The sequence below is a fragment of the Miscanthus floridulus genome, chromosome 6 (assembly GCF_019320115.1).
Source record: "Miscanthus floridulus cultivar M001 chromosome 6, ASM1932011v1, whole genome shotgun sequence".
NCBI classification, from domain to species: domain Eukaryota; kingdom Viridiplantae; phylum Streptophyta; class Magnoliopsida; order Poales; family Poaceae; genus Miscanthus; species Miscanthus floridulus.
In genome coordinates this window covers 99367142-99496181 of record NC_089585.1, presented here as the reverse complement: position 1 = coordinate 99496181, position 129040 = coordinate 99367142, and the positions used below count along the sequence as shown (strand labels likewise).

The following is a 129040-nucleotide window of genomic DNA, read 5'->3' as shown; positions in this document are numbered from 1 at the left end:
GCTGCACTAGTTGCTTCGCCTTCCTGAACCATAGGAATCGAGGGGGGAGCAGCACCTCCACTAGTTGTTTTGCCTTCCTGAACAATGGAAAATAGATGTAACAAGTCCAGTCAATGGGATATTTCCTTTACTTGATCACTGCCTTAGTACTATCAAGCAGGATATGACACAAGAGAAGACCAGAGCACACTATCACATGGATAAGCATTCAGCTTCTAGTGTCATCCATCAAAAATAAAAACAACATTAACAAACACATACTCACTTTTAGATGAAGCTTCTGACGTTTACTTGCACCTTTAGAAGTTTGCACTAGGACTTCCTCAACAATTATAGGATTGTCCGTCGTACCTCCAATTCTAGCATTATCAACATTTGTGCGACTGAGGGGGGATTTGTCAAGCCTTGTAGAGAGTCTTCATTGAGTCATAGATCCTACACTGTCAGGACTTGAAGATTGGGATGCTTTGCTTTTCCTCTTGCTATTCCTTGTACCTAAAGCTGCACCTGAAAATATACAAAAAATATATATGAGCAAGAGATACAAAAGTTAATTGAATGCTGAACCAATGTTACAGAACACTTCATCTACCTAGAGCTGGTGAGTCATTGGAAGGAAGAATTTCAGTTGACTAGGATGATGCATTTTTTTCCTCTTCTGATTTGTTGCACCTGATTCTGCACATGAAAAATATGCATAAAGAGTATGCACAAGATACACAAAAGTTAATTTAATGTTGAAACAAATGAAATAGAACACTTCATCTACCATGAGCAGATGAGTTAGTCGAAGGAAGAATCTTAGTTGGCTGAGAAGCAGCACAATACTCAGTACCAGAAGCATTGTATAAGCCATCTGATTCCATTTTCTCAGTCACAGAAGCTTCTTCCTTGGGTTGGACATCTTCCACAATGCCATCTATACCAGCAGCAGCATCAACTTCTTTCACAGCTATTTTACCTCTAACAGCAGCCATTCTCGGATCAGCATTATCATGTTCAGCAGGCACAACATCAACACCTCCATCATCAGCATTATCATGTGCTGGAGAAGCCACTCTGGCATTAGAATTCTGAGCCTCAACAGGTGGGTCGGCGGCATGACAATAACGCTCATGCATGTTGTGGGGGGTACGACCCCGAATACCCATGGCAGACCACATGGGCTGCGCCCCTAGGGGTGGCCCAGCCCACAAGAAGAAGCCTTGCGAGGCACGACTCTACTCGGTGCCTTTCGCAAGACATCAGGAAGATATCCTGAAGATACTATGAGATCTGTTAGGATATGTATGATCCCAAGATTCCTGTAATCAGTTATTACTTTCTGGTTATCTCTTAGATCTAACCGACTTGTAACCCTGCCTCCTGGACTATATAAGGTGAGCAGGGACCCCCTCTAAAATCATGGCATATCATATGATAGCTAATACAAACCAATAGACCACAGGAGTAAGGTATTATGTCATACTGACGGCCTGAACCTGTATAACTCGTGTGTCTCTGTTGCTTTCTTGTTCTTGATCTCACGCTCCTCTACCGATCAATCTACCTTCGTGGGATACCCCTCGGAGGACTGTCGATGATAATCTATCAATAGTTGGTGCGCTAGGTAGGGGTTGTGCATGTTGTTTCCTTATCGAACAAGATGGCTTTTTCCACAGGCTCTTCATCCCTTCCATAGCCTAGCCAGATCTTCATGGTCGGATCCATCTCATGGGTCATCAATGCTGACGGAGTCAGAGAGCTCCTCGAGCTAGAGTAGATCAGTTCTATGCCGGCCACCCCTTCACCTGCAACTGCAGATCTGATCTCAGAGGTGATTCCGAGGTCTCTTTCGGCAACAACTCACTGTCTACTTCCTTGCTACCAGAGGAGGCTGATCAACAATGACGATCTGATCGAGTCCATCGATCAGGTCGAACTAAAGCTCATTGATTGTCTCTCCATCGCTGAATCAGCACTGGACACTCTGGTTCAACGCCAACCACCCTCCGATCTGGATCTATCGAAGGGTGCTCAGGAAACTGCAAGGGCTATGGCCCTACCTTTTAGATTCTCCAACACCGCCGTCGCTTACCATCATGCCCTAAGGGGCAGACTCGCCGACTAGATCACCATCTAGCTCCCACCGGTTGTCAACACGCTACACTTAGGCTGGAGCCCCGGGGCACACCTCTAGACTATCTCGGAAGAAACTCCGGGCTCCGAGTCTCAAGGCTCTATGGAGACCCTCACTGAAACCTTCTTCGATCAATTTCTCCTCCCACCCTTCCGGGGTGGCGCGATCTTCAACGTCAGCATCGACAGCCCTCCTCGGAATGGCAAAACCGAGGAAGAGCGCGCCGCTCAAGAGAATCGAAACGTCAACCGCACACAATGGCGAGAGAATGAGGCAGCCATCACATGGGCTGAGGCTGCTTAGAATAATCGGCTTGACTCTCAAGGAAGGCCGCTCCCGCTCTACCGTGACCTCGACGAAGAATTTCTCCGCGTCGACGACCACGACGTCTTCAAGACTCCAAGCACCAATTTGGCAGTAGCTGCCAACAAGCTTGCTTGTTTCCCTCAAACACTCGAGCTCGCCAAGATCGCCGTCATGCTTAAAGCGGCTCACTATTAGGTCGATGAGATCCGCGAGGACTAGAGACCCTCATGCTCTACGAGCACGATTCACCGATCAGCTACGCTGAGGTCCAATCACCGCCCAAGTCAAAGTCATTTCACCGACTAGTCATTACCTCTCTAAGGGGTACCCAGGGGGCACCGCGCTGAACTCCATCACCAACACGACCAAGAGGTCAAATAGGATGCTAGAGTACATCTCAGCAACCTTCGGGATGCGCGGTGGCGTATCGAGCACCATCGCTTTGGTCACCATGACGATGAAGTACGTCGCTGCTAGGATTACGAAAAGGAGTATGGTAACCTAGACTTAGCCCTCGAGCCTATCCCCGACCACAATGCCATAGATTACGACATCGATAATCCTAAGGGGCCTCCAGCTTTCACAAGGGCACTCCGAACGCTTCGATGGCCCCGTGGTTTTAAAATCACTAGGGTCGAGCCCTACGAAGGAAGAATGAACCCAACTCAGTGGCTGCAGGCTTATGCCATTGCCGTTCATGTAGCCAGAGGAGACACCAGCATTATGGCAAATTATCTCCCCATCATGCTCACGCCACCCGCCATGAGCTGGTTCACCAGCCTTGCGCCAGACTCCATCGGCTCGTGGTAAGAGTTGAAGAAAGTCTTCACCGACAACTATATGGCCATGTGTACTCAACTAGGTACGAAGCATGATCTCAGCCACATCAACCAGAAGCATGTTTTCCATATAGCGAAAACATTCTTTGATCGAAGAGTAACATTTTTTCTTTGTTCTCTTCAGAGAAGACCCAGTCTTCAACTTCTCTCTACACGTGCCACGGGCTCTGCGCTCTACGTCATGGGTGGTCGGCTGCGGTTCCTAGGTCATGTCTATTACTCCTACATGTGCACAGGCTCCATGCTTGATGTTATGGACTATGGGCTGGCCAAGGCCATAGGGACCAGCGGCAGACCCACTGGTCGGATGTTACTTGAACTACGCATAACCGCGTCCGGTTTGAAACTTCAAAGATTATTTCGCTGAATTATAAGCAAACTGCATATATTGCATATACAAGCACCTAATGACAAATATTTGATAAGTGTTTGTTTCTTGTGCTTTCACGCTTTCTAACCATACTGTCAAGATATTACGGATGATGTCCACCAAGGAGATCATTATGCTTCGCCACTACCATCATTCTCTCCGAATAGGTATATATCACCGGCCAACTTTTTCGCTGTGTCCTCCACCTCGTCTTCAAGCCACTGGGTCTCCGCTTCGCTCAGCCCTTCGGTGTACCCGCCCCCCATCGCCTCTAGGTCAGTGTCTGGATAGTGGAATCGGACAACAGCAAGGGCGTGGGTAGCGGCAGTAACAACGGCGTCGCGGATGAAGCTTTAAAAGCTTTCCCACACCGTCTTGCATCTTTTGATGATAATATCCAGGCGAGGTGGCCTACCATTGGGATGAGGAGCAGTTCCCGGTTCAATGTAGTCAAGCACTGGTCTGATTCCAGCAACTACGCCGTCAAATTTGTTCCTCTGGGTACGGGCGCCTTGCTCCAACACATCAAATTATGCCTTGACCCTCCGATGGTAGTCTACATGCATTTTGAAGTCACATTAGGGAAGACATTAACCTCAGCAGAAAACCCAATCATGGGGTACTCACCGTCTAGCTCCCCGGTCAGTTTGTTCGCTCACTCTATCTCCTTTGCTTTCTCCTCCCGGAGTTGTTTGAGGGCCTGGCGTAGCTGACCGAGCTCCGCATCTTGTTCTACAAGTACGTCATTCATCAACAAAAGTAATCGTAACTGGCTATGTGAGGCATTTTTGTGGATCGAACATACCTTTTTTCTCCTTAGAGATTTTTTGCAGCTTTTCCAATTGCTCGGAAGCATCTTTCAGTTGTGTAGAGGCAGTGATCAGCTGCTCGGATTGGCTCCGAAGTTGTTCTTTCGCAGTTGCCAGTTGTCCAGACAGGGCCCCTTTAGTATTCTAGGTCTCGCACGTTGGACTCCACAAGGTCTTGCTCGCGCTGGGCCCTTTGAATATTCTTCTCCAAAAGGTTCATCTCCTCCTTGAGTTTTTTGTTCTCCTCGGCGAGGGGCTCCATCCTCTTAATCAACTGGTAATGGTGCTCAGTAGTTCGAGTGATCCCCTATAAATGTACAATGACAATGATAGAAGGAAACAAACAATGACAACAAGAATTTTCGGGATTCAGTATCAACCTCGATTTGTTTTACTACTCCGCCGAGGGTGGATTTCAGCCTCTTCATTTCTCTAGGGGTGTCCTCTTCTTCGACAACTACCACTTCATCACCATGCTTGCGTAGGATTCAGACAGATTGGGTTTGAGGCTCATCACGAATGATCTCCTCAACCTCGTCCTCCTCTTCCGCTATAGTAGGGCTCACCGTAGGGGGGCTCCGTGGTCGGATAGTGGGTCCAAGCATGACATGCGAGTCTTCTGAGGGCACCATTAGCTCCTCGGGCACCCCTGGTCTCGCTGACCTAGACTCTGTCGCCTCGTTGGCCACTACAGTCTAGCTCCTAAGGGTCCGACGCTACCCGATGTTGCTTTGGGCATCATTGCCGAGCTAGCTTCTACTGATGCCGGCCCCTCACCGTCTCCAGCTCCACCTGCAGCGGTTGTTGTTTGTTCTGCCAATCCCCGAGCATTGGGGGACCATGACATGGGGCGGCAGGCGCTACCTCCGCCTCGGGATCAGCTTGAGACTGCTTATTAGTCTGGGCAGATGACTTTGGATCCTCCATGTGTTTCGCGCTGCATCCAAACATTTGGTCAATCGCCCAAAAAATAGAGATCAAATAGCAAAACAATAACAATGCGAGGTTACTTACCATTTGGTCTACCGGTGTGCTTTTTTGAATTGGCGAGGCCTGTTCGAGCCCCTGGGTGTGGCTGTGGGGTCGACCTCCGTGTTATCGGGTGGAGGTCTGTCCTCCTCTACAGTTAGCTTGTGCTCCACCTGTTGTTCCGGTGTCTGCTCTACCTGTACCACCAGATTTTGCTCCGTTTACTGCTCAAGGACTGCCGTCGCCTGCTGCTCGGGGACTTCTTCGCTTCCCCTTGGTTGCTCCTCCACGCGTGTTCTGCGTGAAGTTGTTTGCACGCTGGGGGGAGGGGGAACTATATTGTCTTCATCATCAGACCACTCCATCACCACAGCCCTCCACGGACGACTGGTCTGGTCATCGCCTAGTGATATACTGCCTAGTCTATGGGGAGCGGCCACTGCTGTTTTCCTCTTCTTCTGGGCTGGCTCATCTGCCACTGCCTATTTTCCCCAAGATTTCTCCGATAACGGGGGGGGGGGGGGGGGACGCGCCATATGATCAACATCCAAATCTCTGTATTCTAATGAGATACCGACGGGACTTTCTTTAGGGTTTTCTGTTGGTCAGGCATCCATCGTTGGCGGCCACTTAGCTCTCGGGACATCTGAAAAATAAACTGCTCTGTCCTGCGAATGGATCTTTGCATAAGTAAGTCAGTAACGTGCTCGGCAAATCGACATTTGGCCAATGACGGGTAAGATGATTGCCTAAGGAGGTGGGTTGGTACAGTTGAAGGCCTTTGTTTCTTTTGTCCAGCTAAATGAGACACTAGAGGTGAATAGTTCTATGGCGCGGCCTATTACTTCTTTCTTTGACAGTCGTTCAGGTCTCTCCCGGGTTCTGTCCTCGTTGCCCTTGTAGTCAAAAGTAGGATAGGCCCTTTCCTTGCAAGGCAAGACACGGCGTATTATGAAGCTTGCTGCCACAAGTTGACCTCTCAACTCCACACTTTTAATCAGGTCAAGGAGCTCCTTCACTTGCTCCATGTCGACACTTCTTGGTCTCTTTGACCAGCTTCTTTGGTTCTCTGGGATATGGTGCATGTCGCAGCGGATGGCCTGGTGGTTCTATTTTATGTAAAACCATTTGGCATTCCACCCTTTCAAGGAAGTGTTCGGTGGTACGTTGATATAATCGCTGGCCATTCTGTCCTAGAGCTGTAGATATACACCGCCGACCACCTTGGAGCCGCCGCCGCCGCCTTTCTTCTTTAGCCAAAATAAATGTCTAAAGAGGTTGAAGTGCGGAAGAATCCCAAGAAACTCCTCACAGAAGTGAATAAAGATCGAGATGTGTAGTATAGTGTTGGGGTGGAGATTGCATAGACTGATCGACCAAAATACCAATAGATCTCGTAAGAAAGGATGAACAGGGAACCCCAATCCACGCCAAAAAATAATCTTCAAAGACTACAACTTCATTGGTGTTAGGCATTGGAAAGGGCTCACCAATGGCTGGACGCCATCTGCTAGTGACGCGGTCAGGAAGCACGCCCACCGTCACCATTCTTTCGAGCTCCGCTTCTCTGGTGCACGACAGCGTCCATTCTTCGTTGTGGCTGGCTCCGTTTCCTGCTTTCTTTGGGCTTGTTTTCTTTGGGTTCATGGCTCTTCTCTTCGGCGCCATCGCTTAGATCTGGATACAGTCTGGCATCGGCAGCGTTTGTGGATTTGAATCTAGAGGTGTGGTGGCTGAGATGGAAGATGAAGTGGTGAAGTGGCAAAGGTGGGCAGTGGTACTGTTACACCGCACTTTCCCCACCTTTATAACTCAAGGGTTTTTGGGAAACCGTTCCCGCGATCTGTGCCACTGTGATTTCTCTGATGCGTCAAATGGGCCATTACATGGGCTTCCACACAAACCACAGCCCACGGCGCTCATTTATCGCTGCCTTCAGTTACTCCTCGCCTAAATATCACCGACTTCTCCACCATTTATTGAGGCTAAGTAACTGACACTATCTGTTGTTACTCTGGTTTTTTCTCTACGGTTGGATTACTCCTATAACTCCGCCTACAGCTTAGGGACGGGTGGTCTTTTCCGTTGGTTTTAGTTTGTTTTTCTATTTCTGACCCTAGCACCACGTGACTGCGTCACCTACTATCGATCAAATATGGTCGGCAGTCTACCTAGGGGTATGCCCAAGATAGTAGACTGCTGGCAGACAGATGCGCAAGCCACAAACAAGACGGCGACGCAAGACGAACACGAGGTTTTATCCAGGTTCGGCCACCAAGAAGGCGTAATACCTACGTTCTGCGTCTGATTTGTATTGCTGTATGTCAATGAGAGATGTTTTTTAGAGGGATCCCCTGCCTGCCTTATATAGTCTGGGGAGCAGGGTTACAGATCTAGAAACTAATCCTAGTCAGTTACAATTGCCATATGTGGCCAGATAAGGATTCCTATTCTAACCGACCAGGATCCTGCTTGATCGCCAAATCCGCCTTGACTCCTTGCGCGGGACTCCAACTAGGTTGGCTGGGCCGCACGTCGTCTTTCGGATGGACCGGACCCATTGATCTAGGCTGGCCCAAGCTTAGCCGTAAGGGTATAGGGGTTAATACCCCCACAGCTAGTCCCCGAGCACCATGTATTATGCTGCGACACGCCATTTCGACCTTCTCCGACAAGTAAGGCTCGAGTCCTTGACATCTCTTGACCACTGTTGTCAACGGAGAAATAGGTTGTCCGAAGAATGTATGGTGCTCTTAAGAAAAAAGAAAAGGATTTCCATCCCGGGAAGTGTGCCCACTTGTATTTCTAAAAAGAAATGTAAGTGCGTCTTGAAGCATAGCATCTTTGATCATCAGAGGCGTAGTGGTCGAAAACAAGCACATTCACCGCAAGGTGAAGTGTGCCCACTTAGTCCCCGAGCCTGGTAGTAGGTGACGTAGGCACGTGGTGCCAGGGTCTAAAAAGAATTCCCAGTTAAGTTGAGAACCCAATCGTCGTATAGGCGATACAAAATGCACCAGCAAGTGCATCGTACTGATGTAGTCCTCGAGCTTGCTGGAAGGCGAAGTATGAGCCTTGTAACAAGGTCTAAATAAATATCTCTCAACTATATGTGAGTACAAATCACATGTAGCCGAGGAGAACCCTTCTTCGAGCAGTGGTCGGGATAGTCCTCGAGCACATCAGTTGTCGGAGCCATCCCCGAGCACGATAGTGGTCGGAGTAGTCCCCGAGCACGTTAGTGGTCTGGGTGGTCCATGAGCACGGCAGTGGTCTGGGTAGTCCCCAAGCACAGCAGTGGTCTAGGTAGTCCCCGAGCACGGCAGTGGTCAGGGCAGTCCCCGAGCATAGCAGTGGTCTAGGCGGTCCTAGAGCATGGCAGTGGTCTGGGTGGTCCCAGAGCATTGTAAGAATCTAATCCATCCTTGAGCGCAAATTAGGCATCGAAAGCACGAACGCCATTGATGTATTTATTTGGTGCATTTATTTATCTCCATTCTGTGCCAAGTCCAGTCTGACACGCTTGGTCAAACAAGCAAATGGGTATAGTACGTCATTCTGTCTTCTTACTCTTTCCTGGCAAACAGTCGCTTGGCACCTGTATGGAGGTGCGTCAGTGTGGGCCCTCTTACACTATCAACGAAGAGGCACGTACACTGGTAACGAAGGAGTGCGTTTATTGGCATAGATCTCGAGGTTGTGTGAACAACCATCTACGACGCATGCGCATGTCTGCCAATAATCTCGGGCGGACAAAACGACGGAGCTCTTTGTTTTATATAATGTAGATCTGGTAAGTTACTCACATCGTTCCCCATTGTCATTCGCCACCACAGCCTCCTTCTTCCTCCTGTCGAACCCTATTCCTTCAAAAATCATCGCCAATCCCCTCGCCACCGCATCCACCCCCTTAGTAAGGATAGACTAATGGCGAAGAGAGACACCCAGAAGAAAGGTGGAGTCATGGCGAAGGAATGGTGGAAGTCGTGGAGCAACGAGTAGACCATCGAGGACCTCATCGCCATGGGAGTGCTCCACAATAAGGCACTCGCGGGATGGCATGCGCTGGAAGGAGAAAGCTTCCCCGATCCACAACCAGGTGAGATTGTGGTTTTTGAAGACTTCTTCAAATGGGGTTTCAGGATTCCAGTGCACCCTTTCCTTCAGGGTCTCTGTTTGTATTACGAGATTAGGATTTGCAATCTACATCCCAACTCAATTCTTCTTGTCTTCACCTTCATCCATCTCTGCGAGTCTTATGGTGGCTTCCAGCCCCATTTCGACCTCTTTCACCACCTATTCTGTCTTCAGAAGAAAGGGAGCGGTGGCTCGAAGATAGCCGAAGGCGTCTACCTGAATCTGTGTGATGGCATGAAAGCACAATACTTGCACTGCCCCTAGAACACCTCGCTGGATGAGTGGTACAAGAAGTGGTTCTACATCCGTGAAGAGCCGAACACCATCACCTTATGCGACGTGGGGCTGATTCCGGAGAAGAAGAATAGCTAGATAGAGAAGCCTAAGAACCTAGAGCAGATCGCCGAATTGCTCGGGATGATCCCATGGGGAAAACTAGATGGCCCAAGTGTGGTCGGTAACTTCATCAGCTGAAGGATCTAGCCCTGCCAGAAGAGGGTTCATCCAGGCTTCGAGTACCAGGGGAGCGTAGATCCAACTAGGACCAGGAAAGAGCCACTCGACAAGATGGAAATCAAGGCCAGGATTGGAGAGCTATTCAACCTGGCTGATCCCAATTATGTCAGGCTAAATGACATCGAGCATGCCTTCAAGCTGGCTCGACCTCCCCCAAAGGTAAATGATGCCTCCTTTTAACTGCAGAGTCATGTTGTAACAAGAAATTGACTGTTGTCCCCGTTTTGTGTCTCAGTGTAATGGTCATGACCAGGCAGCAGTGTTCGTGTTGCCTCCCCTCGGTGTGGATTGGCCGCAAACTGCCGGCCTAGCCGCCCAGACCAGCGCTAGGACCGACGACGTCCACTAGGCAGCACTCGAGACTATGGAGGATGCATCGACCAGAGCCGCTGGCAAACGTCTGGCTGCCAGCAAACGACGCCAAGCCATCTTCCCCCTGTCGGACGATAAAGCAGAGGATGCGGACATCTTTCGGCTCGTCCCTCGAAAGAGGAGAAGACAAATGGGGTCAATAGAGCAGGGTGGCTCATCTATGCCAGCAGTGGTCGCATCACCGACCACTACATCATAGAGGACAAGCGAGGGAAACGTCGAACATCAAACCTCGACGCCTGCACTGGAGGTGGAAAGAGTCCCGGTGGAACCTGCCAAGCACGTGGAGCAGGGGCGGTCGAGAAGATGCTCCTTCGCCACATCATTCCACAAATCGAAGCTGTAAGTATCTATATCTTTGATGTAAGCTTGTAATTTGCATTGGATACTATTATCTTCTGAACTTGTCTCTGATATATTAGGTCAGCGTCCACCAAGAACCCCGACCAGCTAGCTAGGTGTGGCACAACTTCGCCAGCAATGGTGGGACAAACTGCCCAGCAGCTAGCCGTGGAGGAGCCTGTAGTAGGAACTCCGCTAGGACCTCAGTAGGCGGACGACCAGACGTCAGTCCCCGAGCGGCTGGTTGAGAAGACAACCGAGCAGAGTACAAGTGCTCCAAGCACAGACCCTATTGAGGTGGATACCTTGGCGCCAAGGGAACCAGATCTAGCCGAGGAGCAGCAGCCAAAAGTGGCACAGAGCACTCTTGCCGATGCGATGGCTCGTGGAAAAGCCCTGGTGGTCGTGGAGTCTGCAGACTCCAGACCAGCGCCGCCTCCCGAACAGGAGGCTGAAGATGAAGAAGTAGAAGAGGTCCTGGGCCGTCCCCAAGATAGGCGACAACATGTATATGTGTCGCGCTGGCGGAACGACGAATGGGTTATGCACAAAGAAATCCTAGAGGTCAAAGAGACCCTAAGAGTCGAACAGGCGGCCAAGCGTCTGGTGACAGAAGTCCAGGAATATTTGGCTTGAATCCTTGACCCTATTATGTAGTCAAACTATCTGACTTAGCTTATCTGTATGCAGGACTTGATGAAAACCACAAATACCAAAAGAGGTGCTTTGACTAGATTGAAGGGATCACGACGACCAATAAAGAACTGGCAGCCGAAGTGGAACGCTTGCGACACCAACTTGAAGCCGCCGATCAGGAGAGGACAGAGCGAGAAGCACAAAACCAAAACCTGGTCGGCCAGCTCAATAACAAAGAGTGGGAGAAAACAAGTAAATTTTCATCTTATCATAGTAAGTGCAGGACTTGTGTTGTTGTATTTTTGGCAGTAACAGCTGTAATGCAGGTTTAGAAGCTGAAGTGACCCACCTCCAAGGGGAAAATAGCCATGTGACCATAGAGTGTGGTCGCCTGAAGGAGGACAACGTGAAACTGGCACGCTGCCAGTCTCAACTCCAAGACCACACCACCAAAATACAGGAGGAACTAAAAAGTAAGTATTCCAGATCACCTTTCTCACTCTGTTGCCCACCTTGGCTTGTCGTTTCATCACATTTGATGTCTTGTACTATGTTCAGTTTTGAAAGTCAATGCCAAGAAGCACCTAGAAGCCATGATCAAAGAGTGTGATGACTGGAAAGCACGATGCCTCAAGGCCACTGAGGAGCGGGACACATGGAAGAACCGGTGCCAAGAAGTGGCAACTAGCATTGTGCCTATCCTCGACCTTATCGACCCGGCGCTCACAGAGGAAGAGCCGAGGATGCCCTAGCTCGGACTGGTCGAGAGATGCAGACAAGCATGGGGATGGTTCCAAGAGTTCATAAAGGAGGCTGGTGAGTACACGGGTGCCCATGTACTAAGCATGGTGCATGCCCACTACCCCCTGATCGATCTCAAGTGCCTAGAGGCTGGGTACCCGAAGGAGGTAGACCCAGACAAGGCAGAGGAGCTTCGGACGGCCCAGCTGGACTTGTCGTCAAAGATAATTGGTGATATTAACCTGTGTGGAGGTGGGACAGCACCTGTATAGGGTATGCCATCGACGAGTTAGCTAGAAATGCCATTAGCTACAAGCCAACCAATGAAGCCTGTGGTCTCGACCAGCCAGGCACCGGCGGGGCTATCCCCTTCAGCTCGACTAGCACAAGAGTCCCCAAGACTCGAGTAGGGTATCGAAAGCGACGAGCAGTAAGTGCCATGCACTCCGACCAGCCAATGTAATAGGCTTAGAGCTGTAGAAGGAGGACATAGTTGTGTTATTGTGAACTTGAGCCTCTTCAGGCAAGCTTGTAATAATGTAACTGTATATTATTATAAGCTTGTTTGCTTTGTATAAATCATATTTAAGCTTGATACTTTGTGTTGGTGTAACTAAGTAAGAACATGTTAACGTTCTATTTAGTTGTACCATCGTGCTCGACACATCATCCCAAAAAGTTTGTGTGGCCCTAGTTTTCTATGTGGTCGGAGTGTGAGGTCTGGTGACCTATGCACACATAGACGCAGACAAGTTAAACCAAGGGGGACCTACCGATCACCATTAACATAGAGAGCGGATCCCATGCACGTATTGGGAGGAACCAGAGACAGGGCTTGCTCCGAAAACCATAGAAGGAGTGGTGGTCGGCTTTTACTAGCTAATGTTAAAATAACCATAAAACTCGAAGTGACACATTAGAGTGGCCGGAGAAATCATAATTGATTTATTGAATTAAATCGAAAGTACAAGAGGGGTACATATCTCAGTAGTTAAGCATAGAAACGTCTAAGCTTGTCGATGTGCCATGAGTTTGGTACGTCCATACCGTCCAGGTGAGCTAACCTGTAAGACGTTGGTCATGTGACTTCCTTGATCATGAAGGGTCCCTCCCAAGGAGTTGCGAGTTTGTGTACACTAGCCTGGTTCGTCTTCCACTTTAGGACCAAGTCCCCGACCACGAAGAACCATTCTTTAACATTCTTGTTGTAGTACCTGTGCAAAACAGCAAGGTATTTGGCCGTACGTACACAAGAATCGAGCCTTTTCTCTTCTGCGTTGTTTACTTCTAGCTCCTATACTTCATTGACCTTGCCCTCGTCGAAGTTCTCTACCCTTGCTGGTCTGAAAGCTATATCTAGTGGGAGGACTGCCTCAGTGCCGTAAACCATAAAGTATGGTGAGACGCCGGTGTTATGACTGGGCTGAGTTCGAAGGCCCTAGACCACGGCTGGTAACTCCTTGAGCCATCTTCCAGGAGCTTTGTCGTTTTCTCTGTACATCCTCTTCTTCAATGCATCCAAGATCATGCCATTTGCCTGCTCGACTTGTCCATTGGCTCTAGGGTGCACCACCGAGACATATTTTACTACTATGCTCCTTTCATCATAGAAGTCCCAAAAAGCGTTCTTGGTGAACTGAGTACCCAGATCAGTGATGATGCTGTTGGGTATGCCGAAACGGTGGATGACCTGGTCGAGGAATGTTACAGCCTTTTCTGAAGATGCCTGTACCAAAGGCATGTATTCTATCCACTTAGAGAATTTGTCAATCAGCATAAAGACGCATGTAAATTTGCCAGGAGCCGGTCTGAAGGGCCCGATCATGTCCAATCCCCAGCATGTGAAGGGCTAAGAGGCTGGTATCGTCTGGATCTCATGTGCTGGTACGTGGATTCTCTTGGCGAAGAACTAACAACCCTCACAGTGGCGGACTAGCTTCTCTGTGTCGGCTACTGCTGACGGCCAATAGAACCCTGCTCGGAAAGCCTTACCGACCAGTGTTCTTGAGGTCGTGTGGTTGTCGCAGGAGCCAGAGTGGATTTGGTCTAGGAGATGCTCGCCTTCTTCCTGGGTTATACACTTCATCAAGATTTCCTCCTTTGCATTTTTGCGCCATAACTTGCCATCGACGAGTAGATACTGCTTACTGCGACACATTAGGCGCTCGTTTTCTATCTGATCAGTATAACTGCTACCATCTATTAAGTACTTGATGAAAGGTGTTCTCTAGTCTGGCTCATGGGTGGTCGGAGGCGGCTCGATTGTGCTCGGCGCCGGAACCATAGCCACTAATTACTTGTCTGGAGCTTTGTCGACTGTGGAATCTTCATCGTCAATGGAAGGCGTGAGCAGGTCTTGGACAAATATGCCATATGGGATCTTGGCTCAGGATGATCCTAACTTTGACAGCGCATCCGCTGCTTGGTTCTTGTCCCGGACCACGTGTATGTACTCGATGCCATAGAACCTACCCTCCAGCTTTCTTATCGATTTGTAGTATGCATCCATCTTTTCGCTGGTCATGTCCCAATCCTTGTTGAGTTGGTTGATGACCAAAGCTGAGTCTCTATAGATGTAGAGACGTTTAACACCAAGCTCAACCACGATGCGTAAACCATGAAGGCATGCTTCATATTCGGCAGCGTTATTAGATGCCGGGAAATAAATCCTGAGGACGTACCAGAGCTGCTCCTTGGATGGTGACATGAAAAGAACTCCTACTCCCGCACCATCAATGTTGAGAGAGCCGTCGAAGTACATCATCCAATATTTGTCAGATCCCAGAGAGGCAGGCGTGCTTAAGTCTGTCCACTCGACGACGAAATCGACGAGTGCCTGAGACTTGATTGTAGTACGGCTTGCAAATTCCAAGGAGAAGGGGCATAGCTCCATTGCCCATTTGACGATGCGCTCGTTTGCATCCTTATTGCGGATGATGTCCCCCAAAGGGTACTCGGTCATGACCACCACACGATATCCGTCGAAGTAATGTCTCAACTTTCGGGATGTTATCAGTATGGCGTAGAGCAGTTTCTGAATCTGTGGGTACCTGGTCTTGGATTCGTTGAGTACCTCACTGATGAAATAAATTGGCCGCTGTACCTTATAGGCGTGGCCCAGCTCGTCACGCTCGACCGCCATGGTAGTGGAGACCACCCGATTGGTTGCTGCAATGTAAAGTAGGAGAGTTTCGTCTTCTCTGGGAGCAGTGAGGACTAGAGGTGATGTAAGGTAATGTTTTAGCTACATGAAGGCAGCATCTGCTTCCTCCGACCACTCAAACTTCTCGGATGCTTTGAGCAGTTTGAAAAACGGTAGCCCTTTTTCTCCTAATCTTGATATGAAACGGCTTAGAGCGGCCATGCATCCAGTAAGCTTCTAGACATCCTTCACCTTTTTGGGGGGCTTCATGTCTAAGACAGCTTTGACTTTCTCTGGATTAGGGCGTATGCCATCGTAACTGACGACGTTGCATAGCAATATACCAGAAGGAACACCAAAGATGCACTTCTCTGGGTTTAACTTCTATTGGAATGTATTGAGGGCCGCGAAGGTACGTTTTAGGTTGTCAACAAGGGTATGTGCTTCCTTGGTTTTGACAACTACATCATCCACATAGGCCTCTACTAGGTCATCTTTTATCTCGTCCATGAGGCAGGCCTGAATGGTGCGTTGGTATGTAGCCTCGGCGTTCTTGAGCCCAAACGACATAGTCATGTAGCAGTAGGTGCCGAAAGGCGTGATGAAATACATCTTGATCTGATCATCCTTTTTGAGAGCGATCTAGTGATAACCAGAGTAGCAATCGAGGAAGGAAAGGAGCTCGCAACCGGTAGTTGAATCTATGACCTCGTCTATGCGAGGTAAACCGAAGGGGTCCTTAGGGCAGTGTTTGTTGAGATCGGTGTAATCAACGCACATTCTCCATTCATTATTCTTTTTGCGTACAAGAACCGGGTTGGCTAACCATTCCAAATGATACACTTCTTTGATAAATCCGGCTGCCAAAAGTTATGTCACTTCTACCCTAATCGCCTCCTTTTTGTCGTGAGCGAACCGCCGTAGCTTCTGCTTGATAGGTTTAGCCTTGCTATTGACATTTAAGGAGTGCTCGATCAAGTTCCGAGGTACACCGGGCATGTCAGCAGGTTTCCATGCGAACACATCCACGTTGCTCCTCAAGAACCCGACGAGCGCGTCTTCCTATTTGGGATCTAGGTTGGCCCCGATAAGGGCCGTTTTGCTGGAGTCGCCGTCGACCAGCTGGATCACCTTGTGCTCCTTTGACTTGATGTTCTTGCGTGGAGTCTCGAGGTCTGGGATCTCCAGGTGGTCGGCTAAGGTCTTCTTAGCGTCGAGCATGGTCTCGGCCATGCGAATAGAGAGGTCGTGGGCCTCTGCTATTTTGAAGCTGTCGTCCTCGCAGGTATAAGCTGCGTATACGTTGCCCCTGAGGGTTAGAACTCCTTTCTTGGTAGGCATCTTGAGCACCAGATACCTATAATGAGGTATGGCCATGAACTTGATGAGCGACGATCGACCAAGAATAGCATGGTAGGTGTCGTCGAAGTCAGCGACCACAAAGTTAACGTAGTCGGTGCGGAAGTGGTCTGGAGTCCCAAATTGCACTGGTAGCGTGATTTGCCCGAGAGGTGTAGAGCTTTGCCTAGGGAGAACGCCCTAGAACTGTGCTTCGTATGGCTTCAGGTCCACCTGGGCTATTTTCAGGGCGGGTAGGCTGTTCTTGAACAGTATATCGATGGAGCTACCGCCGTCGATAAGTACCCTATCGAACTGAACCTTGTTGATACAAGGATCGAGGACCAGGGGAAAACGCCCTAGCTCAGGTATGGCGGCCCATTGGTCCTTCCTGCTGAAGTAGATTTCACGGTGAGACCATGGAGGGAGCCGCAGATCGGTGAGAAGGTTGTCGGTGTTTGCCACGTTCAAGCAAGCGCGGGCGAGCAGCTTGCGTTCTTATTTGGTCTCAATGGACACCTTGCCGCCGATGATGGTGTGCACACGATCAGTTGGCTTGACATATTTATGACGAGGGTCTGCATCGTCGTCGTCGTTATCCTCGTTGCGCTATTCCCCTGCGTCGTTAGGCTTGTCGGATGTATTCGGAACCTGTTGACGCGTGTAGATAGTCTTGAGGACACGACAATTCTCCATGGTATGGTTCAACTTAGGATGGAGCTGGCAGGGCCCCTTCAATGCTTTGGCGTAGTCGTCTTCATAGTTATGACGTCTGCCCCCCTTTTTAACGGTATTTACCTCGCCGTCGTCTTCCCGAGCATGCTTGCTCCTGTAATCGTCACAGCAGTTGCGCCACTGACTACATTGGTCATGGTGGTCGTGGGAGTCATTGCACTGGTTGTGGCGGTCAAAATTGTCATTCCGACCACGATTGCTGCGGTAATCGTCGCGGTGTGGAGGGTGGTCGGAGCGTGGAACCCTTGCTACTTCTTCAACAATTATCTTTTTAGCGTCATCGGTATCCGCATATTTCTTAGCGGTGGCCAAGAGCGCTGTGACTGATTCAGGTCTCTTCCGGAGGAGCTTGTCTCTTAGGGCGTCGTGGAAGCGGAGGCCAGTGACGAAAGCCTCAATTGCCTCATTGTCGGAGATTGATGGGACCTTGATGCGCATCTCCGAGAAACACCAAACGTACTCATGCAGTGGTTCATCTTTCTGATCTTGGATCCATTGCAGATCGTACTTGTTGCTGGGTTGTTCACAAGTAGCGATGAAATTGTCGATGAAGGCCTGCTTGAGCTCCTGCCAAGAATCAAAATAGTTCGCCGGCAAGCTAACCAGCCATTGGTGACCTGCATGACCAACAGTGACTGGGAAGTAGTTAGACATGATGTGCTCGTCAGCCATGGCTGATCGGCACGCAGTTTCGTAGAGCATGACCCATAATTCGGGGTTTTCCTTGCCGTCGTACTTCTGAAGTTTCTCGAGCTTGAAATTCTTGGGCCATATGACTTGGCGAAGGTGTGGAGTAAACTGCTTCAGACCCGGCAGGCCGTGGGCAGTGTCATATTCCATACGGCGATAGCTTTCATGGGATGCACGATCGTTGGCTCTCTGGTTGATGCGAGCGTGTAGGTCACGTCCACCGAGGTAATGGCAGAGATCGTTATTGCCATCACGGCGATCTCGATTGCCATCTGGGTTAGCCCTACGACCGTTGTTATCATGGCGATCATCGTGGTTTTCTCGGCGGTTGTCATCTCAAATGTCGTGGCGGTTATCCTCCCGGCGGTGGTTATCATCCCGACCACCATCATGACCACCGTTTCTGCCTTGACGGTTGTTCGATGGCTCATTGTTGCGTGAGCCACGTTGGTTGAGTGGCTGTGAGCGACTTGAGTATTGGCGGCTATGGCTTGATTCGACTGAAATGGATGGAGCCCGGACTTGATTCATCATCTCTGCGGTCTGAGCCATAGCAGCCGTCAGATAGGCTTGTATGTCGTTGCGAACTGCCTGGGTCTCGGGAGTGTTGGGTAGCCGCTGTATTGTCACCATGGCGATGGCTACATTGGCGCTTGGAGTCTTGAAGACTTGTTTGTCCCCCACCCTGTCAAAAGCATTGTTGAGGTCACGTGGCTGGACCCTTATGCGTCGTGCCTCCTGGTCTGCTTCAGCTTCGATCTATCGGCGATTAAACCGGTCAATATTGCATGCTTCGCGAGCAGTTCCTTCTTGTTCTGTTTCGCCAACTACTGGTGGCTCGTCATTGCTGACAACATGGATCAAATCCCCTCGTCTTGGCGGGAAAGATAGAAATTGGGGGAAACCCGGGGCGTGGTCTGGGAGATCCAGGTTGTATTTGACACCTTCATCTACATGATGCTGAAGCTCGGTGTGGATAGATGCATTAGATGCGATGCCAAACGAGGAGCTAGAGTCGCCCTCTCGGACTGTGTGGACAGATCCTTCTTGATAATCTTCAATCTGGACCATGTTGACGAAGTTGCATGGCTTCAGCTGAGATCGGTGTATAGGACACAGATCCAAGCGGCGTTGTAAGTTATACGCATAGCTGGAGGCAGCATTTCGTAGGCCGTAGGGCTGGGCCTGGTGTCTCTCCATCGAGGCTTCATACTCAGAGAGTTGAAGACCCATCGCGAAGACTAGACGGCGATGAGCAGAGTGCCCCTCAGGAGTAGATATGACCACGAGATCTATACCAAGTCATGTAGGACGACTGGTCTGAGCTGGTCGGGTAGATCTGTTGTGGGAAGCGATTACCTGCTCATTAGGTTGACTTTGAATTGTACTTACTAGAGCTAGGGTTTCAGCGAGTTTGATGCCGACCTGATCGATGGAATCGAGCAGGTCGGTGTTGTCGATCTATTTCCCTTTGTAGCGGGAAAGCGGATGACGGGTTGTCGGCGTGGCTGAAGATGATGTAGGCGTGGTCGGAGCCAGATGTATCATGGTTGGAGCCAGATCCATCATGGTCGGAGCCGTATCCATCGTGGTTGGAGCCGTATCTGTCATGGTCGGAGCCGTAGCCGATGCAGAGGAAGTAGTGGTCGGCGCAGACTGAATCCATGCCTTCTCCGTGGTCATGGCGACGAAGTTGTCAGAGCTAGTGGTCCATGTGATCTGGCCGACGGTGAATGTGAGGCCGCTCGGTGTAGCCATGGAGCCGGAGGAGATAACCATCTTGTTTGTTTGGAGAGCAGTATGCACACCCCCTACCTGGCGCGCCACTGTCGATAAAATATGGTCGGCAGTCTACCTAGGGGTATGCCCAAGATAGTAGATTATCGGCAGACAGATGCGCAAGCCACAAACAAGATGGTGACGCAAGACGAACATGAGGTTTTATCCAGGTTTGGCCGCCAAGAAGGTGTAATACCTATGTCCTGCGTCTGATTTGTATTGCTGTATGTCAATGAGAGATGTTTTTTAGAGGGATCCCCTACCCGCCTTATATAGTCCGGGGGGCAGGGTTATAGATCTGGAAACTAATCCTAGTTAGTTATAATTGCCATATGTGGTCGGATAAGGATTCCTATTCTAACCGACCAGGATCCTGCTTGATCGCCAAATCCGCCTTGACTCCTTGCGCGGGACTCCAACCAGGTTGGCTGGGCCGCACGTCGTCTTTCGGATGGACCGGACCCATCGATCCGGGCCGGCCCAAGCTTAGCCGTAAGGGTATAGGGGTTAATACCCCCACACCTACTGTCAGGCTCGGGGACTAAGTGGGCACACTTTACCTTGCGGTGAATGTGTTGTGTTTCTTTTTGGGCCACGCCCGGGGACTGGTTGCCTGCTCGGATGGTTTTCAGTTTTTTCTTCTAGTTTCTAATCCTAGCACCACAAGACTACATCATCTGCTACCAGGCTCGGGGACTAAGTGGGCACACTTCACCTCGCGGTGAGTGTGCGGGATTTTTTTCTCGAAGACTGCATGACTATAGAGCTAGATTGACTCCTACAATTTTGTTTGGACTCTAAGTGGGCACACTTGGTTCACTGCGGAGAAATTTTTTGATTCTGTACTTGAGCTCCTTACACCCTTATGGCAAGCCGTACTTGGGTCACGCTGCTCGGCGATAGGTCGTGTTGCTCTACAACGGTTCATACTGCTCGATGACAGTTCACGCTGCTCGGCAGTTAAGCATGGTGGTTGGACCATGGGCTTGACTGCTCGGCATCATTTGCAACTGCTCAGACAAGCTCAAGGCGGCATTGCACAACATGTGCAAGGTGCTCGGGGACTAGCTGTGGGGGTATGACCCTAGATACCCATGGCAGACCACATGGGCTACGCCCCTAGGGGTGGCCTAGCCCACAAGAAGAAGCCTTGCGAGGCACGACTCTGCTCGGTGCCTTCCATAAGACATCAGGAAGATATCCTAAAGATACTACGAGATCTGTTAGTATATGTATGATCCCAAGATTCTTGTAATCAGTTATTACTTTCTAGTTATCTCTTAGATCTAACTGACTTGTAACCCTGCCTCCCGGACTATATAAGGTGGGCAGGGACCCCCTCTAAAATCACGGCATATCATACGATAGCTAATACAAACCAACAGACCATAGGAGTAAGGTATTACGTCATACTGATGGCCTGAACCTGTATAACTCATGTGTCTCTATTGCTTTCTTGTTCTTGATCTCACGCTCCTCTACCGATCAATCTATCTTCATGAGATACCCCTTGGAGGACTGTCGACGACAATCTATCGACACATGTACTTGAACATTTTGGCAACAAGTGTGTCGGGACTCCTATAGCCAAGGCTTGTCAAGTGGTTTTCAAAAAGCTCACACATAGCATCTTTGTCCTGTAATGTCAAGTTAATAGTACCATATGAATCATGTATTTTTCAATATAGAAGGATACTCATAAACATACTAGACAAGGCACCTCCCTCTATATGGATGAAATCACAATGTTTATCCAGAGTATTCCTAAAGGAATCACAAGCATCTACAGATAGGTATGCTTCTGCATAGCAAGTGTCCTCAATGGATTTCACCTACACAAAATGTATTCAAGTCAGCCAGTGATCTCAAAAACAACAAGAGATGTATGTGTCATGTAATACAGCAAGAGAACTCAAAAATATTGAAATCATCACATAGTTTGGTGGTGATATAACAGACAACACTTATCGGGCGCTTTCCATACTTCTCACCAGACACACGATCATAAGAAGCATATTTGTTAATCATCGAGCCCTTCCAATAGAGGATCCTTGGCAGATTTGGGGGGCATTATGTTTTCCAAAGTTGACAAAATCAAGATAATAAGCCTACAAAAGATTTCAAAGACATCACTAAAATAGGGTACATATCTAAGACAAACAACAGAATATAGAAACACTTACAGCAAGAAAGTATTTGCAACCACCAATAGTGCTTCTATTCTTTTTTCTGTAGTTTGAAATCGAAGCAAACAGCCAATCAAACACAAACTTGGACCAATCCTATTCTTTCACCTTAGATACATCAATCAAAGCACCAAGGTACTATGGGCTACGAAGAGTACTAGAGTTTGAACATAGAAAAGTGGACAAAGCAACAACCATAAAGTACCAAAACACATCATCATCTGACAAAGTGTCACCTAACAACTTCTCGCCAAAGGTCTTGATCAGGGGCAGAGAAGACTCATCGATTTCAGAAAGAAACTTGGTCTTTGTAGAGTCATTATGATTTTCCCTAATGTCTTCACCACCTATTGGAAGGCCTAAGAAAAGATGAACTGCGTCTACAGACAATGGGATCACTTTCCCTCCAACAACTATGTCACAGCAATTCAAATCAACTTGATCTGATATCCACTGCACAAAGCCTCTAGGTGCAGAACAACCATCATACTCCAGCAAGATACCGAAACCCTGACCCTGAATAATCTTCTTACGCTCATCCAATTTCACAATTATGTCTCCAAAATACTTACTATTGAACCTAGAGGATGCTGTCTCTGATGTACTTGCAGCAGCACTTGATTTCCCTTTACCCCTGCCTCTGACAGTTCTGTTAATCTAAAAACCGATGCAAAAAAATAATATAAAAATTCTAGTTAAGCTACTGAATTCAGTAAACATGGTGACAAACAAAAAAGAAGATTAGTTAGGTACTGAATTTACCTTTCCAGAACGCGTTCGGACGTCAGAGCATCTTGATTTCCCTTTGTTGCCAACAAACTTAGCAAACTGTAAGAAAAAACCAAATAAATGGCTTGCATCACACTACAAAAGATAGGGTGTAAATATATTATCATTCTTCCAACTGTTCTGGCTTAAAGAGAACAATAGTACCTAGATAACTAGACGTCAAGGAATAGACAAAATATTAACATAAAAATGATTTCCCTGGCCTAAGAATTTTGTAACTAGTCTATATCAGACAACTGCGCTATAATTTAAATACAAAAATCTTCACCACACAAATTTTAGAACATACTCTAGATAAAGCTTCCTGCACATGCTTGAAAGTCTTTAGCATCTCAGCAGTATCAATATCATCATCTGTGGGATTTTGATCCTAAAAAAGGCAACAACATATATCATATTATTATAATACACAAATGCACAAACAAAACAAAATCAAGTGAACTTAGTACCTTACCAACATTCATAGAATCAGAGTTGTTTTCTTCTTCAGAGTTCATAGCAAAGTCATCCTCACTCTCACCATTTCCAGAATCAGCATCAAAAAGAAACTCATCATCATCCATGGCTACATAACATAACAAAAAAATTGGTTAATGACCTCATTGCTAGCTGCAGCCAATAAAAGAAGAAGCAAAACAACTAGCTCGAAAAGTAATTGGACGTTTACGGAACAAATAAAAAAATAACTGAGAGCCTTCCTGAAAAAATAACCTGAAACTCCAAACAACTTAATGATATGTATTTTAGGACAAAAAATGAACTAAAATCGCTGGAATAACTAGAGCCAAATATATTATATATCATAGTTCAATATAATAATTACAAGCCAACAATAGCTGGTATTCATAAAAAAACCAATACTTATAATATCAACTAACCAAACTACAACTCAATATCATCACCATCATTTACACTTGGATACCTATATCGGCACAGAGGGCACGACTTATCGCTACCAAGCCACTCAAAAATGCATATCTTGTGGAAGACATACATACAAGGTAGCACCCTCAATGTCTCCATGGTAGCCTCTAAAGCAGCTTCATCATCGTCCTCTTTTCTGATATCTAAGACACCCAAGCAGATAGCACAGACATCGTCATTTTTCAAAGGCAACTCTACTAAAATAGGTTCCCTTTCAACGCGAGGAGCTGACGATTGAATAACAAGGGGACATGAAGAGCTCCGCGTGCGCCTATCCATCTAAACTCAAACGATCAAAGATGAAAATATTAAAGCTACAATCAACATATTGGAAGCTTACAGAACAAATAAAGAAATAACATAAGTATGGATTACAACTGAACTAGCTCTACACTGTTTTGTGCTAACACTATAGGTTCAGACTAGAAAAAACTACCTCATAGAATCTTATAATTTCATTGCAGCCTTCTCATATTCAACCATCAACAAACATCTTCTCATATTCAACAAGAAAGTCCTTAATCACGGCAACTATTTGGATAGATAACATCAACGGTATTGAACTTATAATTTTTTTCCAATCTCTAGCGCTTTGAATGCATTACTCCAACTTGTAATCATTTTTTCAGACTTAAGTGCACGATTTCTTGTATTGTAGTGAAAAAGTAACTACAGTCAAATGTGATAACTAAACAGATCATCAAAGAAGCTCTTCTGCTACAAAGGCCATGACAGTAGGATGGAATCAGTATCACCACCATGTTCAAACAGAGTAAGAAATTGGCAAATGTGAGAAACTAACCACACAACATTGGTTTGTCCCCATATCACAAGCATTGAAAGGGAACAAGGAAGATAAAGGGCTAAATTTTGTAAGGCCCAAGCACCTATCAAATTACTTGATCTATCTTTTATTTCATCACAGATCATAAATTTTCCTAAAACAGCATTCCATAATTGCACTATTGCACAATATGTTACAATCTAGTGTGATAAACAATGATACTCAAGCAAAATATTTGAAACCAATCTAGATCCCAATGCTAATAGAATCATATAAAGAGATACAAATTCCAATAGTCTTTCAGTTTTTACATCACCTTGTGCTATCTTAGGAAATACAATACCTAACGAGGCGTGATTTTGATAGTTAAGGTTCACTTCAGTAGGCTCCCAAGATGTGTTCTTGCTGGATGCTTAATAGACATGATTATGTGTTCATCAATATTATTCATACCATGATATGATATTCTGATTGCTCCACAAATTTCAGGCAACAAACCAAGTTTCAATGGCAAGACACTCGGATTGGTTAACAGTCAACATAGCCACAAATCCAAAACAAACACAAACCTACTCATTCAGACCTCACAGAGCAAAATCTGTCATAAAATACAAATATTTCTTTGATACTCCATTCACCAAAAAGAGAGAGAACTAAGCAGAGGTTATAGGTTAAACTGTAAAGTTTGCTTCAGCACACTAAAAAATCAAACATATATACCCTCAGCTATTGCTAAACACTGTATGATAAAAATAACCAAGATAACTAGTTCATCATCATTCTACCTCCATAATTAAGGCCCTGTTTGGTTGGGCTTTTGGCTTTGGCTTTTGGCCCCAAAAGCCAAAAGCCCAACCAAAGGGGCTGCTTTTGGAGGGTGCTTTTTCAGAAGCAGCTGCTTTTCCGTAGTTCATTTTTGAAAGCTGGGTTGACCCTGCTTTTGGCTTTTGGCTTTCTGCTTTTTGAAATTGGTGGAATAAAAAGCTCTTCCATAGTTGTTTCAAGAGAGATAAAGATAAAATGTATATTTTATACTTGTTTAACCAAACAGCTTTCAGCTTTTCTACAGCTCACAGCCCACAGCAGCTTTTCCATAGCTCATAGCCCACAGCAGCTTTTTCCTACAGCCACAGCTCAACCAAACAGGACCTAAGCAGTCACATAGCTTCATGGTTCAAAAAAGTAGCATGCATCAATATATCAATAAAAAATTCTTTCTGGTCGACAGTTTTTTTAATGTCAGGAAACGACTATTATACAATAAAATAACAAGTTAAAATATCATGTGCAACCAGCAAAATAACTTTAAGTCTGTCATTCAATTCTGAATGAGAATTAAGGCTTAGAAATGAGACTCAAATTGCATACGCTAATATGCTTGTGACCTCTATAGAAACCCTACCAAATATGACACAAGTTAACTAATCCCAATCACCCAACACTTGCCAATACAGATACCTGGATTAAAATTCAAAGGATGATTCACACAACATGCAGGCTTAACAATATTATTAACTTGCTGACAGCTTTCAATGGGTACCCTCCTCCAAACCTTGGATCTCTGCACCTGAATTTAGTTAAAAATCAAGATGCCAACTAGCCATCAACAAGCTTGATGTATAACAATGAAACCAATCACAGATATAAAAGAATTTGTTTTGTATCCAGATGATCAAGTAAATCCACACTAAAAAAAGCCAAATGAAAAAAAATTGAAGGTAGGAGGAGCCGAGTTTGTGGGGTCTGTGTTGAACAGAGAACCGTACTCTGATGGAAGTTCAGTACCATACAAAAAAAAAATTAAACTCATCAAGTTATCGAATAACTCACTGTAAATCAGAATTAGTATCTGAATCTAAAATGAACAAAAAAAAGAATGGAAGGCAAGCCATACAAGAACTTGTAAATCGACAAACAACCTCCAGGAAGCAACCAAAGATACCAAAAAAAGCAACATAAATCTTGACAATCTGACAACATAGAAATTCACAGGTAAACTGAAATTATGAACTCAAAGGGAATGAACGAACTGGACTTAGTGGTAAGCAACACACAAATTGCAGCTCAGAGCCACACCAAAACTTATGTGTCAAAGGGAACAGAAAGGCTGAACCTACTGACAAGAAAGAACACAAATGAGAGCAGCACCTAAATATTTAATAACTTATATTGTATAGTCGATCATAGCCTCATAGGCCAGAAATCATCAAGGCTCGCAACGTACCCAGTAGGCTATCCACGCAACAGCCACCAGGCTAATAAGTAGCAAACAACACCGCAACATATGAGCTAAAACAAGTCGGCAACCCATAGGTAGTGCTAGGCTAACAAATACAATATTACTGCAAGCCTAAGCTATGGGCACCAAATTGGAACACGTTGCGTATATCAGGAAAGAAAGCACAAGATCTCAAACAATGACAGGTAAATAGCATAGCAAAACTAAACATGTCCATTTGATTTTAACTACCACTAAACGATTTTACCTTACATCCCATCAAATTGTGCATTCCCCAGGAATTTGATGTAAGCCCCCACCAGGATATGCAAAAGCACCATTTGGTATGAGTGTAAGTAGCAGTACATGATTGTTTACTTGAAAGATACAATCCCTATCAAGCTGTCCCTCCTCGTCACTACATCTTGCTGTCTCCTCCCCTATGACCTTTCGTTTTTCGACAAATCCCCACTACCTGTCCTCAATCAACCACAAATACCCCATCAAATACTAGAACAATTCATCAAACCAAACCCTAATTAACAAGGACTAACAAACACCACCCCATTTGTAAAAAAGTTCACCAAAAATCTAAACCACCATTCAGAACAAAAATTCAAAAACTGAAGATGAACCATAGCTTTAAAAGACTGAACACAGTAGATCAGCAAATCTAAACCACCATTGAGACTAATAAAGGGAAGCCAAGTATATAGGAGGAAAAATTGTTTATAAATATATATAGACTAAATTAACATTTTTAGGAAAAAAAACAACACAATAATTTTTCATTCTTCACTTTCCTACCTGCTAATAAATGTATACTAGCTCTCGAGAGGCTATGCATCATCTTGGAATCTCGTTTTGTAAGTAGAAAATCATACAGAGAGATAGACATGGCTATTCCAAGTTTCTAATTTACTGCCAGCAAGTAATAGATCGGATGCTCTTGAAAGCCAAGAGAGTTTATCAGAATGGCAGTACAAACCCACTGGCTTCACACATATCACCTTATATCAATGCCACTCCTAGTCCTAGACTTGTGTGATCCCTTCACAACTGCGATATGAAATGTGTTCTAAGCACAGTAATGTGACAACCTGACACCCCAACCATATAAAAAACAAATTTGACAATCCAACATATCTCCATTCCGACATGAACAAAACAAATACCCCATCAAATACTAGAACAATCCATCAAACCAAACCCTAATTAACAAGGACTAACAGAACACCACCCCATTTGCAAAAACAGTTCACCAAAAATCGGTCCAGTAAAATACAGCACAAACCCTAGACGCATTCGAACCTCACCCACACAAATCTCCATCCATGTGCGTGCCCTCACCATATGGATCCACGAAATCTACGCCGCATTAAGAAATCGGATCGAGTACACACATGAGCAAAAGAGCAGCAAACGGGAATGAGATGTAGCGGGCAGACCTTGCGCGGATGGACCCGGACCCGTGCGGCGCCGACGAGCCAGACGACCACCGGTGCGGCATCCCTAGCTGCCCCTCAACGGTGACACGGGTAGCTGTCGCGGCTCAACGCTGGTGCTTTGCGCGAGGAGGTGGAGGAGGAGGCCCCTGGATCTTGACGACGACAAAATCTGCCCCGCGCACGCTGCTCCCCTGCCGATGCAGCGCCAATGCCACCGCAGCCGGTGCTCCACGCGTGGTGGGAGGCTGCCAGGGAGCCAGAGGAGATAGAGGAGCGGCAGATCTAGGACTGGGTCACTGGGAGAGTGGGAGGGAAAGAAATCACCGATCGGCCGCCCAAGGAGAGCGGCGCGTCGCCTGGAAGAAGCCGAAATGAAATGGAAGAGGAGGGGACGGACCCCACAAAATCGGGCGCAACTCCCAAAAAATCAAACTGTAGCGTCGACATCCAGAGTCCACAGGTCAGAGAAACAAAACAGACCACATCCATGTGCGCGACATCGAACGACCAGCAGCGCATGGGACGGATCCGACGGACAGAAAATCCATGTGCTAACAAAGCAAGAAACACACATGTGTTGTATAGCATTACTTCTCCTACGTGGGGAACCAAACAAAAAGTCAATCATATGAACCCGGAGATCCCAGACCGGATCGGAGCTTTCGGTCAGTGCTGGACTTGGGCACAAAATGCCATGGCAGGACCGCAGGAGAACGCATGCAACTCACCGAGCGGCGTTACTAATCGTATATCACAAAGCGATCACAAACGCTGGTCAAAACATTTGATTGGAATCTCCTTACTTCTCAACGTATTTCAACACGATTACAAAGACTGCTGCAAGCACGGCTTTGGCATTTGACGCCGTCCATAAGTCAATTAACATTCGTTCTTCCTTCACGTGATCCCGGACGCCTTCCGGAACGAGTACTGTTGTACTGCTGTCATCGTCCACACAGCTGTGGCCGCTGAATCGGCTAGCCGGACCTCTCGTGTCCACACGACGTGGCGACGGGCCGGGATTGTATAGGAACTGGTTATATAAGCTCGCGCGCATTTCACCTGTGTAACAACTACTCTGTTCCTTCGTGATGACGCGTCGTCGCTTCTTCTTTCTTGTAGCTGTAGCCTGCCTGATCCATGGCTTGGGCACGCCGCGCGGGTGCTCTGCTGCGCCAACCGCGGCGCCGTCCTCCGGTTCCTCCTCGTGCTCGGCTGCCGTCACGTGCGGCAAGGTCAACATCACCTACCCGTTCCATCTCCTCTCCGACGGTGGCGCGGCCGCCGCCTTCTGTGGCTACCCCGGGCTGGGCCTCGACTGCGTGGACGGCAACACGACGGTGCTCCGTCTGAGCACCAACAACAACACCGTGCTCACCATCAACTACCCGGCGCGCACCATGTTCGTGGTCGACTCCGGCATCGCCCGCGCGGGGTACGACTGCCCGAGCGTCGCGCACAACGTGACGGTCGCGCCGGGGTCCGGGGTGCAGTTCACCACGTCGGACGCCAGCCTCACCTTCCTCGTCGGCTGCGCGGGCAGCGGCGGCGGCGACGGTGCCCCGCCCTCGGCGTGTCTCGACGGCTCCGCGCCGATAGGCTGCGGCCTCAGCGGCGTGGCCGGGGACGGGGAGAGATCTTACGTCTTCCGGGGCGCCAGCGCCACCGCTGCTGCCGCGCTGCCGGGAGGAAGCGAGTGCGCCAGGTACTGCCGTGGCACGGTGACCGTGCCGGTGTACGCGGCGCTGTTCGACGTGCCGAGCTTGTCCAACCTGTCCACCAGCTACGCCAGGGTGCTCAAGAACGGGTTCGAGTTGAGCTGGGACAGGAGCTTCGACGAGCAGTGTGGCCCGTGCGAAAGCTCCGGCGGGTGGTGCAGCTACAACCGGACGACCACGGCTTCTGGCGGCGGCGGCGGCGGCCCGTTGGTGTTCAGTTGCATCTGCCCCGACGGACGGTCAAGACCAAGTGACTGCGGTATGTTAGGTTTATTAGCAGCTTTTATGCACGTTTATAGCACACCACAAGTCCATTACATATGAGAGTTGTTAGATCAGCAATTTGCTTATTTGGCAGGTAATTAATAGAGATATAGAAACCACCGTCAATACACCGTTGGAACTACCCTTACCCCGCCTCTCTTTTGTTCTTCATCTCTTTTTCTCCACCTCTCAGATTCCACTCCAACAAATCTGAACCAACTCCAATTTTTCACCCTAGCGGTCTAGCCTCACGCACGCCGCCCTTCTCCTCTATTGTAGCCGTTCGAACTAACGGTCGATTCCGTAACACGATTTCTAGCATGTTAGTAGGCTAGTACATCCTCGTAATAGTGTTGTTGGCCCAGATGATATGTGTGATTGTGCGGTTGCTACTATACCACATCTCGAAAATTAGATAGGTAAAGGTCGTCTTATGGTTTTTCACACTATAAATTAAATCTATAATATCTATAAATCAACCCTTTTATATGAAGTCACGAGTCCAGAAGAGATGCTTGTGCCATCCTATTGGTACAGTGGGCCATAAGCAAAATTTAGATGCTATATGCCACATGTGTTGAGCCCACATGACACTGATGACAGAGGGGTGGGTGAAGCGATAGAGAGGCATTATCTTTGACCTAGGTGGAAACAAATATTGTCAACTATTTTTCAATCTAACATCAATGCATCTTAGCTCGAAAATAAATGTGCTGAAACAAAAAAAAAACAGTCCTCTCTTGAAAAGTGAAGTTTCTTATTTTTTCGGTTAAAACAGATATTTTTAAAGTATTGTTTTTTCCAAAATACAGTAGATGCATGCACATATAGTTCGCACGGTCCAGCATGGGGATGCATATTACCCCTAACGTTTTTAATTTAATAAAGCTTTTAAGTATTTGTAATTAAGTTGTTGGATGTTTTATAAAATTTAATTAAAATACTTGGAGCGTTTGGCTACTCCCGGTGGCGGTGGTTCGCTACCGTGGTGATCATCTTTTTTTTTTTTTTGAGCGCTATCATGGTGACCATCATGTGCTATCCTTAAACAGATGTAGGAATAGCTTCAATGACATTATCATATTACAGTAGTATTGCTGATGTTTCCTAGACACTTTCAAAACAATTAATCGTTTGGTGTCTGTGCCTATGAAAGTTGACCAGAAGCATGGAAACAAGAAACTCAAACAACTATATACAAAAGATTTCTAAAATTCATGTGTTTATGACAACTAATAACAATTTCCATCTACTTTCCACTGCAGGGCATGGTATCACAAGGAGGAAAATCAGAACATGTAAGAAAGACACACACATATATATACAACCTAGCTTGAAAAAATCGTGTATGTTGTATATACGTACTCACTCTGCACAGTGCACAAGCCCTAATATTGCAAAATGTTGAATCTTATTAATTGTTCTCACTGTCTATAGATGTAATAGCATCAACAACAAGTATGGCTTTCGTGCTCCTATTGTTTTTGGCATATCTCATGCATCACAAGAGAACCTATGGCTCATTCGTCTTCTGGAGAAAAGGATCATACATTTCGCCAAGAGTTGAAGCCTTCCTGCAAAGATATGGTTCTCTCCACCCAAAGGTTTACTCCTATATGGAAGTGAAACGGATGACTAAATCATTCACGCATCAGATAGGGCAAGGCGGATGTGGTGTTGTCTACAAGGGCAGTCTTTCCTGACGGCCGCTTGGTTGCTGTGAAAATGCTCAAGGAGTTGAAAGGGGATGATGAGCAATTCATGAACGAGGTAGCAAGCATTAGCACCACGTCTCATGTCAACATCGTGACTCTGCTAGGGTTTTGCGTACAAGGTTCCAAGAGAGCTCTCGTGTACGACTACATGACAAATGGTTCACTTGAGAGATTTATCTTCAGCAAGCACTTAGAGGACAAGAATTCTCTTAGTTGGGGCAAACTATTTGAGATTGCGGTTGGCATTGCAAGAGGACTAGAATATCTACATAGAGGATGCAAGACTAGAATTGTGCATTTTGACATCAAGCCCCACAATATCTTGCTTGATGAAAACTTTTGTCCGAAGATATCCGACTTTGGATTGGCGAAATTAAGTGTACAAAAGGAGAGCGCGATCTCCATTGGTGTAGCAAGGGGCACAGTTGGGTACATTGCACCGGAGGTTTTCTCTCGACAATTTGGAGTTGTTAGTAGCAAATCTGATGTCTATAGCTATGGGATGATGATTCTTGAGATGGTTGGATCTACAAGAACCACAAATAATAATACTAACTGTGAGAGCAACGATGAGCTCTATTTTCCTCGGTGGATATATGAGAATTTGGATCAGTACTGCCTTGATGCTTCTGAGATGTCTATGAGTGATAGTGAGGTTGTAAGGAAGATTATTGTTGTTGGGTTGTGGTGTGTACAAGTGATGCCCATCGATAGGCCTTCAATGAGTCAGGTAATTGAGATGTTGGAGAGTGACCTAAAAGACCTTCAGTTGCCGTCCAAGCCTCTTACCTCTTCTTCGTAATGTTGAGCAGAGTGCACTCAAATTTGCTATTGCTTGTGTGCTATAAACTTTGAGGTTGTATATCCATCCAAATATGGAAAATATAATATAAATGCGAGGTCACTCACAGAATTGCATGGCTAGTATATCCTTCGATTTTTATATGACTTACAGTGAACTTTTCTTCTCTGTTTTTACTCATATGTTCTACTCTAATGTCCGTGGCTTTGTTAGTATTTGTTGTCAACTTGTCATCATAAGTAGTTATTCCATCACGAGCGATCTGCGTGGTATATCTCTTTTTATTGGTTGGTTAATGATATAACCTCAAGCTACATAAATGTATGAACCTTACCTTGGTATAATAGCTCATGTCATCATGTAATTCACTTCGCCATAGGAATCTCTCAAACTTCACTTCGTCCTTGGTACATGGTAGTTGTGTTGTGGATCTGCTCCTTGCCGATGCAGATGTCTCTTAATAGTTCTCCAACGCTAGAGCCGTTGTTCCCGAGTCTCCTCGACTGCCATCTAAGGCGCGAAAGGTAGTGCACAAAGGGAAAAGCGCGAATGGAATGCAGGGGTGGGGGCGAATAGGAGGACACGAGGCGAGGTGCACTAGATTCCCTTCACCACATGTGAATAAAATGCCTCCTTCCAAGTATAGTGTCAAATGGTTTCCATGACATAGGAAACAATGCCCGCACAGTTTCACCCCACATGAAACTCCCCCCCCCCCCCCCCCCCCCCCCTCTCTCTCTCCTTATTTTGCAAAAATGAAATCCGCATTGGGACTAGCCTAATGCTGATGTAAGGTGAATTTACTCTTCATTGTATGAACGGGCATATATCATTTGGGAAATGTGTCACTTTCATTGTATAGAGTACATTGCACCTGAGGTCTTCTCCAAGCAATTTGGAACAGTTAGTAGCAAGTTTGATGTCTATAGTTATAGAATGATGGTCCTTGAGATGGTTGGGGCAAGGGACAAACATATGTCATTGCGGACAATGAATCTAGCAGCCAATATTTCCCTCGGTAGATTTATGAACATTTGGATGACTACTGTATCAGTGCTTTTGAGATTAATGGTGAGACCAGGGCTCGTGAGAAAAATGATTGCGTAGGTTTGTGGTGTATACAAGTTATACCAACTGATCGTCCAACTATGACTAAAGTCGTCGAGATGCTAGAAGGAAGCACAAGTAATCTTGAGCTGCCACCAAAAAGTGATCCAGATTTGAAGATCAACAATATGTTACTAAATGCTATTGATTACTCGCAGTGTTGCCCGAGGGCAAATATGAGTTGCAGTTTGCATAATTTAAGACATTCATCAAAGTGTGTTTTTGGACTGTAAACAGTAAGCAGCATTGGGAATCTTTTAACCGCAGTGTGCTCGTACAACCTTGTGTGATGGTATTATTTGTGTCAGGGTTGCTACAAGTACAACTCTCTTCTGTGCCAATATGCACAATTCATTGGACAACTGCATTAAGATGCCTTTACATCCTTCGAAATACAATGCAAACTACAGATGACAAGTATAATCCCCGTTGGCCACTCAGATCAGAACTACGTCGTATAATTCTTGAATACTTTTTTTTTAGAGTTCAAGGGTGGCCCCCGGCCTTTATATTGCAAAGACCAAACAGTTAAGCATCCATACAAGTTTTGTCAACCAGACCAGATACGGTAATACGCCAGAACTTGAAACAGCCGAAAAGCAGAAGAAAGAAAAGGCTATCAAGACAGCAGAACTACATCCCCCAGGCATCAGCAAGGCCTGCAAAGCTGATCCATTTCCCATCCAAAGACACCTTCTCCATGTCATTAACGTCAACCAGCATCTCCTTTGCTTCATCTGGCAACCCAGCAGACTTCCTCCAGTCAATGCCAGATTGGTACAGGAGGCGCTCCCATTTGTTGTTGACTTGGTTCAGCCAGGCAGTCTGGGAGGCCTTGTGACAGCAGTCCTCAGTTTGTCCAGACATCTCATAAACTCTGTCACACTCTCCCTAGGACATAGCGAACTCCAATTCTGTAGCATGGTTGTTAGCAGCACAAAACACGCCCGTCCTTCCAAGGATGACCCTGAAAACACAAACTGTTCCTCACTTTCCAAAGCCCCCACAGGGCCGCAGCACAGAAACTATTAGCAATCACAAACTTTTTATTACTCAACCACAAAGTACCTACAGAAATGAAATCTGATCCCACCTGTCTATTTAGTACCTCAGACTTAACAGCCCACAGCTGTTTGGCAACCACACACTCAAAAAATAAATGCTGAATAGATTTATCCTCTGAGCAAAACAAGCATGAGGGATCCTCAACTTTTCTCCTAATACTTAAGTTGTCTCTAGTCAGGAGCTTGTTCTTGGATAACAGCCATAAGAAAAAATGGACCCTTGGTGGGATCTTTAAAGCCCAGACCGCAGGAACATGAACAGAGGTCACTCCTCTGAAATTAATGACTTTATACAATGATCGGGACGAATACACTCCCTGAGAATTAAATTGCCAAACACAGTTCTTGAATACTTGAATTAGTAACCGGACCATCAGGGATTTATAGGCGCAGGGGTTACCTATTGCCGAAGTCGGATTGGACAAAAAGGAGCAATGCAGTTCAGATGCCAGCAGTCGGCGTCGGCCGAACTGGTGCCGCCGCCTGGCCAATCATTGGGACTAGCCTAATGCTGATGTACGGTGAATTGACTCTCCGCTGTATGAACGGCATATATCATTTGGGAAATGTGTCACTTTCGTCTTGTAATATAATAAACCAATAATACAAGCTCGCCGGCCTGGCCAATCATTGGGACTAGCCTAATGCTGTTTTGCAATGTCCATCAGCCCATAACTCAAGCCAAACTCAGCAGCTTCCATACGAGATTGTCTTGCCATTTGCGAAGTATTCTGCCTCTTTCTCCTTCCACACAATTTCTTACCGCTCAGCTTAACAATATACTAAGTGCGTATGCTAAAATTGTAGCGCAAGCCGTGTGCCACCTTCCATTCCACGATGCCCAAGCCCAACAAGCTTTCGCTCTCCGCTTAACTGCTCTGGGCCATGTCCGTGCTCACCGCGGCGGCCTCAGACGATGTCAGAATCGCCGTGTACTGGGGCCAGGACGCCAGCGAGGGCTCGCTAAGGGACACATGCAGCACCGGCCTCTACGCGTACGTCAACATCGCCTTCCTCTCCACGTTCGGCGACGGCCGCGCCCCAATCCTCGACCTGGCTGACCACTGCGACCCGCCGTCGGGGGGCTGCGCGTCCCTCGCCACCGACATCTCCTCCTGCCAGTCCGCGGGCATCAAGGTGCTCCTCAGCATCGGCGGCTACAACCTGTCCTCGCCGTCGGAGGCGCAGGGCGTGGCCGCATACCTCTGGGACAACTTCCTCGGTGGCACCGGCACCGGTGCTCCCCGCCCGCTCGGAGATGCGGTGCTCGACGGCGTCGACTTCGACATCGAGGCCCCGTCCCGGTACTACGACGACCTCGCGCGGAACCTGACGTCGCTGTACAGGGGCGACGCGCGGGGCAGGACGTACATGCTCACCGCCGCGCCGCAGTGCCCGTTCCCGGACGAGTCCTTCGCGGCGGCGCTCGGCACGGGACTGTTTGACCACGTGTGGGTGCAGTTCTACAACAACCCACCGTGCCAGTACGCCCATGGGGACGTCGGTGCGCTGCGTAGCGCGTGGCAGCAGTGGACGGCGGGCCTGCCGTCCACGACCGTGTTCCTGGGCCTGCCGGCGTCGCCGGACGCTGCGGACAGCGGGTTCGTGGACGCGGACACGCTCGCCTCGCAGGTGCTGCCGGCGGTGGAAGGCGCGGCCAACTACGGCGGCATCATGCTGTGGAGCCGCTCCTACGACAAGGACACTGGATTTAGTGTGAAGCTGCAGGGCATCTTGCAAAACCGGACCTCAGATAAGAAAAGGAGAATCTGTATGTGGTCACTCAGTCAGAGATGACTCATTTGACAGTTCAGTTTCATGCCGTTTTAATTTTAACTCCCTGTTATCTGTGCAGATATAATAGTAGGAACAGCTGTCGCTGGCGTTTTGCTGCTGTTCTTGCTTATTTGCATTTACTTCCTCTGCCACAAGAAGAACCGTGGGACGCCACCTCCTGAGGAGGGATCAGGGACCCCTCCAGCTTCAAAAATAGAACTGCCTCAGCCAAAACAAAAACCTCAGCGTCTGAAATGCTACACCGATTCAGAGATTGAGAGGATGACAAAATCTTATGCTCACAAGCTGGGCCATGGCAGCAACGGTGATGTTTACCGTGGCAACCTCCGTGACGGCCGTCAGGTAGCGGTGAAGGTGCTGAAGAACAGCATGGGTGATGACAAGGAGTTCATGAGCGAGGTCGCGAGCATCGGCAGAATTTCCCATGTCAATGTTGTCCCACTGCTAGGAATTTGCTTGCATGGTCCGACAAGAGCTCTCGTCTACGAGTACATGCCCAACGGCTCCCTTGAAAGCTATGCGCTCAGCAACGATGACTCGGTGGAAGAGAATTACTCGCTGCGGCTGTACTGGGAGAAATTGTTTGACATAGCCATCGGCGTTGCACGGGGACTAGAGTATCTCCATGATATGGGCAATGACAACGCTGTGCATCTCAATGTGAAACCCCGCAATATTCTGTTGGATCAGGAGTTGCGTCCAAAGATATCTGATGTGGGCGTAGCAAACTTATGCTTTGGCAGAGAGGGCAAGAGGACTGGAGATCCGAGGGGAAGAGATGGCTATGATGCACCTGAGGTGGTGTCCGGGAATTTTGGCTCAGTCAGCAGTAAATCTGATGTCTACAGCTATGGCGTGATGGTCTTAGACACGGTGAGGGCGAAAAGGAGCATCAGTGTTGGCGCCGACACTAACAGCAAGTACTTTGCTCAGTGGCTGTATGAACACTTGGATCAGTTCTGCAACAGCATTTCTGACATCAGTAGTGAGACAAGGGATCTTGTAAAGAGGATGATCATAGTTGGGCTGTGGTGCATACAAACGGCACATATGAATCGGCCTTCGATGAGCAAAGCCGTCGAAATGCTGGAAAGTAGCAGCATGGACTTGGAGTTGCCAGTAAGGATCTCTTGAGGTATAAAAGGCATGGCTGTAACTCGTAGTAACATTGTTCATATCATGAGAAGTAGTGTATCCATGTTCTCCAAGAAAGAAATTTCTGTAAAATATTTTTCTAGAAGAGCTCAAATGGTGTCACTGACAGAGTACAAATGGTTTCAATTACCCAATCCTACAATCATATATGATGTATGTTAGTGGTTCTCGCTGTGCCTCTGTCTTTTCCTTCTCCTGGAGTTGTTAGTGGTTCCCGCCCGCTCGCCTTGCTTTTGGAGTGCCTGTTCTTGGTTGTATGGTGGCTTAGTAGGAGTAGTGGTGCTCTTTTAGCAGGCATGAGGCTGGGCATGTAAATACTTGTAATTCTTCTTCTTTTTCCCTTTTTATCGTCTAATAAAAAATGCGGCAAAGCTTTTGCCGTTCTTTCTAAAAAAATATATGATGTATGATAACTCTACTTGAGGAACTATTTATGTGATCTTCGTAAGTTTTGTTTTGTATCGTTAGACTTGTTTGCCTTTCCTACCGAATAGGCCTTTCCTACCGAATAGGTAGAGTTCATGCCTTTACTGAACATTTCATCCTCAGCACATCTGTACTATCTCAGGGCAGTAAGGTGAACTCGGCAACAATTTTTGAAATCTTTTAAGAGAACAAAAGGTCCACAATTAGAGAGAAGATGATGAACAAGTTCAGATCATCTTACTGCAAGATAGCAACTGAACAGATAGTCACGCAACATAGGGATTAGTGCTACATAAGAGTACTGAAGATTAGCACACTTCTCTTAGGGACCCCTCTCACTACACGTCAAATGGTCTCAGAGACATACTGGTGAAATCTAAGTTTCTTAAACATATAGAACTACATGTCCCTCCTATATGTTGATGACATCGTCTTGACAGCTTTGTCCCCGGATTCATAATCTGGTCAAAGCTTTGCCAAAACATTAGAATCACCTACCGCTCAGTGGTAGGAAGGCTTATCACTCCAGGAAGGAGCAGAACAAGATTTCTGTCTATCTTATTGCCTTCCAAGCAATCCTACCTCTTTGCTTTCTGATTTCACCTTGCATTGATCTCTTGAATGCAGACTAATCGTGGAACTAAACTAAGGTGCTTAATCGTGGACCATGGTGTTCTTGCTTGATTTGTTGTCTTTACAAATGATTGCAGATTATGAGCTGGTTTTCTTTAGCTCAACATAATCCAGATGAAGAACTTATCCAAGGGGTTTGTGAGCATCCTGACAAAATTAAAGGGTAATTACTTTAATCTGAGCAACACTTGAACGCTTTTCCCCTACGCAGCTCGGGGTTCTTGCTGTACCTGCACAGGCACGTCTTCTGCTCCCTGAGCTTGGCGCAGCACTCGCCGGACGGGGCCGCGCCAAGGATGAACGCCGGGACGCACGGGCGTAGCGCCAGCGGGTCGCACCTCGGCGTAGCCCGACACACCATCGTGCAGCAGGGAGCGGCGGCGATTACGGCTACAAGGAGCAGAAGCTGCACCGCGTAAAGCTTCATGGCTCGTTGCGGGGCAGCCCTGGTTGTGTTGCTGCTATCGCGGCTGGAAAGCGAAGATTGGAATGGCTTGGGGCTAGAAGAGAGGGTGGTAGTGGTAGGGTATTTGAATGAGTCTGTGTCGTGTTTCAGCAGAAACCAGCACATGGTTGCTGGCTGCGAGAAAAACACACGATAGCTAGCACTCGGTTGTTTGCTGGCCCTAGAACACTCATTTCATTCAGAGACAAATCAGTGTGTTTTAGGTACCTATAGCACATGAATTGTTCCACCTTTAGATGTAAATCCAACGGTTGTTCTGTAACAGCAAAAGAAGACCCATGCAGAGTAAATCTAGATGCAATTTCTGTGCAGTTGAAAGTAAAATAGTAGAGCCCAACAACTACGGAGCCCATAATAAAAGCCCAAAAGCAGAAATCGATAGGAATATATCAGATATACTTGGAAAAGAAGAAAACAAAGAAAACAGATCTGCTTTGCGTGGAAAAGGCTCTGCTCTGCTCATGCGGAGAAGGGTAGGGCATAAATATGATTCCAAACAAGAACAACAGAAAATTTAAAGAAGAAGCACTACAAGTTTGATTCATACCTCATCAGCCAAGGTTAGTAGAACAATCTTTTGAATCCAATTTTTCTGGTATTCTAATTTCTCTGAAGAAGTAAAAACGAAGAAATTAGTAGATCAGATGAGAAAGACTAGGAGAACCTAGATCCATAAAATATGTAATCATTAGACCTTACACATTTAATATGGCTAAGATGGCATGCTGCTTGTGCTTGCTCCAACAGCAGGGTGTGGTCCTGGTTGCTAACTTTGCACAAGGAGCAGATCCAGCACTTAGGGTTGTAATTGTGGTCTAAAGGCTACAAACAAGCCTATTTCAGATCCTGCTAATTTCCTACATTACATGACACAACAGAGAGCATGAGATAAGAGCAGCGTGTATCAGCAATCTAACTATTTTAGATGTTGCTAGCTTTTGTAATTAAAGCACCCAACTATTTCAGATCCTGCTAGCTTTTACAGAATTTTAGATGCAAATTAAGTGTAATGCATTATATTAATGAAATTACAAAACACAAATATAAAAATTACATATTTCAAATAGTACAAATAGTATGTGTTCTTAATGCAATTAAACTGTAAATGTATATCAATATGTATACAGTATGCTGGAGCTCATGAATGTGTAAATAGAGAGAATGACAATCTGCTCAACAGCCACGTAAGCATGACCAAAAACCTTGATGACACATACCTGCACATAATTGATGCTCCAACTATTGCTTAGCTGTTTGCATCACCAACACTATTTTACAATAATATAAGTATGTAAATATCAGAACCAAGATTTCAACATAATAAGAGTACAGATTCAAGCAGGATACTAAAACTGCATACTGATTCTTTATGATGCTCCAGCTTTCTCCTAATGACATCATTTATTTCTAAATGCAGGTATACAATAGGGCAAAATTGAGACTGCGGTAGGAAGTAGTACATATCACTTAAACTATGAATGGGCATAACTTGCAGGTAATATAAATATCAATAATTAAGTTTTGGTTTATAAAAATCTATTTTACATAGACTTACTAGAATACAAGTGAATCCTTCTAAATTTAGCATTACTAATTGTATTTCATCTATTGTAGGTGCCATATACTTATACACATGCAAGTGAAAACTCAGAGCCAAACTTTGATCTCACAACAGCAGATGGGATAAAAAAGTGACAAGAAGCACTAGAATTGATGTACCAGACTAACCAGGTACTAGATTAAATATTGCTTCAAATAATCATTTAATCAGTGCAACTAACATATGTCAAGAAGTATATATATTCAAATAAATGCAGGGCAGAAAGAATGCATTTGCAAATTCTATGTTGGCAAATCTATCAGACATCAGTTACAATAACAGATATAAACATAGTAGGAACACCAATTATGATGTAGAAATACTTACCAGATCTGATGTCGACCTTTCAAATACCTACAGATATAAAAAGGTGAGCAAATCATTGCTTAGTTTAAAAAATGCTAAGATAAAAAGGTCGTTTGCCAACTAAAATATATTTCAATGCAGGGAGGCTTCACTGAACTTATGATGGAATGGATCAGGAACTCTCAGGAAGATAATCAGACTGACTGGAATACGCAGGTAAAATTTATATTACCAGTATACAAAAATTATCATTCAGACATATGCAAATTACACATATATGTGCAATGTAAATTCAGTATAACAGGACTGTAATTTCAATGCTTCATTATAAACTGTACATCAACATGAAAAGATGCAAGGATCATTAACAAATATGATACTTGGAAATGACAGGAATGATGTAAAATTATATTATATATGCTTGTCAAACTAGTTGTGTTATATTATAAATGATAACCATTCTTATTATTAAATAAATAAAACCGAATATGAGCCTTGAAGATCTGGATGGAATCTTTGGACCACAAACTGACTGGTCAATATCAAAGTCAAGGTTATCATATGAGGTAGATACAAATAGCTGAGCCAATTTGATTATATTTATGAGCAATATAAATATATACCGGCATCAAAGTAAAACTTATCTTTGCAAAAATAGGATGGAGAAATGGCAATCGTCGCTGATGATGATGGAGCAACGACAAGCATAGCTAATGATGGTAGATCTAAAATTCAACAATACTATTGGCAAACGATGTATTCAATAACATGAACATTGATGAGGTACATAAAAATGATCTCTTCAACTATTTTAGTCCACGCTGAAAAAAATATTTGTATTATAAATGACATTACTTAAAAACTAAGACTGCTGCTAATATATTTACCTTAGCAGCATGAAAATAGATGATCAACCAACAATGAGAGAAAATGACTTGAGGATCATAGCAACAGAACCAACAAGTTTAGATATTACATCAGCTATAACAGATGATAATGAGCATGTGAATGGCAGCTAGAAAATGATGGAGAAAGAGATTTAACAATTCATAAAAAATGAGCAGGTTGCAGCATCTAAAGGCAATTATGCACCAATCAACAGCAAGTACACCCCACAACTATCGATGGAATTTAAGACTAGGCATGATGCTCACCATTTTTTCAACTTCTATGCATTCCTAGCCGATTTTCAAGTTGCCATAGCACATACGACAAGAACTCAAAGTAAGAAGAGAAATAATGAGGTAGTCAAAGTGATAATGAGATGCAATCGTCAAGGAAAAGAAAAGGAACAAAAGTCTTTAGAGCAAGAAGCTGAAGTAGACAAGGATGTTGGAAAGAAATCGGTAAGGAGAAGGAAAACAAATGTTCAGCAAAAGTCAGATTGTCCCTGTGTTATGATGGTGAAAGAAGAAGGAGCTGTATGGAAGATTAAAACTCTTGATTTGGAGCATAATCATGAGTTATGCCCTAGAGACAGGGATTAGCTTAAAGGCTTTGTTGTTGTTGTTGTTAAGTATATGACAAAAATAGAAAAAGGACTTATCATGACTCTGAACGATAACAATATCCCGACTAGGAAGATGATTTCTATTCTATCATATCTGAGAGGGGGGCTTACAGCTCTATCGATGAAAAAGAAAGATATCAGCAACTATAGGACAAAGTTGAACAAAGAAGTTAAAGGATCAGATATGACACAAGTACTGGATTATTTCTGAAAGAAACAAACTAAGGATCTGTCTTTCTTTTGCAAGTTTGATTTAGATGAGGACAAGAGAGTGAGAAACTTGTTTTGGACAAACTGTTCTTTTATGAAATATTATGCAGATTATGGAGAATGTGTAAGTTTTGACACGACATATATGACCAACTGATACAATTTACCTTTTGCACCATTTGTTGGAATCACAGGACATGGGCAAAGTTGCCTTTTCAGATGTGCTTTCCTGCATAATGAGACAGTGGACACTTTTAAGTGGGTATTTTAAACTTTCCTTGAACAATGGGAGGAAAACACCCTCAAACGATCATCACAGACCAAGACATGGTGATGAAATCAGCAATAGAGCAAGTCTTCACAAACACAAAGCATAGAAATTGCTTGTTCCACATAAAGACCAAATGCTACAATAAGAATGTCAAGGTGTTTGTAGCAAACGAAGGACTATATGAAGACTTCGAAGATACAGTGAACAATAGTCTAACAGTGGAAGAATTTGAATGACTTTGAAAGAGAATGATTGAGGAAAGAAACCTTTAAGGGAATAACTACTTTTCTAAAATGTGGGAAATGAGGAAAAGGTTTATCCCGGTCTACTACAAAAATGACTTCTTCCCTTTCATACAAACCACATCCAGGAGTGAGGCAACAAATGCTAGGTTTAAAGATAATATAGGGCCAACCTATAGTATCATTAGCTTTCTAAAAGAGTACAATCGGATTGTTGATACCATAAATCGAGCAAAAAGGCTGGAGGATAGCTATAGCAAGCAAAAAAGGCCAAAGGAATTTATATTTGGCTACATAATAGAGCAGCAAGCATAACAGCTATACAACAGAAACATATTCAAAAAGTTCCAGCTATAACTGAAGGCAACATTAAGGCTGAACTACAGGGAAACCAAAGATGGGAAAACATTTGAGGTGTGGCAAAAAAGTAACCAGATTCAGGAGGTTCATAGGTTTAGGAGATATACAGTAAACACTGACCTAACAGAAGATGAAGAAGAATTTACCTGCATATGTGCAAAATTCAGCAAAGATGGGATACTCTGCTCTCATATCCTAAAAATAGTCATTGAAAAGAAAATCTGCATAATTCCAGACAGATACTTCTTAGACAGATGGAGAAAAAAGATATGAAGGTACATATTGAAAGACAAGAAGAAGAAGCAGTTGCAACAAGCTCATTGTTATGATTCAACATATTATTCAGGAAGTCAATAATACTAAATTCAAAAGGATCAAAAAATGAGGAAGCCATGGAATACCTTATGGTAGAATTCAATAAGATGAAAATCAATTTAGATAGAATGTTGTCTGCTCAGCAAATAAGTGAAGCACAAAATGACTAGCAAGGAGAAACTATAGCAGCACAAGCTAGAGATCCACAGACTGAAATAGATGATCCAGAAAGAATTCAGAGAAAGGAAAGTCCACCTAAACCTATCAGAATGAAGACACATATAGAACAAATAAAGAAGAAACTGGTGGCAGCAGAAAAGAAAAAAAAAGAAGAAAAAAATGACACAAATAGTGTATGTAAAAAAATTCAGTACATACAAATAGAATTTGAATACAAATGCAAAAATTCTTATTTATGTGAACTAATAATGTTTTGTAGGCTCCTAGTCAAGCCAAAAAGAAAGAAGAGGAAGGAAACATCAAATGGTAGCATTGATCACCAAGCAACAGAACACTAAGGACATGATAATCAAAGATGATCAATAGAAGAAAAGTAAAATTTATCAATCAGAAGAAGGGATGCAGTCAAATTCAATGGTCAATTAATTTATGTAATTTGTTTAATAAACAGGATGTTATATTATTAAATTAAATTATACCCAGAACTACAATTGCATATGCTGAGAACTAAAATTTCAGTACCTAGTAGTTGTAAATTACATTATTGGTGATTGCAATTGTGTAACCGAATGTTTTATTTGTCTCAGAGGACAAAAAAATAGTGTGTGCTGGCACAAATCATAGAAACAAACTTCAATGTGTTAGCACAAATCACATTAAACAATTTTTCTATGTAAGGACAAGGACAAAAATGAGATATACGTTGGCACAAATCAGAATTATCAAAGTTCATGAAGTGTTAGCACAAATCACAAGAGACATTTTTTTCTATGAAAGGACAAGGACAAAAACTTGGTGTATGTTGGCACAAATCATAAAAACAGATTTTAACATGTTTTAGCACATATCACAAGAGTCAATTTTTTCTATGGAAGGACAAGGACAAAAAAGAGGTGTGTGTTGGCACAAATCAAAATAAATAGATTCAAAAATGTGCTAGCACAAATCACAAATGATATTGACTTGTAATCACTTGTTAGAAAGACTAATATTGACCTATATACATAGTTCACTACAAATAATATACAGTCACACAGAACAAGTAAATGGAAGAACACATACAAAACTATATAACTTCAAGAAAAAGCAACTTCCTCAAATAGGTTGTTGCTCCTGATAAGAGTTCCACCTCTAAGGGCGAACTTCCTCCATTGGTAATTGAAAACAACCAAATATTTACAACAAATAATGGGAGAAAGCATGTGTCAATATAACATACAGCACATTCAGTAAAGTATATCATGCTCAAACTAAAAAATATATAATGCATGTAAGATCACTAACCGGATCAGATCGTCATCTTTACAAGAACAAGAGGGACCTCCACAACCCTCAAGTTTGTCCTTGTCTTTGCTATCAAAGGTTAGTACACTGACACATAGTGGACAAAAAAGACATACTAACACAGAAGGACATAAACTTTGAATAATGGTAAAAAATAGTTAACATCAAGCATCCAAACAAACCATCCAACCAAATATTATCATCCACTTTAGTTTAGCCTCTTGACTATAGATTAATATTTACAACCATTTGAGCACCAATTATTCTCATCAACATAGCTGCTTCTTTACAAAGTACCATGCACTAATAGCATGAACCTACACACTACATGACAAGAACCTAAACACAAGATCTAAACACAACACGCAGGTCATGCTCTCTTATAGTACTATTCGTAGACCTGAGAAAAAAATATTAGAAACAACTATCAATTGAGTACATGATGGAACAATACACAAAGTGACATTGCAACTAGTATTACCTCAGCATCATATTTCATCACTTTAGATCGACCATCATCAGAACTATTATATTCATTGAAAATCATGTCATTGACGTACTTGATACGAAGATGCACAATATTAGCTTCAGAAAACTTGTCCATCAAATAGACATTTAGCTCCCAAAGCTCTAGATTCTTCATCGCAAAGATACCACTATCATTGCTAAAGCTGAAACAAAATATGATAAAGACAAGACAGAATATTATAACACCACACAAAATGATATGATCTAAAAAATTACAAAAAGACTGTACATTACCTACTTCTTAGTCTGCTGAGGTACATCTACATAGATAACTTCATATCCATGGAACTCAAAGTTAATTTGAACAACTTCACTCTAGATTGTGGTCAAGTTTGGTATCTAAAAGCAGGTAGAGGAAATAATTAGAGTGCAGATATATATTTTTTCTTATTTGAACAAAATTTCACATTACATTCAAACAAAATGATGTGAATCCATGTGCTGCTACTACTTATAAATTCATCACGGACAGTTTTATGAAAATGTGAGTCTGCTCCAAAATGTAGAGTACAGGAATCCAAGATTACAATCAATCTTCTAGTGATATACACAACAACCACATATCACCGATCATGAAGAGAATTGGAAAATAAAGCTGATAAAATAACACAAAATGAAAAAGAACGGATTATTAGCACAACTACAATGCACACAGCATATGTGCTAAAGTTTAAAAAAATTAAAAGGATGTGTTACTCACATATTGGCTGTATGCTAATGACCTTGCACGACCAGCACCCTTAAAGCATTTCACTGTATTATCATATAGCTCCTTCTCCTTGCTATCATTAGGACCATGATTTCCAATAAAATAGTCCTACAAAAACAAATTGGTTAATATTATTTTATTTGATATAGCTACCACATGTAATTAAGAAAAAAAGAAATAAATGACACTTACACCAACTTTAGAGAAGAAATAATGCTTGTAAGAATTCTTAGGGTGTTTCCTATGGAATAACAATCTACATAAAGCATTCACTACAAAGTAATGGACCTTTCCTTGAGGCTTAATAGAACTTGTAAGTGCACTTAATTTCACAACCACTTGCCCATAATCGATTACTGCAAGACTAAAACAAATGAAAACATTTTATAATTACTTGATTCAAGTGTACTCAAGAGTGGTGAAAATGCTAAGGAGGTTGTAAACATTTAAAAGTTACTTGGAATGTTCAGTTTCTGCCATCTTCAAAATAACCTCATATACGTCAGTTTCAAGTCTGGACACTGTTATCTTCGAATGAGGCATCATATAAGGGCTCAACTTGTATTTGCTTGGGATCACTGTCCTCCTAGAACGATGAACAACCAACTTTGCATTAGAAGAGTACCAAGGACCTTGGTTTGAAAAGGACTCAGAGTCATCTGATAAACCATTGCTTCCCATACTTTTTGCAGAAACTAGAAGTCCCACCTCAATAGGATGGAAGAGGTGTAGGTGCCTACAAAATCAGGAAAAAACATAAAGTTGTTCAAAAATTATAAAGTAAAAATTGACATAATAGGGTTCATACTGTTTCATTCTATTCTTCAAATACCTAACAAACAAGCACACAAACAAACACGGCTGAGAGGTATAAAGAAGGGGACAACAGAAATACTTCTATTGCCTTTATTCTCAATATATACGGCACTAGTACCGCTAAGGTACACTAGAGTATGGACAAACTACAACTACTTGTACTAGCTATTACATGGCTGAGAGCAGCCCCTAACTACTAACAATTGTCCTTCCACTACCATGGCTACAGCAAAAGCAAATCAGCAGATTATCTCACAAGATAATTGTTCCAAAATGATTAAACTAGAAATGCCAATTTATAATGTCATAGTGTTCTCCAGAAGGGCTGATTCCAGCTAGAGGAACAGGAGCAGTTGAATCTTCAGCAGTCATAGAATAATCAGTAAAAGGTAAAGACTCCATATGGAGAACGTCCTAATAAAAAAATACTACCATATTAGTTACAGAAAAGAGAGAAAAGAGAACACAAGATATGTCACAATACAAAATTGATCCAATCTAATAAACAAGCTTACAATTTCAACATTATCATTTCTTTTGGTCTCAACAGTTTCCTGATTACCCACATTATCGCCTCCACCAAATGGATTAGACCTCATCCGGTCAATAAACGTCCAACCCTCTGATGTAGGGCAAAATTGAAAGTGGAAGCTGCTCTCAGATTGAACCTATCAAAAAGTGAAAGTAAATCAGGTGCTTGTATAACGAATAAGACAAACATATTAGAACCACAATTTTACAAAGAACAAGTTACAAACATATATTAGCAAGTAAATCAGGTGCAAACATATCTAAAAGTAAATTAGGCGCACGTAAGGTCAAACATACATTTATAGGGACACCTCCATGGCATATATTAGCACCACGATTCTGATCTGAAGTAGAAGTTGTTTTCAGCTGCAGCAACACATACTAAATAAGTACAAAAATGTATATACATATAATATGATGATTTACCAAGGGAAGAATAGGAAATGGCAAAAACATGTACCACAGAATTGACTTTTTGATGCATGTCATTGGATATAGCACGTCGAATCACAGATATCACTCAATCAATAGAACAAGCTATACCAGATACTGGACCGACAGGATGCCTTAGTTTAGGGTCTTCAACATAATTTCCTAAATCATCCTCAAAATCAAACATTCTAAAAGATGGTGTGCTAGGACTATTAAAGTAAGGAGCCTTCTTCATACAAGGTTTCTCAACAGGTGCTTTCCTTGCTTAATTAAATATTAAAATAGTAAAGAAAGTTGAAACTCATAGGTGACAAGAACAGATATTGCACATGTCAAATACCATAATTGCAATATTTCAAATGTGCAATTTACTGCTAATAAATGTGCAATCCAAAAATAGGTACTAACAAGTATGATCCAAAGTAGGAACTGCATTTTCAGCCAGTTGAGTTTCTTTTGAATGGCAGAGAATAGTTTTTGGTTCTGAAACATGCAAATTAGGACTAGAAGAAGTTTGGACATTCTTCACTGCACAAAGACCATGATCACTATGGTTTAGAGAACCAATAGGATTCATTCTACTAGACGCTTCTCTTGCATAGAGACCATGCTCAAACATGTGTGTTGTTTGTATCATAGATTTGTTAAACATTTTTTTCATGAGCAGGACAAACCTAGAGCCTTCTCAACCATATCCGTCGAGTGTCCAGCAGCTCTACTAGTTCTTTCACCTACCTGAACAATGACAAACAGATGGAATAAGTTGCATGGGCAAAATAAAAAGGGGGTCTGCTGTTCATAAGTGCACAGGCAAAAAGCACAACATAAAAATAATGTGAGTCTGCTCTAAAACATAGACTGGAATGAAAGATCATGGTAATAACAAAAACAATGCAAGTCTGTTACCTTTGTTGAATCAAGAGGTATGTCCACTATCGCACCACGATCATTGTAGAAGCCAGCTAGTTCATGAGGAAGAGGTGGCATCTGAGAATTAGAAGCAGCAGGTACACTTCCTACAGAACAGATAGCAATAGGAAGATCAGTCAAATAATAGTTAAAGAAAATAGGTGGAAGATTAGAACTAGCTAGAAGCTTGGTTTGCATTTGCTAAAAGATAACAAAAAACTATGGCCCTAAAGCTCTGAATTGATAGTACTATAAGTGTTAGGTGGAGCACATCAAGGGCCAATAGAGTCGCAAACTCATGATGCAGGAGCACAAGCAGTCACATGCCAATTTCCTAAGGAGAAAGAACTTTGGCAAAGACCTAATGCTACAAATAGCCCTCAATTCCCTTATGCCATTAATAACTCACCACCAAAAAATATGCAGTCAGCCCTCAATTCCCTTATGCCATTAGCATATTGTGTCTTATGAAATATTGATGCCAACAGCACTATGTGTAAATTCCCCCATAAAATAAGTTTTCACACATGCACTACAATGAGTAGGTCCCTAACATAACCCCACAAATCCATGGCTGCCAACCCCACACCCTCGAACCCAAGCATCAAATTCTATGTTTAAGCATCATTACTCCCTTGAAAACCTCATAACAACAAATACAAGCACAACCATGGGGGAATTGAACTTGTCTAGCACTCAATATCTAGCTGCTAGCCCCTACTAGTCACTAGAATGGAGACTTTTACCATACTGATCATTGAAGAATAGACATTTAAAGATAGCAAACAACACAAACCCTAAAAAAGCGAATACCAAACAGCAGAAAAATGTTGTAACCTATGCCTATAAAGTATTTTGCAGCACTATCTACAAATAGTAGTGAGGTGCACACACAGGAAAAATAGGAACAGGGAAACACAGAAACTCACTTTTAGTTCAAGCTTCTGACATTTACTTGTAGCATTAGAAATTATGACTAGGGCTTCTTCAACAACTACAGGATTATCCTTTGTACCTCCAGTTCTAGTATGATCCAGCACACTTGCCTAAAATTCAAAAATACATTATTCATGGAAATAATTTTAAACTAAAATCACTATTCTAAACACAATTACATAATCAACAAAATAAAATTTTGAATAGAGATGATCCATCAATTTAGAAAGTACAAAACTAAAGGAAAATGAATAAGATGTAGGAACATTGACCTCAGCATCATCTTTTCTGCAACTGAGAGGGGATTTTCCAAGACGTTGATATAGTCCATGTCGAGTCCTAAAAGCTACACTATTAGGACTGAAAGTTTGTGATCCATAGTTTTTCCTCTTCCTCTTCCTTCTACATGAATCTACAGCTGAATCTGCACCTGAAAATATTCATAAGAGTACGAACAAGGCAAACAAAGTTAACTTAATGCTGAAACAAAGGTACAGATCACTTCATGTACCTTGAACTGATGAGTTGTTGGAAGGAATAATTTCAGTTGGCTGAGAAACAACACAATTGTCACTACAAAAAATATTGTATGCACTATCTAAATCAACTTTTTCAGTCATGGAAACTTCTTCATCATTAATTTTAGTAGCAACGGCCATTGTGGGATCCACATCTTCCACATTAACTACAATAGCAGCAGCCAATGTGGTATCGAAAACATCTTCCACAATGGTATGAGTTGAACCAGCAGACATTGGGGCTTCATAGTTATGAGCCATTGCATCATTATCTTTGTCACTAACATTGGCTAGAGAAGGGATTTCGGCAGCAGAATTCTTAGGTAGTGGATCATCATCAACTATATGACCATGATGCTTTTCCATGTACTGGAACATTGAGATGACAAGTTTGTCATGGCTCCTGAAACCATGTGTTATGTGATGTTCTTAGAAAATGCCACACAAAGCTTCATTGTCCTATCATGTCAAATTAATAGTACCATATGAATCATGCAAAGTTCAATATGGAGGCTGGGTAACAAAATATTGTGGATTCTACATATTAAAATAGCAATGAACTAAACCAGTAATTTATTCACAAATATTAAACTAAATGAAATGCTCATGAACATACTGAACAAGGCACCTACTTGTTCATCAAATAATCTACAATCAGTATACAGAGAATCCCTAAAAGAAGCACAAACATCAACCGATAACAAAGATTCAGCATAACAAGTTTCCTCAATAGATTTGACCTACACAAAATATATTATAGTTAGTCAGACAGTAATCTAAACAAGAACAAAACAAACATGACAACACTCATAAAACCTCAAACCAAGACTTATCGGATGCTTTCCAAACTTATCAGCAGAGACACAATCATATGAAGTATATTTTTTTATCATAGAACCTTTCCAACACAGAATTCTTGGCAAATTTGGGGGAAGCTGGTGATGAGATCCAAAGTTTAGGAAGTTTAGATAGTAAGCCTACAAGAAATTACAAAGTGGTCAGTAAATACATTACATATAGATGACAAAAAGTAATTGATAGGAAAACAAGCAACGGAAAAAAGACATACTGCAAAGAAGTATATGCAGCCACCAATTGTCCTTCTTTGCTTTTTCTGTATAATGATATTGAAGCAAACAACCATTCAAATATAAACATAGATCAGTCCCAATTTTTCACAGTGGAAACATCAATCAAAGCACCTAGATACTTGGGGCTAGGAAGAGTACTTGAGTTTGGGCATAGGAAAGTTGACAATGCAACAACCATGAAGTATCAGAAGATGTCATCATCAGACAAAGTGTTGCCTACCAACTTCTTGCCAAAGGTCTTGATGAGGGGCAAAAGAAGTCTCATTGATTTCTTTAAGAAAATTGGCCTTTGCAGACTCATCTTTCTATTGCCTGATGTCTTCACCACCAATTGGAATCCCTAAGAATAGGTGAACTAATTTTGCAAAAAAAGGGACTATTTTGCCTCCAAGTATATCACAACAGCCGACATCAACTTGATTCGCAATCCATTGGACAAAGTTTCTAGGCACTGAACATCCATCATACTCAAGCAAGATCCCAAATCCATGATCATTGATGACCTTTTTCTTACACTCATCCAATTCTCTTATTTTCTCTTCAAAATACTTGTTATTGCACCTGCTTTCTGCTTTAGCAGATGAACTCTCACCGGCAGTTGATTTTCCTTTATTGGTGCCTTTAACATCTCTAAGATTCTAAAAAACCGACGAAAAACTAAGTTTCTAGTTATGAAACTAATCATCAGTTCACTAAACATGGTGTCAAAAAAAGCACATGCTATTGAATTTACCTTTCCAGCACGCTTCTGGACTTCAGAACATCGTGATTTCCCTTTCTTCTTAATAGACTTAACAAACTAGAAAAACAACATCAATAGTTAGTTTATAAAAAACATAGTGGCATGGACTGATTCTAGTAACTTAACTATGGGAGAATAACAATGTTTTCCTAAACGGTAAACAGTCTTTACACGGTCACCCTTCGTTTAGCATTTAGGTTGTTTACACGGTGTTTAAATGAAGTTAAATGATCTAAACGGTTTTGTACTTTTTAAAAAAAACATATAATTATATATGTGCATGTAAAAAATCAAGTATTCTAGCATGTGAAAAGAACCAAATATAGATATTTATGCATGTAACATATCAAGGGTACATAATTATAAATATAATAAACTTAAGTATACAAATTTATCCATTCAAAACTAAACTAGATTTACCTCGTGTTCACCTAAACAACTGTTTAGCCCATTTAATATTGTTTATCTTTGTTTCATTTAGGCCGTTTAGACCGTTTTCCCATTTTTGACCGTTTAAATGGTCAACCATTTAATTTCCGTTTACCCCCTAAACAAAACAGTTTACCACCGTTTACCGTTTAGTGGCCGTTTAATCGAATGTTTAGGCCGTTTAGGCAAACACTGGAGAATGAGAATAGAAAAGGTTGATATGTGCAAATGAGAGATAGACTGATGTCCTACTCCTATAACTATGACATAGTGAAGGTAATAGTCCAAAGAGATATAGAAATATGCATAGTTCAGTCATAAAAGTTTTAGAACATACTCCAGAAAACACTCTTTTCAGATGCTTGAAAGCCTGGACTGCTACAGCAAGATCAATATCATCATCTGAGGAGTTTGGATCCTAAAAATAAAACAAGATATATCATATTATATACATAGATGCATAAACAAACAAAATCAAGTAAACTAATTACCTCGCCAATATTCATTGAATCAGAGTTGTTGTCTTCTTCAGAGATCATATCAAAATTATCATCACTCTCACCATTTACAGATTGACCATCAGATTACAACTCATCATCAGCCATGGCTATATAACAAAAAAAAAGTTTAATCAACTATAGTTTTCTTAAAAAATGTGCATGCCTATAATTTAGAAACAAGAATTATTAAAATATGCATGTTGCTTCATTCTTCATGTATCTAAGCATGTATATATCTATCAAAGTACCAGTAAAACAAACAGCAACATATATACCTATACATCCATATATAGAAGAGATATTTCCATCCATCTTAATCATGAAGATATATGACACACATATAGAACCAAATTTAATAAATAAACCAATAGGTAGTCTGAAACACACATACAGAACCAGAGTGAGTAGAATATGTAACCTTCTGGCCCAAATAAGCATTTACTATCAGGTTCAAATGTTTACATTGTGCAAAGGAATATATATTTTAGTGAAACAACTCAGAAAAGTGTGGCAGAACTGCCCGAAATAACACACTTATGGAGGTGCTCGTCTTCTACTAGACACTAAGCGCCCCGAGAGCAAGCTACATCGGGTGGATTCCATCGAGCACACCCCAAGGAAGAGCCCAAATAATCCACATTTTTTCCCCAATAGTGGTACCATATAATTATCAAATTCATTTGATTTTCATGAATGAGCCTATTTAATGTGAGAGATGACTAGATGCACTAAACATGTCCTTAGCAAGGATGTATGTCATGCCAATCAACTTTTACCTTAGATTGCTCGAAGGAGAGGCATGTCATATAAGTGGGGTGCATCTACACATATTTGAGAAATCCAATATGTTCAACTCATTCCTTAGCTTGCAAAACCTTTTCTCATCTAATGAACCTACTATAAAAAGTTCATGGCTAACGCTATTACCAATTTGCCATAAAAATTCTTACAAATATTAAGCTAAATAATACTAAGCTCTCCTAAATGAATTAATGAATCTATCATTATCACAGATAACTGTAAACTACTACACCAAAAGCTAGATAGCATTTTTGTGAACCTAACAAATTTTGTTTTACTATTTTTGGACATCTACAGAATTTACTATAATTTTTCAAAGTTTAGCTCAAAATTAAATTGAATAAACCTTTACTAATTCACTAGAAAATGAAAAACCAAAATCCACCGTGTGGCCCACGAGCGAGCGGAGCGGCCCACTCCTGCGCATCGCGTGCGCACGTGACCCACCAGCCTGGCCCATGTGGACATGGCCCAACTGCGCGACAATGGCCCATGACGGGGAGGCTCACACGCGCCGGCTCATTTGCTAAAGCGTCCTCTCTCTAATACCGAATCCAACCGATGTCCATAGCACTATTCCTTCAGTCATATATCTTACAATTACGTCGCTCCCCCTTTCCTTCTTTACCACGGCCATACCCTCAGGCACCCATGCGCACACCGGCGCAGTGGCCCTGGCACCGGGCGATCACGTTGGCCAGACTAGCCCCTCCGTGTCCTCAATAGTGAGCTGATGCTCACCTAGACACAAACTCAAAGCGATGAGCGACGAAGTGGTGAACGGAGACACTGTCTCGAGCTCCCTCCATGGCAGCGGACTCCTCCCTATGATGGCGGCCACGTTCCCTTAAGCCAAGGCACAGACGACGTGAATGAACTTAAGAACGAACTTAATTTTCAAGCCGATGGCGACACGGCCATGTGCCAGTGTCGTAGGCGCGCGCAACAGCGGTAGTGGCGATGCGACGCAATAGCATGGGTGCACGCAAAGTGACAACGTGACCTAGAGGAAACATGCGTGCTAGCAAGGATGGTTGTGGCCCTATGATGCCACGCACCCGAGCGGACAGCGACGATGACTGGTGGAGCAGGACAAGCAACAGGGCGACGCGGGCAGCTCTAGGGCACCAACAGCGGTGACAGCATGCATCGTGGCGGTGAGGTAGGCCCACTGCCAGCCAAGGCAGCTGGCCACCATAGCCAGCCGAGCACGATGGCATCGGAGCGCGGTGATCATGTCCAAACGCTGACATCGGCCAGAAATGTGCCATGCACGTAATTTAATGCGCCCCAAAAATCAAACTCGTTACTTCAGGCGCTAAACCACCTTTTCTATCCTCAAGAGGGTATGTTAAACTACTAAAACAAGCCCTAATGCCCCACCATTACTTATCCCAAATCTCCTATAAAAATTGCCAAACTTGACCTCGTCGAACCAATTTTTGACTTAAGAAATTTGACTAAGTCTTGTCCGGATTCACGTCAACCTCAATTCCCAAGCTACCAACCATGCTAGCTAGGGAATTCATTTCTCGATCGCAGGTATTTCATCATCACCTATGAAGTTTGTACTTCAAACTTTATTAAAATTCTATATATATGTTCTATAGCATTTTTTCTTAATAAAATTTCATTTACAACCCTAAGTGACATAACACGACATTAAATGTAACTTTTGTTTCGCATTTTCGATGAACGTTTTGGGTCACAGAATTTGATTTACACACTATATTACATACACTATCACATAAACATGATGCCCATGTAGTGTTTTAGCAAAAGATTTATAGGGTAACATCGAGGGTGTTACAAATCTACCCCCCTAAAACAAAATCTCGTCCCGAGATTTCATGTGCCTAGTGTGCGAAAGGACATAGAGATACACTTCAATGTAAGCAACTACCTAGTGACCAGAAAGAAGGTGAGATAATGCTCTAGGATGTAACTTTCTTGCTCCCATGTTGCTTCATCCTCCGAGTGGTTTTGCCACTGAACCTTGTAGAACTTTATCACATAGTTCTGAGTCACAATTTCTTTCTCATCTAGGATCTTGATAGGATGCTCAATATATGTCAAGTCAGGCTGGAGAGGGAGCCCTTCAATTTCCATAGCTTCATCAGGCACCCACAAACATTTCTTCAACTAAGATACGTGGAACACATCATGTACCACCGATAAAATATCTAAAAGTTGGAGACGATAAGCAACTGGGCTACACTGCTTCAAAATTTTATAAGGACCCATGTATCGAGGAGCTAGCTTGCCATGGACACCAAACCAATGCATCCCTCTTATAGGAGATACCTTGAGGTACACATAATCTCCAACTATAAACTACAAAGGCCTTCTTTGCTTGTCCGCATAAGCTTTCTGTCGGCTCTGAGTTGCCTTCAAATGACTCTGAATAATGCTGACTTGCTCTCGAGCTTCTTTGATGAAGTCAGGCCCAAAGTATCCATGATCTCCCACTTCAACCCAGTTGAGTGGTGTCCTACATTTCTTCCCATATAGAGCTTCAAAAGGTGCCATGCGAATGCTTTCTTGATAGCTATTATTGTAGGAAAACCCAGCTAAGGTCAAGCATCTGTCCCACTTCTCTAGAAAAGAAGTGGCACAAGCTCTCAACATATCTTCCTATACCTAGTTTACCCCTTCTATTTGGCCATCAATCTGTGGGTGATAGGCTAAACTGTGGAGGAGACTAGTACCAAGACACTCCTAGAGTTGCTCCCAGAAGCGAGAGATAAAAACTGACCCTCTATCAGAAACAATAGTAAGGGGGACTCCATGTAGGGTCACAATCCAGTCCAAATACAACTCGGCATACTTTCTGGCAGAATATTTAGAATTCACTGGGAGAAAATGAGTTGACTTGGTAAGGCAATCCACAATGACCCAAATAGAGTTATAGCCCTTGGATGTGCGGGGTAAACCCACAATGAAATCCATGGAAATATCTTCCCATTTCCACACAAGAACGGGCAAAGGCTGCAAATATCGTAGGGTACACATGTGGTCGGCCTTAACTCTCCCACAAGTGTCGCACTCCACGACGTACTTGATGATGTCCTGCTTCATGTTGGACCACCAATACAAGTGGTGCAAATCATGGTACATCTAATTGCTGCCAGGATGGATAGACAATTTGGAATAGTGAGCTTCATTAAAAATCTTCCTTCTAATCTCCTCATTTGATGGAACCACCAATCTGTTCTTGTACCTTACTACCCCTGGCTCATCAATACTAAACTGAGGACCACGCCCTTCGGCAATCAATTTCTTGATGTGAGGAATTTCTAAAGTATATTGCCTTTGCTCCATAATAATCTGCTCAAGTAATTCTGAGACTAAGGCAATGTGAGCCAACACCTTTGCATGGTTGAGAGACAAAGGTGTTTCTTCAACCTGATATGACTTCCGTCTCAAAGCATCAGCTACCACATTGGCCTTTTCTGGGTGGTAATGTACCTCCAAGTTATAATCCTTGATCAATTCCAACCATCTCCTTTGTCTCATATTTAACTCAGACTAAGTAAAAATATATTTAAGGCTCTTATGATCTATAAAAATGTGTACTTTGTTGCCCAACAAATAATGCCTCCAAATTTTAAGAGCGTGGACCATAGTAGCTAGCTCTAAATCATGGTGGGGTAGTTCACTTTGTGCTTTTTCAGTTGGCGTGACGCATAAGCTATCACACGCCCTTCCAGCATAAGCACATATTCCAACCCCGTCTTCGAGGCATCACAATATACATCAAAAGGTCTGTCAATATCTGGTTGGGCCAAGACAGGAGCAGTGGTAAGAAGGTTCTTCAAAGCTTGGAAGGCTTCTTCACAAGTCGGGCTCCAAACAAACTTGGCATCTTTCTAGAGCAGCTTGGTCATCGGCTGAGCTATCTTGGAGAAATCCAGGATGAAGCGCTGATAATATCCAACAAGACCAAGAAACTGACAAATCTGATGCACTGACTTTGGAGAATTCCAATTTAGCACATCTTGCACCTTGCTTGGATATACAGAAATACCCTTCGGTGTTAGAACATGTCCCAAAAACTACACTCGATCTAACCAAAATTCACACTTGCTAAATATGGCATACAGCTTGTGTTCCCTCAATCGAGTCAGTACTATCCGAAGGTGTTGGGCATTCTCTTCCTTGTTCTTGGAATATATCAAGATATCATCAATGAATACCACCACAAATTTATCCAACTCCGGCATAAAGATTGAGTTCATGAGATACATGAAAAATGCAGGAGCATTGGTGAGATAAAAAGACATGACTAGGTATCCATACAACCCATACCTAGTAGAAAAAATTGTCTTTGGTATATCTTGTGGTCTAATCTTGATTTGATGATAGCCTGAACAGAGATCAATCTTGGAGAACACCTTGGCACCAGCTAGTTGATCGAACAAAGTATCAATTCGAGGTAAAGGATACTTGTTCTTAATGGTTACCGCATTGAGAGGGCGGTAATCCACACACATCCAAAGAGTGACATCCTTCTTCTTCACAAAAATGGCTAGACAACCCCATGGTGAAGAGCTAGGATGGATGAATCCCTTTTCCAACAACTCTTCTAACTGTTTCTTCATTTCAACCAATTCCTTTGGGCCCATGTAGTACGGGCGTCGAGAGATAGGAGCAGTGCCAGGCTCTAACTCAATGGAGAACTCCATATCTCTCTCTGGTGGCAACCCAGGTAGATCTTTAGGAAAGACATCCGGGAACTCACATACCATAGGAATAGAAGCAAGATTAGGAGAAGCTTCAGCATATGTAGCAACAGGTAAGGCTAGATCTAAGGGTATAAGAAGAGACATCCTATCCTTAGAAGAAGGAAGCCATAATTCCACAACTCTCTGCTTCACATCCAAAACTACCCCATATACGGGCAACCAATTCATTCCTAGAATTGCATCAATGCCTTACTGAGGCAGCACCATGAACTGGAGACGGTAAGTGTGAGTGGCTAATACTAAGCCCACTGTGTCCGTCTGAGTATTAACACACAACTGCGCACCCAGAGTACTAATTCTATAGGCAAAAGGTATAGCCATAAGAGGTATATTGTGCCAGTGTGCAAATCCCATGCTCATGAATGAATGTCATGCACCAGAATCAAACAACACATAAGCTAGATGGGAATCAATGGTGAACATACCAGCCATCACCAGTTCATTTTGCAATATTTCCTCAGCCTCCTTCTTCACAAAAATGGCTGGATAGCCCCATGGTGAAGAGCTAGGATGGATGAATCCCTTTTCCAACAACTCTTCTAACTGTTTCTTCATTTTAGCCAATTCCTTCGAGCCCATGCGGTACGAGCATCGGGAGATAGGAGCAGTGCCAGGCTCTAACTCAATGGAGAACTCCACATCTCTCTCTAGTGGCAACCTAGGTAGATCTTTAGGAAAGACACCCGGGAACTCACATACCATAGGAATAGAGGCAAGATCAAGAGAAGCTTCAGCATGAGCAGCAACAGGTAAGGCTAGATCTGAGGGTATAAGAAGAGACATCCTATCCTCAGAAAAAGGAAGCCATAACTCCACAACTCTCTACTTCATATCCAAAACTACCCCATATACAGGCAACTAGTTCATTCCCAAAATTGCATCAATGCCTTGCCCAGGCAGCACCATGAACTAGAGACGGTAAGTGTTAGTGGCTAATACTAAGCCCACTATGTCTGTCCGAGTATTAACACACAACTGCGCACCTAGAGTACCGATTCTATAGGCAAAAGGTATAGCCATAAGAGGTATATTGTGCCAGTGTGCAAATCCCATGCTCACCAGAATCAAACAACACATAAGCTGGATGGGAATCAATGGTGAACATACCAGTCATCACCAGTTCATTTTGCAATATTTCCTCAGCCGCCTTCTTCACAAAAATGGCTAGACAACCCCATGGTGAAGAGCTAGGATAGATGAATCCCTTTTCCAACAACTCTTCTAACTGTTTCTTCATTTTAGTCAATTCCTTCGGGGCCATGCGGTACGGCGTTGGGAGATAGGAGCAGTGTCAGGCTCTAACTCAATGGAGAACTCCACATCTCTCTCCGATGGCAACCTAGGTAGATCTTTAGGAAAGACATCCGAGAACTCACATACCATAGGAATAGAGGCAAGATTAGGAGAAGCTTTAGCATGAGTAGCAATAGGTAAGGCTAGATCTGAGGGTATAAGAAGAGACATCCTATCCTCAAAAGAAGAAAGCCATAACTCCATAACTCTTTGCTTTAGATCCAAAACTACCCCATATATGTGCAACCAGTTCATTCCTAGAATTGAATCAATGCCTTGCCCAAGCAGCACCATGAACTAGAGATGGTAAGTGTGAGTGGCTAATACTAAGCCCACTGTGTCCATCTGAATATTAATGTACAACTGCGCACCCAGAGTACTGATTCTATAGGCAAAAGGTATAGCCATAAGAGGTATATTGTGCCGGTGTGCAAATCCCATGCTCATGAATGAATGTGATGCACCAGAATCAAACAATACATAAGCTGGATGGGAATCAATGGTGAACATACCAGCCATCACCGATTCATTTTGCAATATTTCCTTAGCCTCCGTGAAATTAACCTATCTAGATTGGCTCACTAGCACTTTCTTCTTGATAACTATCCACTTGATTAGCCTGGAGTTAGCTGAAGGCTGAGCAGACTAGGCCGACTGGTTTTGCGGACACTCCTGGGCATAGTGGCCTTACTTGCAACACTTAAAACAAGCACCAGGCTTGTTCCCTAGTCCCAAACAAGGTGGGACCGACTGTCCCTAGGGCTGCTGGTGTTGCACCTACTGGGTATGTGCATGATACTGAGTGGAAGGAGCCTGAAAGGTCTACTGAGGCTGTCGAAATGAATGCCCACCCGAGGGCTAGTAGGGCACCCACCTGACAACCTACACCATCTATGCCTAGGGATGACTAGAAGACCTAGTAGACACCTGCTTGCACTTCCATTCCACCTGAGAGTCATGCTGCAAGCCCTCCATGGCAATAGCATCATTCATCATCGCCCCAAAGGTCTGATAGTTCCCAGTATATAACTCCTTCTACAAGATGCACGAGAGGCCGTGATAAAAACGGTCTCTCTTCTTCTCATCAGAATCAACATGAGTCCCAGCATACTACGACAAGTGGTTGAACTTGTTGACATAGTCCATCATGGACATGCTTCCTTGCCAATGGTCTAGAAACTCTATCAACTTCCTATTTAGAACACCATCAGGAATATAATACTCTCTAAAGGCTACAGTGAACTCCTGCTAGGTCACATGGTGATCCACCGGCTGTATGGCATTAAATGTGTCCCACCATGCACTAGCAGATCCCAACAGCTGTTGCATCGCAAAGCACACTCTCTGCTCATCAGTTACAGTGAGCAGTAGAAACTTTTGCTCCAGAACATGAAGCCAATGCTCCACATCTAGAGGCTCAGCCATGGGCATGAACATGGGTGGGTGCGTCTTTAAGAAATCCTAATAAGAGCAGGGTCCCTCAGGACCGTGGGCACCACCCCCGTTCCCACCATTACCTCCATGGCCTCCACAGGTGAAGCCACCGATAGCCTATGCCAGCAGCTCCATGGCACGGGCTGACTCGCGGCGAGCAGCCAACATCTCCGCCATCATCTCCTCATGAGTCATCGGAGGTGGTGGTGGAGGAGGAGGAGGAGCCAGACATGGAGCCTCATGGCTCTCCCTATTGCCGTTCCCATTGCCCCAGCCACTTTCACCTTGGCCCTCGCCAAGACTGTGGCCCGCTCAGAAAAGTGTGGCAGAACCGCTCAAAATAACACACTTACGGAGGCACTCGTCTTCCACTAGACACTAAGCGCCCCGAGAGCAAGCTACATCGGGCAGATTCCGTCGAGCACACCCTACGGGAGAGCCCGAATAATCCACATTTTTTCTACAAGATCCAATAATGAGAACAAGTTTACATTGCTTAGTCTATTTCATACATCCAGAGTTCTTAAAAATTGTATTATTACATTACCAAATTCAGAGTGCGAAATATTAAACAGCGGAAAGAAAATAAACAGCAAGTAAACATCTATCGATAATAAGCAAGGATCCGTCTGTGTCCACCAGAAGAATCCTTCACACAATGGCTATGTCTCAAGCAGTACCTACAACAGGGGTAAATAAACCCTGAGTACACAATGTACTCGTAAGACTTATCTGACTTATGGGAATAATTTCCCAACTCCAAGGAATATGGTAAGCTATATGGTTTGTTGGTTTCCTTTTTGCGGAAAGCAATACTAATAGTGAATCCTTATGTAAGTTAATATTAGCAGTCATGATTAATTTATTATCTAGCCCTTCTATGTAAGCACATGTTCTACTTTCAAGCAAGAGTTGAGCAAATAGTTCCATTTCATCACCTTTCATCTTTTAGTTCTTACTACGGTGCTAGAGTTTAGACAAGTCATACCGACACGGCGGTGATTCATGAATCAATGTGCCCAGCTGGGTACTCTGAAACAAACGTCCCGCTTGTACCCCAGGCACAAGTAGGACCAACTCACCACTCTCATGTTAAGGGGTCCAGGTCCCCATCCAAACTTGGACTCCAAGCCCCCGCTCCTGAGTCCTGGACTTAGTGTGGTGCTTAGACCTCCACAATCCCTGCCTCCAATCAGTCGGTCCGAAAAGAGCCAGAACCCACAACAAGAGAGCAACAAGCCTTCCCTGCGCCCATACCCAAGTATGTGCTCGGGATAATAAATCTGTGACTTACCTAGCGTCCATTGCAATGGCTAGTCCTTAATTGACATAGACAGGAAAAAAGTGTAACCAAGCTATGCCCCATTGGCCGTAGGACACAACCTATTACACCCACCAATACCCAAACCATATCCCTACCCGGTCTCCATTTTCCTTTCCACTATTTTATCATGAGTGATAATAATCACCTATTATGAGTAACGACAGGTTACTCATGCTACCAAAATCCTAAGCATAGCAGCTACTCGACCTATACTAGTAGGACTCATAGGTAGATATATTTATGCATATAGTTTTCATAAAATACTTGTAACATAAATGCACATCATATATATCCAGTGATCATTCAAAATAAGGGTTATGCATCGGGGCTTGCCTTGGGCAGACGGTGTGTCAACAAAGTTAGCAACTGATGCCTCCGGGGCTCCCTCCTGAACGAGAATCTCCTCCTTGTACTCTTCAATGATCTCCTTGAAGTCTTGTTCATCCACAGGCACGAACTCTACCAACTCGTTATCTACATGCATGAAATGATGATGCAACACTTAGTAATACAGCAATAGCAACTCTTAAAATACGAACACACCTATCAAGTTACTAAGCTAGTTCTACCGACTGAGGTGCTAAGTTACCTATTGTTACCACTAACAAGTATGAAACATGGCATGTACTATCTTAGCAACTAAAGGCATTCTTACTCTTAATACCGATTTACTATATGTATACTAAAACAAGGAGTACTAGCTACTCTATTTATCAATCTACTCAAGGGCTACAAAAAGTACAGTGAGTACATAATAATCTAATGAACCTACTGTAAAAAGTTCATGGCTATCGCTATCACCAATTTACCACAAAAATTCTGACAAATATTAAGCTAAATAATACTAAGCTCTCCTAAATGAATTAATGAATCTATCATTATCATAGATAACTGCAAACTAACTACACCAATAGCTAGATAGCATTTTTGTGAACCTAACAAATTTTGTTTCACTATTTTTTATCATCTACATAATTTACTATAATTTTTCAAAGTTTGGCTCAAAACTAAATTGAATAAACCTTTACTAATTCACTGGAAAATGAAAAACCAAAATCCACCGCGTGGCCCACATAGACGTGGCCCAACCGCACGACGACCGCCCACGATGGGGAGGCCCCCGCGCATCGGTACATTTGCTAAAACGTCCTCTCTCTAATACCGAATCCAACCGATGTCTATAGCACTATTCCTTTAGTCGGCTATCTTACAATTACGCCCCTCCCCTTTTCGTATTTACCATAGCCATACCCTCGGGCACCCGCATGTGCACCGACGTGGCGGTGCTCGCACTGGGCAGTCACACCGGCCAAACTAGTCCCTCCCCACCCCCAATAACGAGCTGATGCTCACCTAGACGCAAACTCGAAGCGATGGGCGGTGAAGCGGTGAACGAAGACGCTGTCCCGAGCTCCCTCCATGGCGGCGGATTCCTTCCTGTGATGGCGGCCATGTTTCCATGAGCCAAGGCACAGACGACGTGAACGAACTCAAGAATGGGCATCAGTGACTCACCCTGAACCTACCAGATGTGGTGGCTTGACCAGGGACGGACCAGGTGCATCCGACCATGCGCACATGGCAAGCCTCACAACAGCGGCGGTGGTGCGACCAAGCTAATAGCACTGGGAAGGCAATGGTGGTGGAAATTGGGTGCGCACTGGATGGAGGGGAACAGGGCGAAGACATAGTGCCAAATAATTGAATGGAGGTGGACGGTGCGAGGTGAATTGAACGGGCGCTGTTGTGGGGTCTTAAGATGGCCGACAACGAGGGAAGCTTCAAATTGGGCCTCGGCATAGTACGGTTGCAACAGTGGTTGAGCTCAGCGCGTAGCTAGGATCCCACTCAAATATCAGGTGCACTCAATTGCATGGATTTGACCGACACTGCGAGCTGGCCTTGGCGTGTCTCGGCGACTCTAGCGCGATGCCATTAAAGGCGGAGGTGACCTAGGAAGGCAGCGTGGCGCTTGCCACTCCATAGACGAGGACAAGGTCACACACAGGAGCTACACATGCATGTATGGAGTCGACATGATTCGCGCAGCCACAGTGCCTTAATTTGCAAGCCGACGGCGACACGGTCATGTGACGGCGTCGTAGGCATGCGTAGCGGTGGTAGTGGCGACGTGACACAACAATGCGGGTGCACGCGAAGCAACAATGCGACGTAGAGGAAACATGCGTGCTGATAAGGATGGCTATGGCCCTATGATGCCACACACCCGAGCAGACGGCGATGGTGACTGGTGGAGCAGGACTGGCAATAGGGCAACACGAGCGGCTCTAGGGCACCAATAGCGGTGACAGCATGCATCGCGGCAGTGAGGCGGGCCCGCTGCCAGCCAGGGCTATCGACCACTGCAACCAGTCGAGCACGACCGGCACACGCACGCGTGTGGCTGGCATGCCGACGATGGTACTGGAGCGTGGTGACCACGTCTAGATGGTGACACCGGCCAAAAACGTGCTATGCACGCAATTTAAAGCGCCCCAAAAATCAACTTCATGCGCCAAACCACCTTTTCTATCCTCAAGAGAGTATGTTAAACTACTGAAACAAGCCCTAATACCCCACCATTACTTAACCCAAATCTCCTACAAAAATTGCCAAACTTGACCTCATCGAACCAATTTTCAACTTAAGAAATTTAACTAAGTCTTGCCCGGATTCGCGTCAACCTCGATTTCCATGCTACCAACCATGCTAGCTAGGGAATTCATTTCTCAATCGTAGGTATTTCATCGTCACCTACAAAGTTTGTACTACAAACTTTATTAAAATTCTGTATATACATTCTATAGCATTTTCGCTTAATAAAAATTCATTTACAACCCTAAGTGACATAACGCGACATTGAATGTAACTTTCGTTTCGCGTTTTCGATGAACATTTCGGGTCACAGAATTTGATTTATACACTATATTACATACACTATCACATAAACATGATGCCCATGCAGTGTTTTAGCAAAAGATTTATAGTGTAACACCGAGGGTATTACAAAAAGATTCAAATTTTTTATGAAAACACAGAACACACTACCACTCAGGCATTAATGGCACAAAAACCTACACTGTTGCCACAACAACAAATTTATCAGAACCAAAGCAAGTTGTGGGTGAACATTCAGATTGACAAGGAACAAGCACCACCTAAAGTCACAGTAGCAGCATAGGAAGGGCAAAAGCTATAAAAAGTACACTAAGCACCAAGTAAAATCGGACTACAAAAATCACTCACGCTAAGTGCCTCGACCTCAAGTATATAATATTACAGTAATATGATGTATGGATGATGAGCACCTTATAGCTAACACAGTAACCAATGAAGCATTTCACCACTACTAGTTCAATGGATACAAACACTAATAAGAATCTAATTCACTGAGCTAACAACAAACTCTATGCAGCCAGTTCACCTCTCATCAAAAAGTAGAATCTCAAATCTACTTTAGTAATCATCTAGTAGGCTAGCACAGCACCTGAACAAACCAAGACCACAATATTTAGAACCTAGGGCAGCTAAGCTGAAAAAATTATAACCTTAATCGGCCATCGCTAACCAAAACGAGAATGCTCAGAACCAAGTCAAATCACCTCGTCCTACTCAGAACCAAGTCAATCACCTCGCCCCCTTAATGATGCCTCTTGAGAGGCTTCAGATAAAACACTAATTGCATAACGAGACAGTGCTACAGCTACAAACAAATTGATCGATAACAAAATCTGCCTGTCTGGTTTAGCAGATCAATACTCACTAATCCAAACATAGCATTCAACAAAATCAAACAGATCAATAGTCTATTTTCACACCCAATGCATCTTGGTGTACTTTCTGATAGGCCTGGTGTTCCATCTAGAAACTCTATGAGATATAGCAGGACTCTGGATGTACCAAAACCAAGCAGACTGCAGACCACAAGTAACTACGATCTACTCACAATCAAAAATGGGAAAGGATAAATCATAAGAGAATATTTTTTTAACGGCTGAACAGACTTTAGGAGATGATTACTTAACCATCTAAACTTGAATATCCCAAGCAAACCATGATCAACATAGTTCTATCAAATTATAGTTTCACAGTAGGTAGATCAATAGATTTCTAGAACTAGACATTCAGAGAGCAAGCAACTACTATCACAAAGTGGACTAAATGTTCCAAGCAAACCACAATCAGTTGAGACACATATGAACTTAATGTACCAACAAGCAACTAATATCACAAATAGATTGCTGGAACTTAATCTGTCAAACACAAATGGGTAAATCAACGCATCTCTAGCACTGACATTCAGAGACAACATATGCAATGCAACAGAATCATTTGGTTGGTATTAGTGACAAAGGATAGATTGTTTCAATTTTTTCATGCTCATCCATTGGTAAATTGTTATCCATGCTCATCCACTGGACACTGGTGATCTAAATGCCAAATCAGAGAGCACTCATGCAGCAGAATCAATGGACAGGAAATGAAACACAAAAGAAGCAAAATAGAGAACAAAACCAATGGCGAGCAAATGGGTAAATCAACTAGCTAGCACTGACATTCAGAGACAACTAGCTCTACAGACCCCTAGCACGATCCCAGCCGCAAATCAAACTAGAACACAGCGCAAATCACCCTTCCTCCACCTCGTCTGTCCTGCTCCCCTCGAGCAGTAGCACTTCCGAAACCCACAACAAAATCAAACAAGCGCAAATCAAGGGGCTAAATAAGCGCAAATCACCCATCCTCCACCTCGCCTAACATCATCCCCACCCCACCCTGCTTTCGCCTGGTCGCTCGTCGTCTACGGCGGAAGCGACGACACAAGGCAAATCCACCGACGAAACAACGCCCGTCCAGGTGACACAAAAGCAAGCAGACTCATCCTACATGAACTCGAATTGAACCACATATACATCACAGATGCCATCAAATCATAGATCTATTGAACCAAAAACTGAGTCTATCCAACAAAACAGAGCTCAATGCAGTGGAGAGCGCACGACGTAAGAAAATACCTCATGACCTCAAGGTATGGCGGACATGAGCGAGCCTCCGAATCACCAAGGAAGGGACACCGACGGGCCTCGACGGGGAGGAGCACAAAGAGGGTTAGAACAATAGCCACAGCGACGAGCTCCAGAAAGCACGCTCCCTTTCCTGTCTGTGCACGTGGATCGAGGAATATGAACAGTGTCTGGCAACCAGACAGCCAGAGTGGGCCCTGCACGTCAGTGTCACAAACCAACCAACACCACATCGGAACAAACCACACATCGATTCTTCATCCAACGGACACAAAATTTGTGTGCCAACAAACAACAAAACACATGTGTGTCATATAGCATTTCTGAATAAAAAATATGAGAGGTCGCCACCAAAATAAAAGATGAATCAAACAATTGGAGAATCAAAACAACTATGCCAACCTAGATCTATGGTCAACAACTAATTTCAACCACAATAACAGAAGTGGATCAACCATGATGCTAATTCGGTTAGAGATAAATAAACAAGCCCCAGGCCGCCCATCAACACTTCAGGGGAGAAAAAGCAATTAGCCATGAACAATTACTCACAAGCATCAGCTTAGATGGACCAGAAGCAAAACTAAATGAGCTCAACACATCACATTTATGTCCTGCACTTACAATGACAAATACAAGTTGTGTGTTGCAGGCCTAAAAACTCTAGTACTGTCACTTATACTCTGATACTGAAAAAACAAGTGTAGACACCACACCACACCAGGAGTAGCTGGGTAGGGCCAATCTCTGTTTATTTCCAACTAGTTTCTACATACATAGACTGACACTCTGGCAAAGGCAAAAAATGACAAAATGGATGGATCACAACAAAGCCTAGAAAATGAATCTGCACAACACGCAAAAATTTCAACCACAAACAAATTTGCACACTCAATGGATTGTGCAAAATCAACAAATATCACACTTCAATAGGAGTGCAAATTCTAATAAATTTGGACACTCACATACTATGACTGAAAATTTCAGAAACAATAATAGGTTGCTCATAGGTAGAAAAAAAATCAACCATAGGCAACTCATAGGGCCACACGAGACTAGATCTAGCAATCAGTGGCACTTGAGCAGGTTCCTGTATTGTACACTAGCTAATACAGAATGTGCAAACAAATTTTAGTTCTACTACAACAACATGGAGAATGAACGAATCAAAGGTGGACAACAGCAATGGGAGGGGCATACGAAGATTGCACAACCACAAGGACGAGTGAATCTGAAAAAATTGAAAGAAAAACAAGCATCCGGCGTCCCAAACTACCAGAATGCAGATCAGCATCACAACGACACTGGCACATCCTCACAGCAGGGACACGAGCGCGGGTGCGATGTCCATGGCTCTGAACTACAAGAGAGGAAGGAGAGCTGCCCCCAACCACCGGCGTGCCAGTGTGGTCTAGGCGTCAGCGCCGGAGCAGACGCGTGGCTGCGAGGCGACCAGGTGGCCGTCGCGTCGGGCGGAGCAGACGTGCAGGTGCGAGGCCAGAAGGTGGCCGTGGTAGCGACCTGGGAGTGCGAGGAGCAGAGCTGGGACGGAGTGGAGACAGAGGAGGCCATGGAGACGCGAGAAAAAGGAGGGGAGGCGGTTGTACTGGCGCCGGCTCCATGGATCCATGAACCAGGAAATAAATCCCCACATCAAACAACACCAAGGGCGCCATTGCCGCCATGGATCCACCGTGCTTCAACCAACACCAAAAACCAGAGAAACAAAGCAAAATAAAACTCGAATCAAAGCAAAACGAACCACAGCACGGGGAGGGAGATTTACTACAAACCCAAGGCAGCAGAAGCAACGTACCTCTCCAAACCCTAGAAAATCGCCATATGCCCTACCATCGGGAAACAACAGCCTAAGGAGAGAGACGAGAGGAAATGAAAATGGGGAAGAAAACGAAACGGGCACCACAAATCGGGCGCGACTCAAAAAATCTGAAAAAATAGCACAGACATGTGGACCCACATAACAGAGACTCATACAAAATTCGTGTGCCAACAAACAACAAAACACATGTGTGTCATATAGCATTTCTGATTTGAAGAGGGTTTAGGGGCGCATCCTCGATTTGACGAACTCGGATCGTGTCGGGAAGTGTTGCACCGTTGCGTAAACGCTACTGCACGGTCGTCGTTCGCTTTGTGCTTTGGGGTTTGTGAATTCAGAACGACTTGATTGATGCGCATGTACACGTCTCGGTAAGTTTTCTTTAGCAATAATGGTGGTGATTTATTTCACATGGAAAATTGGTGACTACATCGTTCGATTGCAATGCAATGCAACACCTCCCACGAGTTGAGTTTGTACGAGACAGTAAACAAGCAAACAAATTTAGCTAGCCAACGACCTTGACCGGACACCACAAATCACAGCAAACCTCCAACTCCCTCTTCGTTCATCTAGTTTATTCATTCCTGCGTGGCAGCGGGCGTCCGTGCCCGTGCGTGCCTGCTGCGCGCGCCGACGGAGCTAGCTAGCACGGCTAGCAGCTCGGCACGGGCACCTTGCACGCGGTGAACACCCTGCGCTTGTGCCTGGTGTCGACGAGGCGCTTCAGGTTGGCGTCGTCCTTGTACCGGCACAGGCAGTTGGGCCCGTGGGACTTGAGCCTGACGCAGCACGCGGACGTCGGCGACGCCTTCCCCGCGAACGCGCTCGCGCACGGGCTCAGCTGCATCACGTCGCACGGCGCCAGAGCCGAGAAGTCGCCCGCGGCTCGGCTGGAGAGGATGCCGACCAGCAGCACCGCCACAAGGAAGAACACGGCCGGCCTCATCGTCCCGACGATCCCGGCAAATTCTCTTCTCACTGGATCGGACTGGGATTCTGGGAGTGGGTTGGGAGTCCACGAACGTCGTCAGGAGCTTTTTGTAGGCGCCTGGCTGTAGTATGGTGGATTTGCTGATTAGCAGGTGAGGTGAGTCACGGTGTAAGCATGCACAATCGAGCCCAGTGTCCGTTAGGTGAAGCACGCCCGATGAAAGGCCTGCCCATTTGATGCTTTCTCACCAGTCATCACGATTCTAACAAGGTTGAGGTACGTGCACATCCTGCGAACGTATTGTTGAGTAGTTTTTCAGTTAAACTTTTGGTTATGTCATAGGTCCTGTACTATTCCCATTTCCCAAGTGGGAAGCCAGCAGATCGTCTGATTTTGAAGATGACATCGACAAGATAAATAATCTGGCAAACTTCTGAAAATAATTGAACTTGCTTCTTGTCCCCAACAACGAGTTCCCCAATTCCTGAGGCAAAGTATCTGTTGGAGCGACACTTGCCGTCGATTCATTTGTTCCCTTCGACAGTTCAATTCCTACCGAGCAAGCTATCCTTTTCTTCACAGCCTATGCCCCCTGAGATGATTATATACTAGCATTTTGGGTGGTTATAAAGATGTGCTTTCTGCAATAGACCGATCATATGAACCAAAATAACAGTTCAGCGTCCCCAACCTCGTATAAACACATGCATCCGAATTTCCCAAGCGATCATGGCAACGGACGAGTCGATTCATAAGCTTCTCGATGGAGGGAGAGGTACGCTGCTCTTCTGTTCTTTCTGGGAAAAATAGGTTACGCGATCTGCATCAGTGTGGTTTCCTTTAGAGCAGATTTTACTCATGACCCCAATTGTTTGTGCTTGTGCCTCGCAGCCGCGGACATTTTACTGTGGAAGGACAGGAACTTGTCTGCAGTTGTGCTTGCTGGGGCCACATTGATATGGTTCCTGTTCGAAGTTGTTGAGTACAACATTATACCGCTCGTTTGCCAGATAGCCGCCCTGGCCATGCTCGTGATCTTCATTTGGTCAAATGCTGCGCCCCTCTTGAACATGTACGCCTTTCCTTTTCTGATGAGAAAATTGCGGGCTTAGACAAATTTTAAATGACACAAAGGCACAAGAAGCATTATTCAACTAACCAGTTTTGCGTTGCAGAGCCCCTCCAAGAATCCCAGAAGTCATCATCTCTGAACATGCCTTCCGACAAATAGCACAGATCATCCATTACAAACTGGCACACACTGTGTCTGCTCTTTATGACATTGCATGCGGAAAGGATCTGAAGAAATTCCTCTTGGTACATTACAATCAGTTATTACTTTGCTACCTTTATGAGAAAAAACATATGGCGATTGTTACAGTGCCAATATACAGCATACTGCAAAGATCCGACATGTGTGATACTTGGAATTTAAGTTAAATAAACTTGCATATCGAAAAGCTCGGGCCATTATTTTGCCAATGCTATTCAACAATCTAGTACTGTTTTGGGAAATTTACAACACTTTAGTCTTGCACTAACAATGTTCTGTTTCTAATTCTAAGGTGGTCGTGTCACTGCTAATATTGTCAGAGATTGGCAGTTCTTACAGCTTCACAAGTCTACTATATCTTGGTGAGTAGCGCAGAAAATAGTGTTTTTATAGCAAGATAAACGTACAAGACACCATATAAACCAGTTGTGACTATACATTTAACAAGTCTTATATTTCTTCCACAGGATTTCTCTGCGCCCACACTTTGCCAGCATTGTACCAAAGATATGAGATAGAGGTTGACCACCTAGCCGCAAGGGGTAGTGAAGACATCAAGAGGTTCTACAAGAGGATTGATTCCAATTTCCTGAACAAAATACCAAGAGGCCCTGTCAAGACAAAAGTTAAATAAAATATACTCCCTGAGGATACATCAATAGTTCCCTTGAAAGGATGCATGGATGGACCTATCATAATTTGCAACAGGATGTGTGAACACAATCCCACAAATGCGAAAAAGTAACTCCATTTGAGCTTGGAGAATTCAGATCTGACTGCTAGCATCCAAATGTACCTATCAATGTGTGATACAAGCATATTTTCATGACTTCAACGATCAATATGAAATGGACACTAATGTTGTAATCTCAACAAAGCATATGTTACCAAGAATTGAGTGGTGGTTTCTCTTTCAATTGTGACACCATGGGTTTATTTTTAAGTACAAAGTGTACAACAAATAAAAAAGCGTCCAATATGGGCTCAGCAAGAAAAATAGTTAACATCGCCCGATTCATCATTCAATGTCTTCTCACATGTAAAATGCTGGCGCTATGTGTTTTACTAGCATACATGTGGAGTCCTTGGAATTAAACATTGCACGAGTTATATGAAAAGATTCACTTGTACCTTCTATGGTTGTGGAGAATCATCCCAAATCTGCTGTAGAATATGACCATATTTGATACATCAGAGCCCTTGGCTCTTTCTTATTTCAGTAGATGAAATATCTATGCGAAACTTTTCCTCCGGAATGGAGATGAACATGTCTCTCAGCTCTTCTGGAATGTCTAAATCCTCAAGGACCTTAGACAAATACCATATATAGTATCAGATGTCCTCTTTTATTTTCTTCCTTTTTTCAAATATGTGTAAAGAAAACGTCGATGTTAACCAATACCTTGAAATCTCCTTCAATCTTTCGGCCACCAACAAGAAAAGTGGTACCTGTGCTTTTACATTCGAGAAGTATCTCCAGCATTCTGTTGTAATCTCCTCCGTAATACTTAGGCTACAATGAGTAAACCTAGTTTAGTTAGACAACAAAAATATCCAACTGCCAATTTACTTATGCTGCAATGAGTAAGCTCTGTTAGTGAAGACAATACCATAATATGCTCAAAAGTAAGTACAAAGTGCTGATAGAAACCATAAAGACGAAAGAAACTGCAAATAGTTTCTTACGTTAACAAGCCTTGCTGCAGTGTCTGCACCAATTATAAAAGCGCTTCCTGGGAAAAGTTCCGCTTTCTTATAGAAGTATGGTTGGTTAGATATAATCACATTCTTCCCTGTAGAAATAAGATCAGAGTCATTGAACACTGGACGGAGTTTCCCAAGCAAATAGATACATTATTTCCTAACCATTTCTATCTTAGAAAAAATCAGTTACTCCATCAAAAGCAGTAAATGATAACTGATGACAAAATAAACATAATTTCAGTAAAACCAAAGATGGGTTGCCCAATTAGTCAATCACTATTTCATAGTTTAGTAACATAAACACAAACTCCGGAAAAATGTGACTGGACACTTCTGTAAAGAGACCCCAAGAAATATTTTTGTTCATGGATCAATAAGATATTAGATGAATGGCCGCTTGAATGCATGGTAAACAAAACCCTAGTTCTCTGTAACTGCAATTGAACTATGTTTACAAGCTTGGCCTGAAACCTGGTTAGAGTTCTAGCAGTATAGCAAAATGGAAGTCATGTCATATAACTAACAGCGTACATGGCACTGGGACATACCTGCTTTTCTAAATTGCTCAACACATCTCTTAATTTCTGCAATAGATAGTGGAGGTTTATCGGCATTAATTGCTGATATCTCAAAGAATGGAAGCCCATCATCACACATGCTACAAGAAGAGGTTTCATGAAAGATATCAGGCAATTTACTCTTTCATAGGTAGAAACAGCAAAAAAAGGCAAAGATAGCTATATGAAAATAGTGTTGCGCAGCCAAATGCCCATTATCAAAACATAATAAACCCTCCCTTTGATTAGTAACTTTCTCAGACAAGTGACATATCATTTCCACTTCAACACTGTACTACTTTCTTTGCATTTTTGGCTTTTATATTTCTCCTTGCTAGTATTTAGCATGATGAAATCAGCAGTACAATTTTTTTTATCTACACTCCTAGCTTCACAGGGAGAAAATCAAACCTTGATGCAACTTCCAACAATCTAAGGTGGCCATCATGCAAGGGGTTGAACGAACCAGGTAGAATTATTTTTCTGTTGAAGTTATTTTCCGCCAGAGCTACATTGAAGAACAGTGTGGTTCAAAAATTGGAGTTATAGAAAAACATAGAACCCACAAGACAGGACAAAGTGATTTCACAATGAAAATGGAAGAATTCTAGAATGAAAAACAGAGCAACTGCGAGTGCTAAATATACCAGCAAAATTATAGACTTTCATGCAAACTTGCCCATCAATAACTTGCTGAAGCTCTTGATCTTCATCAAATTGCTCCATGCTTTCTTCTGGAATTTCAGGTTCGTGAATGTCTGACTGAATGGTTGCAGAAACTCTGCAGGTATCTGCTATTGCCTACAACATGGTGAACTCTTAAAATGAGCACTATCTTAGAGAATGATGATCAATTAACATAAGACTTGGGGCAATCCTGATATGATCACATGATCAGGATTTGTTGCTCATATTTGTTGGTTATGAATTTATGATGTTCAACTTGATCGATATTACCACTGAGAATATACAAGTGCAGTGCATCTAGTGAAACATAATAACAAACCTTAAGCAAAAAGTAGCTTGAAACCTTGTCTTCTTCCTCTCTGCTCCGTAAACCCTGGGTAGAAAGAATATGGTACCATGAGGCAACACAGTTTAAAAATAATACTGGCATAGCATTGCTAATTTTACTGCAAATTCCGACCCCGCTGATATTAAAATAGTAGAGAGCACAAACCATTTAAAGGGTAAGAAAGGAACAGCGGTACTTGTACCTTTGACAAGGTAACATGTGATGTCCTGAGGCAATTATGTGTCCACGTTGACACATAAAACCTATTTGAAAACAATAATCAAATATTATATAGTGCATAATCAAGATCCACTGACTCCTCAAAGGATGAGAATTTTGTGCCACACACCATGTGCTCAGGTTCTTATGACCGCATCTCAAAGCATATGCTAACTCAGATATTCTAGCATAACCACTGTTCTAGGCTGGTGAAGGGGTGAGTTTGTGAGCAAGGCATACCTGTGGTCACCATGTTTTGGACGTGAGCTTGCCAGTGACCCAGTAAATCCAACACCCATAACTTGTAGACCTACACATACTCCCACTCATTGCTTCAAATTTTTTGGCAAGGATAGATCATGTTAGGTGTAAATGGTGCAATTCTACAAATTACATACTCATGTGCAGAATGATCAAATGCTGGGAAGTTAGATAAGCAGCATAAGTCCCCAAATACCTGGTCCAGAAAGCTTGAGTGCTCGGTTGTACGCGGCCAGTGCCATGTCCTCTGCAGCCTGCTTGCTAGTGAATTGCAGGGGCATCTGACCATCAATGCAGGATCAGTGCGAGTTCCCCATTAGCCATCTGTGAATTCTCAAGTGGAAGCGAAGAGTGCTCCAGGACCGGGAGTGCCGATTTGGTTACCTTGCCAAGGAGCTGCGCCATGGAGGCCCTGGAGTAGGGCACGACAACTTCGAGGACGGTGCCCGACGCGCCGGGCACGGACAGGAGCCAGCCGAGCGCCTGCGCCTAACGGGGGTGCCAAACAGTTGGAGTTGGCCGATTTTTTTACGGCAAAATTACATCACGCGCGTCGGCATGAGAGGTGTTGGTACGGATACCTGAGATGCGCCGCCGGCGAGGTAGATGACGGCCTGCGAACGAGAGGAGTGGATGGCCTCCACCACCGCGCGGACCCAGCTCTCCATCAAGATCCCGGTGGACGCAGGCTGCGTGCGAGTAATGATTGAGGGAGATTTACATTTTTACAGTTATTAAGAAAGGCACTCATCCTAATATAATGATACTTATAAATTTTACTAGATTTGAGAAGTTTTAACATTATATTTGTCATCTTTGCTGATACGCCACGCCGCCAGCTCGACGCGTTGGCTCCCAGGAGGCCAGGAGTAGCCAAAATGTCCTTGCTGCCCTGCCCTGCTTCTCTCTCCCTCACTAACAGCTGGGTCCCGCAGATCCTCTCACTGACAGGTGGGCCCCACTTGTCAACTTCATCTTCCACCTCCAGGCATACGCACACTCCCTGGTCTCCTCACGATGGTCGCGGTGCTGCACACGGCCTTCTCCACGGCCTTCACCTAGGTGCTGGAGAGCGCATCACGCGGCTGACGCTGGGGTCGTCGAGGATGGAGACGACGAGCTGCTCGAGCTCGATCTTGACGGCGAGCTCAGCCCGGGCGCAGGCGAGCTCGGCCGACGGTGGCGCTGGTGGCCTGGGCGCGGGTGCGGTCGGCCCCGGCGGACAAGGCTCTTATTCTGCATCTGGCGGCGTCCATGGCGATCAGCAAGCAGCGGGAGCGGCGAATCCGGCCTGGATTCGAGCTGCGAGCGCGAGCACGGGGTGAAGGAGGTGGAGGCGGGCGCTGAGGTGGCTAGCTGGAGACGTGAGGATGGGCGAGCGGTGGAGGAATGAGCGGCGCAGCAGGGAGCTCGTCGTGGCTGCCCATGGCGGCGGTCTGCTGCCGCGCGGCCGCGGCCTTGCGCGAGACGCCCGAGACGGCAGCCTCGGTGCGGAGGACGCGGGCGAGGGCGTCCGGCTGCTCGTGCTCGGCCTCGGCGTCGCGTGTGGACGGGGACGAAGACGGCTTCCGCCGCTGACGCCGGCGGCCGGTGCTACGTCGGGCAGCAGGCACGACAGGCGCACCGCTGGCGTGGCTGCAGCCGACGCACAAGGCCAACAGCGCGCCGCCGCCGGGCAGAGCTCGCCCTCGCGTGTGAGCCTTTCTCGTCGTCCTCGGACGCTCGGCAGCCATGGATGGGGGACCAAGCTGGTGGTGTCTGGCTCCCATCCAGGTGCCGGAGGTGGGAGACAAAGCTGACGAATGGGACCACCTGGGAGTGAGAGGATCTGCAGGACCCAGCTGTCGGAGAGGAAGAGAGAGGCTGACTGGCGCAGGCCTGTCGAGCTGACGTGGCGTGCATAAAGATGGTAAATCTGATGTTAAAATTTCTCATCTGGTATATTTAGGGCCTCTTTGGCACGGTTTATGTCGGCTTTGGCTTCATCTATTTTGTGTAAATCGAGGCACTGTAGCGTAAAGTCATTTTATAAGTTGAGGTTAAAATGAACTAGAAGCCGAAAAAATCAGTTTTTCTGACTTCACCGGCTTTGGCTTTACCAGTGAAGCCGTTTTGGATGAACCGTGTCAAAGGGCTTTATAAGTGCCATTCTTAGGATGATATTTGGATAAGTGTTATTATTTGTAATGATAAAAATGTAAATCTTCCTCTGATTGACCCGTGAATAATTGGGTCTCTCGAAACCCGTTTACGCAACGGGCTACGTAATACCGACCCCAGGCCCCCCAGCCCAACCAATGCCGGTTCGCCAATGTTTCGGCCTGGCCCGCGATATATTCGCCGAACACCTCAAAGCCTACGCAGGAGTTCGTCACGTTGCAGCTGCAACTGCAATAGGGGACCCGACCGCGTACTGCTTCGTGAATCGACATCGATTAGCGCCGACCACCTGCCGCGGTCTCCTACTCGGCCCCAGCCATGGCCGGCGGCGACGGTGAGGCGGCGACCCTAAACCCCATCTCCTCCATGTACAGCCTACAGCCTCCCCTCGTGACGCGGTTCCCCTCTCTTCTCCCCTGCAGGCGATCGGCACCGAGCGCCGAAGCGGCACAAGTCCTCGGCGCCGTCGAAAGCGGCCCTGGTGGACGAGAGCGCCGAGTTCGACTACGCTGATGACTTCGACGACGACGCCCACGACGGTACTGTCCGCGGGCTTGATCCCTCCTAAATCCACCGGCTTCCCCCGAATCTGTGCAGTTTCTGCGGAACTTTTTAATGATGGGGCTTTTGGTTTCTTGCTCTTATATGCAGCGGATATGGAGGTGAAGAAGAGGGATTTCACGAAGCTCGAGTTGAAGGTGGATCACGCGAGCCGTCCGCTCTGGGCGTGCGCCGACGGCCGCATCTTCCTCGAGACCTTCTCGCCGCTCTACAAACAGGCTTACGATTTCCTCATCGCCATCGCGGAGCCTGTGTGCAGGTTCCCTCCAATCACTTCCATACTCCAACACTACCTGTACCAGCCTTGGTTGCATCTTTATTCAGACTGCTCATGTTTGTATCCGGGTTGTACACAACACAACCTGAATTCCAGCAGCTGATTTCTGCATAAAGTTTTGATAGCATGAAGAGGCCATGCTTTGATAGGGCTGGTCTGATCAATCTAGTATGCATTATTGACACACTAGCCACAATGAATTAGGCTTTGGATGTCATGGACCAGGAGATGTATTTCGAGTATTTCCAAGACTAGATTGAGGGATTTTCAATATTCCATTCAAAACCTTACTACAGTGTGAATTTAGGATGGGGTTTGCTTTTGGGTGACTTCTTCTATTCATGTGATGGAGTTAGCATGATTTCATTTGAAGGAATTTGTGTGAGATTGGTTGGGATGCATACATATGCTGGGAGTTGTGAGGGAGAAAGACGCCAGTGTTTGCTTAACTCAATCAACTATGATTATTGCCTTATTGGGATCTTTTGGTTTTAAATAAGTGCTGAGTATAGCTATTGCATTTTTTGTATTTTTTCTTCTCCGAGCAGAGTTTTTTGCTTGTTAGTTATGTCATTTGTTTATGAAGTTAAATATGTGGACCACTATCTAAACTTGACTGGAGTAAGTTGCAATACACGCGATGTTTATTCTGGGGAATAAGTGCTAGGACAGTAGGATTTGCTTACTTTGGAGGATTGAATGACCTCATTAGAGGTATCAGGAGCTCGTTACTTCAAATTACCTGGAACAGCAATGAACATAAGTAAAAATTGAAATTGAATCTGAGCTCGCATGGTGCTGTTAATCTACAATCAAAGAGATATTGAAATGCCTATGTTTTTTCTTCAAAATTTCGAGGATGCATATGCGTTAAAGGCTTGAAATATATTCAATGACACGTTTGCAATTTTGCTTTCTGAAAATTTTACCCTGTTGTTGTTGTGCAGGCCAGAATCTATGCATGAGTACAATCTAACTCCCCACTCATTGTATGCTGCGGTCTCAGTGGGACTTGAGACAAGCACTATCATTAGTGTCTTGAGTAAACTATCTAAAACCAAATTGCCCCGCGAAATAATTGATTTCATCCACGCATCCACTGCTAACTACGGGAAAGTGAAGCTTGTCTTGAAGAAGAATCGATATTTTGTCGAGTCTCCATTTCCTGAGGTTGTATCACATGGCTTGTGTATAAAATTCTGATTGCTCTATTGTTTTTCTTGAATGAGAGAACTGTGACACCTATTGTGCAGGTATTGAGTAACCTTCTGAGGGATGAAGTTATATCGAGAGCTAGGATATCTCCTGAGGTATTATCTAGTTTGAGTTTACTCTCTCTTACCGAAACAAATTAGTGTCAGGTAGAGAAGAACTATGCAGTGTGGAAAAGTGTGTTCATGTCATCAGTTTCTTTGTTTTATTTCTTATGGTCTATTTTCCATTTTTTGTTTCCTTTTATCATATACTTCTGTTCCATATCGGCTCCCAACTTCTTGGGTGTGTAATCATATTGGACATTTGAAACCATTGCAGTTTGGTTAATTTTGTGACCTACCTCAGTAGTCTCTTAGATATAAGTTGTTTCCCTGCTAATTTGTCTACACTAGATCATTATTATCCGTGTAAGTTAGTTGCTTGCATTACAATGCCAACTAAATCTATCCTAATTTCCTTCAGGATTCCCTTGGTGCACCTTCATTTACTGTTAGCAAGACATCTGGCCAAATTGCTAGTGGACATGAAGACCTGTTAAATGGAATGGAAATTGCTGCTGCAACTGAAGACAAGGAAACACATTCTTTTGAGATTGATCCCTCTCAGGTATTTCTTCACTTCTATTGAAGCTTGGAAACCACTGAGTTACCAAGGGACTGATATTCTGTTCATTTCACACAGGTTGAGAATGTCAAGCAGCGGTGCTTGCCAAATGCATTGAACTACCCCATGCTGGAGGAGTATGATTTCAGAAATGACACTGTAAGCTTGTCTAATCTCAGGAGACAGTCACTGCATGGTTTAGTGAACTTAGTTTTCTATGTCTACTTCAATTGTAGGTAAACCCAGATTTGGAGATGGAGCTAAAGCCGCAAGCACGGCCTAGGCCATATCAAGAAAAGAGCCTCAGTAAGATGTTTGGGAACGGTAAGTTCATCATGTAAAATTGAGTTTCAAACAATCATTACTCTGTTAAGAAAGATATACATGGCAACAAAGCTTGCACTAAAGAATTTGCCAATAATTAGCATTGAATTGAAAATTGGATTGCACATGGCTGATATGTGACCATGTTCAAAATGAAAACAGATGTGGCTTGTATGAAATGGTCTTACAATGTCTTGTTTATATGGCATCCTGTATTGTGCTATTGTTTAGTGCTTGTGAATTTCTAACAGAAGCTAATGCAAGTTTTGAACTGCTAGCAAAATAAGTTTTTGCTAAGGATGTGTTTGCTAATGTAAGGATTTTTTGGCACTTGCAGGGAGTAAAAAAAATTGACATACTTGAATGAGTCTGTGCTACCATTTCTAATTTGATTTAATTTGTAATTATGCAGGACGGGCAAGGTCTGGAATTATTGTGCTACCTTGTGGTGCTGGCAAGTCCTTGGTTGGTGTATCTGCAGCCTGCCGTATTAAGAAGAGCTGTTTATGTTTGGCCACAAATGCTGTCTCCGTAGATCAATGGGCATTTCAGTTCAAGCTTTGGTCAACCATAAAAGATGAGAACATTAGTCGTTTTACATCTGATAACAAGGAGAAATTTACAGGCATGGCTGGTGTGGTTGTTACTACATATAACATGGTTGCATTCGGTGGTAAAAGGTCTGAAGATTCGGAGAAGATCATTGAAGAAATCCGAAACAGAGAGTGGGGCTTGCTTCTAATGGATGAGGTGGATTAATCTATTATCCAATTATTGAGGTGTTTATGCTTCAATGTCTTAATAAAGTGTCACACTCACTTTTGTCTCCTTTTCTTGTGTATATGTGTTTTCAGGTTCATGTTGTCCCTGCACATATGTTCAGAAAAGTCATCAGCATTACTAAATCTCACTGCAAGCTTGGTCTTACTGGTATGCTCTCATCATATAATCCTGCATGATTTCACTGTTTGCTTTGGTGTATTATGAATTCACTATGTTAATATCACCACAGCTACCCTTGTGAGAGAGGACGAACGTATTACTGATCTGAATTTTCTAATTGGACCAAAACTGTATGAAGCGAATTGGTTGGATTTAGTGAAAGGTGGATTTATTGCAAATGTGCAGTGTGCAGAAGTATGGTGTCCTATGACCAAAGAGTTCTTTGCTGAGTATTTGAAAAAGGAAAATTCAAAGAAGAAGCAGGTGAATCTATGTTGAAGTTTCTCATATGTTCCTGCAGAGAAATTACATAAATTTCTGTCCTTATTGTGTGCACACACAATATGAAGTTCACACGTTCCAGTTAACATTATTGTTATTCACCTCCAACAAGACATACTAAGATACTCTTATACTTTTTTCATAAGTAAACAACAGAATTTTTTGTTTGACATTCTCGCTTTATTTAATTCTCTTCTATCTTTGTATATGGAGGATCCCATCTTACTAACTCTTATATGCCAGGTACTGTATGTCATGAATCCGAACAAGTTCAGGGCTTGTGAATTCCTGATTCGATTCCATGAGCAACAACGCGGAGACAAGATCATTGTGTTTGCTGATAATCTATTTGCACTAACTGCTTATGCAATGAAACTACGCAAGCCAATGATTTTTGGTGCCACAAGGTGACTTCGCATTTATGCAGATGTTACCTATTTTCTTTTAATTTTGCGCTTATTTATCTTTGAATCATTTAGCCATGCTGAGAGGACAAGAATTCTCTACCAATTCAAGAACAGTCCAGAAGTCAATACAATTTTCCTTTCAAAGGTGTGCTTAGTGACTATCTAAGCTTGAATATGTATTTGGAATCAACTTACTGTCAGCAATCTTTGTGACTATATGCTGTTTCCTGTTAGGTTGGTGATAACTCGATTGATATCCCAGAAGCTAATGTTATCATACAAATATCATCTCACGCTGGTTCGAGACGTCAAGAAGCTCAGCGTCTGGGACGTATTCTCAGGGCAAAGGTACTGTTGGCTGTTGCTTTCTACCATTTGTTTCTGTTCATTGACAAGCTGATTGCAATTGCTGCACCTGATCCTTTAGCATTCAAAATTCTATGTGGATGTTTATGTTCCTTTTGACATTCAAAATTAATGTGGACATTTATATTCCATATTCTTGAATTCATCATGAATGCAAACACATTATGGTGAAAAGTCTTGCTACTAGAAAGAGATTCTTAGAGGAAATTTGCCATTAGTTTCAGCTATCAAGTAACACAGTAAACCTCTGTTGTTAATGTCATATCGACACCCAACAATATATAGTTTCAGCTATCAAGTAACACAGTAAACCTCTGTTGTTAATGTCATATCGACACCCAACAATATATATTGGTTTGATTTTGCTGTTGTGCTGTTTCATGGCTTGCAAGAGCCCCTCCAGTGTTGGTAAAAATCGATTGGTGAGGCAAATCGAACATGGCACATGGTGTCAGAAACGAAAAGCGAACTCAGTTTTAGGTTCGAAATCTGTCACGAAGCAGGTCCCACAAAGAAAAAAAAAACATGTGAGGGTGAGGGAAACCTGCCTTTAATTTGCATTCTGTGGGTCCCACTAAACGATTTTGCACTGAGGCCTTCCACCATGGACTGAGTCATTGAACTCTCCGCCTATGGTTTGATGCAGCACTTCAGCTGCTCTAACTGTATTATCACTGACAGTAACCTACTGACCTGGTATTTGGAGTAGTTACACATAGGTGTTCATGTATTTGCACACTACCTTATTTACCAGTGTAGAGCTACCAACCTGTAGTTAAGTTTCAGCTTATGCTTATCAGAGTAATTACCTTGATTTGGCTAATCAGATTGGGAAAAAATATACAGAAAGTATTTGGAACACAACTTCAACATTCCTTCTTTAACGAGTATCATCAATTATATTCTTTTTATATCCTGTAAATTCTTGTGACTTCAGGGTAAGCAGCAAGATCGGATGGCTGGAGGAAAAGAAGAATACAATGCTTTTTTCTATTCCCTTGTATCAACTGACACACAGGTTAGTTTCACTGGATTACTAATTTCCTCACTATTTTCCCTTTTTTTCTGAAAATGCCAGCATGTAGATATGTCATAACAGCCCTGCAAATTATCTTTAGCATATCAGCATTATATTGTTTGTGCCGATGCAGGAAATGTACTACTCAACAAAAAGGCAGCAGTTTCTTATTGACCAGGGATATAGCTTCAAGGTATGGCTTTTGGAGCTTACTTCAAAAGGAAGATTGTTCTTTTGGGACTTTTTAGTGATGAAATGTTGTACTTGCCAGGTTATCACTAGTTTGCCGCCGCCTGAAGAAGAACCTAATCTGAGCTTTTACACACTTGATGAACAGCTTGAGCTTTTGAGCAAGGTGGGCATTTCTGTATCCACTGGTCATAGTTTTGTTGGCAATTACTGATCGTGTGCAGATGGACCCGTTCACCGCTACCAACAGGTGCTGAATGCAGGGGATGACATGATTGGTGTTGAGCGCTTAGAAGAAGATTCTGATGGCAAGGCTCTTCTAAGAGCACGACGCTCTGCCGGATCAATGAGCGCCTTCTCTGGAGCTGGTGGAATGGTCTACATGGAGTACAGGTGCTGCCTCTCTCTCTCCACTTTTCCTCTGGTTTTGGTTTCGGACCATATTCAACCTCTTTTTTAACTGAATGCACCGGCCCATGATCTTTTCTTTCCAGCACTAGGAAGGGAAAGGGTGCTCCGAAGAAACACAAGGACCCATCAAAGAGGCATCATCTGTTCAAGAAACGCTATGCGTAGCCTGTTGTGCTTTGCTAGAAATGATTTGGTTCATGAGAACCTTCTTGTTTGGCATCAAATGTCGTTGGCTTATAAACAAACAAGCCAGGTTATGCAGAGCTGTTACTTTTGGTCAAATGTTTCCTCGGTTTGAGCAAGGTTACTGAGCTACTGTAGCGAAGACCAGTTTTGATCTCAGGTTTACACATGCTGCTTAAAGTTGGCATACCCGGCTTTCGGGTGGGAGTGGGACAACAGGACGTGTCTTGAAATTGTAAATGTTGTTGTAAGCCTTGTATTATACGAGTAAAAACACGCTTGTAAATTGCAACGCTTCATATTTGCTGCTGGGTCCTGGCTTCCTGCATTTCAACTCCAAAAGAAACTAAGTTTTCGATAATCCTATGTATGACACGTTATTGCCTATGGTTGTCAGTTTGATAATTTGTCATCTGTCCATTCAAAATTATAAGACATTCAGCATGTTTGCTAGATGGTTTCAGTTAGGGTTTATCAGCCAGTTAATAGTATTTTTCTCTCACAACAAACCAGTACTAGCCGGGTTTATCAGCCTAGAAATCAACAAGTGAACAGGTTCATTGCTTTTATTATGCATGTGGACATGGTGTATATCTAAATGCATAGCAAAAGCTATATTCAGAAAAGCTAAAACGTCTTATAATTTGGGTGACTAACATTGTAGTGTTTGTTCACGACTAACATGTTGAGCATTGCATTAAATCCAAGCCACTTCACCATGGCTCAAGTAGATCACACTAGTGTATCTGTGGACTGATCACTTATCTTATGTTAAAGCTTAAATTGTCACTTAATTATTAAAACTAAACTAGGGCTTTTTACCTAGCGGCGGCAGTGAGAGTGTCCCCATCGTCCTCCGTGCTCTGTGGCCTCCTCCAATTTGACGAAAAAATAGAGAAATATTTATTTGGTGGTTGACATGTGGGGGCACAGATGATATGTGGGATATGCTAGCCACAATTTTTTCAAAAGCCACAACTGTTGAACCAAACGACTTTTTTTCAAAAGCCATAACTATTGAACCAAACGACTTTCTCATGGCCTACGACCCACGTCAGCTTTTTCATAGCACATGCCATAGTTCAATCAAACAGGGCATTAGCTTTTTTATGTCTTCGGTGTGCGGTTTGCAGTAGACTATGATGGCTAGTCTTAATTTGCAAAGGCTAGTCCGTTGTGGGATAGCGTGCTCTAGCGGTGTAAGCGGATACGACGCCGTGACAGCTACATGGCTTGCAACGGACCGCAGCGGCTAGCTCCGCATAGCAGAGCTTGGCAAGGTGCAGAACATTGTCAACAACAACGGCTGTGACGATGGTTTATCGAATATTGAATTTGTGAACAAGGATGGTGGTGCAGTGTGACAACCGGCTAATAGGGATGTGGATCGTTGAGCAGCAGAGCAACGGTTTATAGGTTGAAATGTGATATAAAGTCGTAAGGAGATGTTATGGTGCGGTGCACGTTGAAATATCAATCTAACCGACCATTGTCTTAGTTGTTTTAAGGAGACGTTATGGTGCGGTGCATGTTGAAAAGCAATCAACCAACTATTGTCTTAGTTGTTTTGGCTGATTTTCTATTGCTAGTTTTTATTATGGTTATTTGGTCCTTTTTAAGGTTTTTGTTGTTTTTTTTCACTACCAAAACATATGCCTGGCGTGCTCCTGTTGATGGCTTTTAAAAAATAGGGGGAATAATTTTCAAAAATATATTGATATATATTTTAATGAAATGTTATTGACTAACTGATAAAAGATTTCAGAAATTTGGTTTCAGTCTTGTCAAAATGTAAAGTTTTTTATACTAGTAAATACAAAGATACTTCACGTTTCGTGCCCTAAACACGAAACAAAATTCTATCCAATCACGTTTCAGAAACTGAAGAAGAGGCCCCGTGCCCCTGTCGTCTCGTGCAGCCGCGAGCACGAGGCTGTGAGCGAGCCAGCCAAGGCGCTCGTCGACTCCAGCCAGCCGCCCAAAAAGCCAGGCGCAAATCACAACCTCGCCTCCTGTCCCCTCCCCCGCTCCTCGTTCCCCTCTCGCCGCCCGCCTCCCCGCCGCGATCGAGGAGGCGCCAATAGTCAGGAGAGGGTTTCCTCCTCCCTCCACGGCTCCACCGAGCCCCCCTGCCCCTCCGCCCCAAATCGCTCTCACCCGGTTGGCCGCCGCCCCGCCATGGATTTGGATCTGTGGATCTCCAAGGTCAAGGAGGGCCAGCACCTCGCCGAGCACGAGCTTCAGTCTCTCTGCGAATACGTGAGCTCCCTACCCTTTTACTAGCTCGTTCCGCCCCTTGGGGTTTTTATCACCTCGTTGCTATCTAGGGCGGTGGCACGCGAGCGCACAGCTTGCGCGGCGGTGCTAGGGTTCTTGGTGGGTGGAGGTAGATGGAGGGGGGAAAACGGTTTCCTTTGCTGCGTCTGCTGGTGGTGTCTGTGTGTAACCACGGTCTGCTTTACTGGTTGTCCAGGTGAAGGAGATCCTCATCGAAGAGTCGAACGTTCAACCGGTGAACAGCCCTGTGACGGTTTGCGGTGACATCCATGGGCAGTTCCATGACCTGATGAAGCTCTTCGCGACGGGGGGCCACGTCCCAGAGACGAACTATATTTTCATGGTGCGGATTGTGGAGCCTTTTTTTCTTCATTGCCTTTTTCATGGGAGCCGTGGTTGTTGGGAAGGTTTGGCATGGCTATGTTTATCTCAATTGAGCTGTGGTTCACTCGCAGGGTGATTTTGTGGACCGTGGCTTCAACAGCCTGGAGGTTTTCACCATCCTATTGCTACTAAAAGCGAGGTATTTAGTCAGTTTCTTGTTTGGCATACTCAGTTGTTTACTTGATTGTTGCAATGTTTCTGCTGCCTAGCTTCTATTGTAATAGCCGCTTCACCATTTTGTGTTGTTAGTACAATAGAACCTCCTTAGGGTTTGATGCATAATCGTTTTTTTATGAAAGGAATGCATAATCATTTTTTAGTATAACACAACCTTGTTTTAGGAAAGATGCATGGTTGCTGCTACATAATTAACCATAGTAGCTAATTTAAACAGAATTTGGCTAATGGCTTGTATTGATTGATTGGCAATTGACTATTCATATCCTTTCGCACCTTGTTGACTCACTTTCTCACACTTTCCTGGATTATTGGCTGCTCTACGGATCAAATTATCTTTTAGTTTATTATGCAGTTAAAACTTAAATAATGTATGCTGTTTTGATTTTTGAAAAATACAGATAATATCCTGGAGTTGATCTGAATACGTTTAACCATGGTTGGCACTGTCCACCTAACATATGTGGTAGCTGAATGAGTTTACTGTGTCTGAACATAGAAACAGAAATTTCCTCCCCTTTTTAGGCAGCATGAACTGCAAGTGTGAAAAGAAACATCCATTCTCATAAATTTTCCCAATGAACCAACATTCTGATGAGATGGCTTTGATTCTCATAATTCTTATCGTTACTTCAGTTCCCATCTAGAATGTTTCCAAGAATCGTCACTATCTATGGCTAATTCTTGCTGCTGAATGTTCTGATTGCCGTTAGGTATCCTGCACACATAACCCTTCTGCGTGGAAATCATGAAAGTAGGCAGTTGACGCAGGTATGTTCTTGTATGTGAAAAACAGATAATTGCATACAGTTCATAGTTTTTCTGATTTAGGCCACTTCGGTTGCAACTAAATGCCCTGAGTGGCTGAGTCCAATATATGTTCCCATGATTCTTGTGTTCTGCTTTTTACTTGTGAGCTCAAAAGGTGTTGTATTCATCTGGTTACCCTCCACTGTGCTCTCTTAAAGCACTTTTGGCCATCTGTGGGAAGCATAATATTTAATTTTTGGTAGCATGAAACAAATTCAGTACATGCTGATTTTATTCTAGGGGAAACAGTGCTCTTACTGATACTGTATCTGTGATTTAATCTTGGCTATGTGAATCTAGGAATGCAAGTTACTCATCCATGATTATTGAAGTCTTATGCTTCTCAGGATAACATTATCTGGTAATCAGCCTGTATGTCATGCTTAGGTTTTCTATAGCCAGTGCCTGTTAAACTACCTGTCAGCATGGCTCTTATTTTTTGCGTTTTTTCCTCTGGTTGTGACTTCAAATGGCTATATCTTTTAGCTCTCGATTTACATTGCATGCTTGTATCCATACTGTACCACAAATAGCCGAAAACACTTGACATGTTTTAGCTTATCATGCAGGCATACTAATAATACTGTGACTTATCTTTAGGTGTATGGTTTCTATGATGAGTGTCAGAGGAAGTATGGCAATGCCAATGCATGGCGGTATTGCACTGATGTTTTTGATTACCTTACACTATCAGCAATCATTAATGGCCAAGTAAGTTCCTCTAGGGAAAAAATTACAGGTTGTCATTTCATGTTATTTTGGCCAGTCATGCTTAAATTATATGCTGAATTCAGGTCCTCTGTGTTCATGGTGGTCTTTCTCCCGATGTACGTACTATTGATCAGGTCCGTGACTTCTCTTCTGTAACTTTCTTATAACCATCTGTGAACACATCTGTTTATGAACCCTTATGACCCTTCCCATTTTATGGGATTCTGAGTTTCATGTCTTGTAGGTTTGCCATACTTGGTGAATACAAAAGTAGAAATATTTTTCACATGGACTATAAAGGATATGCATAGCCTTAAGAATTACAGCTATTTGAATACTTCACTGTTATCAGTGATATAAATAAAATGCTTTAGTGGATATATGCTGGAGTTTGGAAATTTTGAATAGTAAACAGCAGAAGGGGTATTTAATATGTTTTCAGTTATTTTGTTTTTTCTGTTCTTATTTTCAGCTGGTTGTGCTAACTGTACTTTTTTGGACATGTTTCTGATAGAATTTCCTTTGGTAGTAAGAATGCTTATCATCAATGAACTAGCATTGCTGACTCATTTTGTGAAGAATATTGAGCACATGATTCTGGGGTTGATTTGGTCCATAGCATTTCTGACTCATTTCTTGAAGAATAGTAGTATATGATTATGTGGATGGTTTTTATTTGGACTAAATGTTTCAATGAGATTGAAGCTTTGATTATCTTTTCTCCAGATTCGAACGATTGATCGCAATTGTGAAATTCCCCATGAAGGTCCTTTCTGCGATCTTATGTGGAGTGACCCTGAGGAGATAGAGACATGGGCTGTTAGTCCCCGTGGAGCAGGTTGGCTGTTTGGATCGCGAGTCACAGCAGAGGTGTGTATACAATAATTTTATTTTATTATTCTGGACTTTTTTTATTCGCTCCTTGTGAATGTCTCCTTTTGCTATGCAGTTCAACTTTGTTAACGGTATCGAGCTAGTTTGCCGGGCTCACCAGCTGGTCCAGGAAGGTTTAAAGTACATGTTTCAGGAGAAGGGCCTTGTAACTGTGAGTTCTTGTTCACATATAGATTGACACTCAGATATTGGTTGTATCACATTATAGTAGTATGCATTTGTATTTCAGTGTGACCATATTGAATTGTTATGATGCCCATATTAACTTCTCTTCTCTTCTCCAGGTGTGGTCTGCACCTAATTATTGCTACAGATGTGGCAATGTAGCTTCTATATTAAGCTTCGATGAGAAGATGGTATGATAGTTCTTTTGTCTACAAGGATTTGCTTGAAGCATTTTACACACCTGATTACTCTTGAGTCAATTTATACAATAAGTTTATCTCCATCCTCAGTAGATTTTATTGTGCAGTTGTACAAGCAACTTTTGTACAGATAATTGTTTCTGATGTGCAACCAGAAGATATATTATGCAACCACTGTTTCTGGCTAATATTTTGGGATCTTTACCTTAGTGTAGATGTTATACAAATTAATGTTATGGTGCAGCTAAGTGGGGTCACCAGCTGCTGTCTTTTGCCATAATGCATCAAGGTTATGTTGGACATTTTCTATATACTTCTTCCGTTCCAAATTATAAGTCGTTTTGGCTTTTCTAGGTACATAGCTTTTGTAATGCACATAGATATATGCTATTTCTAGATACATAGCAAAAACTATGTACCCAAAAAAAGCCAAAAATAACCTATAATTTGAAATAGAGGGAGTACTTGCTAGTTATATGCAGAGATTGGACCTGAAACAAGGAATAAAGTTATGTAGGGAGAGGGTTTCAGTTACCGTCCATGGAATAAACGAATTGTTGTCTAAGCGCATCAACCATGCTTAGCTGTTCAGTTAATCCCCAAACTGAGGGGATTGAGGGGGATTAAATCCCCTACGACTTAATCCCCCTCAATCCCCTCCAACCCCCTCGATTTGGAGATTAACTGAACAAGGCCTTATTTGGGAAACAAATCAACCATTTGAGATTTAGTAGTTAATCAGCATTATGCCTATTGTGTCTTTGCTGAGGTGTAGAACAGTAGAAGTTGCCATGAAAAGTGAAATAAATACAGTTTTTCGGTAACTTAAGACCTCTTAGTTCTTTTTGTGTGGTCATCTCCGGTTGCTCGCAGGTTGCAAGGGGCCAACAAGTTTTGTCCCACTGCTTTCTCGTGTTTCATGAGATTTATGACCAATGCTGATTTACAATATAATTTGCTTTCTTTTACCAGGAAAGAGATGTCAAGTTCTTCACAGAGACTGAGGAGAACAACCAGATGCGAGGCCCAAGGACTGCAGTCCCATATTTCCTCTGACTTCAATTGTACAATTTTAGAAGTCAATATTTAAATCTGTAAGGGCTAAAGATCAATCAGATGTGTTTATTGTTGTAGGTTCAGATCATAGTGCAATCTGATGCAATTTGATTTCTGTTTTCTTTTGACCACATGTACATTAGACCATCGGGAGTGTCATATGTTCCTGTATTCCTTCAGTGACACTGTCAAAGTTTTGTTTATGATTTAGTTCGCGTGCTATTCATTTTGGACCGCGCTTGCGTTGTGCAGCAGATGAGTCACGCTTGGAATATCATTTGAGGTCGTTCGTTCACGTAGCAAGATACTTTCGTGCACGCAGCTTCTGGCATATATTCATTTAGTCGAATGGCACCTGGTATATGTTCTGTAAACCAAGTTTGATTCTGTAAGATGGGCAACTCTTTACTCGCAATTATTTACCATGTGAGACGCACCTAGCATATCACATCCGGATGTATACTGATCGTCCAAGAAGATAAGATAATACCACAACTTTCGTTGATAGAGAAGTTGTTTCCTCCGGTGTAAATGGGTGCACAAATAAGGCCAAAATATCTACACGAGGGAGCATGGAAACTGGTGTCTGGTGGTGAAAGTTGATGGAAACAATTTAGTTGGAGTTCGATTTTAGTTTCACTCTATTATTTGACCTATGGAACTCATTATCAGTGGGATAAGGGTTACTTTCAGCTAGAAATATATCAAAGAAAATCTTATTTTATCATAAGCTTCGTCTAAAATCCCCCCCCCCCCCCCCCCCCCCCCCCCCACACACACACACACACACACACACACAAAAAAAAAAGGCTTTTATGATTATATTGGTAATAATGTGGCAAGGAGCATTGTTCAGAGCAAGCTCAATAGACCATGGGGATGAAATAGATGCTGGATGGTTAGGGCATCCCTTCTTTAGAGATAAAGGACGCGAGCTATTTGTACGTGCCTTTGTTTTTTGAAACTTGTCCGGTAGTTTTGCCTTCTCATCACACCCGGCTGGCGGCTGTGGGCCTGTGGAGGTGTGATGAGACCGGACACCGGAGGCGTGTACAGCAACGGGAGGCGACGTTGCGGCCGCGACGGCAGGCAACGGCGCATGCATGACGAAGAGGCAACGGCGCGGAATATGGCGCGATCGATCGATTTTGCCGCGGGGCGCGGGGCGCGGGGCTGGCTCCAGATCGCCGATTGGGAGCGCGGAAATCCAAGGACAGAGAAGGGAGTTTGATCTTGGGTGAGCGCAAATATTTGCCCCATTCAGCTTATCTCATGTTAGATTTGTTCGACTTGTTTTTTCAACTGAAATAATATTTTTCTCACGTAATTATTCAGCCAGAACAGTTTTTTTTTTTTTTTTCAGAAACAGGATTTCGGAAAACGATCCTACGAGTTGCTGGAGATGCTCACTCCCATCAACTGCAAAGGGAAACCGGCACGGCAGCTCGCCACAGGTTCCGCCGCGCCCCGCATTGCACCGTACGTACGTTCGGTTGCGCGCCGTCGCGGTCGCGGTAGCGAGAGGAGTTTTGCCTGCGCGCACGGCGTCTCCCACGCCACGTGTCGTGCCGCTTTTCCAACGGTGGGGAGAAGGCATTTTCCTCCGCAGCCGGTCTCCTTCCTCGCCCATCCGGCCGTCCCGCCGCCCGCCCGCCCGAACGAATCCTGGACCGCACGCGATACGCACGAATGATGCCCAGCCCGGGGTTTGGCAGCCCGATAGGCGATGGCGATGGCGATGGCGTTTGCATCATCCTCCGCCCCATCTTTTTTTCGTTCGTTATTGTGTTTGGACGGCGCTCGCTCGTGCCGCGGCAGCAGGCGGCCTCCTCATAGTACAGGTCTTCAGATCAGATCGTCGTCGTCCTCACGTGAACCCGAGCAGCCAAACGGTTGTGGGGTTGTGTCAGCGCGCACTTGCTCGATGTGGACTGCTCTGCTCGTGCGGGGGCGGTGCTGCCGGGGGGCTGGCCGCCTGGCCTGGCGTTCTGCTGCACAAATGGCAGGTCAAACAATGGACTGAGCCTGCGGGGCTGCGGCGGGCATCTTTCGGCAGTCTGCTGTTCTTGTCCCTTTTCCCAATTCTCATGATCATTCAGGTGGGGGCAGCGCTAGGAAATTACTAATTTTTTTAGTCCTCGTTCCGACTCGCCCCCACTTCATTTAATACCGTCAGTGGTCCTTCGTTTAATAATGGATTCAAAACTCCGTTGAATGCACGCATGTTTTTCTTTTATGTGGCGAAAAATTGAATGCACGATAAGTACGTTACATTGACCAGCAACGGATTGATAGTTTGATACTCCTACTTCACCAGACTTCATTGTTCAGTCCACTTCTAACTTCTAAGCAGTATCAGTGTTAATTTAGCCTATTTCAAGGAGGAAAATATAATCTTGTTCTTTTTTTGTTTGGCAGAATGATTAGAGGGAGAAGTGATAATGCAGCTCTTGGTGCGATTGAGCAGTGTATTATAAGGGGAAAAAATAGAACAATGCGGTTGGGGACACCTGGTAGGATCGGCGTGATAAAACCACTTGGTTTCGCCAAAATCATTTTCTGGATTGAGCTAAACAAAGCCGAGAACGAGCAAACAGAGCGAGGAGAGATGCGGAGCAGATCGAAACAGCGGCACATCCTACTTGGCAGATGCTCTGGACCTCTGGATATGGTTACAACAAAATCGCAGAGGAGGAAAAAAAACAGAAGAGGATGAAAAAAAATGCCAGTAACTGACTAACTTGGCGCTACCTCCTCCGATCCCTAGACGGCGGCGGCGGCGGCGATTGACGGGCCGACGCCGGCGGCGAGGGCGGCTGCCTCCAGTCCTGCCCCATTGCCCGCCTGCGGGCACCGCTACCGCCCGCCCTGCTGCAGGAACTCCCCGACCTCGGCGTCCGAGAACGACGAGGAGCCCCCCGGCGCGAGCCGCCGCCGGGGCCCCCGCCGCCGACACCTGCCGTAGCACCGCCGCGCGACGCGGAGCGGGGCGCGCGCCACGCAGCAGAGCACGGCCACGGGGAGGCACGCGCAGAGCACGCAGCACGCCGCCGCGCACTCCGCCATCGCCGCGCCGCTCCCGGCGGCGGCGTCCGCGGGGGGCGCCGCCGGGGACACGCCGGGCCCGCGCAGGCCTCCTCCTCCTCCTTCCTGCCGCTTCTTCGAGGCATCCTTATTCCTACGCGCCGCCGCCGCCGGCTTGGAGTCCATGCCGTTGCCCTTGGCTGCTTGCGTTCCTCCCCTTGCCTTGCGCCTTGCTTCGCTTCCGGTGCGGGCGATTCGCGTAGGAGAGGAGGCGTGGGGGGGCCGTGGCCTCGTCGTGGCTCGTGGGAAGGAGGGAGGTGGAGGTGGGAGGGGAATAGGGACGCAGGACGCTGCTGCGTTGTGCTGTCTGACGTCTGTTGCTTCGCATTTAAATTCGGAAGGAAGGCATCTCGTGCGTGCGGGTCTTCTTTTTTTCTCTGAACAGATATAAAAATTGATTCTCTTTTTCTTTGGGATAAAATTTGATTCTCCATCCAAAACAAAAGAGATAAACAAATTTCGATTCGAATTTTAGCAACTTATTCGCCAGCTTTTGGCCTTTTTGTTGCTGGCGGCAGAAGTGTGTTTATAGCAGTTGCGCTGGATGCTTTGCCGTTGCACCCAACAGTTTGGCGTCGGTTCGTGCAACTCAGGTGTAAGATAAAGATTTCCCTAAAAAAAAAGCTGTAAGATAAGATATTATCCGGTCAAAACGTGGTCGTCTATTCTTCAATTCGTTCGATTGGATTCGATTATTTGTGGGAGTGCGGCTCGCGGGAGCGGGACAGCACTGCACGCCCGCAAGGTGGCGGCCGGGGGTACACGAGTGCATCAAATAAAGTGTGGCCCGCACGAGGCAGCTTGGCCACTGAATCCTCATGGGCCCGATGGCGATGTTGCTGCACTAGCCACTAGGCCGGCAGGCGCTTTGCTTTAGGCAGTATCACAGGGCACCTTCAGCTCTAATCTCAAAAAAAAAAAAAAAGGGCACCTTCAGCTCTTTGGCAGTACAGTGCAAGTAAAAGTTTGGCCCATTGGCCCTGCCTTTTTTTTCCTTCTTTGGATCAACACTTGACCCTGCTTTGGTCCTCACAGAAAAGCAGAGAAGTAGGGCCGCATGACAGCGTTACTTGAGCAGATTTTTTACGAGAAAGCCAAAGCAAAACTTCATATAGATTGAGATAGGAAGTAAATCAAAATCACGTCTCCGTTTATAATAAGAGTTGAGAGTGAAAAAAAAAGGACCCACTCCGTATTCAACCCCACTAGAATTCCCCACCTATTTCTGTACGAAAATCGCTACGTCTCAGAGAATCAAGGAGCTAGAGCTAACAATCAGTTAACGGAACTTTAGCAGATGGATTGTAGACATACGGTATCAAGATTATGACACAAATGTCAAAAAGATGCAATCTAAGTCTGGTCTGAATCTAAGTATCTTAAGTTATGAACTATATTTACAAAAACAATAGTAACAACATTTATAACTCAAAAACATTCCTACTATGAAAATCTTATAATGATATTTATTTAGTATGATTAGAATTAATGCTTTACATGAATGTAGCCAAATTTAAGATATTTTGGCTTAACACCATGTTAGAATTATATGCTTTCTAAGACGGGGGAGCTGTTTTCTTTCTTGTTTCTTTGTACGGAAAAAATGTAAGCAGATGGTAGCATATGCTTATCCCTAATTCCCTATTGACGCACGCACACCCACCCACCCATGGGGGCAGTCCATAAAGATGATAGTTTTTTTTTCTTGATGTATGAAATTGCTCACAAACTTGTACCGTGAGAGCCGGGTTAGTTGGATCTGTTATTATCTTTCTGTTGTTGCATATTTTGTATAGGTTGTTAGTTATGTTGTAGTTATCCTCAGATCTCAACAAACCTGAGCTCAACTTGTAAGCCACGCAGGGGGCAATTCCTTGCCTATATAACAAAGGTGTGGCCTCCTACGGGAGGTTCAATGCTTCCTATTTTCTTTACATGGTAATCAGAGCCATCCTCTAAACAAAATCCATCCAACAAAGATGTCGACTTCCAATGGCGCCGCCCTTCCATCCACCTTCGGTCACCCTGTGACTGAAAAACTCTCCCGATCCAACTACGCCCGCTGGAAGCTCCAAGTGCTCCCGACCATTCGTGGGGCGCAGCTGGTCGACTACATCACCGGTGCCTCCAAGGCTCCGTCCAAGGAGATCAGTGGCTGTGGAGATGGAAAGCAGCAGGTGCCGAACCCAGCATACTCGGCTTGGCTGGCTCTTGACCAGCAAGTCTTCAGCTACCTCGTCGCCTCCCTCTTGCGCGATGTTCTCAAACATGTCTCCACCTGTAGCACCGCTACGGAGCTATGGACGACAATAGAGACGTTGTTTGCATCTCAGATCCAAGCGTGTGCAGTGAACACTCGCATCGCGCTTGCAACTACGAAGAAGGGAGCCATGTCTGTCGAGGAATACATCGGCAAGATGCGTGCCCTCGCTGATGAAATGGCAGCAGCGGGCAAACCCATCGACGATGAGGAACTTGTTTCCTACATCTGCACTGCCCTCGACCTTGAGTACAACCCCGTCGTCACGTCTGTTCTGGCTCGTGTTGAGCCGATCACCGTCACCGAGCTCTCCAAGCAACTGCAGTCCTTTGAGCAACGGATGGATCTGCTCCACGGCGGCTCCACCTCCTCGTCTGCGAACGTTGCTGCTCACGGTCGTGGTGGCGGTCGCCGTAATCGTGGTCACCGAAATCGTGGCCGCGGTAGCGGCAACAGCGGGCGCGGGCGTGTAAACTTCAACAACTCCGGCAAGCAAAAGGTCAAGTGCCAGCTTTGCAAGAAGGAGGGACACAGCGTCGTGGACTGTTGGTACCGTTTCGATGAGACCTTCGTTGTCCCTGAGGACAAAAGTGCCAACGCCGCCAGCCATGGTGGATATGGGGTGGACTCCAACTGTTACACCGATACCAGGGCCACCTACCATATTACTGGAGAACTTGACAAGCTGATGATTTGTGATCGCTACACAGGAGGGGAACAGATACACACAGCCAACGGCTCAGGTATGGATATAGCACATGTTGGTCGTGTTATTTGTCACACTCCTGAATGAAATCTTCTCCTTAATAATGTTCTTCATGTTCCAAGCACCACAAAAAATCTTGTTTCTGTCCATAAATTGGCATCCGATAATAATGCTTATTTCGAATTTTATCCACATCTTTTCTTTATTAAGGACCGAGCAATGAGGAGAACCCTTCTGGAAGGAACATGTAGAGGGGGTCTATATCCTCTACCAGCTACCGCCCTCAAGAATAAACAAGCCCTCAGCACGTCCAGTGGTGCTCATCCCTCCTTGGAAAGATGGCATCATCACCTAGGCCATCCCTCATTTCAAGTCATTCAGCAGGTTGTGAAAAGGAACAAATTGCCATGTTCCTTCGAGTCCAGGATAGGTTCAGTTTGTGATTCGTGTCAAATGGCCAAGAGCCATCAGTTGCCATATCAAAAGTCGTCAAGTTTTCCCTTTACAATTAGTGTTTTCAGATGTATGGGGGCCAGCTTGTGATTCCTTTGGACGAAATAAATTTTATGTTAGCTTTATTGATGACTACAGCAAGTTCACATGTATCTATCTTCTCAAACACAAATCTGAAGTGTTTCAACGTTTTCACGAATTCCAGCAACTAGTTGAAAGACAATTTGATAAAAAAAATTCTTGCTCTTCAATCTGATTGGGGAGGAGAGTATGAGAAGTTGAATTCCTTCTTCTCAAAATTGGCATAACCCATCTTGTATCATGTCCTCATGCCCACCAACAAAATGGAGTGGCCAAAAGGAAACACAGACATATAGTTGAAGTAGGGTTATCCCTCTTGGCCCAATCATCTATGCCTTTAAAATATTGGGACCAAGCCTTTCTAGCCACTACCTATCTCATCAACAGAACTCCTAGTAGAGTCATTGATCTTCAAACACCTCTTGAACGGCTTTTCAAGATGCAAGCCGATTATGGTTCCCTCAGAATCTTTGGGTGTGCCTGTTGGCCAAACTTAAGACCCTACAACTCTCACAAAACTCTCCTTCCGCTCGAAACAATGTGTCTTCTTAGGCTATAGTAATCTTCATAAGGGATTCGAATGCCTAGATGTTTCATCTGGACGTATCTATATTTCGCGCGATGTTGTTTTTGTGAGAGCATCTTTCCTTTCTACAAGTTAAATCCTAATGTCGGCGCTCGCCTTCACTCCGAACTAAATCTTCTACCACCAAATCTCCTAAATCTTCCTAGTTCATGTAGTGCAAATACACATTACAACAGTGCTGATATCCTACCAGATAATGCTATTAATGATCCTTCTAGTGTGCAGGAAAATCCAGGTGAAAATGGTGATTTTGTGCAGCTGCCTTCTTACACGGAGCACGAGACAGATCCTCCGACTCAGTCAATCCGAGGTTCAGGCGGATCTCCATCAGATCAGGTGCCGTCTAGCTCGTGCTCGTCGCGTAGGCTCCTGCTCCACCACCAGCACCCCAGTCGCGACAGCACAGGGAGACTGAATCTGAATCTTCCGCGTCGCCACAGGCTGTTGCTCCACCGCTACAGCTCTAGCTGCAAGGATCATTTGAATCTGGCGCAAACTCCGAACCTGATCTGCATGCGCCTGGATCGCCTGTCTCTGGTGTTGTTTCTGAGGTAGCTTCTCCACCGTGTCCCAGGACCAGATTGCAGGCTAGGATTCGCAAACCTAAGCACTTCATTGATGGAACAGTAAGGTACGGTTTGTTAGCCGCTAATGGCGAGCCAAATAATCTTAAGGAGGCATTGCAGGATGAAAACTAGAAGAATGTGATGGATGCCGAGTTTCTTGCTCTTCAAAGAAACAAAACTTGGCACCTCATACCACCTAAGGAAGGGAGAAATATCATAGATTGTAAATGGGTATATAGAATCAAGAGAAAAGCCGATGGCAGTATAGACAGACACAAAGCAAGGCTTGTGACCAAGGGATTTAAACAAAGATATGGAATCGACTATGAGGACACGTTTAGTCCTGTTGTTAAGGCAACAACTATAAGATTGGTACTGTCTATTGCGGTGTCAAATGGATGGAGTCTTCGTCAATTGGATGTACAAAATGCGTTTCTTCATGGCGTTCTAGAGGAAGAAATGTATATGAGACAACCTCCTGGGTATCAAGATAAGTTGCATCCTAACTATCTTTGTAAGCTTGATAAAGCACTCTACGGTCTTAAACAAGCACCTCGTGCGTGGTATCATCGGTTAAGCATGAAGTTGCAAGCTCTTGGGTTTAAACCATCTAAGGGTGACACCTCCCTCTTCTTCTACAGAAAAGGACGCTTGATTATGTATATTCTCATCTATGTTGATGATATTATAGTGGCAAGTTCATCTCCTGAAGGAACTAAGGTTCTTCTTCAAGCTCTTAGGTCTGATTTTGCATTGAAAGATTTAGGAGAGCTTCATTATTTTCTTGGTATTGAAGTTTCAAAGGTACGTGATGAAATAGTCTTGTCTCAAGCAAAATATGCCAATGATGTGCTTAAGAGAACAAGGATGCAGCAATGTAAACCGGCTAGCACACCTATGTCAGCGTCAGAAAAGCTTTCTGCGTATGAAGGAACTCCTCTAAGTGCGGAAGATTCTACAAGGTATAGAAGGATAGTTGGTGCCTTGCAATATTTAACCTTGACAAGGCCAGACATTTCTTTTGCAGTTAATAAGGTATGTCAATATTTGCATGCTCCAACTACAGTCCATTGGACAGCAGTAAAACGTATCTTGAGATATCTAAAGAATACCACAAGGTTGGGAATTGGAATAGCAAGATCGCCATCAAGTCTTGTCAGTGGTTTCTCTGATGCTGATTGGGCCGGAGATGTTGATGATAGGCGCTCCATAAGAGGCTTTGCTATTTTCTTTGGATCAAACCTTGTGTCATGAAGTGCGAGGAAACAGGTTACAGTTTCACGATCAAGCACAAAAGCGGAGTACAAAGCTATGGCAAATGCAACAGCTGAAATCATTTGGATCCATTCTCTTCTACAAGAACTTGGAGTTCGGTCTCCGCCTGTTGCTAGGCTATGGTGTGACAATATTGGTGCAACATACTTGTCTACAAATCATGTGTTCCATGCTCGAACCAAGCATATAGAGATTGACTATCACTTTGTAAGAGAAAGAGTGGCACAGAAACTGCTTGATATCAAGCTAATCAGTAACGGAGATCAAGTGGCTGACGGCATTACAAAGCCAGTTCCAGTTTTCAAGTTACAAGAACTAAAGCGCAATCTCAACCTTCATGTACCAGGTTTAGATTGAGGGAGGATGTTAACAAACTTGTACTGTGAGAGCCGGGTTAGTTTAGAGGATCTGTTGTTATCTTTCTGTTGTTGCATATCTTGTATAGGTTGTTAGCTGTGTTGTAGTAATCCTCAGATCTCAACAAACCTGAGCTCATCTTGTAAGCCACGTAGGGGGCAATTCCTTGCCTATATGACAAAGGTGCGGCCTCCTATTTTCTTTACGGAAATCACTTCTATTGCAACTCCACTACTAGCTACTACTAGTATATAAGGAGTTGTTTTTATTGTTATTCTGATATCTTAATACATGCATGTGACACTGAACAAGACCTCCACTGACCACTGTTTTATAGTAACTCTCTTGAAGAAATTAATAAAAAAAGATCCACGTACACGTGCCAATTAACCATATTTGGCTAGCCATGACGAGATCAGTGCTCCGCGCCGGTCTCAGCCGCCTGCATTTTCTTGTAAAACACCACGATGTCCTCGACGGCAGGGGACGCGTCCCGGACGGCGTCCGCCGCCGCGAAGCGCTCCGCCCACGCGGCGAGCCGCGGGAACTTGGCCTCGTCGAAGAGGCTGGTGCCGGCCACCTCGTCCACGGCCTTGATCCACGCAAGGTAGCCGCCTAGCGCCACGTCGACGTACCCGATGCTGTCGCCTCCGAAGAAGGGCTTCCCCTCGGAGCTGGAGCACTCCGTGAGGGCCTTCTCAAGAGTCTCCACCGCAGGGATGGCGTTCTTGAACGTCTCGGCCCTGTCCTCCGCGGTCTTGGACTTGAAGAACGGCTCCCACGATGGGAAGAACTGCAAACAAATTATACACGTAGATCTAAAATGCTTAGCAATTACTTTTTTTTTTTTTGTTGAGAAACTCTTTTTTTTTTTTGAGAAACTCTTAGCAGGTAGCTTTGTGCTAAGGGAGGTTTGATAGCACAAAAGGCGGCCCAGAAGAGAAGCTCACCTTGTCGTCGATGTAGGCGGCCCAGAAGCGAGCCCTAGAGCGCTCGTACGGATCGGACGGCAGGATGGCAGGCCCGGCCCACGCCTCGTCCACGTACTGCACGATGACGAGCGACTCGCACACGGGCGCGCCGCGGTGGATGAGCACGGGCACCTTCCCGTGCACCGGGTTGGAGCTGAGCAGCAGCTCGCTCTTGTGCTCCAGGTCCTCCTCCACGTACTCGTACCCGGCCACACCCTTCACGGCCAGCGCCTGCTTCACCCGGATGCAGTACGGGCTCAGCCACTCCCCCAGCAGCCGCAACTCCACTCCCGCTGCCGCCGCCATTGCTCGTCAACTCAGCGCCTTGCGTGCGTGCCTGTAAACTACGAGTAGTGTGTTACTGCTGCTGTTGCTCTGCCTGTAGCTCTCTGCCGGGGGGGTACATATTGAGCTCGGATCACGCGGAGGTCAACTTGGCTGCCATTGCAAAATTACGGAATTGTTGCCATCTTATCGAGCGGTTGGTGGTGGATATATGCGAGCATAAATTATGCAACAGATTAAGCTTAATCTACTCCAAGCGATTGCGATTGTTGCTTTGTGGCTGCATACTATATGCGAGCATAGAATAAATTAAGCTTGAGCGATGAGCCATTGACGTTTCCTTTTGACTGTCCGAGCGGACGGTTTGGAATTGGTGACGACGAACTGCTTTTGTTACCTTAAACAATGCTACTAAGTTCATGGCAAATGCAATCAGGCGTCAGCGCTGACGCCCATCACGTTCGGGACTTCGGGTTTTATTAATCTTTCCTAGCGCGTATATGGGATGCTAAGTTCATGGCAAATGCAATCAGGCCTCAGCGCTGACGCCAATCACGATTCAGGTACGACACGGTGGCTGCTCAGGAGACTAGGGCCGTTTCAGATTAATATATTCAGACAAAAAGTAAGTTGGTGTGCGTGCATGATTTACCAGCTAGTCACCATGGTTTACACGGATCATGGTTTCGGTTCCTAAGTGAATCACCTTTCGAGCTAATTTAGAAGAAGGGGAGCTAAACCCAGGGAGGGAAAACCTCCCATGGAGAACTAATTATCTTATTGAAATGATATCCTCATGGATTGCTCACCCTGGAAATTCTAAGGGGATTTGAGTTTCCAAACTAGCCCTTCATGCTTAGGTGACAGGGACAGTTTGAGATGATATATTGAACTATTTCACGCAGTCATGCTTACATTTGTATAAGTTCAGAGTGTCTTTATGGAAAGAGAAAGCGCAGATTGTAACCTAACACATACGCACATCAGTTCGAACAAAATGCTTTGCAATTCTATGTCACCCCATTTCTTTAGAAAAAAAAAACATGAACCATTCGTGATACAGGTATGAGAAAATACAAATCAATGCCCTTAACTACGCGGATAAGGGAGGAAGAACATTTCTTATTTTCAGAATAAACGGTTGTTTCTTCCTGTTTGATTTCAGCAGAGAACCACCGGTTGGTTCTGCTGATGGGGTAGATGGCCTTGTTAATATAACCATGGGAACTGCTATAATCCAGGCCCATGAAGTTTCAAATTTTTTTTCAGGTGATGATACGCCCCAGCTGATCCAGCCGCTGTTCATCTTCTTCCTCGGTATTTCTTCCAACCCGCGTCCCGCCTCCCACCCACTCCCCCGCGGCCGCTGCTCACCGCCTCGCGGTAGGGTTTCGCCGGAGATCCACCACCACCGTGGAGCTCCGGCGAGACCCTACCTCGCCCACGGCGGCCTTCCTCTTCCCCTCCCCCTCCCCCTCCCGCCACCGCTTTCTTCTCCAACTCCAGCGAGAATGGCCGCGACACCTCCGTTCCAACCTGCCCCGGCTGCCTCCATCGCCGCCAAGACTCGAATCTGCCACTATTACATGTTGTCGGACCTCTTTTTTCGGGGAAAGTGTATAAACTAGCAGGGTGATCTTAGTTCTACATGTAAACATATGACATCATGCATGTGTAATAACTTTGAATTGGTTGATGATGGACGACACCAATGAATGTGTTATATGTTTGTGCTCGATATGCGTAATATGTGTTTGATTTGTGAAAAATAGATTTCAAATTCAAATTCAAATCAAATTGCCGAGGCTATTTTTTTAAATGGAAAAATATTAACGGAGGCGGGCATGTAACAAAAGGCCGCCTCCATTAATCATGTATTTGTAGCGGGCGCATTACAGTGACCACCTCGGTTAAAACATTAATGGAGACGAGTAAGTTAGGACAACCGCCTCCGTTAATTAACATTAACCGAGACGGTTGCCTTAAGACGCCCGCCTCCGTTAAATGATTAACCGAGGCAGGTAGGGCAACCGCCTCCGTAAAGTCACGATTAACCGTGACCTTTGATTGGAGGCGGTTGCAATGCCCGCCTCCATTAACACTTTTTGTCCGTCTCCGTTAAGATTTCTGTAGTAATGCGCCCATCGCCGTACCCACCACATGTCCGTCCTGCTACCCCCAGAACCCCTTCTATGTCTGCCGAATTTGGAGAAGAAAGAGGGGGATAGATAGAGAGGGAGGCCGCCGTAGCCATCACTGTCTCCTTCGGGCGTGGGCGTGGGAACGAGCGTCGCGGGCGTGGGCGTAGCCAGGCACCTCAGATGTAAGAAGCGTGAATAACCACCGTCCGCTACGCTCACACTGTCGTGCACACACCAGCGGACAATGCCAGAATCATCAATAGCAAATATCTTTTTTGTTAACAAAAACATTCTATTGGTTTATCGCCTCGGCAGAACCAAAGCTTTATTCATGCTTTGAACCCTAATAATACACATCTGCTAATAACGCAGAGAAAATGCACGATCATTTAGCTTGCTGTTACAGTGATCAGTAACCAGCTGGTGCAGCAGGTGAAGCCCATTTAGCCAGAAACGCCTTGTAGTGCTCCAAGAGCCTCCCGGCGTCCGGCATGGCCTCCTTCACGGCGTCCACCGCCAGGAAGCGCTCCGCCCACGCCGCCAGGGTCGGGACCTTGGCCTCGTCCAGAAGGTTCACACCGGCCACCTCGTCCACCACCTTGATCCACAGCACGAAGCTCCCGAGCGCTATGTCCACGAGCCCGACGGCGTCGCCGCCGAAGAAGGGTTTCCCCTTGGAGCACTCCCTGAACGCTCGCTCCAACGTCTCCAACACGGGGACGACGCCGGCGAACGCCTCTGCTATCTTCTCCGCCGTCGTCGACCAGAACAGTTGCCTCCACGCTAGGAAGAACTGCAAGCACATCACAAAGAATCAATCCATCAACTAGCAATGCCTATGGTCCCATATTCTCAGCGCAAGAAGCAAAATAGCTTGCAGCATCTGCACCAACGCATTCTTGTACCTTGTCGTCGATGTAGGCTGCCCAGAAGCGAGCCGTGGCGCGGTCGTGGGCGTCGGCGGGGAGGAGATGAGGAGTCCCGGTGCTTGCCAGGCCTCATCGACGTACTGCACGATGATGAGCGACTCACACACTACTACATAAAGGGCCGGTAGGGGCGGCCCAAGACTATTTGTACGAGCGGTTTAGCCAGCCGTTCCTGCTAAACCGTCTCTACAAATCATGTATTTGTAGGGACGGTTCTTAGACCGTTCCTACAAATTGATTTGTAGAGTCGACTGGTGTTAATTTATAGGGGCGACTGTAGTACCAGCCGTCGCTATAATAACTATTTGTAGGGGCGACTGTAGTACCAGCCGTCCCTATAATACATTTTTCATAAAAAAAAATTTAAATTTATAATTCAAATTCGACCAGAATATACATATGGCCCTGTTTGTTTCCACGTATTCCCGTGTTCGCGTTCGCGTTGCGAGTGAGCGAGGAAAGCGAGATAATCCCGCCGAACGCCCCGTGACCAACGTTCCGAACCGCGTTCGCTCAAGAGTATTATATAAACTACAAGCACAAGAGTATTATATAAACTACAATTACAAGTCCAATTTACAAGAATATATATAATCCATCATTAAATAGACATAATTCATAAGGTAAAACCAATGTCAAATTCGATACACATTGTTATCAACGGCCTAGAGCTAACCTTTCAGTCTCACGAAGGTGTTGGTACTGAGGATTTCTACCTAAGTCAGACTCTCGGTCATGGTAGGTGCCTTTGATGTGTATAATCCGGTCCAATATGAAGTTGCAAAGGCCGCCGACGAGCTCTAAGAGTTAGTCATCCTTGTATGGGTCTCTTTTCATTTCTTTCTCTTCTTTCCCCTACAAGAGAACAAGTTTCGGTTTAGTATTTCAAACTATGTACGAAGTTTTTATACTACGGGTGAAGAGATTCAAACTTACCATTAAGGGGTGTCTCCTGTAGGCACTAGTGTTACTCATCATAGAACATACATAGTATCCACAATGTACACTCCCAGGCTCCTGCTTGTAGTACTGTGTGTTTTGTATATGAAAATGTTAAGTAATGCATTTGACAGTCATGTAATGGAGTACTGAAGAAGTAAGTTATACTTACCGCACATAGTGTTTTTATAGCCAGCTTTTCCTTCCTTACTAGATCATGCCTTCCGTGATGTTTAGTGACATAGAACCTAAATGCCTTGTTCGAATTATTTTAGCAAATACAACTTGTTAGTATCCAAAAGTGAACGTTACAAATATGTATACAAATATATAAGCTAATGAGGATTGTCGATATGTATACGTCTTGAGAATCGATATGAAGTCTTTGTATGTCATCGGGTCCCTATCTATTGAATCAAAGACCCATGCCATGCTCCTCCTGATATCGACGCCTATACAAATTCAGTGGTTGCTGCATGGATTTAATCATAGAACTAGAACTAGATAAGCTCTTTTGCATCGAATAAAATATATCGAACAAAACTTTAAGTATAGAGTTGAACTTACTTAAAGTTGTATGGTAGCCATATAGTATAGTGCTGTTGGAGAATTTTAAAAGCCAGGGCAATGTATGCCGAAACCTTAAGTGACTGTTCCCTTAGTTTCTTCGTACGGATGTGCTCTTTCTCCCGAAGGGTCTTTCCAGCAGCTAGCTCTTTGTCATCCAGTTTCCATTGTTTAGGGTAATTAAAATTTGTTTGTGCTATAGCTTGAGGGTCTATATACCCGATTTTCACACTTGGCATTTGTTTTATAATGTGCACTTATATTCTACAAATCACGGTATGGGTTAGTTACAACAAAATTCAAAGATTACATTCATATCATATTGGGAGGACAAGGACTTACAGGCATCACGTGCGAATTAGATTCATCTCCATTGCTCCGAGGTGAAAGCATGTCTGCATGTCATTGAAGTCAAAGACAATTTTTCTGGCTGGGCTTCCAAATGTGCTGGTGGGGAAGCATGCTTGTACGAGGTCTATGTTCGTTGGGAGAACACGCAAGTACCAATCATGAAACCTTCTCATTCCAAGTGATAAGCGCTGGATGTCTCGGTTTGGTAGGAAGGGCTTGCCTCTTTTATATGTTTTCGGGCAATCCTTTGACCATTTGATGGCATCAACATTTGGATACTGCTTTGTTGTTTGGTGGAGTTTGCTAGTGACGGCCTCCTCAGAATCCCGTGATGGGACTTTTTTAACTTGGTTCTCAGGCTTGAACTGGTCATGGAAATACCACTTGTGCACCGACGAGACGTCTTTCATCGGAACATAAATTGGTCTTATGGTGATTGGATTCTTCTTTCAATGTTCCCATTCAGGCATGTCCTCATCTTCTTGTGCATCACCTTCTTCAAGAGACACTCGTTGTTTATGTATCGGTTGTGCTTGTTGAGAAGACTGTGGCATCTCATCATGCACTTGCTCGGTATGAGCTAGAGAAGGTTGTGACTTATTAGGCACATGCTCGCTAGGAGGTAGGGAAGAATGTGGCATCTCAGGAGTGTGGTGGTCATGAGACGGTGAAAACATCTCCCCGACCTCAATAACTCACTCCAAATTTGGGAGAGGGAGATGCGGAGAAGAAGCAGTCAATACAATGTCCCATTTGTGCCAGAGGCTGAACTACCCCATTACGTCTCCGAGTAACACCAGCCCCTCGGGAGTTGCGTAGTCTATCCTCCACTGTATGAACTGGGGCTTCACGGTATGCACCTTGACCCTAGTGTAGTTCGGTGGTATCTTATTATTGTGGTGTAAGCCACCGGGAGGATGTGTCACACCCGTTGCCACCTCCATCACAATGTTCTGCCGACCACTGAGAAACACCAAGGTGCAACTAGTTGGTTCCTGTATGCGATTGATGGGGGTTGTGGCTGCAGTGGAATCTTGGCTGCTAGGAACTTTCGGAGGGCTGCCAACTAATGCCAGTTCTCCCGACGATGTCATTAATATCCGTGGCTCCATAGACAGTCCTTGCTCCTCCAACGCCTTCCCAGCTAGAGCCTTCACTTAGAGCTCAAGATTAGTCTCCCGGTCTCTACCATGTTTCTTGTATATGTGCCTGTCCTATTTGAATCCGTGCTTCCAGGTCATCCTTTTTCCTAGCCCCCTGGTGCGGCCTATGTGCTCCTTATTTCCCAAGCCAAGGCTAAGCTCGTCCCTCTCTCTAGAAGGATTGAATGAGCCCTTTTCCTTGTCTTCAGCATATTTTAGTATCCTTGATATTGCCTCTTGGATCTTCGGCTTATCAAACTTAAGATTACCACCGGATGATTCTGTACTCCTCGCATATATCCAATTCCTTGAGCATACCTTCAAATTCATCACATCGATATTCCCAGTAGCTGCGGCCTCTTCGTCCATCTTCCTAAACTGCTCTTCCTTGGCATAGTAGCCATCGGGGCCTAGATGATGGTGGTGTTTGTTCTTCTTTGCCAGCTCGGTGTTATGGGCACTGAGCTCCAATGCCTTCGGTGAAGTCTTTTGAGCCACGAGCTCCTCCCATTGACTAGGAGTTATGTTATCGAACTCGTTGAAGGGGGTTAACCTCTTTCGGATATACTTCTTGTTGAGCTCCAACCTCCAATGTTGGAATGACTCCCATGATCCTGAAAGCATTTTTTTACCAGTTCATGCTTACCCTCGGAAATCTAAAATTGGGCTTCAGCTACCTATCCCATAGTTCATCATTTTTCTTCTCTGGTACCTCTTTCTAGTTAGGGATTAGTGGGTTCAATTTATCTCTTACTAGGGCTCCGATCGCATTACGGAATCGTCCTCTTAATTCCTTCGGCTCAAGGATCTCCCCTGCTGGCCTGACCTCCGTTATCACATAGCATGCCTTATCTGGATATTGATTTGCTTTTCTATCCCCTTGTTTCCTCTTAGGCTTGGTAGTCGTTGTTGTGTCTTGAGGTTGTGGAGCAGAGGCCTCAATGTCTGTCTCTGTGGCTGTTGCCTCTGCTCTCCTTTCCTCCACTCCATCTTGTCCAGCGAGATGTCGCGGACATCGACATCGTCTTTTTTGAGTTTTAGGAGGGACCTGTATATACGATAGGTCAAAGTGATAGCAGAGGTAACACAACCAAAGCTTTAACAAAATTTACAAGCTAAAGCTTTTTCCCTACCTCCTCATTCGGGTCAAAATCCTTGTCCAAATCTTCCTCCGTTGGTCTCCTTCTGGCTTCACATGGGAAAGGATCCTCAGGACTTACATATCCCTCTTCTAAGTCCTCATCATCATCTTCTTCTTCTTCTTCTTTGCCTTCAGCAGCCTCTCCTGCTCTTCCTTCTGCTTCCCCTTCCTCCTCGTCACACTGCTCCTGAGTAAGCATCACTTCTAGATCATTTTCTAACTCGTTATTGAACTGCTCCTGAGTAAGCTGGTCCTCTAGTGCTTGCTCCTCATAGGTTGGTTGCTCATCATGCTCGAGGCATCGGGCTACACTGTCTGGTGTCTGCGATATTATTTCGTGCTTTGTTCTAATAGATGCAAGAAAGTGTGCTTTCGATACACGAGAAGGTATAAGAAATAAAAAAGGTCTATAAACCAAAGTCGTCCTATAAAACAACAATATATAAAAAAACTAGTAGTAGCAGTAGTAGAGGCCTCAGAAACATGTCAATCATCATCTGATCTTGAACTTGGAGCATCAAGGCATCGTAACAAAGAAGAGAGGAGAAGGTAATGTAGGGACGGCTGCTAGTGATGCCAAGTTCCTCACAAGTTCTTGATCATCAGCTCATATTCCATATAATGTATGGACTTGAACAATTTCATCATCGGCAAAACAATGGAGAGGAGAGGAGAGGGGAGATTTGGCAAAAAATGCAACAGCTGCTTAGCAAACATAGAGCAGCAGCTAATGGCAAAAGACAGGACAACAAGTCTTGGGCGAGTCCTAAGAGATTTGGTAAAAAAAGCAACAGCTGCTTAGTAAACATAGAGCAAGTTAATACATAGGGATGCATAGTAATGCATAGTACCAGGGATTTAACACAGTAAAAATAGCAACCAGTAGTACTAGTACTAGGACAACGGTAGTATTAATAGTAGGGCAACAATAGTAAGTAGTAGAAGTAGTTAGAGTAGTAGTAAGACAACAATAGTACTAGCAGTAGTACTAATAGTAAGCCAGTAACTTGCAAGTAGTTGGAACTGAGCAAGAATTGAAAGTAATTGCCAAAGAATACCTACTAATGATGAAATGTGCTTTTCACAGCTACTAACATGGAACAATGAAAACTTCCTAATAATAACATTGTAGGAATCACTTGACAGATGAAGCTAGCTACATGATGTTCTGTGGAAATGACAAAGCTGGTGTACATCTTTTAAAGTACTCAAACCCTAAGGCTATCAAACAAACACCCATTGTTCTTCATTTTATTTTATCCGAGAACTACAAAGCCATTGGTTGTTACCTTCTATCATCACAGGACAGAGGTATTGCCAGCAAAAGTATGTAAAACAAAGTGGTCAACTCTAGTCATGATATTAAGGTCAACTGCAAGGTTATTGAGCAAGCCATATCTCACACATGACAGACACCAAATGAGGCAATTGGCTAGACAACAAAGCAAGTTATCACCTTAGAATGAAGCATAGCAATAGAAAGGTAAATCATTTCTCTAGCTCATGCAATATAAATAGATACACTACTTTGAACTATCCTAAAGCAAGCTTATTCCAGCAACCATATTGCTTTAAACTAGCATTTGCTTCTATAGTATTAAGGTAAAGTACAACTAGTAATGAGCCAGTTCCATCGCCTGATTGGACCTGTGCCCGGACGATCACTACAAACCAATAGCATGCACGTCGCATCAAAATAATTGGATCGGACTAGTATAGTGCCAGGCAAGTACAGAAATAGCTGAGGAGGATTATTGACCTTACTGTTTAGCTTTCAGGACATTCCACAAGCATGCAAATATTTAACTTTGATACTATATCACCTATGTGCCCGTATCTGTTCCTTACTGTTTATCAAATAATTGTGTTTTGATGTAGTAATGCGCTTGCTGCTTGCAATTCTAATTCTAGCATAACAAGTGAACTAACACATACCTCAAATGCTAAAGCAAAATTGCTGGTCTTAGGGATAAAAAGACTAATTCTTAGCAAATATATGTCTTACATGTAAGAATGCATGCACCGTAAGAAAACTGCCAAAACAGTAGTCACATTGCATCAACAGAAACATCGATTCAACCTACGGAGTATATGGCAACTAGCATGTAGTAGGGAATGAAGAGCATCTAATGCAACACAGGCAGCAACTGAAAACTAATACAAATGAAAATGAATTCTTCCAGTAGTATTGCAGGCAAAAGATGGCCACCAATATATATAGTGTTGTTGGTGTTACAAGAAATTAAAAAAAAGAAACATGCCAGCTCACCAGCAGTCAGTAGAAGCAAGCAAGCATACCAATCCAAAAAGCAATTTAAGACCGAAGCACCATAATAATATAGTGTTGGTGATGCAGAAATAATGGTAGAAGTGCAGCAGGTACCATTGGCATCAATTTACTAATGTGATGTTTGCTAATGCGACGTTTGTTAATGCATGCACAATCCATAAAGTGCACTGCAAATATATCAATGTTACCTACTAGTGCTGGCCTGCTGGGGCACTACAAAAGAAATGAAAAAGAATCATGAAAAAAGAAATTAATAGGTGAGATCAGAATCATAGCAACCAACTAGTGGACTGATTTGGGTGAAGAAATGATGCTTGAAACATCTACAAAATATCTAACATGAATTAATAAAGGAAAGTTGTAATGTTCTAATTAAGTAACACAAGTGTATTCCAATGAACACGACATGCACAGAAAGATCCCAATGCAAGTCAAAATATGCCTGCCTACCAATCTGCCTGCCTGCAAGTCTAATGACTAATCTGGTCTTTCGAACAGAACTAGCAAAAGCAAAATTCTTCCACCTCTGAAACTAGATTCAGAGGGTTGACACATGCTAAAAACTGCAGACTACAAAATAGGATGTGGCCTCGATGGTTTTTGATTAAAAAATTCTTACTCCCACAAAATCAAAACATTTGAGAAGAGACAACAAAAAAAATAGAATCACGAAAGCCATGGCATGGGATCCTTAGTCTAATCTTATGTACTAAAATAGTAACTTTGCATCATCGAATTCAATTTCTCATCAGCTGTTTATATTTAATCGTGGACAGTGCATTAGAACTTAAGAAATTAAACACCATTCTAAACAAACAACTAAAGTGGTGGATAATAAACACTAAACATCCCACGCACAACAGCATGTTGTTCTCCTCCTCTAAATTGCTACGAACATACATTACTCACTCCGTCAAAAAAATCTCATTTGTTCTATGAATCTAAACAAAATATATGGAAGTGTGGAGCATGCATCGAGCGAAGGTCTAAGTCGAGTTATTAAAATTCAAAACAGTTGCCATAAATCTAAACAAATAGTAGAAAAGTGTAGACCATGGATTGAATCAGGTCGAGTTATTAAAATTGAAAACAGAATTGAGGAGCACAGCGTGGTATGTATGATACGGAAGCGAGGAGCAGTACATACCAGATCCGATGATGACTCGACTCGGGAGAGAAGACGCAAGCCGGGATCGGAACATAGTTCCTTCCCTTCCCTTACTGCTGCCACCGGAAGATGTCGATGAAGGCGAAGATGGTGGCAGGAGTCGGTGCTGTAGGCCGGCAGACGGTGGGCATGCAGAAGTCGGACCTCTCCTCGGTTGCTCGGTTGGAGGCGGATCGGGGGAGGTACGGCGCAACGGAGGTAGGGCACGGAGGTGGGGAGGTAGGGCACATAGGTGGCGGAGGGAAAGCGCACGGGCACCAGGGCCGTCGGGGGGAGGGAGCACGGGCACCGGCAGCGGAAACCCTAGCTGCCGTGGGAAGGGGAACGGCGGCGAAAACCCTAGCCACTGGGGGGAACGACGGCGCGCAGGGCAGGAGACGGACTGGGGGTTGGAGGCAGATTGGGGGAGGTATGATGCGACAGAGGTAGAGCATAGAGGCAGTGGAGGTAGGGCACAGAGGTGGCGGAGGTAGGGCACAGAGGCGGTAGCCTGGCGGCATCGTGGAGGAGAATAGTGCCCAGACTTAGAAAATTTTATGTCTGCTCGCGGGCTCTAGTTTATATACCGGAGTTCATTTGTAAGGGCAGCTCCTAAGTGAGCCACCCCTACAAATCGATTTGTAGGGGCGGTTCCTAAGTTAGTCGCCCCTACAAATATTTTTCAATTTATTTTAATTACTAATTCTATAATTCATTCATATATAAAGGACACAATATAAATTTTTATATTAGTCTTTTTATTATTCTATATAGATAAATATATGTATATATAAACAATTTTATTATATATAGATATAATTCTATATTTTCTTCTTTACAAAAATAATATTTTAAAAATTGCAAATTTGAATTTCAAAACAACTAATAGAATTTTAGCACACGAAATCACCTCAAATGAAAATTTTGTAAACATCAAAGTTGTAGAATTCATCAAGATGTACAACTTATATTTTGGTCATCTTTTCATTTGACAAAATTTAAAAAGTTCAAATTTTGAATTTCAATAAATGGCAACTTCAAACAAGATTTTGAAACCTTAAATGATTTTAAATAAGAAAGTCATAAACATAAAAGTTGTTGAATATAACACTATCTACAACTTTTATTTTGGTCATCTTTTTATTTGACTAAATTTGAATAGTTTAAATTTTAAATTTTAATAAATGGTAACTTCAAATAAGATTTTGAAACCTTAAATGATTTCAACTAGAAAAGTTATGAATATAAAAGTTGTTGAACTCATCACTATATACAACTTTTATTTTGATCATTTCTTCATTTAACAAAGTGTTAGTAAACATTGTTCATAAATCCACATATCACTCATAGTTTCATAAACTATACGAGAGACATGTTGATTTGTGAACAATGTTTACCTATCACTTTGTCAGATGAAGAAATGACCAAAATAAAAGTTATAGATCTTGATGAGTTATATAACTTTGGTATTCATCACTTTTTCAGCTGAAATCATTTGGTATTTCAAAATCTTGTTAGAACTTGTCATTTTTTTAAATTTGAAAATTTGAATTGTTCAAACTTTGTCAAACGAAAATAATGATCAAATCAACAGAGTAACTTGATAGGGCATGATTTTAGAAAATTTTAGGAAAAAAAATCATCACATTTGGAGTTAGTATGAGGGAGAAAGACTTATTACAAATTTTACCCAGAGATTAAAAAGAAAAATCACAACTGTTCATGATGATCAATGATGAACAAGTGTGATTTTTCTTTTTAATATGTGGCTAAAACTTATAACTAGTTTTTCTCCCTCATGCTAACTCTAAATTTGGTTATTTTTTCCTAAAATTTTCTAAAATCATGCTCTATCATTTTAGTCTAGTCATCTATCTTTGTCACTAATTTTGAAAACAATTTAAATTTTGAATTTTAGAAAATAACAACTTCAAACTTGATTTTGAACCAATAAATGATTTCAGCTATAAAGATAATGAATATAAAAGTTATTGAACACATCACTATCTATAAATTTTATTTTGGTCATCTTTTTATTGGAAAATTTTTGAACAGTTCAAATTTTGAATTTCAGAAAATAACTGCTTTAAACCTGATTTTCAACCACTAAATGATTTCAGCTGTAAAGGTGATGAACATAAAAGTTGTTGAACACATCACTATCTACAACTTTTATTTTGGTCATCTTTTTATTTGATAAAATTTGAACACTTCAAATTTTGAATTTCAGAAAATGATAGCTTCAAACCTGATTTTCAACCACTAAATGATTTCAGCTGTAAAGGTAATGAATATAAAAGTTGTATAACTTGTCAAGATCTCCTACTTTTATTTTGGCCATTTCTTCATTTCATAAAGTCTTAAGTGATTTCATAAAGTTTTAGTAGTAATAGAGTGGATGTTGAAATAGATTCATCTGGATGTTGCAAAGGGTAGTCTCACACACATACATAAATATAGTCTCACACACATACATAAATATATAGTCTTACACATATATATATAAATATATAGCCTCACACGCATGCATAAATGAAGTCTTACAAACACACACTTACACAAACACTCCACGTTCAACAACTAGCTAGCCAACTATAACGACTTTCTCCTTGACACCTTTTCGTTTCCATGGCAATATATCTTTGAACAGGTTCTTTTTCACAACACTGATCTTCTTAGGAAAGTCTATGAATAGCGGCATCTCATCATAGTTATTGTAAGATCAACATCATCCACGCCATCAACTATGATAATGTGCTGTTTCCCGGAGGCAACCACGTGCTGTCTTCTTCTTCGGGTGGAGGTTACTTTGTGGGTCAGACATATAGAAAACTTGTGCGACATGTGAAGCGAGCACCCAAGGGCCATCTTGGTAGCTTAGATTCTTGAGGTCCAGGACTCTTAATCCGATCTTGTTCAGTTGGTGTTGTTTGATCCAGCAGCATCGAAACAGGGCCACTGTTATATCATTTCCATAGTTAAGTTCCCATATCTCTTCAATGATGCCAAAGTATTGGATCTTTCACCCCAATCCATCGAGAGCCTCTATTCTAACGCCGCTGTTTTGGTTCACATATTTACTACCCTTTGCGTGGGTATAGTACGTATACCCATTAAAGTCATAAGCATTTCAAGATGTCACTTGTCTCGATGGCCCCTCCGCCAACCTACTGATGGTAATAGAGCCTATGGTTTCTTTAGGTGGTATGTTTTGGTCCTTCAACCATGTAGTTAGTCGTTGCTTATGCTGTTTCATGACCCAATCATCCGAACGACCATTTCTCTTCGCCATATCTGATGAACCATGTGAATCATGAGATGTTGCATTATATCAAAAAGCAGGAGGTAAACACATATCTAGTTGGTTTTGTGTCTCCACCACAAATTCATGTAGGTCACTCAGCTCTTGCTTGCCAATCATCTTCTATGAGATCTTCGAAAAGAAGTAGCACATGCGGGTGATGGCCATTTTCAAGAACTCTGGCTTTATAGCCCTGATTGCAATAGGTAGAAACACTATCAGCATCACATGACAATCGTGAGCCTTGTAGTGTATTATTGACAAGTCCTTCATCGACACTAGCTTCTTCACATTCGATAAAAACCCAGTCAGGACTTTGACCCCCCTCAGGAAAGTGCATATAGCTCTCTTCTCGTCTGGTGTTAGATTGAAGCACGCCGTGGGTAAAGTGTATTTTCCATTATTCTTAGGTACCGGGTGAAGCTACGGCATCACGTTTAGCTGCACCATGTCTTTCCGTGATTTCAGACCATCCTTTGACTCGCCTGTGTCTATCAAGGTAGCAATGATACTCTCAAAGATATTCTTCTGCATGTGCATAGCATCAATGGCATGGAGGACTCTAAGTCTAGCCAATAAGGCAAATACTGAAAGAAGATAAATTGTTTCTTGAAAGGTACGCCTTCGACAGGTGATGTTCTTCTATTTCTGTTCGTCCCATCCGGATTCTTCTTTCCATAGACGACACGTATGTTTTTCACCATTCTATACACGTGTTCTCCGTTATGACGTCTCTCCAAAGGGGGGTCAATCTCTAGGGTGTTGTCATAAAATCTAAAGAATAATTTGCTACGGTACTTGTGACTTGTCTCTAAGAAGCGTCAGTTCCTTAGGTAAACTATCTTCTTGGATGCATCCAGGTACACCCATGTAGTACTATCCAAGCAAACCAAGCATCCCGTCTTCCCTTTGATCTGTCCAGACAAAGCAAACAACGCAGGGTAATCATTGGTAGTAACAAATATTATTGCTCTACATATGGAGTCTTCCTTTTAGAATGCATCATACATCGGCTCCCCATGTCTCCATAGCCTCTCCATTTCTTGCATCAAAGGCTCGAGAAACACATCTATATCAATGTCTGGTTGTTTAGGGCCAGAAATAAGAATAGTGAGGAGAAGGTACTTTCTCTTCTGACACAACCACGTTGGGATGTTGTACATGGTCAAGATCACTGGCCAAGTGCTGTGGTCGCTCATCCTTTCATTGAAGGGATTCATTCCATCGGTGTTCAAGCCAAACCGTACATTCCTTGGGTCATCGCTAAATTCTTTGGGCTTCTCATCGAACCTTTGCCACTGACTACAATCAATCGAGTGTGCAATCTTATCATCATCCACCGTGCGCTCATAATCCCACCTTGTCATGAGTGCAGCTTCTTTAGGGTTTAGGGAGATACGTCTCAAGCGGTCGGTCACTGGCAGGTACCACATTACCAAGGCAGGATTTTTTCTCTGCTTTGCATCATTGCCTAATAGAGTGTCCTCTGGGGGCTAAGATTTTTGTACCATCTTTTTTGTACCCTTCTTATTTCTCTTTTTCCCCATGGAGGCTTTGTCCCCACCGTAAATGTCATTATTCTTGTATCGGCTAGCCCCACATCGGGGACATTTATCCAGTGACTTGAATGTTTTGTCATGAAAAAGTATACAGTGGTTGAAACATGTATGGAGTTTTTCAACCCCCATTGTCAATGGACTTATGACCTTCTTCGCTTGGTATGTGTTGGTGGAAACTGAATTTGGTTATGGCAGCACCCATGATAGGAGATGCAATAGATTATTGAAACTATAGTCTGACCAGCCGTACTTAGCCTTCAGGATGAGTAGCTCAAGCACAAAACGTAGCAATGTTCAATGTGTTGGACAACCCTTTTCAACACCATGCACAGTCTCCTTCAATGCTTTTGTCACCCTTTTCAAATTTTCTAGATCTTTTAGGCTCTTTAGTAAAATCTCTGGTAAAAGGGCTCGAATCATGACCTCCAAATCATCTGCATCCTCGACACGTGCTCCACCATCATTATTGGCATCACCTTCGTCGTTACCATCCCAACCACCAGCATCACCACCTTGTTCATTGCCAAACTCGGGATCCATTCGTGCATTAAGCTCTGCTGAATATTGGGATAGGGATTCTAGGGTTTCGTTGTCGTATTCCTCCTTGTCCTCGTTGTTAACAATAACTGTTTCACCATAATAAATCCATACTGTGTAGTCCTCAACAAATCCTCGCATAATCAATTATGATATGATGATAGTCACATTTGTCCATGCCATATGGTTCTTGCAATCTTTACATGGACAAATAATTATATCTGTATTCTCTGTCAATATCATTGCATGCTTCTTTGTGACTTTAATGAATTTATTCACCTCTTCACGAAAATATGTCTTGAACCTTAACGAACCATACATCCAAGAGTTCCTGTACTCCATCTTTTACAACAACAACAAAACAAACACTGTATATACTTCAAATATATATGAATATAAATCAAATATAATTACATGAAGCATACAAACACACTATGGTAGAGGAAAATTAATTAATGGCCCATTTATCCATAAATAATTAAAATACATATTTGTTGATTACAATAAATAATTTCAAAGACAACAATTAGCAACAATTATATTTTACCCAATATCTTTCATGCAAACCCTAATCCAATTTCATCAAACATAAATTTATAAAAACAAAATTAATAAAAAACCAAACCCTAGATCTAGATCTACATGCATATGAAACATCTATAAAACTAACTAATTATTCACTAAAATTAAGAAATATGGACCAAATAAGGGTATGATCTTGTTCCCCTACCTAATTTACCTAAGTAAATTCAAAATTTAGGTCTAATTTGCTTTATAAGTAGCTCAAGCCCATAGAAGAGAGAGAAAAATAAAACTCTAATTACTCATTAACCAACCATTAAAACTTTAAAAAAGAGTGGAATAACATTTTCTTACCCTCTACAATCTCTCCACCAAAGGATTTGAGACCAAAATCTTTCCCCTTAGTAGAGCAATTTTTGAGAGGTGTCCAAGGCCTCTCATCTTTCTTTCACGGGTTGGAGTGAGTGACCCGAGGAGGAAGAAGGTACTACAGTTTTTTAATATGTGGGTCATTTGTAGAGACGGTTGGTGATTGAGCCGCCCCTACAAATCGGATGTATTTATACGTGGGGCATTTATAGGGGCGGCTCAATCCCCTGCCGCTGAAAGCTCTAGTTTGGTTTTGGTGAATTGATGAAACCCTAAGTGCTAACCTAGTTCATCAAGTGATCATGAGATAGGTAGCACACTTCAAGTAGAGAAGCAAATGAAGATCATAACATGACAATGGTGATAGCATGGAGATGATCAAAGGCTTAAACTTGAAGAGAAGAAAGAGAAAAACAAAAAAGCTCAAGGCAAAGGTATAACTTGTAGGAGCTATTTTGTTTTGGTGATCAAGACACTTAGAGAGTATGATCACATTTAGGTTTGATAGACGTACTATTAAGAGGGGTGAAACTCGTATCGGAATGCGGTTATCAAAGTGCCACTAGATGCTCTAACTCATTGCATATGCATTTAGGATCTAGTGGAGTGCTAACACCCTTGATAATATTTGTGAAAATATGCTAACACATGTGCACAAATTGTGTGCAGGGTTGAGAAGATAGAAGTGAGAACAGAGCTGATGCCAGCATCGGTCCAGTGACCGGACGCTGAATCTAGAAGCACCGGACACTGACTGCCTGCGTCCGGTCGCATTGACTATCGGTACAGTGGCTAGGGTTTACCACCGGATGCTGGCTGTGTCCGGTCGAGGTGGACCGGACACGTCCGGTCAAGGAAAACCAGGTTTCGACCCTAACTGTACTCGACCGGACGCTGAGGTTCCAGCGTCCGGTCAGTTTTAACCGGACGTGTCCGGTCGAGGTCGGTACCTTACTGGAAATGACCGGACGCTGGGGGTTCAGTGTTCGGTTAGTTGAAGCTGCTGCGTCCGGTCAGCGTCATAGCTGTTGAAATCTGATGAACAGCATTTGAAGCTGGTGACACGTGGCGTCCATCGGGCGACCGAACGCTGAGGGCCAGCGTCCGGTCAGTATGACCGGAGCGTCCGGTCAGAGCGCATTTTGCCCAGTGAAGGGGTATAACAGCTCTATTTGATTGGGACTCTATTTATAGCCCCATGGCCGGCTCAAGGGACAACTCTTGCACATTTTCATTGATATAGCAACCTTGTAAGCTTAGCCAAAGGACTCCCACTTATCTACATCATTGATTCATCATCATAGTGAGATTGGGAGTGATCCAAGTGCATTGCTTGAGTGATTGCATCTAGAGGCACTTAGTGATCGTGTTTCGCTGCGGATTTCGCTTGTTACTCTTGGTGGTTGCCGCCACCTAGACGGCTTGGAGCAGCGAGGATCGTCGAGCGGAGGTGGTGATTGTCTCCGGCTCCGATCGTGGTGATTGTGAGGGGTTCTTGACCTTTCCTCGACGGAGCGCCAAAAGGTACTCTAGTGGATTGCTCGTGGCTTGTGTGATCCTCATCTTGTGTTAGTTGTGCGGCACCCTATTGAGGGTTTGGCGTGTGAAGCCAATTAGCGCGTGAATCTCCAAGTAAGTGAATTGCCACAACGAGGACTAGCTTGCCGGCAAGCAAGTGAACCTTGGTAAAAAATCATTGTCTTCATCATTGATTCCGAGGTGATTGGTCATCATTGTTATTCATCTTTATGATTGATTGGTTCATTCATCTACACGGCGGTATAACCCTCTTGATCACTCTCTTTACTTTACCACAAACTAGTTGACAAGCTCTTTAGTGTAGCTAGTTGTGAGAGCTTGCATGCTTGGTTGGTGTGGCTCTTTAGTTAGCTTTTGAGAGCACACTAACATAGGGTAGTGTCATTGCTCTTGTGTGAATTGACACTATCTAAACTAGAATTGTGGTAGGTGGCTTGCATTTTGAGTAGGCTAGCACAACACTCGCTTCGCCTCATAATTGTCTAACCATTTGGTTAAGTGTTGTTGTAGAAATTTTTATTAGGCTATTCACCTCCCCTCTAGCCATTAGGACCTTTCAGCCGCCCCTACAAATAGAAACACCGGGGATGGCTGGTGAGTAAGCCGCCTCTACCAATCCGACCCATTTGTAGGGACGGCTCGTATCATCAACCGTCTCTGCTGTTCCATTTGTAGAGGCGGCTGGTCTTGTGGCTCCTGAATACGTCACTGTAGGGACGGCTCCATCACTAACCGCCTCTAAAAAAACTTATCTCGTTGCTACAACCACCTCTAAAAAAACTTATCTCGTTGCTACAAATCGTTTTTCACGTAGTGACACCGGACGGCCGTTGTGGATGAGGACGAGCACCTTCTTGTGCACCGGGTTGAGCTTCAGCAAGAGGTCGCTCTTGCTGAAGAGGTCCTCCTCGATGTACTCGAAGCTGAGCTCCTTCAGCCCCAGCGCCACCTTGGTGCGGATCACATAGGGGCTGTACCATGAGCCCAGCAGCTGCAGCTCGCCTCCAGCCGCCATTACAGTCTTGCACTTGCAGGCGGCTTGTTCGACGCTGTTGGAATTCTCGATGGTTTCACGACAGCGAAAGGGGCGAACCAGTCATCATATATTTATTAACTGATCTGGGTTAGGTGGTCATCAACTTTGAATCGTTGACAGGTGAGTGGTGAACCGACGTTGCTTATCAGCGGGGCAGCAGGCAGGCAGCGATTTTCGTCAGCTCTGTCGTGAGCAGAGGAAAGCAGATCATCAAGTGGACAGCTGGCCATTGAACGAATCATTTGAGGACACTTAGTGGACGTTTAGATCTGGTGACTAAAATTTAGGAGATATTAAATGAGGGTGTCACATGGGGTGTTCGGATACTAATAAAAAAATAAATTACATAATTCGTCGGTACTTAATGAGACGAATTTATTAAGCCTAATTAATCCGTCATTAGTGTAACACCTCGGGTGTTAGCCTTGCATAACTTGACTTGCATAACATGAGCATGATCATCAAGCATTCATAAACAAGCATTTACCATTGAAACATTGGATTGAAACATCTGCAACGTTTGCTTATTATCGCATGTTTCTTAAACATATGCAACCTTTCTCGTTATTTCATGTCTCCATGTATCTATGCATATGATCATGGGGGGGATACATGTACTTGGTGGATGTGAGTCACACAAACATGTAGCAACACCTAGGTTAGCAAATAGGACTTGGTTCATGGTCACATTTCATGAACCAACACTTAAGCTTCATGTGATTACACTAACTAGCCCTATGAGTGACTACTACATGAAATGATTGAATGACCTTGCAAATTGCTTAAACATGTTTAGAGTATCATTATGAACAACTTTGATATTCATGGTTAGGGGTAAAAAGGTCATTAAGTCATGCTTTGATGTGTATCATCATTTAAATGTGACATGTTTGACTAAGTTTGAACTAGGTGTTAGAGACCTTGCATGAAGGAAATCACTAAAGCAAAGTTGTAGTATTTGCTATAAGGAACGACTTTTATTTTTGGGTCATTAACTGATTCAGCTCCTAACATGTGTGAAATTGGATCACAAAAATCAGAAAAATCAACATTTGCATCACTTGGCAAATTTTTGCTAAGTCATGAACCTTGACTGACTGACAGCCGATATTTGGGATGATTTTACTCCGTTCTTGTTGCGAATTAGCACGAGGTCTTTGAACAATAGTTGTAGCTGGTACGTTGAGCTACAACTTTGCTTCAGGCTATGTACGATAATTTGTCACGGTTACGCATGTATAGCTTCACGAAAACTCGTCGCCAGTCTTGGCTTTGCTTAACTGAATGAACTGAATCGATGGATTCAGTGGCCGACCGGCACAGAGCCAAGCCGCCGCGTGGCGCGGGAACTGGCCATGCGTCGCCGGTGTTCTGCCCAGCGCGGCAGTGGCGAGCCAGAGCGCGGCTTTAACATCGCCAGCGCCCGCCCTACCCATCCCGCACCCCATTTTGCATTTCCTCTGCTCCTTCGCCGTCCACAGCACCTGCGAACACAGCCGCCAAGCTCCCGCAGCGCCGCCGTTGCCATAGCCAGCGCAAGCTCGCGTCGAGCCGCCCATTCGTCACCGCAGCAGCACCACCAGCTCCCTAGCAACCCACTGCCTCCTCCCGTGCCCGCTGATAGCACTTGGTAAGCGACAGCACCATGCGCAAGCTCGCCGGAGCTTCGCCGCTAGCCCCGTCTCCTTGGCCACGTCGCCACCGTCCACCCCAGGCCGCGATAGGGCGCTAGCTAGGTCCACCGTAGCTCGGTGATGCTCGGCGTAGCATTCGATCGAGTTGCCGTAGCCTCCACCGGCGTACCGCTGTTGTCCCGCCTCGCCGATCCGCCATGGCCGCCACCGTCGTCACTAGCGTCGACGATAGGGCCGGCCAAGTGGTGCGATAGATGCGCTAGGTCGAGTAGGTCACTGGGTGATGATGTCACCGCCGGCAACCTCATCGTCGGCGAGATTTGGTCGCGCCACCGTCTCGCAGCGCCGCTGCTCTGTTCGTGTCTCACTGGCGTGTGGGGTCCTCTGTCAGGCGGGTCCCACCGGTCAGCGACTCTGTAGTTGAAAGCTAGCTCATTTGATTCCAGTTTTTTAATTCTTTTGTGATTTTTATATCTTCAGTTTGGTAGCTTCAAAAATTGTGAAATAAATTTGTTACTGTTCCTTAGGAAGTGTAGTATTTAGGAAAAATATGTTCTTAACATTTACAGTAGAAATTTTTGGAGATTTAAATAGAAATTTGAAATGTGCTTTTGAATGCATTCAAATTTGTTTATTTTATATCTAGAGTTCCTGTGCTCTAAAAATTATGAAATTTTTGTGGTAAGCTAATCTTAGCATATATGAGCTCTGGTAAAAATTTGAAGATGAGTGCATGTGTAGATTTGTAGTTATAGATTTTTCTTTTATCATTAGGAGATCCTTGTGTAAATTTTTATAAATTATTTAGGAATCCAATACTCATGAAATTTGTTGGAGGTTATCCTAGTAGTATATGGATGCTAAGAAAAATAGGAAATCTGTTGCTTGACACTTTTCAATAGGGTTTTCTAATTATGCTATTTCAAGCCTTGCTGCCTTGTCATTTTTGTATAGGATGTTCTACTTGGCAAAATGGCATGAAACGTTTACAGTAGCCCTTTGATAGCATTAGTAAGGCACTGTAAATTTTTGAGAATTTATGGAGTACATCTGGTATATGTTTATTATTTAACCTAAAAATCTAAGTAAATTAATAAAGGCATTTAAATAAATAGTTTGGGCTTCACCATTATATTATCTTAAATGTATTTGGTATGCTTAAACTGTTGGTAGATTTTATGTTGCCAAATTTTGATTGATTACATAAAGTAGAAGTATTGTTACTTTGTATTGCAAATTGAATAGTTTCTGGATAGATTCTGGAGTTTGATGAGTTGAATGTTGAAAATGATGTGTACTGTAAAAATGGTTAATAACAAAGTTGTAGAGAATTTGATAAGCTTTCCAGAAAGTCTAGGATCACTGTATTTGGATTAGTAGAACTCTAGTTATGAGTAAAGCAAGTAGCTACTGTTTTGTGATATAATCGATGCATTGTGGACGTAGATAGTTAAATAATCGAGAAGAGATATGCACCTACTCAATAAACATGATGCACTTCTTAACATATATGCATTCATAATACTTATGCCATATTCATGCATCTAGGATCGGAGGAAGAGATAACGTTGCTGGAATTCGAAGAAGCAGAGGAAGGGGACCAGCAGGAGAATCCGCAGGCCGCAGCTCCCGAAGGCGTGGAGCAGAACCCTGAAGAGCTTCCGGAGTGTCCTGACCACCGCCCTACTTCCTTTCTGTGAGGCAAGCCTCGGAGCATTCTAAGTCTCCCAGTAATTTACAAATGTTTACTTAGGTACTTATGATTGATGCATTAGGTTATAAGAGTTGAATGGAACCACTTGATGCATATAAATTCCTTGTCCAGATATTACACCTTTAATCGGTATAGGTCCAGGATCGAATATATGCTTAGCCATGCTTAGACCGGTAGAAGTCGGGTGATGTCCTGTCACCTGCGAGATATAGGTGGATACTGGAGCACGGTTGGCTATATTTGCTATCATGGAACAGAACCATGGGGTAAAAGAAAATCGAGACCGGACGGGAAGTCGATAGAGAAGCAACAAGACATGGAGGTCTTGGGTGTGGATCTATCCCCGTCTGTGTCGATTAAGGACTATACCATTGTTGGCGCTTCTGACAAGATTGAACGCATGCCTCTCACTTAGCTGGTCGGATAACTTGTTCCGACTGCGAAGCCGAGTAATTCAACTTAGGTCGGGACCCATTCTGTTGTGCACTCCTTCTGGGGAACGATCAGACTGAGCCCAAGGGCAGGCTAGGCCTGAACGTCCTGGCATCTGGTGTTCCAGATTGTGCGATGTGGTACAGACCCACGAAATGTGTACCTAAGTTGTACCAAAGGTGACTTAAGGCTATCGTGGCTGGTAGACCTAGGTTTGTGTTAGGAATAAATTCCCAGCTGGTTGAAATCGATTCGAATCGCCGTCTCTCCCGGATAGTGAGAAACTTGGCTAGTCCCAACATCGTAGTAACTGTGTTATGAAACATGATGGTTTAGATGAATATGGAATTACAATACCTGCTATGGTTACTATTGTATGCTTCTAAATGATATACCACATGTTTGGCACAGGATAGTTGCTAATCTAGAAATGGATAGTTATAATTAACTCGATAAAGGCATCGTAATGGTCCAACTACGTTAATTGCTTTTATGCAAAATATTGTCAAGCTACGTTCACTTATACAGCCTTGCATAATCCTTGGAGTCATTTTATTTTTGGTTCATGACGGATAAGTCTAGCTGAGTACCTTCTCGTACTCAGGGTTTTATTTCCCATTGTTGTAGATGGCACTGTGTATCATGGTTATTGCAAGAGTTGCTTCTATCCCGCTGTGGATGAGGAGTAAGCCTTGGGCAGGCTTCTTTATTAATCCCCATCTTTGCTTTTGTGGACCGTGATCCTACTTGGCACTGTATCAAACTATGTTGAAAACTTTATTTTCAAACTTAATTGCTTCCGCTTTATCTATCAAACTCGGTTTGTAATAACTTTTATTCATACTCTGATGATGAAATGTATCTGTGAACTTTATGTAATATGTGGCATGTATGTTGAATCCTGTACGATCTTGGTTGTTGTAAATTGTTTATCGAGACCCGTCATGGTACTCGACGGACTACCGAGTTTATATGGGTTCAAGTATGACAGTACGACCGCTTGCGGGCTGCCATTGTACTTGTACTCTTATAAATTGGTCGGTTTTGCGACTGCTAGTATCGGAGCAAGATTCAACGTTAATTGTCGCAAGTGTATTTAAAACAAAAGTTTTTGTTTTCCAAAAACCCTTCTCTAGCAACTAATAGTTATATAATAGGTATTGAAATTTAAAGTGTGCCAATGATCACTTTCCTTATGCCCAAATTAAGGACTATTAGGTGGCTATTTAAGTACTAACATGGGGGTTTTTACTTCGTCGTCCATATGGCATGCTATTGTATGGATACCATTCACTTGAGTGGTAATGTATGGATCAAATGCCTCTACGCCAAGGTAAGATGATGAGTGTATGACCGCAAGAGGTGAGCGTGCGGTCAGGGAAGAGTTAGCTTTGGTATGGCTATGTATACGTGCTTGCATGTGTATATGGTACGTATTTAATTGTGGGTTTAAATTATTGTCAGGTAGATTGATACGGAAGTATATGTATGGGTATACATATATGGAAGTATTTACAATTACATTCTGCATATTTCATTATGGGTTTAGGGCTGAAATGGAATTTTATGCAGGTACACTGACAACGAAACGTGTAGCTCGACTAGTTACGCTATTTATGAGAGAACGAATGTATGCCACCGTGTCTACCGATTAGAAACAAATTTTTCCTAAGTTTGTGAGGATGTATGGAACGAGCATGCATCATGATAATTACCATTCACATAACTACATTGTTCCTCCCCTTATAAAATTCTTACTCGGTTAAGTAACTCTTATCTATTATGGCATTGTCTCACCAAGTGGTACATGTTAATTATGCAGATGGCACGCACAGAGCAGACCGCTCGCAAGTCCACCGGAGGCAGAGCTCCCAGCCATCAGCTTGCTCCATGTACCCGTCAACATCATATGTTTCTTGGAGAGTTTGGGATGCCTACACTCTTGTGGAGAGTGCTCAGCTATGTAGGCTATCCTAATGGAATGGAGCCCCGCTACTTCTGGGCGAATGAGCAGTTGGGAGAAGGTCTCTTGGTTACTGTGGAGGCCGTTGTTCGTCCCTGAGGTGACGATTCTGAGTGGACAGGTTGGTGTTATGAGTCAACTGGCAGGACTGCTGAAGAAGTAGCTGGTAGGGCAGCCTTTGGGATCCTGAGGGATATCATGGATTGTTTTCCTCAGGAGCTAGCAGCCGCTTTGGTTGGAGTCTTTCCGATGGGCAACCCCTCCACTGACTCATGGCAGCAGGCCAGAGGAAGATCCTTGGAGATTGGTGCAGTAGAAGGGCAGAACAGTGATAACCCTACCATGAGCGCCATGTTCGCAGTAATGAAGGTGTTAGATGGAGTAGAAGATAGCCTCAGACATGTGTCTGGTGCTTTTGGTCATGCCCATGAGGACCGACGTCAGCTTCAAAGGGAGCACGATGCCGAGATTGAGAGGCTCACTATAGAGATGGCTCGGTTAACTCACCAGAGGAATGCAGTCTGGTCCAGGGAAGATATTCTGAGAGCTCGATAGTTTGAGCTCGGGCAGCAGCTGGCCAATGCAGAAGAATACAACGATAACCTACATGAAGAGGTTCATCCGCTGAATAACTAGCTCCACCCTTATGTCCCACCTAGAGCCATAGAGATGGATCTAGAAGAGGATGAGGAAGAAGAAGAAGTGGAGCCTGAAGAAGAAGTGGAGCCTGAGGAAGGAGATGATCCTACGTCTGACCTCGATAGTGATCATGATGAGGATTAGATTGCTTAGTACTTAGTGGAAGGCCAATGTATCACCTTTATTCATGTAATGGACCTGTAGCTCGAATTTGGCATTAGTAATCCGACTATCATGTAATATCGTTAATCGCACGACTATCGCACGTTTGGTTGAACATCAATACGATTCCAGTCCTTTGTTGGTAATCACGATTTAAATTTGCATGTGTTATGAGCGCGATAAGTGGTCAAATTGGTGATGTCATGTTATGAGAATGAATTGTTATGCCTCTGTTGTTGTTGTTGTGAATTTGAGAATTTTCTCCAGTAATTTCAGTTTGGCATGATTACATAATTCATCTACAATCTTGTGGCATCAACCAATAATCGCTTATTGTTGCAACTTCGCAGATGACGCGCACCCGTGCTGGAGCTGGTGGCAGCTAGGATGGCAACCATGATGACTTGCCGCCCCCACTGCCGCTGTCTGCTCAGGAGTTCTTTACCCAGTTCCTGGGGAGCCAAAGGACAATGGAGGAAGCTTTGCGCCTCATTGCGCAAAACACCGCTCGTGGCCACCCACATCAACCAGGGGCCGAGCCAAATCAGCACAGTACATTCAAGGAGTTTCT

At 43.8% G+C, this 129040-nt stretch overlaps 9 protein-coding genes, 1 non-coding gene and 2 pseudogenes across 16 annotated transcripts; 7 read left to right on the top strand and 5 right to left on the bottom strand.

The window, feature by feature from the left end:
- The first annotated feature begins 29280 nt into the window (after positions 1-29280).
- Positions 29281-30273, top strand: LOC136460889 (uncharacterized). Its single transcript, XM_066460423.1, has 2 exons — positions 29281-30166; positions 30266-30273. The coding sequence occupies exons 1-2, from the start codon at positions 29281-29283 to the stop codon at positions 30271-30273; spliced, it is 894 nt and encodes a 297-aa protein (XP_066316520.1).
- A 1409-nt stretch (positions 30274-31682) lies between these two features.
- LOC136458766 (LEAF RUST 10 DISEASE-RESISTANCE LOCUS RECEPTOR-LIKE PROTEIN KINASE-like 2.4) lies at positions 31683-34105 on the top strand (annotated as a pseudogene).
- Positions 34106-35744: 1639 nt separating this feature from the next.
- LOC136458765 (LEAF RUST 10 DISEASE-RESISTANCE LOCUS RECEPTOR-LIKE PROTEIN KINASE-like 2.4) lies at positions 35745-37790 on the top strand. Its single transcript, XM_066458696.1, has 2 exons — positions 35745-36630; positions 36715-37790. Exons 1-2 carry the CDS (start codon positions 35745-35747, stop codon positions 37788-37790), a joined length of 1962 nt encoding a protein of 653 aa, XP_066314793.1.
- A 32876-nt stretch (positions 37791-70666) lies between these two features.
- On the bottom strand, positions 70667-71716 carry LOC136456414 (non-specific lipid-transfer protein 2-like). The gene has a single exon (XM_066456274.1). It carries the CDS (start codon positions 71163-71165, stop codon positions 70872-70874), a length of 294 nt encoding a protein of 97 aa, XP_066312371.1. The 5' UTR covers positions 71166-71716; the 3' UTR covers positions 70667-70871.
- Positions 71717-71738: 22 nt separating this feature from the next.
- Positions 71739-73499, top strand: LOC136456413 (reticulon-like protein B9). Its single transcript, XM_066456273.1, has 5 exons — positions 71739-71925; positions 72042-72222; positions 72326-72467; positions 72716-72785; positions 72891-73499. Exons 1-5 carry the CDS (start codon positions 71880-71882, stop codon positions 73055-73057), a joined length of 606 nt encoding a protein of 201 aa, XP_066312370.1. The 5' UTR covers positions 71739-71879; the 3' UTR covers positions 73058-73499.
- On the bottom strand, positions 72820-77976 carry LOC136456411 (uncharacterized). 4 transcript variants are annotated; one of them, XM_066456270.1, is made up of 14 exons: positions 76980-77976; positions 76761-76868; positions 76564-76668; positions 76376-76460; positions 76159-76228; positions 75902-75962; positions 75691-75744; positions 75332-75485; positions 75096-75192; positions 74676-74785; positions 74110-74216; positions 73826-73936; positions 73555-73731; positions 72820-73012 (listed from the first exon to the last, which is right to left on the bottom strand). In XM_066456270.1, exons 2-13 carry the CDS (start codon positions 76845-76847, stop codon positions 73615-73617), a joined length of 1158 nt encoding a protein of 385 aa, XP_066312367.1. In that variant the 5' UTR covers positions 76848-76868; positions 76980-77976; the 3' UTR covers positions 72820-73012; positions 73555-73614. The 4 variants fall into 4 exon arrangements, with proteins under 4 accessions (XP_066312367.1, XP_066312368.1, XP_066312366.1 ...); XM_066456271.1 differs by lacking the exon at positions 76980-77976 and having other exon boundaries at positions 72820-73034; positions 76761-76945; XM_066456269.1 differs by lacking the exon at positions 76980-77976 and having other exon boundaries at positions 76761-76944.
- A 546-nt stretch (positions 77977-78522) lies between these two features.
- On the top strand, positions 78523-85420 carry LOC136456410 (general transcription and DNA repair factor IIH helicase/translocase subunit XPB1-like). Of its 4 annotated transcripts, XM_066456266.1 has the most exons (19): positions 78523-78673; positions 78762-78878; positions 78991-79159; positions 80125-80347; positions 80431-80487; positions 80855-80998; positions 81074-81154; positions 81232-81319; positions 81732-82069; positions 82174-82249; positions 82332-82525; positions 82787-82950; positions 83023-83095; positions 83185-83298; positions 84254-84334; positions 84468-84527; positions 84606-84689; positions 84774-84916; positions 85018-85420. In XM_066456266.1, exons 1-19 carry the CDS (start codon positions 78658-78660, stop codon positions 85097-85099), a joined length of 2304 nt encoding a protein of 767 aa, XP_066312363.1. In that variant the 5' UTR covers positions 78523-78657; the 3' UTR covers positions 85100-85420. The 4 variants fall into 4 exon arrangements, with proteins under 4 accessions (XP_066312363.1, XP_066312361.1, XP_066312364.1 ...); XM_066456264.1 differs by having other exon boundaries at positions 84468-84689; XM_066456267.1 differs by lacking the exon at positions 85018-85420 and having other exon boundaries at positions 84748-84910.
- A 1631-nt stretch (positions 85421-87051) lies between these two features.
- Positions 87052-92020, top strand: LOC136456409 (phytochrome-associated serine/threonine-protein phosphatase). The gene is made up of 10 exons (XM_066456263.1): positions 87052-87376; positions 87591-87737; positions 87850-87917; positions 88669-88726; positions 89366-89476; positions 89560-89610; positions 90203-90346; positions 90426-90521; positions 90655-90726; positions 91708-92020. The coding sequence occupies exons 1-10, from the start codon at positions 87296-87298 to the stop codon at positions 91789-91791; spliced, it is 912 nt and encodes a 303-aa protein (XP_066312360.1). The 5' UTR covers positions 87052-87295; the 3' UTR covers positions 91792-92020.
- Positions 92021-94225: 2205 nt separating this feature from the next.
- On the bottom strand, positions 94226-95210 carry LOC136458764 (uncharacterized). Its single transcript, XM_066458695.1, has one exon. The coding sequence runs from the start codon at positions 94999-95001 to the stop codon at positions 94648-94650; it is 354 nt and encodes a 117-aa protein (XP_066314792.1). The 5' UTR covers positions 95002-95210; the 3' UTR covers positions 94226-94647.
- Positions 95211-97331: 2121 nt separating this feature from the next.
- On the top strand, positions 97332-97470 carry LOC136462097 (small nucleolar RNA Z247). Its single transcript, XR_010760617.1, has one exon. It is a non-coding gene; the product is annotated as a small nucleolar RNA Z247 (small nucleolar RNA).
- A 3903-nt stretch (positions 97471-101373) lies between these two features.
- On the bottom strand, positions 101374-102569 carry LOC136458763 (probable glutathione S-transferase GSTU6). Its single transcript, XM_066458694.1, has 2 exons — positions 102110-102569; positions 101374-101952 (listed from the first exon to the last, which is right to left on the bottom strand). The coding sequence occupies exons 1-2, from the start codon at positions 102434-102436 to the stop codon at positions 101575-101577; spliced, it is 705 nt and encodes a 234-aa protein (XP_066314791.1). The 5' UTR covers positions 102437-102569; the 3' UTR covers positions 101374-101574.
- Positions 102570-104961: 2392 nt separating this feature from the next.
- LOC136458762 (probable glutathione S-transferase GSTU6) lies at positions 104962-121904 on the bottom strand (annotated as a pseudogene).
- Positions 121905-129040: the final 7136 nt, after the last annotated feature.

What these genes read in the sequence shown, in the direction of transcription:
- LOC136456411 (XM_066456270.1), bottom strand. Translation starts at nt 76,847, where the DNA reads ATGGAGAGCTGGGTCCGCGCGGTGGTGGAGGCCATCCACTCCTCTCGT. An exon ending in CACATGTTACCTTGTCAAAG is followed by an intron (nt 75,745 to 75,901) that starts GTACAAGTACCG and finishes CTTTCTACCCAG; the next exon opens with GGTTTACGGAGCAGAGAGGA. An exon ending in CAAGCTACTTTTTGCTTAAG is followed by an intron (nt 75,486 to 75,690) that starts GTTTGTTATTAT and finishes ACCATGTTGTAG; the next exon opens with GCAATAGCAGATACCTGCAG.
- LOC136456410 (XM_066456264.1), top strand. An exon ending in CGACGACGACGCCCACGACG is followed by an intron (nt 78,879 to 78,990) that starts GTACTGTCCGCG and finishes TCTTATATGCAG; the next exon opens with CGGATATGGAGGTGAAGAAG. An exon ending in ATGATTTCAGAAATGACACT is followed by an intron (nt 81,155 to 81,231) that starts GTAAGCTTGTCT and finishes CTTCAATTGTAG; the next exon opens with GTAAACCCAGATTTGGAGAT.
- LOC136458763 (XM_066458694.1), bottom strand. Translation starts at nt 102,436, where the DNA reads ATGGCGGCGGCAGCGGGAGTGGAGTTGCGGCTGCTGGGGGAGTGGCTG. An exon ending in CCGCCTACATCGACGACAAG is followed by an intron (nt 101,953 to 102,109) that starts GTGAGCTTCTCT and finishes ATTTGTTTGCAG; the next exon opens with TTCTTCCCATCGTGGGAGCC.
- LOC136458765 (XM_066458696.1), top strand. Translation starts at nt 35,745, where the DNA reads ATGTCCGTGCTCACCGCGGCGGCCTCAGACGATGTCAGAATCGCCGTG. An exon ending in AGATAAGAAAAGGAGAATCT is followed by an intron (nt 36,631 to 36,714) that starts GTATGTGGTCAC and finishes TTATCTGTGCAG; the next exon opens with ATATAATAGTAGGAACAGCT.
- LOC136460889 (XM_066460423.1), top strand. Translation starts at nt 29,281, where the DNA reads ATGACGCGTCGTCGCTTCTTCTTTCTTGTAGCTGTAGCCTGCCTGATC.
- LOC136458764 (XM_066458695.1), bottom strand. Translation starts at nt 95,001, where the DNA reads ATGGACTCCAAGCCGGCGGCGGCGGCGCGTAGGAATAAGGATGCCTCG.
- LOC136456409 (XM_066456263.1), top strand. Translation starts at nt 87,296, where the DNA reads ATGGATTTGGATCTGTGGATCTCCAAGGTCAAGGAGGGCCAGCACCTC. An exon ending in AGACGAACTATATTTTCATG is followed by an intron (nt 87,738 to 87,849) that starts GTGCGGATTGTG and finishes GTTCACTCGCAG; the next exon opens with GGTGATTTTGTGGACCGTGG. An exon ending in GATCGCGAGTCACAGCAGAG is followed by an intron (nt 90,347 to 90,425) that starts GTGTGTATACAA and finishes TTTGCTATGCAG; the next exon opens with TTCAACTTTGTTAACGGTAT.
- LOC136456414 (XM_066456274.1), bottom strand. Translation starts at nt 71,165, where the DNA reads ATGAGGCCGGCCGTGTTCTTCCTTGTGGCGGTGCTGCTGGTCGGCATC.
- LOC136456413 (XM_066456273.1), top strand. Translation starts at nt 71,880, where the DNA reads ATGGCAACGGACGAGTCGATTCATAAGCTTCTCGATGGAGGGAGAG. An exon ending in GCTGCGCCCCTCTTGAACAT is followed by an intron (nt 72,223 to 72,325) that starts GTACGCCTTTCC and finishes TTTGCGTTGCAG; the next exon opens with AGCCCCTCCAAGAATCCCAG. An exon ending in ATCTGAAGAAATTCCTCTTG is followed by an intron (nt 72,468 to 72,715) that starts GTACATTACAAT and finishes TCTAATTCTAAG; the next exon opens with GTGGTCGTGTCACTGCTAAT.